The sequence below is a fragment of the Aulonocara sp. 'chitande type north' Nkhata Bay genome, linkage group LG6 (genome assembly GCF_057382095.1).
Source record: "Aulonocara sp. 'chitande type north' Nkhata Bay isolate Kocher_YH1m ecotype deep benthic linkage group LG6, A_spYH_male_GT1.1, whole genome shotgun sequence".
Lineage (NCBI taxonomy): Eukaryota > Metazoa > Chordata > Actinopteri > Cichliformes > Cichlidae > Aulonocara > Aulonocara sp. 'chitande type north' Nkhata Bay.
This window is the reverse complement of record NC_141349.1, coordinates 10,900,351-11,044,529: the sequence shown is the minus strand read 5'-3', so window position 1 is coordinate 11,044,529 and position 144,179 is coordinate 10,900,351. Positions and strand designations below refer to the sequence as shown.

Below are 144,179 nucleotides of genomic sequence, written 5' to 3'. Positions count from 1 at the left end.
CCACGGGCTATCAGATGGTTCTATGATGCCCGCCTTCATCATTTCACACAGCTCCCTGTCTGCAGCCTCCTGATGAGCCAGGGGCAGGCGGCGGGGGCGCACTTTAATAGGCTGGGCATCCCCGGTCTCAATGACGTGCTCTACCAAGTGTGTCAAGCCAACATCACTTTCTTTCAGGGCAAAAATGTCACTAAACTCTTTTAGTACCTGCCATAGACTCTCTTGCTGCTGTGGAGTCAGCCCCTCACAGTTCTTTGACCAGATACTCCTCACTGCTGAGAGCCTCTCCTCCTCCTCCGCTCGCTGTTCTGCTGGCGGGTCTGCAGGGGTCTCTGCGGTGGAGGTGGACGCCGCGGCAGATGCTGTGCAGACCGGGGGAGGAATAAGCGGCACCTTCTTCCCATCAGGGAGTACGAGGAGGCCTTTGCCTAAGTCCAGTACACCACCAATGGCTCGTAAAAAATCCAGCCCAAGGATGCAGGCGTCCTGCACGTCAGCCACCCAGGCAGCATAAGACACACCGAGGTCCCCCACCTTGAACTGGAACACTCCCTTCCCTCTCATTGGGGCCAGATCACCGGTCACAGTCTTAAGTTGCACGTTAGTCGGTTGTACAGCAGCTCCGGTTGGGACAATATCGGGTCGGACCAGCGTTGCATTGGATCCCGTGTCCAGCAGGGCCGTACAGGACACCCCCGCAATCGTCACTGGAACATGGCAAAAGCCGCCAACCTGGGTCCAGCCCACAGTGATGGCCGCACCGGGTGGAGGTGGCAGTGGTGTGGGGATGTCGTTCTCCCAGGCCCGTGTACTCCCGCCTACACGGGCCCGTAGGTGTTTCCCTGAACCGCTGCAAGCTTGGGGCACTGCCTGATGAGGTGTCCGACTTGTCCACATCCCCAGCAGCTCTGAGGTCGGCGGTGTGGGCCAGCCCGAGGGGAAGGCGACTGCAGCGAAGCTGTCTGCACCAAACTGCACAGGCCCGCTGGCGTCTCCATCTGTTCCACAGGTGCTGACACAGCCCTCACCACGTGTGCGTCGTCAGCGCCCCCAGAGGATCCTGCAAGCATCTCCCTCTCCAACGCTAGCTCCAGGGCTGCACTGAGTGTGGCCGGCCGAGCAAGCTGAGTTTGCATGCGGAGCTCTTTAGGGCTCAGGGCCTGCAGGAACTGGTCCCGAGCTAACTCCGCCTGCACTGATGGTGGCATGCTGTCATACGCCCTCCGGCAAAGGCACTCGACTTCATGGGCCAAAATGCGGAGGGGCTCACCTGGCAATCTGCGTCTGTTGTGGAACTCCGACCTCAGCAGCACTGGTTGGTTATACTGCCCGAAGCGCCTCTGAAGTGCTCCGACCAGAGCATTATAATCTCCCCTCTGCTCCTCGGTCAGCAGCAGCAGGCATGCAGCTGCATCCTCACACAGGCACAAAGCCAATTGGAGAGCTTTATGTTCCTCAGACCAGCCAGCTGCAACAGCTAACAGCTCGAACTGTGCGATAAACACTTCCCATGGCGTCTTGCCGCTGAACTTAGGCGTTTTTATATTCGCTGCAGCTTGCTGGGCGCCGCCATGTTTGTTTACATCACGTGACGGCGCGCCAAGCGAGGTCGACTCCTTCCCGCCGGAATCGCGGCCGCTGTGCGAACAGTTCCCGAGCCTAGTCAAACCTGGAGAAAATCCAGCCTCGGCAGACAGCCGCAGCGCCGTTTCCCTCACTCCATGGGCGGGCGAGCGCGGACGAACCTCCCTCTCCTCCCTCTCCTCCGTCTCCTTCTTAATCCTGCCCGGCAACATCCTCGTCTCGTAACGGCAAGCATCGCCGGCAACAGGGTCTCGGGCGTTCTGGGGTTCTTTTTTCTTTCTTCACTTCTGACACCAATGTAACGTTCACAAGAACCAGACGGTTGGGGTCTCAGTTTGTCCGTTTATTCGGCACATAAGCCAGCGGGTTGTTAACTCAGGGGGAAGCGCTCTCGAACTACACCTCTCTTCAGCCTGGCACACACACAGAACAACCAGGTCCCCCCACCCCTTCCTGTACACCACCCTCACTACTTCCTGCAGCCCAACCAAACATGAATCTTAAAGGAACAACAACAGTGTGCAGAGAAAACCAACATGTCACTGTCCAGTAACACTTAACCATCGTTACAATATCTTCAGCACTCAGGCTCACCCAAGCCCAGACTTCTTGTTGAGAAAGGGGGGTCAATTGCATTTAGGGACCAGTTGATCCAATCCATAATTCCTCTTTTAGGTTTTAGAGAACAGACTGTGAGAGAAAAACACGAAAAAAGTGTACAGTCGAGTCTTGATAGCTTACTTACAACTGGGCTCGTCAGGCACTCTTTTTGGTTGCAGTGGTTATTATTATATTTGCATGGTTCCATCATCCGCTTCTGCTCGGTGGCAACTCGTACTTTTTGACTCTCCTTTTTCTCCCTCCCTCGCTCACAGACACCATAACGGGAATGGCAGTCCATTCTCCCTGCAGCACGGACTACATTGCCCATGATGCTACATTCTCTAGGCCTATGCCTGTAACACTCTGCCTGTTGCCTTCATATTAAATAATTTTTGTGAATAATTTTTAAAAATATTTCTTCACGCCATTATGCGGGCCGCAAGTAGAGGTGACATGGACTGCAAGATTGAGACACAGACATTAGAGCTTCTTAATGCGTGTTTTGTCAAAAATAGAGAGGGCATAGCCAAACATATGAAACAGGAAAATACCGCCGTGTAATCCCTTTATTTTAGCAAAGTAAATGTATTCTGAATACCACCTTTTTAAACGGTAACTGTAACGGAATACAGTTACTCATATTTTGTATTGTAAATACGTAACGGCGGTACATGTATTCCGTTACTCCCCAACACTGCTCTTCAGTAGGGCGCTCCTAACGAGGCCATCTGCTGCAGCTATGGGTGATGAGCAGCAGGTGTGGCAGCATCCAGTAAGGGAGCACTTCCAGGGTCACGATCCCTCCGGCGACCCAAAACATCCGGGAGCGAACATAAACATAGGCAGAGATGGAGGGAGAAGGAGAGAACAGAACAAACACTGCACACAGTAAATAGTACATTATCCAGACTGCTGGGCTGGACGACCTGCGAGGATCGCCAGTCCAATGAAACACAAAATACACACGAGTCCTGGGTCCCTAGACAGTGATGCACACGTGTGGCTCCATAGAAAGTGGTTTCAGTGAGTAAATTGTGAATGAATCCCACACTGTTGAGGAAGTGATCCTGCTTTTTTTTTGGAGAAATGTGCTGATCCTGTTCTTGATCCCAAGCAGATAAGATGTAATGAATTTTATATTCAATGTGTTGTATGCACAGGTGGAATATAAATCTCATCAATCCCAACCTAATTCTAGCAAAAAATAAATACTCTTAATATTTTAAACTCAGTATACTTGCGTGTACTTGTGTGCCTCCATAATGTACTGGTTTACATTTTCACTCAGCCAGAAACACAAATCACCTTTGAGGACTGCATCAGGAAGGTCTTTTAAAATGCTGGTCTGGAGGGTGTGCTCCAACTATGAGGGGGATCTCACTCCTCAGCCACCTGGTCCGTCGCTATGAGCAATTTGATCTGTGCACAACTCCTGTTTTCCACCTGGACTCAGCGTTTGCATTGCAATCTGTCTTTAGTGGCTTTTTGGCTAACAACTGTGACATTCACTAGTTCCCTCACTGTTTTGACACACAAAACAGAACAAACCACTAAACTACACATTAACTACACAAGGCAAACACAAACTAACTACACACTCCAAAAGATTTGTAAATGTCAGACATCTCTAACAATAGTTGGAACAGGGCCATTTTTACCATGGTGTAGCATCTCCTCTTTCCAAAACATTTTGAAGACATCTGGGCATCGAGGTTATGAGTTTCTGGAGTGTTAGTTTCCAGGACCTAAAGAGTTTGTGCTCATCTTTGATGTATTTTTCATTTAATGATACGCCAAATGTTCTCTACAGGTGAAAGATCTGGACTGAAGGCTGGACGATTCAGCACCCAGGCTCCTCTCCGATGAAGCCATGCTGTTGCTGTAGTATGTGGTTATTTGTAAACTGTAATTCCCAGCACTGATTTGAATTGGCATTAAAAGGGGGCTGGGGAGGATTAGATGTTTATACATTTTAAATATGTTTAATACAATACAACTGCCCATTAGCAATCAAACAAACTTGGTATAATTTCCTTTTAGCATAATAAACACAGGTAAATCAGCATGAAGGTACTGAGGAAGACCCTTGCTTAGTTTGTCAAATAGATGAGCTAATGCTAATGTCAGGGCAGCACACTGACTGTGTGGATGGGTGGGTGAATAGTTTTGCCAGTGTAGTATATATACATACATGGTGATTTGGATTTCTCTTCTAATGTTGCAATTTAGTTCCTTTTGTTTACAGCGAGCTTGAGAACATCTGCTGTTTGACTTACAGATTGAAGAAGTTGATATCAAGTAAACAGGAGCTGATGTCTGAAGATATCCAGAGGAGAATATATACATCAGGAAAAATGGTCTAGAGTTTGTTAAAATGACAGTGGGCTGTAGGAACGTGCTCCTAATCTTTTGCTGACAGACTTCCTGTCAAATGTCCAGCAGATTCACTGATGAATGGACTGATGAATCAAACCCATCTGTCCGGACACTCAGACGGCCAACACTTCTCACTCCTAGGCACTCTCTACCTGCTCTTAATTGAATTGAATTGAATTGAATTGATATACCTGTATTAGTCCCACAAGGGGAAATTTCATAAGGCTGCCGACCTATTGCACGCAATGGCGGTGCCATCTTACCCTCCGACCATACATACATTACACAAAACATCACATGGGGAAGACAGGTCAGAGAGGTATAACAATGGAAAATGCACCACATGAGGAAAGATAAGGAGAAAAAAATAACTCCCCGCAGTCTGAGCTCCAACAGGGAGATCAGTTTGAGAACAGAGAAAAACACCTCTGCACATAGCACATGAAAAAACTCTTAGTACACCAAAGAAACACATGACAGCATCTGGCCAATCTACCACCTTTCATTGTTTATACCGTTACAAAAAAACCGAAACCCCCCCAAAACACATCGGCCCATAAAAACAAAAAATCACCATCAGGCATACCGGGCAAATGGTATGCCTGATGGCCAGTCCAGCTATGGTTGTGCCATCAGTTAACCCTTGGCATGCCAGCTGTGGCATGTATGCCCAGGGTTGCCGACCCCTGACTTAGGACTTCTGATCACTTCTTCAAGGTCAAATAAGGTCAAACTTTCATAAAACATCTTTTATCTTTAAAATTGTGCTTAAACTGCCATTGTTTATATTAGCAACATGTAGGAAATGACAATTGTCAAGCTGGGCCAGGAAGCCAGGACGTGAACGTGGACCCAAACACAGATTCAGATACGGACAGCAGGAATCAGATTTAACTAAACTTTATTTCCAAAACAGCAAATAAACAGTTCATGAGGGAAATGCGCATGGCGTGTGGAACTCGAACGTGGGTCTCTGAAACACAGGGAGAGAGTGATTAGCAGGGGCACCAGGGAATGGAGACGAGATGAGATGTGGTAGTCTGATCTTTTATGATCTTTTATGACTTACTTTAAGACCAGGAGGAGAGTGTTTTGGCCGAGTGAGTGTCCGGACAGATGGGTTTGATTCATCAGTCCAAGCTGAATAATACAGTGATTCAGGATTGCAGCAGCAGGAAGACAGGCAGGTGTGGAGTTGTGAGCATGAACCAGCAAATACTGTTTCCAAAGATGACCAGTGTCCAGGTGAGTGAGCATCTGCAAATGATGAGTATGGTTTATCCAGGAAGCTACTAAGGACACAGGGAAAACGAGGTAAGTCAACTTGAAGATAAAAAACTAAGGCGACCTATTCTAGCATGGGTTAGAATAGTTATGAATGCTGCTCTTAAATACTACTTGCTGATTATCCCAGATCATGGACAGGTGAGTTGCCAGGTGGACTGATGAGGGCTCCGCCCACAGGTGGAACCACAGCCAAAACATGGAGAAACACAGCCACTCACCGGCCTATGACAGATAATGTTATATGGCAGGCGTGTCGAACTCCAGGCCTCGAGGGCCGGTGTCCAGCAAGTTTTAGATAACACCCTGGGTCAACACACCTGAATCAAATGATGATTTACCAGGCTTCTGGAGAACTGCAAGACACGTTAAGGAGGTAATTTAGCCGTTTAAATCAGCTGTGTTGGATCAAGGATACATCTAAAACCTGCAGGACACCGGACCTTGAGGCCTGGAGTTTGACACCTGTGTTATATGGAGATTCTAAATATCACATTATAGTTAGGTATAGTTTGCATTCAAAAATCATGACACATTAGATGTCTGCTGTAACTTTGTTCTCCTCTGGATATCAGACATCAGCTCCTCTTTACTCTGTTCTGACATTCTTTTAGTGGTAAACTAGACATCTGTCCATTCTTATGTGAATGATCTCTGAATAATTACAGAATATTTCCTCTTTCTAAAAACATCTTCTCACTTCTGTGTAATGTGTCTGTACTTTAGTTCTTGGTATTCTTTCTCCCCTGATATCACCTTCTTCAATCTGTAAGATAAACAGCAGATGTTCTCAAGCTCGCTGTAAACAAGAGGAACTAAAATACAACATTAACACAGAAATCCAAATCACCATGTATGTATATATACTACACTGACAAAACTATTCACCCACCCATCCAAATCATTGAATTGAGTTACAGTCTCTTGCATGTACACACGTGTATAACATCAAGCACTTAAGCATTCACACTGCTTCTACAAACATCTGTGACAGAATGGGTCGCTCTCAGGAGCTCAGTGAAATCCAGCGTGATACTGAGATGCCATTATATTGACTCACTACTAAATATTCCACAGTCAACTGTTAGTGGTATTATAACAAAGTGGAAGTGACTTAGAATGAACGCAACTCAACCGTGAAGTGGTAGAACACATGAAATCACAGAGTGGGGTCAGAGGATGCTGCTGGTGTGCATAGTGTGCAAAGGTCAACAACTTTCAATAGAGACAATCACTACAGACCTCCAAACTTCATGTGGCCTTCAGATTAGCTCAAGAACAGTTGCAGAGAGCTTCATTGAATGTGGGCTTCCATGGCTGAGCAGCTGCATTCACGACTCACATCACCAAGTGAAATACAAAATGTTGGATGCGGTGGTGTTAAGCACACTGACACTGGACTCTAAAGAAGTGCAGATGTATTGTCTGGAGCAATGAGTCACGCTTCTCCGTTTGACAACCGATGGATAAGTCTGAGTTTCGTGGATGCCAGAGGAATGGTACTTTTCTAAATGAATTATCCCAAATGTCCCAAGAGTTTGAATTTCTTTGTTTTATAATATTTGTTTGACACAAATCATTTTGACTTTTTTCCAGTTTCTTTGGATTAATTCTTTTTTATATATATCTTTTGGGGCCTTTGTCAGTTGAAAGTGGAAAGACAGCCAGGACAGAGAGCAGGAAGAAGAAACACAGCAAAGGGCCCAGGGCAGATTCAGTACCAAGCTTCTGCAATAGCAATAGCTTTACAGCATATGTATCACATACTGAACCTGGTGATCTATACTAGTGTCCACTCTGGCTTAGTTATAACATGGCAGCGGAAGTTATCAAAACAATTTGTGAACTTATTTACAGCCTTTATTGCATTTCTCATTATTTGTTGGCATGTGTAAATATTTTTGTACATTTGGGTGATGACTAAGCAAAACTTATGATGTGGACAAACATTTGCTCAATGCCAACTTCTTCTGTGAGAGTGACTCCTTGTTCTTTGTTCTTCTTTTTCTTCATCTGAAATCTGTTTGTTCAATCTGCAAGTCAGGATGAAAAGTCAAAACAGCACATTCTCTGTAAGTCATCTTCACTAAAGTGCTAGCTAACTAGCTATCCAGCTTAATTATCCTGATCAGTGTGTGTAAAATTTGATCTGCTTGGGATCAAGAACTGGATCAGCACATTTCTCCAACCCCCCCCCCAAAAAAAATAAAACAATAAAAAAACATATATATATATATATAAAATATCACTTCCTCAACAGTCTCTACTGTGTGTGGGATTTGTTCACAATTTCTTTTCTTGACTTTACTCACTGAAAACACTTTTATGGAGGCACACGTGTGTGAGGTCAAGGCAACACAACACGACAGAACACTGCTTTCAATAGTGTCTACAACAGTGTACAACAACAGCTAAAATTTAATATGTAGATCTATCTATCTAGCTGTCCCTGTATGTTAAGCTAAATGATTTTACTCCCTTTGCCTTTCCCTGTCTGATGCTTGGGGATAAATAAAGTTTCTGTCACCTCCAGGTGTGGGTCCTTTGGGACGTCTTAGTCAAACTGCAACTTTAAAGTTTTAAAACTGGCAAAAAGAAAGAGAACTGGCTTTTCAAATTTGGTCTGTGTCACAGCCACACTGCAGACTTTTATTACAAAACTTCTCTCACAATCAAAACTCAGTGAGAAAATTTCCAAGTCTGTAGAATAAGACATGCAAAATAATAAGCTCACAGAACAGTTTGGAATGTAATCTGCTTTCCCCAAATCACAGATCACAGATATGTGATTGCACATATGCGATCGCACAATGGGGTGCTTATGTGTACATGTTGAATGAATGATGAATGACACCATATATGGTGTATTATTTATAGGGTATTTATTATTATTATTATTATTATTATTATTATTATTATTATTATTATTATTATTATAGTGTCGTTATCAGGATAATTTAACAAACTTTTGCAGTTATTGAACTTATGATGTTTCTTTAACAAATATAGATAGATAAATAGAATAGATCTCGCAAGTCAACATCCACAGCATGCATTTTTACAAAGACATTATAACATTAATGCCGACAGCGAGAGGTCACAACCTTGCAGGAGGACAAAGTATTCATTTTGTATATCAACTTTTTATCAAGCTGATAAATACCTGACGGTTACAAATGGACCAAAAATTAGTTAACGTTCCAGGGAATCTGCTTCCTATAATTCAAGGATTTGGATCCAGCTAGCATCCAGGCCACATCGCTGTCTTCACCCACATTTCCTATTATAAAACTGACAGGAGGTAAATGTGGTCATAGAATGTCTTTTCCAAGCCACACATATGCATAGATTCAGATAAACATGCAGTACAATGGGGTGCTCGTGTGCATGACTCATGTAGCACCAAGAAACCGATTAGATGTAACAACAGGAGAATGTGCAGCACCCACTGTACAAAAGTGCACATATAGAGTGTCCTTTTAGAAAAGTACACATGACTTTTGAATGAATTTATGCTGACATACATGCCACAGTCTGACACAAAGAATATTAGCAACAATTTCCTTCTCTTCCTACAAAGTGTGCAGCATTAAAGTTCAAAATGAATAAATAAGTAAATTAATGAATAAAATATCCCAAAATAGTCCCGCAAACAGAAGTGAATAAAAATCTTTAAAAGCTAACAAACAACTCTAATAATTTTTGTTTTCACAGGCAGTGAAAGAATCAGAGAGAGAGAAGTGTCATGAGAAATAGACGGTTTGTTACCAGGTGTTCAACCTGTTCACTCCCTGTTCACTCCCTCATCACCTCGTTTTTGTCTCTCTGTCGTCGACTACTGTTTATGAACGTTATTACAATGAGGTAAATTTAATCAACTTTAGCGAGGAAGGTGACAAACTGTCTCTGCTTGCCTCTGTTTGATAAGCCAACAGCAGTAGAGGCTATTTTACTAATGAAATGCAGAAAGTTTTACAGTAAAGTAGCTCCTGCAAGTAAAACACAGCAGAGCCAACAAGCACAATTTTCATCATAAAAATACACTCAACACCATCTTTCTGTTTATTGAAGGGGCACAGTATCCTTACATGTTATTTAGTGGTTCTAGTTACACTTGTAAAGAAACATTGTGCACAGACATACTTGCCTTTCTATCCTCAACATAACACACATCCTGTCCTGTAACCCTAACCCAAGGAACCCAAGTGGAAAGACAATATTTTAGTCTAATATGTTTAAACTATAGGTAAAACTGCACTGATCTTAGGAACCTGTACTAGTTTCTAAGAGCATGTTAGCAATATAACACCATGTTAAAAAAATGATGAACAGTTGCATCATCCTTTGGCCTTTCAGCAGCCCTTATCACTCCTAAAAGTGGTAGAGCAAGACAGAGAGCAATTAACAAGCTACGCAAGCTTTTTATGTGTTTTGCTCTTGGAAACTATGGTGAGTTACTAAAATTGATAAGCTAGCAGGAAAACCTATGCTAACTTTACATGTGGTAACTACTGCAACAGTGTGAACCCTGTAATGTCTAAAAAAAAAAAAGCGAAAACCAGTTGGAGTACTTGACCTGTGTGTGAAATGGAGTGTTATGTTTTATTTTATTGTCTATTTGATTAAGCACCTTCACAAATGCACCAAAATAATGCAAGATGCACTTTTCTTTTAGTTGTTATTCAGTGCCTTTTCGGGACATTGTCATTTCAGTTATAAGTTATTTCATATGAATAAGTTGTTTAAAACTAATTAAGTTACAAAAATTTCATGATTTGATTACACATGCCCTAAAAAGGGATCTATAAATATATTTGATTGTAATGCTGCAAAGCAATACGAATTCATAGAAACTGAAAATATGTTAAAACAACAGTGTACTTGATTTTGAAAACTTTATGAGATTTCATTTTATTTAGAAACAACTGTAAGAACTATTTTGTTCATTGCTCTGTACTGTACGGGTAGACTGGATTTTTGTGATCCTGGATCTGATCTTATTTACATTGGTTTATCACACCATTGTAAAGTTGTAATAAACCTGTTCAGTTCTCTCAAATTTATTTTACTCCTATTGAATCTAGTCTCTCTATATATAGACTATAATAATATAATATCATATCATATCATATCATATCATATCATATAATATAATATAAATCTGACTGATGTCTGCACTTATGTCCATTTGAAATCTAGCTTGTAGAGCACGATTCATGGTTTAATGTTTGTAATAGAGATGGCACGATACCACTTTTTTATGTCCGATACCGATACCGATATCATAAATTTGAATATCTGCCGATACCGATATGAATCCGATATAGTGTTTTTTAATCAACAAAACTGTTTTTTAAATATCTTGCTGCATTTTGTATAAGTTCATACTCAAGTTTAAAACAACAACTACACTAAAGCTATTCTGTTATACCTGTATGCAAAAAAAAAAAATTTCATAGTTCAGCAATACTGATCAATCTAATAAACTTAAACCTACACCATCCTCCCTATTCTGGTATTTTAAAGAGTACTTAGCATAAATATTAAGCAACCTAACTAATAGGGCTCCAACTCCCAGCAACAACAAAAATAAATAAATAAAAAATAGGGAACCACCCCTCACGCTCCACCTCATGATGCTTAATCGACGTAATCAACCTTAATTTGATGCAGTGTGAAAAAAAATGCACAGAAATCAATTATTTTTCAAGAAATATTAAATAGATTCAACATCTTTCTTCAACAAAATTGCAGACTGCACAGATGGTACCTTCCCAAAGGAAAAAGTACTATAGCTTACTAGGGTATATTAGACTTAATAGTTACTATATACAGTAATTGACTTCTATTCATTTTACATCAAATTAAAACTTTGGGTGTCAGATAATTATTTATTAAAAGCTAGACATTTTAAATGAGAATAAGAAAGAAAAGTATGTCTTTGTGCCCCCTTTTCCCTGTTCATGCCCTATCGGCCCCCCTGGCTAAACTTTGCTAGATCCGCCCCTGCACAGTTACCAGCCGTCAGCTACGTAGAAAAAGATCCTGGAGTAGAAAGTAACATTAAATACATTCTAACAACAGCTGATCAAGCTTAAACGTGCTGCTGTTGTTCAGCCGCTGGTTTCCTCTTTCTGGTGCAAAGTGGGCCAAAAGCAAACTAGAGACACGACTGGCGACAGAAAAGCCGATCAGCTGATCGTTAAGCAGTTTCATGATTGAAGTAGCAGCAGGAGAGGCAGTCGCTCCATATATCGTTTGTTAAGCTTAATGCAGGAATGCTTTACAAACATTCAGAGATGGACTTACACACTTGCTTTACTTCTCTCGGGATAACTTTGTCGGAGATGAAATGCCGGGTTGCTAGCGAAGCTCCACATGCTATCCAGACCACCGACAGGTCCCGCATGCCACAGCCGCTCTATCACGTGATGCATACTGCTCCGACATGCTAACGTTCTGAGGTGAGTTACGGCGTGTTGCAAGTTTTGTGAGGTGCTTTCGTGATATTTAATGGATCGGATTACATTTTTTATTTTTCTCCGATATCCGATCCAGTAATTTAGGTCAGTATCGGACCGATACCGATACGTAATATCGGATCGGTCCATCTCTAGTTTGTAACATGTAAAAAAAATTCACAATTAAAATCTGAACATTTCTAATGTTTATAATATTTATGGGGAACAAATTTCACATGATATAACAAAACTACAGTAAATTTTCAATGGATCTCTTCACTTTCTGTGGAGCCCAAACCGGTCATTCTGAACGATGTTAGAGGCAGCATATTCTCCAGACTCTTTCATGTCTGTCACATGTGCTCAGGATGAACCTGCTCTATCTGTGAAAAAGCAGAGGATGCCAGTACTGGACCTGTCAACTCTCCTATTCTATGACAAATGCTAATCAGGCTCCACGGTGGCAGACAGTGAGCACAGGGCACATCAGAAGACTGGGCCCTCAGGCCACCCTCATGAAGTCTGTTTCTGATTGTTTGGTCAGAGAACTTCACACCAGTGACCAGCTGGAGTTCATTTTGTAAGATTCTGTTGGGACTCCTGTTCTTCCTTGTACAAAGGAGGAAACTGTACTGGTCCTGATGGGTTAAGGACCTTTTATGACCCTGTCCATAGAAGGCATCAACACGTGTCTTCTGGCAGTGGCACGTGTTGATGTTCCATCCTGGAGGAGTCCTACATGCTGTATATTTACATTACACAGTGTTCTTCAGGATCTGCAGCCCGGGAAAATACACTGAACTGTAACAGTGAAACTCTGCTGCTAGCATGACATGGGGCAGGATAGGCAATCAGATGTAAGTCTAGACACAGCAATGCTCAGTAGCTAGTGGATCTGAGAGCAGACCACAGCAACCTCCTTAAGCACTGTCCAATAACCATTACAGTGGCAAGAAAGGGTCTCCAGTATGAAGAGTTGGATAGCACCAGGCCCCGATATAGTTCATGCCTACTGGCTGAAGAAGCTGACTGCACTCCATGAGTGTCTGGCAGCAGCACAAATGAACCAGCTGCTAGTCAATGAGAGACACCTGGAATGGCTAACTGAAGGCCGGACAGTCCTGATCCTCAAGGAACCCCAGAAGGGACCGGCCCCATTCAACTACCGACCAATAACCTGCCTCAGCACCACATTGAAGCTCCTGTTAGGAATCATAGCGGCTAAGATGAACAGGCACATGGGTCAATGCCTGAGTGGGGCACAGAAATAGATTACTTTACTCCTAAATTTCCTAACAGTGATTCCACTGGTGCATCCAAGTTTAATGAGAATGTTTGTTTGGCAGCATGGTGGCACAGTGGTCAGCACCGTTGCCAGCAAGAAAGCCCTGAGTTTGAATCTGTGTGTGCATGCTCTCCCCGTGTTTGCGTGGGTTCTCTTCACGTACTCAGCATCTAAAGAATGCAGGCAGTGGGGTTAGCTTAATTGATGATTCTCACTTGCCCATACGTGTGAATGGTTGTTTCTTTGTGTTAGGCCTTTGATAGACTATCCATGGTCTAACCCGCCTCTCGCCCTATGATAGCTGGGATAGGCTCCAGACCCGCCCCCCTCAACTCTGATAAAGTGGAAGAGAATGGAAGCAATGCTCATTTATCTTTTGCTTTTTAAAAACTTTACCAGACATTTTGGCGTTCAACATCCATCATATTTATTTTAACAAAACAAAATTTTAATAATTCTTTTAGCGAAACTAACAAGTTGCACATTAAAGATGTATTCACATATTTGGATACATATGTTGAAAAAATATATATTAATATATATATATATTAAAAAAGAAACTTATCTTATTTATGTCTGGAGTGTTTGAGAGAAAAATACTAATTAATGACATGCAACACGTAAAAAAAAGATAAAGTCATATTTAAAATTTGCATGAAGAATGTCCCAACCAATGGGGTTTTGTGATAAAATTATGCTCTGTGATTGGTGGCTCTATGGCCACCAGCACAGTGAGAACAGGCTTAAAAGGTCCCAGCACAGCATTCACTGCAAGCTGAATGACAGCAATGGCTCATCTGAAGCTTCTTCTTCTTCTGTGTGTTGGTGAGTGAAATATTGCACTTATTTCTCAGGTTGTGACAAATTCTGTGTTACTAAAGGATTATTTAGGTTTTCACTAAACCACCAGATACTGTTTTTGTTCTTCTTTGTCTCTGCTTTGATATCAGTTATTATACATTTGTCAGAATGTTACAGTATCAGGAACACTGTCTCTACAGTATGATTGTACTTTTTCTTCTTTTCATCAATTTGCAGACACATTTCTGCAAGTATAATAGCTAGAAAGAATATGTTGTTCTTCAGATGGAAGAAACAACCAGTTGTGAGTAAATTATTTTCTTTTTCAGGCATCACAGTCAGCACAGGAGTAGATTTGCACAAAAGGATCTATGGAGGCCACAAGTGTCCAGACACTGAGCGTCAGTATCACGTGAAACTAAAGGCAACCAGTGCAACACATGAAAGTCTCTGTGGTGGCTCACTGATCCATGAACGGTGGATTCTGACTGCAGCCCACTGCTGGATAGATGAACCTGGATGGTGAATAAATAACAGTTTGACTTAAAATTGAGTTTTATAAGAATTTAAAAATAAAGATAGCATTTCTTATGCTCATGTTCACTAATTACAGTCACTAACACCCATTTCTCCTTGTGCAGGGATATGTATGCAATTTTAGGAATTCATCCAAGTCCATGGTGGACAAAGTTATTACCATTTTTAAAAAAACAAAAAAACGTGAAAGTCACAAGTGGACCAGTGTTTGTGGGCACAAATACGATTGATGACATCATGCTACTGGAAATTCCTCCACAACCAGGCAGGAAAACCGTTGCCTTACCGGACTGTGCAAATCCTCCCAACATGTAAGTTGTGCGCTTACCTAATAAGTCTGAATCCTTTCTGACTTTTCCACTTTTTTATTTTTATTTATTTGTATTATGATATTTCTTTATTCACAATGTTGAATATAAATGAAACTTGTATGTTTTGGATACTTACTAAAACAATATATGAAAGTGGCCACTTTCATGAGTAAACCATATCAGCCTTATATGATTCACTATATGAAGTAGGCCAAATCTGCTAGTCTTTTATAAGTTTTCTCTATTGCTTTTCCATATGGGACAGCTCAATCAACACAATATCACAGTAAAAACTTACATTACACTAAAGAAGGAGTTTAAACATAAACAACAGCAATGACAAACTCCCTCAGCAAGCATAATGTTTTTGTGGGATTGCACCACTATTGAATAACAAGTACAATCCTTCCAACTTTTCTTTATGTCAGGGCTCTGTGGCAGGCCTGAGGTGCCTCAGGCAGGGATGAGGACCCAAAATACAGGACTCATAGAGAATGAATGGCAAACTCAAAGAACCTCAGCTTTATTGCTGGCATGAAACAAAACATAAACCAAACTGAGAATGGTATGACAAGAACACATAGGCAATTCTGAGGATACAACACAACAGCGAGCAAAGGAAAACACAGGGCTTATATACACAGAGGCGTAATCAGGGAATGGGAAACAGGAGGGAGACGCAGCTGGGAGAAATTAGGGGTAACGAGTAGGGATGGGTATTGATAAGATTTTCACGATTCTGATTCCATTTTCGATTCTGTTTAACGATTCGATTCTTTATCGATTCTTTTTAAAAAAGGAGAACACTAAAGTCGAATAGCTTAGAACTTTGTTTTATATCTTCTCTTTGAACAAGATAGAAATTTAGGAGTAACATGGCCTTACAAACCCAACAGTGAGATCTTAAGAGATCCACAGCCTACGGCTCTTCAATGGGGTGTCACAGGGTCCCCAGGAAAAAACATTGTAAATGTAAAATAATAAAATAAATATTCTTCTGTAGCAATAACAAAGTATAACATAAATTATTCTGTAGCAATTACACAAGAATATCCAGTAATGTCCCTGCCTACAATTAAACACATTCACTTACCGAAAATCGGGGGCATCTGCTGCGGCAAATGGGTGCAAGCCTTTGACCACAAACTTAGTCACTGCTCGGTGACATTCGTCTATCCTGGCCTGAAAGGAGACGCTACCAGTAGACTGCAGCGAGAACTGCCAGCATCTGAGCCAGACTCTGTCTGTCTCTCTCATCATGGTCACCTAAATGCACAGTAATGGCAGGTTTTGTAATAAGGCAGATCGCGCTAACATAATATGCGCTGTTAGTTGATTATTTACCTGCCGCATTAACAGGAGAGGACGTGCAAACGTTACCGCTGCTGCTGGGTTGAGATTCACGAGTCTGGAGCGGAATTAAAGAAGCGACATTCATTTAAGGTTATCGTGTATTTTGTGAGCAAATGCTTTTGCATATTCGTAGTGTTTCCTCCCTTAAATGAAATATCTACTTTGCAAGTTGCCCCGTTGTCATCCGTTCTCGTAAAGTATAACCAAACTTTTGAGCGTTTGAGCCGCCATGTTTCCTGCCAGGTAAATGACGCTCCGCAACGTGGTGATGTCATTCGGGGCGACTGGAATCGATAAGGGAATCGTTTGCAAAAATGGCAAACAAGTCCAAGGAATTGAAACAGTGGGAACCAGTTCTCAACAAGAACCAGTTTTCGATACCCATCCCTAGTAACGAGACAGGGGGAAGCAAAACTGAATACACTGACATAAGACATGGACCTCCAAAGTAAAACAGGAAACAATCCACAAAGGCGCAGATTTGACACTGAACTAAACCTACACAAAGTACGAGGGCACAAGACATAAAACCTAAGAACAAAACCCTAAACCAGAATAAACTGAAACATGGAATTAAAACAAGACAATCAGAAGACATAAAAACCATAATACATAAAAATATAACAAACTGCAAATGCTGGGTCAAAATGACCCAGAACCGTGACACGTTATACTGTACACATTAACATCATTAACAACATTAAAAATAGTATTTCTGTGTCTTTTAGACAGTGAATTTCATTCAACAAGTGGAATATGAAACATGAATGAATATAAAATAGGACCATTTAAGAAAAATAATATAATATAGTAATAATAAACATACTAATACCAGTTTAAAATAAATGATTATCATTTTCATTCATTCCCTCTAAAGAGAAAATCTCCGTCCCAATCACACAACTTCAATAACATTTCTGTATTTTTAGCATATTATTATGATGTACTGGGTTGGCAGCCTTTTCAGAATTTAGTCTCCCTCTTCTGGGCGACTGGCTTCAGAGTGGTGGACAGTGAAGCAAGGTTAATCTGTTAGTGATGCACGCTGAGCCTAATTTCTAAGTTTCCAGTGTTTCAGGTGGCTCTCTTGTTACCTGGTAAGATCACCATGGAAATATGCTCCTGTTGAGATTATGTTCAGAGTTTTTGTGTAAAATGAGCAGGAAGCATCAAATTTTCATTAGTTATTTAATTTATAGTATGCTTTAAACATGACATAGATTGTCTGCTGAACTAATAAGTTTTATATAAGCAACTTGTTAAGACATACATTACTAACACCATCAGTTTAGGAGCAAACAGGTTTGGTTTGAATCTGCTCCTCAGTCTGCTTCACACTGCTGGAAATACAGCTAATAGAACACAGATTAGAAAATGTATCAGTTACATTTGTAAACTATTTATCAGCTGTTCAATCTATAAAATTTCAATTTGATCTGGAGCCAAAATAAAGTGACTTCCTGGCCTTCTTTATTAAGCTATGGGCATTGAAAACAGTGAGTGACCTGTTTTAAATGTACGCCGTTTAAAGTTTCAGATCTCCAATTTGTGGCTGTCATGTTAGATTAAAAACAGCAGCACCAATAGCACAGTGATGATCAAATCATAATGTTTCTGCAACTTTTCTTTGATTTGCAACACCAGCGTTGTAATTTGCTGTTATATATTTTTATATTATTTATAGCACACACACACACAACCATCTCTAGGGTATACAGAAAGTGGCATGAAAAAGTAAAATATCCAGTGAGTCGCAGTTTTCTGGATGAAAATGCTTCGTCAGTGCCAGATATCAGAATGGCCAGCCTGCTTTGAGTTGATGGGAAGGCAACATCTCGAACACTTAAAATAAAATCGCAGGAAGGTTAAGAGCCTCTGTAACCACATGTATCTTTGTTTTGTTTTTTTAAACACCATCTAATATGCTTAACACAACTTAACACATTAGACATAAAGACATAACTCAAAGCAACACTGTAGCAAGATCTGCAACATCTCTTCAACTTTTATTTTGAGTGTATTTTTACATTTTGAGTAGATGTTTGCTGGGTTTCTGCTGACGTCAACCCATTTTTGCGATCATACTAATTTGCCCTGTCTGACTAATGCTGACAGTCTATGGCTGAGAGGATTGCGCCTAATTCATGGATTCTGCATTGCTTGGAACTGTTTGCTCATCAAGATGACCAAATCCCAAGACTGTAAAAAAACAGCTCTCAATTTGTTCATTCTTGTGTTATAAGCAGACCTTGACTAAAAAAAATTGTATCTTGTGTAAATCTTTTTTACACACACAAAAATTCTCATCTATAGATGCACAAACATAAAATTTTCAGATATTTTGGTTTATAAGGTTACAACACTCAGTTCACAACTACACATTTGCTTTACAAGTACAAAGTATTTATGACCACAGTTTGAGCCCATACAAAAGGAGCCAAGCCATGAGGCAGTAGCAGGTAAATGACAGTGTGTTGTTAATGCAGCAGAAAGTGTCAGAATTTTCCTTGTGAATCAAACATGTTTATAAGCTTCTTAGTAAAGCTGTGTGGAAGCGACTTGATGACCAGAAAAAAAACATAGTATAGATCATTTTGAGAATAAAGTTGAAATTTTGAGATTTATTAATTTATTTGATGTTTAAAACACATGGATGGACCTGAAATTAATTGATTATTATTTATTGGTCTGTTTCTAGAGGAGACGTCGTTCAGGTTGCAGGACTTGGTGGGTATAGGGTAAATGCGACAGGCCACACACGTAAGAAAGTTTTTTGATGAATTATTTCACAGTTTATGCTAGACTTTATTTTGGTTTCTGTGTCTGTTTTACAGTTACATTCGCGTTTTATTTGACTACTGTAATATAAACAAAGATTTTAAATTTTATAGTAGATATACTGTATGCCAGGTTCCTTGTTTAAAAATCATTTGGAAACATCCAGAAAAAAGACAAAACATCAATTTCCTCAAGATTTTAGTTTTTGAAAGGTTATGAATGACTTTTGTTCTTTGGCTTTTTTCTCCAGTCCCTGGCCAACCACCTCATCTCCAGTGTGCAAACATGCATGTTGTTGACTGTGAGCCTACCAGAAACGCTCGATGTGATTCACATGTGCCGTATAACAACAGGCTGTGTCTGAAAGAACCTAATGTAGATATACGTAAGGTAAGTTGACTGCTAACATCACTGTATATCATCTCTGTATGTTTTAGATCTTTTGGAAGAAACTTGAACACAAACTATATTTTTCTCTCTCAGGGTGATTCTGGTGGTGGAGTGATTTACAACAACATGATTTATGGTGTAATCAGTGGCTGTGGTGTACGTGTCTGTACTGTACCAGCTGTTACTGTGAATGTTTGTTCTTACATGAAATGGATAAACCAGACAATTTATCCAAAAAGTAATGGAAAATAACTGAATGAAAATAACATCCAGAATAAACAATCATCTCTACATGAAACTTGTGTGCTGTGTGTTGTTGTTGTTTGGAGCCTGCAATGCGTCCTGTCATAGAACCCTCCAACGCATAGTGAGAGCTGCAGAGAGGATCATTGGTGTCTCTCTCCCCTCCCTCCAGGACATTTACAGCACCCGTCTCACTAAAAAAGCCCTTTGCATAGCGGCTGATCCCACACACCCAATGCAAAGCTTCTTCAAGCTGCTGCCGTCGGGGAGGAGACTGCGGAGTCTCCAGGCCAGGACCAGCAGGCTGAAGGACAGCTTCATCCATCAGGCTGTCAGGAAGCTTAACTCCCTCCCGATTCTGCCCCCTCTCCCCTCTCTCCTCCACGGTCTCACTGAACTCTGTCACACACACACAAACACACACACTCTCTGACTCACTCACTGGCCTGCACCAGTTACCAGTCACTTTGTGGAGCATTGGACTGCCATTACCTCATAAGACTTTGTTGTTACACTTTCTCTTACCGTACACTACTAAATCTCCATTTGCACTATTTGCCTATTTGCACTACTCTGCCTGGTTTACACTCAATGTCACTTACCCATTATATTGTATATTATATAGCTTTCTTGTTATATGTAAAATTGTATTTATTTAAATTTTTACTTTTTAATTATTTTACTTGCATTTTTTAATCACTTTTATATTTAAATATATTTAAATGTTCATTTGCTATTTATCTAGGGATTGAAGAGTAACGCAATTTCTATTCTCCGTATGTCCTGTACATGTGGCAGAAATCGACAAATAAAGTTGACTTTGACTTTGACTTTGACTTTTGTTTCTGCTCTAGAATATCTTCATGTTAACTGCAAATTGTGAACCTTTTTGTTTGGTCTAAATTATTGTGTTAGATTTGCAGCTTGTGTGTGTTTGAATGTGGTGTCAGGTGTGTAGCAGCTCATGCTGTTGTTCAGAAACTCTCAGACTCACACTGTGAAGATGCAGAAAGGCTTTCTGATCAGACATGCCACCAACCAGCTGCAGGGCCTGAACATGATAAACTTCATAAATCTGAGTTGATTGTTGAGGCTGAAAATGTTTACGTGGAGGCTGTTGGCTCATTGGTGGCAGATAAACTTTTCTTTTAATCACTTCACTATACAGGGCATTAAAATAAATACAGTAACTATCAAAATAAGTTTTGTTGATAAAATGCATTTTTTGAAACTGTCCATTGTTTTGTCCCAACTCTAATCACACAACCCCCACCCCCAAAACAGAACATAAATAAAATAAAATTATAGTACATATGAACATATGTATTTTATATCTCATAATACATTGTTTCCATCTTATCTTCAGTCCTGCATTTTTATACTTCTAAGACCAAAGTGAAAACTAATCTTTTAATATTCACAAAGCTCATGGACACTATTACTCAAACCAGATGTTGCTGTTACACAAAACTATTTCACTCTAATGCTTCTCGCGTAAACACTGTCATAACTATTCTCATAACCAATAAACTGAGAATGTGTTTCACCTCATCAAAGCTCTATAACATATAGTTTTTAAAAAAATATATATTTATATTGCTTATTATCACTGGAGGTTTTTATTTTTAGACCTGTAGAACATTAAAAGAAAATTAATATGAGAATAGATTTCAGGATTTCATCATGATTCATTTTCCATATTAGGCAGCACGTTCAAATTTCCTGGGAAGTAGTGAAAACATTTCAAAGTAGATATCATTAAATGCTAATTAAAACAACGTCTTTTAAATTGCATCAATATTTTCCTACTGAGCAGTAAAAGCACACAGAGCTCTTTTAACGTGAAGCAGCAAAGTGATGTTTAAATATTGTTTATTATTACAATAAGAGACTAAATTAACTCGTTTTGAACTCTTCAGTTTTCTCTTTCAATGCTGCTGTTTGTTTCCTCCTCCACTTGTATTTTTCTTAACGTCAGGGAATGTGCATAGCGCCCTCTGCTGTGTGTTTGAGAGCACTGCACTGCATGGTCATTAAATTAAACTGCCCGGAGGTATAACATGAGCAAAGGAAGCTCATGAAGTGAAGACGTTTCTTGGATAAGAAGTTAAACATCATCCAGAACCTTAAAGAAGTAAAGTCGCTTTCTTTCCAGGCTCCTTAGACAACCATGACCTGGATGACTGAGAACCTACAAACACACATGAGCAGCAGTTTATTTAATGTGGAGGTGAGCAGTGCCCAAACCAACAACCAACAAGTTTTATTGAACCCTACTTCAGCCAATCAGCTGTGTGTGTGTGTGTGTGTGTGTGTGTGTGTGTGTGTGTGTGTGTGTGTGTGTGTGTGTGTGTGTGTGATTATATTGTATGATATTTTAATCGTGCTCTGTTACAATGTTACTGTTTTGGTTGTGCTGCATGAAAGACGTTGAGTGTGTATTAGGGAAGGTTAGTTACCGGAGCTGGAGATGAGTTATTCAGGCAAACTCTCGACAGCATTAACTGTCCTGTTAATGTAAAACCTTAATAAACCACGGTGAAGCAAAATGTCTTGTGCTTAAGACTCTTTTTTTTTTTTTTTGTCCCGTTTGGATCTTTAGCCATCAGAATTGTTGTCTTAAGGCCAAGAAAGATGCCAAGCGGATCTATTTTACCGAGTGGATCATCATGGCCTTGCCATATTGGTCCATTTGATTGACCTTTATTATAATTATGTATTTATTTTATTTTATTTTCGGTTGCTACAAACGGGACAGACATGACTGAGGGATAGGACAGGGAGAAAGAATGAAAGAAAGAGAGGGAGAGAAAGAAAAACAGAGGGGAGAAGAGACGGTGAGAAAGGGGGGAAGAAAGAAAGAAAAACAAAACACCTGGATCACCTGTATGGAGAGAAAAAAAAACAGAAGAGAAAACAAACAAAACACAAAAAATGATAAATACAGCACCATCACAATAAACTAGCTAGCAGTAGATAACAGTAGATACTAAATATTAAACGCTATTGTGCAGCACGCAAGATAGACAGCGCACAATGTGCTTTGAGGCAGCAGCCAAGAAAGGTGTAGTCCGCTCAGATGTAGTGTTGCTGTGTGCTGTTCTAAAGTGCATGCTTTACTAGCTGACTCTACTTTTCCAAGCGATATTTAGAATAGATAACACTCTAATCGAATTTTTAAGTTGTTCCATTCTCCAGGAGAGCATGGTCCTGCTTCCTATCAGAGAGCAGCACGGCTCCTCCCGAAAACCCTGTGCTTAAGACGCTACATGAAAGTTACAGTGAAAATTAGAGTATATATGTTCAGTGCAGATAGGCATATAGTGTATATAGTTACATAGTTATACATATCATACAAAAATCCACCACAAACTATTAACTATTTTTCTTCCTCACTCCCTTTCCTCTTCATCCACTTGCTCTCTCAACCAAACCTGTTTTATTCTCTCTTCATTCATTTTCCTCAGTGAGGAAATGAAAGATGATATCTTCTAGAAGTATTGAACAGACTGTTAGTGAACACAGGCTTGTAATTGTTACTTTTTATTGGCATTAATCACAACAGAGAACAGAGTAAACTTCAGACTAGTTGCGATCAGGTTCTAAACCTGCAACATAAAGTAGAGGCCAACACAGCAGTTTACAACAATAAGAGTTTCAGTTCAAGAAAATAACTGAAGATAAAATCTTGGGGATGAAGCACCAAACAGACTTGAACTGCCTTTAGTGACTTTTTACTTGATACATGACCTGAAATATTGATTTGAAATCTCAAACATGATTTCACATCGTCATCGACTTGTCTGAACTTTTCTCAGCTGACCTGATCCAAAACACTGAAAACATCATAAGTTCATAAATTCAAACAATGTTTTGGAGTATAACTAACAAAATAGTAAGAGTGCTTTAAAAAAGTGCTGAACTTTTTAGCTCACAATGTCACACAACATCATTGGTCAAAACGATTTATTCTTATGATCCTAAACAGAACAATCAGAGATAAAAAGACAAATGGATACACCACTACGAAAAGTCAATAAGAAATTCAACATCAATATTTAACCAGTTCATTTAACCCTTTAAAACCGGTCAGAGCGGGCACGCTCCATTTTGCGTAACTATTTTAAAATCCCGGTAGCACTGCAACCACGTGAGCTAGCGTGGTAGCGTGGTAGCGCAATAATTGTTTTTGCATATGAAACCGGAGGAGTTGTACTTACATCTTATGGCATCAGCTTGTCCTAGGTCACAGTTTCCTTCCACATAAAGCTTTGCAAAAACTGCATAAAAAGCACTTGCAGCAAAAAAACCCATAATATTCCAGAAACAGGCTTTGCCGATCCGATCAGCTGTTCATAACACTTCCTACGTCCATCAGCACAAACTATCGCATGTCCGTCATGTCCTGCCCGAAACCGGAAGTGACATCATTGTCGCGGAAATGTAGTTTTTTACCACCAAGGCCTCATGAGCCTATACTGGTGTTTTTAAAAGTTATGTTTGACTTTATGACTTTCTCTGTCGTTTCTGGGATGCTTAGGACTCATATTGCACTGCTGGAAATAGTTTATTTTGATGCATATGCTGCTTTTTTGCAAATTTGCACTATAATATTTATTTTCGTTTTTCCTGCAGTGTATAGAAATTGGTGTATTTCAAAAATAAAACTATGAAGACACTCAAAATAAATTTCCTGTGGTGGGAAACTTGTTTGTGCAACTTTTTTGTATTTACAGTTTTGAGGGATAAGCCTCTTAAATTTCTCTAACTAGAAATATATGTTAAAAAACAAAAACGATTTTCAATTTTTTTGTAGTTTATTGCAATTTTTTGCAATTTATGTAATTACTATGCACTTAATGCATGCATATTATTAACATTTAGGCTGTAATGGTTGTATTGATGTATAGCAACTTGAAATGCTCCCAAAAATGGCACTACAACATGTAAAAATATAATATAAGCTCTGGCAGACTTGGTTCTGTGGTAGGTCTTAAAGGGTTAAACACTTCATTCTGCCCAGACTGAAGGGGACACTTAGGCTACGTTCACACTGCAGGTCTTAATGCTCAATTCCGATTTTTTGATCAAATCCGATTTTTTTGTCTGCGTGTTCACACTACAAATAAAATGCAACAGCAAACGCGCTCTAGTGTGAATGCTAAAAGCGGCCCGCATGCGCAAAAGAAGACGTCACACACAACGCACTCCGGTTATACCCTGAGCAAACAATATTGTTTGACTGATGGCCGTTAATATAAAGACTTCCGACTTTACGTTTCCCAATTTTTGCTTTAAGTTATTTTGTTATTTACATAATAATGTAAATAACCTAATAATTATCCTTATTGCTGTTTTAGAGGAGCGGTGCTTCAAAGGATAGTTGCAGATTTCTGTCAGAATCTACAGATTATACAGTACAAATAAAATGTTCACGTTTCTCCAACGTTGTCTTCCCAACAGTTTCACTAACATCTACACTGGATGGCCAGGAAGCGTTCGCAATGTCTTATCGGGCGCTTCTCCGACGCTGATAATTGGCGTCTGTCTTGTGTCAGTGACGTAAAAGACGGATTTAATGCGAAATGACCATTCACACAGCAGTCGCTTTCTGAAACATCGGATATGTATCGGATTCAGTACCACATACGAAAGTGACCCAGATCGGATTTGAAAATATCGGATTTGTGCCGTTCACACTGTCATACCATGATCGGATATGGGTCGCATAGGGTCAAAAAAATCGGATTTGATGCGCTTTCGCCTGCAGTGTGAACGTAGCCTTATTTCCTGTCTGCTAATTTTCACCAGTCCAGCTGAGGGAGACATTGTTGAACAATATGACTGAGGACACATCATCACTGTAACATCAGCACATTCAGTTTGTGTTAAAGCTTGTTTTTCCTGAAGAAACATGCACACCATCTTTCAAGTATTATGGCATCGGAAAAGATCACAAAATCTTGAGATGCTCCAAAAAGATGCAGACAAAAACACAACAATGTTTGTCATATTCTCTAAGGTCTCCCAGGCTTGAAATGGATTCTTGTATAACAGCATTTTAGTGCAAATATGGTTAAATGAACAGATATTGTGATAAAGCTTAGAAATAGAAAATGGTGCTAAATAATGCAAAGTTTAATGAGAAACACAAACTGTAAACTAATAATGGAAGCTGTGATTCATCCCAGAGTGTGACAGAGAGCAGAGACACTCTACATATTAGAAAACACAGAATTTGACCATCTGGAATGCAGGTGACAAAAAAAGGCATCAAAACTTGAAGGCTGGTGTCCTGAAATAACATAATACTAATACTACTAAAACTACTACTACTACTAATAATAATACATTTTATTTAAGAAAGCGCCTTTCAAAACACTCAAGGACACTGCACACAAGCAATAACAACAACAAACATAACAATTTACAAAATAATAACAACAAGTTATTAGAAAAGTTGAGTAAAAAATAAAATAAATTAAAGTAGCGGGATGGAAAAATTGATGGGGAACAGGCTAATGTGGATAGGTGAGTTTTGAGTCTGGACTTAAAAAGAGGGAGGGAAGTGATGTCATTAGCAAGACTATAGAACTTGACTGCACGCTGAGGTGTTCAGGTCAGGTTCAATACCAGGGGTGGGCAACTCCAGGCCTCAAGGGCCGGTGTCCCTGCAGGTTTTAGATGTGTCCTTGAACCAACACAGCTGATTTAAATGGCTAAATTAGCTCCTCAACATGTCCTGTAGTTCTCCAGAGGCCTGGTAATGAACTAATCATGTGATTCAGGTGTGTTGACCCAAGATGAGATCTAAAACCCGCAGGACACCGGCCCTCGAGGCCTGGAATTGCCCACCCCTGTTCTATACAGTCTTGCTAATGACCTTCTAATTGTATTCAGCAGGGGCACATGTAAAAGTTTCAGAACACCGGCCCTCGAGGATTCGAATTGGACACCCCTGATCTAGATCCACTGAGTAAACACAGCACTGCAAACACAGAAATAGAGTTGGTGGAAATTTCAAATATAATACTTTTACTCAAATGTTTGACTCTCACTTCTCCTCCACCTTGTGCTGTTTAGTCTTAAATGTCTGACTGTGCTGAGAATATGTGTCAGCTATGGTCAGTGTTTTACATGAAGTTTATGATGTGGCGATGAGGAAAAAGGTGGATCTATCTCTAAGTTCGATCTCTTAGGAATAACTCAAGTGCTTTGAATATATTATATGATTTGAAAACAAATAATTGACATTAGAGCCCAGGTTTCCTGTCCACCATCACATTAGCTGAGTAGTTGGCAAATCTGTGGGGAACAGAGAAGATCAGCCATCAGTCAGTCAGAAGTTTCTGTTTTTTGAAGAAAAACAAAATCAGTTGATTTTGACTACAGACACTCCATCACACTAATGCAGGGACCCATTATGAGACATCAGTCCTCTGAGATCTGAGAGGAGACGGTTTGTATCAAGTAAACCAAACTGACAACTGACCACAGAGCATATAATTAAAGTCATTTTGTTGCTCTGTTGGGCATTTATAAAGAGACCATGCCTGGTAAGATAACACAACATTTATACAGCACTGCCCCTGTGTGGTCACACTGAAACACAACAGCTTCTCATTTTCTTTACTAATCACTGCTGAAAGTGTAATTTTAATCATCCCTTCACTAAAAACAAAACAGTAAGATAAAAATAATGAAACTAATCAAATGAATTAACTCTTGATGATCTTATTATTAGTTTCTATTATCCACCTACTTTCTTACTGCCTCATCTCACATCCACCCTCTCTACTCAGCATCCTCCAGTTTTTATTTGTCTGTCCTTCCAGAACAATCAGTCAATATAATCTGTCATCACCAATAAAATCCTGAAAGTTTATATAAGAACAACTTACAAAATATCTTGTGTAGTATTTTGCAAGACAATCCAGGGATCAGAGTCAAGCTTTTAAAAATGGGTTAAATAAAATTATGTGGCCACATGTTTGTAGTCAAAGTAAATTATTGTGTTTGTGTGCAAAATCCCAGTCATAAAAAGAGCAGCTTATAATAATGTGTTCACTGTTATAACAATGCAAATTGAATCGAACGCACTCTGAGGGAGTATAAGTTAATGTACAACACCACCTCGCCTCTGTTTGATAAGCCAACGGCAGGAGAAGACATTTTACTAACAGAGATAAACGTTAGCAGCTGCTAACCATCTGCAGGCAGACTGGAGGTAAAACAGCTCCTGCAAACCCAAAACTTGCCACTGTTTTACCTTTTTATATAAGTGGCACAAAAATGTAAAGAGACTAAATTTAACTTCACTTGTAAACTGTTGTTTTTGTTAGTCTGTGACAGTGGCGGCTGGCCCATAGGGGGCGCTCGGGCTCCGCCCCCCCAAATGTGGAGGAGTAAAAATATATATTTTTAAAAAATTCATCAATGATAGTTTTACTATGTGTGTGCCCATATACAGCCAGGCGTATTTTAACATTTTCACCAGCTGACTCATTAAAGTTCAACCAACAAACGGTGTTTTTCTTCTTCTGGGGCGCTCGTCAAAGCGCCCTTGATATGCAGCGAAATAGCCTATCATTAAATGGTTGCCAGGGAAAATAATAAATATTTGACCTATCAGCGTCGCTGAATTAAATGGTTTGGGGGCGCTTAAAATTGCGCCCCTGCAGAAAACGCGCGAAGATTTGCTGTTCTAGAATTTTACCTCAGTCAGTAGCCTAAGTGAGCTATAAGGTCAGAGAGAGACGATGGCAGCGGTATTGTTAACGGTTGAGGCACAGCCTCCCCCAAATTCGGTTAGATCGCTTCTAACCTACCCTTTTGCCAGAAGGACAATGGCAGAAAAACTGCAAGTTAAAGAGTTGGGACCTGACAAGCCCGAAATTCAACTAACCCAGGCAACGAAGGAGAAGTCAAAAGCATACAACAGGACTTTTTGTCGGAGTTGGTTCCAGCGCAAGTCGTGGCTGACAGGCTGTGGAACAGCTAATGCACTTTTTTGTTTCCCGTGCATACTGTTCAAAAGTGACAAGTGTGATTTGACGTGGACACAATCTGGACAAACGCGCTCTATCAGGTTCTGATGGAAAACAACCTTCAAGACACATTCACCGAAACTGTAAGTCTTCTTAACATCCTCATCACCACACCAATGACAACATCAGAATCGGAGAGGTGTTTCTCTACTTTAAAGAGGATAAAAACTTTCCTGAGAAACAATATGGCTCAGGATCGGCTCAACGCTCTGGCTATGCTGTCCATAGAGAAAAAACTCACACAAGAACTTCCTGATTTCAACACCAGGGTCATCGAGAAATTTGCCACTCAGAAAGACAGACGAGCAAAGTTCTTGTACAAATAAGAACCCTTAACCATATTTACTCTCTTTCTCCATCCCTCTCTCTTTCTCTCTTTAGCCCACCCCCCCAATCAGTTTACAGTTGTTGTTTTCAATAGTTATTTTTCATTCATTCATTCAAAAAAAAAAAATCTGTTCATGTTCATTTTTACAAATCTATACAAATGGCCAGAATATGGTTGTTCATTTTAAATTTAAATTAAAATTGTGTTGTTTGATGTACTCATTAAATGGGTCATTTTAGTCGATATCATAAAAATTGCCCCCCCTGAGATTTTTTTCAGGAGCCGCCACTGGTCTGTGAGCTTTGAGTGCAGAAACAGTGAGTATCCTCAAACCACAAAACACATACTGTGCACACTTTTTTCTTTCTGCTGCATTAATAAACGTGCTTGACATGAATTCTCCTGGTATCATGTCTTGACCACAGCTCTGACTTACAGCTGGAATTGAGTGCCAACTTCGCAGTAGCTCCAGTAGTGATTGCAAAATGCATGGACGTGTCTTCTCTTTCAAAATATTGTATATAGTCAGGGCTGGACTGGCCATCGGGCATACTGGGCATTTGCCCGATGGGCTGCTCGTGATTTTTCGTTTTTATGGGCCGATGGGGTTTTATTTCTTTTCTTTTTTAACGATATAAATAAATGGTGGTGGATTGGCCAGTTGGTCATGATCGACTCTGGGCTTGACCAGTTACAGCAGAGGAGGTCGAACTTTAAAGTTGAGGTGAAAAGGAACGCGATTTTATAACTACTTCAGCTAGAAAGATGCTAATTCAATCATGAAACTGATCAATGATCAGCTGATCAGCTTTTCTCTCTGCGCCAGAAAGAGGGAACCAGCAGATGTCGCGCTAAACAACAGCAGCACGTTTAAGCTTGATCAGCTGTCGGTAGAATTTATTTAATGTTAATTTCTAGTATCAGCTGATGTTTGCTGGAGCCACGGCTGTAAAGCTGCTGGTCATGATTTCGGTTTGGATATGTGGTGAGAGGGAAACATGAAGATGAAACCAGGAGATGTCCTTACTGAATCATCAGAGCTGAACAGGTGATGGAGAAACAGGGTTACCTTTTAGGTGACATGAATGAGTTGAAGGGAAGTTATGAACTGTTTCTGAGAGACAAATAACATCAGGATCCTTACGTTTCTTTCATATTCTCATTTAAAATGTCTCGCTTTTAATAAATATTTATAAGATAAGATAAGATAAGATAATCTTTATTAGTCCCACACGTGGGAAATTTGTTTTGTCACAGCAGGAAGTGGACAGTGCAAAAGTTATGAGGCAAAAATTAGAATACAATATAATATCTGAATCTTACAACCAAAGTTTTCATCTGATGTAAAATGTATAGAAATACATTATTGTATTCAGTAAATATTAAGTCTAGTATATACCCTAGTAAGTTATAGTGTTCTTTCCTTTGGGAAGGTACCATCTGTGCAGTCTGCAATTCTGTTGAAGAAAGATGTTGAATCTATTTGATTACAGGAGAAAAATAATAGATTTATGTGCATTTGTTTGGTACATGCATTAAATTAAAATCAGTTTTGTCAATTAAGCATCTTGAAACAGAGGGTGGGGGAGTGGTTCCCTATTTTTTTCTCTTTTCTTTTTTTGCTGGGAGTTGGCAACCCTATTAGTTAGGTATATGTAATTATAAATTTGGTTGTTTTATATTTTTGCTAAAGACCGTTTAGAATACCAGAATAGGGAGGGTGGTGTAGGTTTAAGTTTATTATAAAGGCTTTATGGCTTTTCCTATAATACCATGGTGGGCCGGTCACTAGTCAAAATGCCTGGGCTGATTTTTTGTCCCAGTCTAGCCCAGTATATAGTCAGCAGAGCAGAGAATAGACAATAAACAACACAATGGGTATTATGAGAGGAAGTGTATGAATAACCATTGATGTGTCTGATTTGCCTTCCTGTCTTACTGCTGTGGTTTACACTGAGTACAAATGACCACGTTTGCATTGATAAAATAATGACAGGAGCAAATTTTTTACTGTGGAACTGAAACTGATATTTCCAAGAGCACATCAGCAATATAACATCCTGAAGATGAAAATGCTCCTGTGTCCTCTTACCAGCCTAAAAGGTGAATTTGACTTGCAAATGGCATTAAGGAGTTCTGTCTAAGTAGCAGCTGCTTCAGTGCTTACTTATCTTTCACCACTATCAGGAACTGTGGGCACAGCAACATTAACTGCCAAAGAAAAGACGACTCTCTCACTTCTCTTCAACCTCGTGCTGTTACTGGTTGAGCTTTGGTCTTTTGAAGAAACACATGTTTCCAATTCAGCTCCCAATTTTAACCAGTTAAGCAACATCTCAAAATTAAAAACACTTCTGGAGGTGAAGAAGGCACATCTGGCTGCCCAATATATATCAACACAGCAGAACCTGTATGACAGTGAATGACCTGGACATAATGCTTTTGATAAGTCATTACTGATTATTCACATGAAATAAAATTCATATCAATCAACAAGGAACCTTTGAATTTGAACTAGCACCACTGAATGAACAATGGTCTGGGAGGTCAGTTCCTTGGTAATTAATATACAGATTCTCATGACCATTGATGAACAACTACTGATCAAAGGCCATTGATCAATGGGATCAGTGGTGCTAGTTTCAGTCATTTTGCAAATGTACTGTTTATAAGACTGGGGAAACCTGCAGTCAGCTGAGACTGAAGAAGTCACTTGGATGAGTGACGAAACGTTTCTCTCACTGAAAACGCTACGTCCAGATGATGCATGCTCAGTCATCCAGGTAAGCAAATCCCAAAAGGCTGATTCTTTTCAAGTCAAGTAATAATTACAATAATTAACTTGTGGGTGGGGCAAAACACGCCCACACTACTGTTGCTGTGCTCTTAGCTGCTTCCATGCTACATTAGCCCTCCTGTGGCATGTTGAAGTAAAACCAGAAGTGAATAATAGATCAGCTCATTGTCACCGATATCTGACCAAGGTTTTTTTGTAAATATGGGACTGATATCTAATCAAACTATTGGATTAGTGGGTCCCTAATACTAATAGCCTATGCAAAATAAACAAATAAAAATCTCTTCCAAGGTTGTTAGTGAGTTCAATTTTGTTTAAACAATTATTGCACACTTTCTGTAAATCCAATAAACTTCATTTCACTTCTCAAATATCACTGTGTGTGTCTGTTTAACTGACATTTTTTATTGTAACAACCAACGATTTATACAGGAAAATAATGACTATTAACAATGTTGCCCAAACTTTTGCATCCCACTGTACGTTATACTAACAGTGGACTATTGCAGGCTGCTCTTTTCTTACTTCTTTACTGATTCATCTCACATCTACTCTCTCTACTCTGCATCATCCCACTTTATATTTTTCTTTTCTTTTCCCCGTGTCCTTCTCTATTCCTTTTTCATCTTCCTTGTCTGATTCCATCTTATAATATTCTCAGCCACAGCCTCTCAGAACAATCAGTCAATATGATCTGTCATCAAAAATAAAGGCTCAAAGTTAATATTACAACGACTTCTCAAATAAGTATTTTGAAATTATGGTCAGTGATCATAAAATATCCGCCACAGCGTTTGCCATGACACTGAAAATTGAGCACAGATACTTCCTGTTTCGAGTGATCATCTGTTAGTTGCTCATGTGCACGAGTCATGTAGCACCAAGAGACTGATTAAATGTTAGAACAGGAGACTGTGCAGCACCCACTGGACCATAGTACATGTAGAGCACTTTTAGAACGGTAAACACGACTGTTGAGTGAATTTATGGTGACATACATGACACAGTCTGACAAAAATACTATTAGCAACAATTTCATTCTTCCTCCAAAGTGTGCAGCACTCATACTGTGCAAAACAAAATCCCCAAATGCCAAAATGGAACAGAACAAAATAAAAACCTTGAAAAACAACAACTCTATGAATAAAGTCTTCTGTTTTCACAGACAGTGAAAGAATCAGAGAGAAAGAAGTGTCATGAGAAACAAAACAGATGGTTTTATCAGGTGGGAGTGGGAAAACTGCATAACGCTCTCTCTTCACTTCCTCATCTCACCTGTTTTGTCTCTCTGTCCTCAACTATATGTACACTATTACACTGTGGTAATATTTAATCAAGTTTAGGGAGGAAGGTGACAGACTCTCTCTGCTTGCCTCTGTTTGATTAGCTAACAGCAAAAGAGGCTATTTGCTAAATGCAGAAAGTTTGGAAGTAAAGCAAACAAAGCAGCAGCAGAGCCAACAGAGCCAAACTAGAACCACATATCTAGTGGTTCTAGTTTCACTTGTAAAGAAACATTGTGCACACACACACACACACAAGGACCATGTTAACGTTTCACACTCTCAGGAACCGAAGCTGTAGGACATAACTCTAGTCTGATATGTTATGTACTGCAGGTGAAACTGCACAACACAACAGCTGTCAGGCTCTTTTTTGTTCACCTTCAGTTGACTCAGCTCATATTTCACTGCTGTGGTTTAAACTCCTATTTGCTTTGAAAAGACAATGACAAGAAAACACAGTTATGGATTGGATTATTGTAATTATGATATTCAAAAAACACATTTTAAAGAAAATACATGATTGTATTTTATACAATAATACATAAACGTTGTGCCTGCACCGAGTGGATAGTCAAACAAATTGAATCATCATACATACATTATTGTATATTTATTACTTCATATTTTTATTCTTATCGCTTTTTTATTATAGCACTAGGAATTAACAATAAGGGAAGGATTCTGGATCAGCGCCATGATGCAAACTTGTGGCCACAGTTTGAGTATGTGAGCGAGAGGAGCAGCGGAGGAGAGGAATTGGACTTTTCTGTGAGAGAGTGGAGCATGTTGGACCCTTTCCCTGTTTCCTTCGGACCCTGGAGCCCCGGACCGCCTTTTCACTGGCACTCTGTACATATATTCACCTGGTGTTTTCTCACTGTAAATAAACGCACTGTCTTCTTTCACAAGGAATTCCTGGTGTGCGCCTGAGTCCGTCTAAAGAACGTGTCAGAAAGTGTTACAGACTAGTTGAGAAAAACTGCTGCATATGTTTTTAGTCCGGGTAAGAAAAAAATAAAACTAAAAATCTAATCTTCTGTTGCACCATCTGAGCCCATAGCAGAACCTTTGAAACATCATCATATGTGAGTGTATATTGCCATGTCTAAAACTCATGATTAACCGCATAATATTTTCTACTGTTGCTGCATACATAGCCATGACAAGTGATGATGATAATGACCCCGACCTGTTGGAACATGAAGACTTTGTGTGATTAATGGCGATGTGACAGAAAATGTACAACAAGATGTTACATACTGATATCTCATTTAAATTTTTTACTGACAACAGAAGGGAATGTTAATAGGAAAATTGTACTTAGTAGTCAGTCTATAATCTTTTAACGATATGAGTTTGCATATGGTAGAATGCTGCATGTAATCATTTGTGTGTAGAAGTATATAGTTGGTGGCATATTGAAAGAATGTCTCATCCTAGGAGATCTGTAACATTCCAGGGTGTTCACCCCCACATCCTAGGAGCATGAGAGAGGTCGTACCTTGTCTTATTGTTTTACGGTAGGATTAACGTAGCTATGTCAGTTTTAGTTTAAGTGCCTTCTTTACATATAGATGAACTGTTGGATTTTCCAGACCAGCAGGTTAAGGGAAGTTGTTTATGGGGCCACACTCTGACCACACACACACACACACGCACGCGCGCACAGACACACGTACGTACACCTCCACATTCCAATGTAAGGAACAAACGCTCACTGAAGTATAAATAAAGACCGGGGCAGTTTCTCAGCGCGAGTCTCAGTTCTGGAGGCTGCCCTTGCTAGCTAGAAGTTCTGTGTGTTTCTCTTCTCTGAGTCTTTACTGAAGAAGTGTTTTAGAGTATATTTCTTGACACTTCTGTTTCAAAATATTGTATAAAGTCAGCAGAGCAGAGAATAGACAGCACACAATTATGAGAAGAAAAGTGTATGAATACACATTGATATCTCTGATTTGCTTTCCTCGGCTGTGGTTTGCACTGTGTACAAAGATCACATTTCTATTGATAAGATAATGACAAGAGCAAATTTTTTACTGTGGAACTGATACTGATATTTCCAAGAGCACATCAGCAATATAACATCATGAAGACAAAAATGCTCCTTTGTCCTGATATCAGCCTATAAGGTCGATTTGACTTGCAAATGGCATTAAGGAGTTCTGTCTAAGTAGCAGCTGCTTCAGTACTTACTTATCTTTCACCACTATCAGGAACTGTGGGCACAGCAACATTAACTGCTAAAAAAAAGAAGACTGTCTTTTCTCTTCCACCTCGTGCTGTTACTGGTTGAACTTTGATCTTTTAAAGAAACATGTTTTTCCAATTCAGTTCCAAATTTTAATCAGTTAAGCAACATCTCAAAATTAAAAACACTTCTGGAGGAGAAGAAGGCACATCTGGCTGCCCAAAATATATCAACACACCAGAACCTGTATGACAGTGAATGACCTGGACAAAGTGCTTTTAATAAGTAAATACTGATCATTCACATGAAATAAAATAAAAATCAACCAAATTTAATTAATTAAAGTCAACAAGTAAAGGACCTTTGAACTTAATTGGAGAGAAAGAGGGAGAAACAAATGTTTTTTTCCACTTTAACCCATTTCTCAAATTAATGTATTTGCACTATTTCCTGATTTCTAATTATGTCGCACATTTGTTATGATTAAATTTGTCAGATCAAATAAAGGTTGATAAAAGTCAAAGGTAACAGAAGTAAATAGAAACAGCAGTTTTTAAATGATGAATTCATTCATTAATGGAATAAAGTTATCCAAACGTGCCTGGCCTACTATGAGAAAGAGGCTCAGGTTAACTGGCTTGTTGTCAGCGGCCACTTTAGCTGGTTGTTGTAAAATCTGTGGGGAGCAGAAAACATCCGCCGTTAATCAGTCTTTCATTTTATAAAAACGAATCAGTTGATTTCTCAGTGCCACAGATACTATCATACTGTACAGGCACTCATAATAAGACTTCAGTCCTCTGAGATCTGAGAGGAGACGGTTTGTATGAACTAAACCATGAGAAACAAAGTTTATCTGGACAAACTGACAGACAAAAGATTAACAAGCAACCTGACAATTAATAACAATATGAGACAATATAAGTTCTAGTCACTCGTTTTCTTTATTATATATTTAAAAAGAGGAGATGTTGAGTAATACATTTGTACATTTATGCAGCACAGCTTGTGTTATCACACCAAAACACAACAGGTTTGAACTTTGATCATTTCCTGAACTTTGACCTCAGTACTTGTTGCTGAAAGTTTCCCCTGAGGGTTTAAATGCAGAGTCATTTTAAATTTTAAATTTATTTTCAGTGAAATATTTACTAACACATGTTACCTGTTATTACTCATCATACAGTTTTACAGATGTTAGGATTTTGCATCTTAATAAAAAACATTTTAGTATAATTTGTGTAATACATCATTTTAAAGCCTGACATAGAATAGATTATATGTTTTATGTCCTGATACGTTAAACTTTAGAAAGAAGGTATCTTCAATTTTTCCTTAATTAAATGCCGGATACAGGGTACAACCTGGACAGGTCGCCAGTCTGTCGCAAGGCTCCTAATAATAATAGCCTATGCAAAATAAATGACTAAAAATCTGCTTCCCAGATTGTTAGTGACTTAAATTGCAGTATTAATTTCCAGTATCTATATTTATGTATTATGTTAGCTAGTAAAGTAGCACTACACTGAGAATACCAAGATTAGAGCAACCAAAAGTCAAACATAATGCTGAAACCCTTTATGCAAACAAGCAAAAAAGTACAGATTTACACAGGGACATCTTTTCACCAGATTTTCATTGAATGCATCCTTTCTGTATCTCAGCCACACTGCTGCTGTCTCCACATTTCTTACTATAAAACAAACACTTGCAGACTGGCAAGTCGGAACAACACTCTTACAAACTCATCATGTGGATCAAGTCACAGAACAGGTTTGAATGGAATTTGCTTGTTATCTGAGTCTTTGCACATATGCAAAGACTCAGATAACAACACAATGAAGCGCTCGCTTGCATGCAAAAGTCACTCAGATCCAGGTGAGAGATTAGAGTTTGGAGGGAAGCGAAAACCCCCACCTGCATACACACAGTAGGGAACTTTAGAGTGCATTTATGCTGATTTACATTCCCACAGTTCTGCTCAAACAATATTAGACAGAAAAAGGCCCTTTGACCAGAAGAAGAGAGGATAACAAGTTTTACAGCTAAAGAGGCCAATTAAAAAAAATAAATTAATACATGTTAAAAAAAAACTTTTTTCACAGAGAGCGTAGAAGCAGACAGAGAAGTTTGATGATAAAATGAAAGCACTGAATGAATGAATGAATGTGTTTTTTGTTATTGTATGTAGAACTGAATTACAGTGTCCCTCCTTTAAAAATTGCAAACAACCATGCATACATATATATTTGCATATTTACTCATTTACTTATAATTCACCAAATAAATAGATTAAATACACAGTATAAACAGAGAGATAGATGTCAGAACAAAAGAGCTGTTGGTGTTTCAGGTGGGACTGGAGGAAACTTATTCACCTCTTTTTTCCTTCTGTCCTCTTTCTATCATTTTTCCTGTGACATCTTTACATCTTTTCTCATTTCTTCATCTCATGTCTCTGTTATCCACCTACTTTCTTACTGGTGTCACATCTTCCCTCTCTGCTCTGAGTCATCCCTCTTTATATTCTCTCCTTTTCCCCATGTCCTTCTCTATTCCTTTTTCATTTTCCTTGTCCAATTCCATCTTATAATATTCTCAGTCAAACTCACAGCCTCTCGGAACAATCAGTCAATATGATCTGTCATCAAACATTAAAGCCTGAAGGTTAATATTACAACAACTTCTGAAATACCTTATATAATATTTTTAAAGATAATACTGATATTAAAAACATTTTAAAAAATAATAAAAACAAAGTGGGCTGAATGAAATGTTTAAATGTTTGTGGTCAAAGTAAATTATTGTATTTGTGTGTAAAATCCCAGTCATAAAAAGAGCAGCCCACAATAGTCCACTGTTACTATAATGTATCTTTCATCAAACACGCACTGATGTTAAAGCACAATGCCAGTTTGACTCTCTTTGATAAGCCAACAGCAGGAGAACCCATTATACTAACAGAGATAGAGATAAGCACCTGCTAATCATCTGCAGGCAGACTGGAAGTAAAACAGCTGCTGCAAACTCAAGTTTGGTCAGTGATCACAAAAAATACTCTACAGCTTTTGCCATGACATTGAAAATTGAGCACAGGTGCTTCCTGTTTCCACTGATCATCTTTCAGTTAAAATGTCTTGATGCATGTAGAATCATCCAGTAAACCCCAAAAGGTTGATTCTGTTCATCTGGACATAGCGTTTTCAGTGGGAGAAACATTTCATCACTCATCCAAATGACTTCTTCAGTCTCAGCTGACTGCAGGTTTCCCCAGTCTTATAAACAGTACATGAAACTAGCACCACTGAAAGAATGAACATTCAGTGGTGCTAGTTACCCTGTTATCAGGATAAGACATTGCATATACAGTAACTATGAGACTTTAGTAATATCACACAGCATTAGTCCTGGCTTACATCTGGAATTGGGCACCAACTTTGCAGTGTCCACCCACTGCTCGTCTGCCACTGTGAAATTCATGGATGTTCCATCTTTTCAAAATATTGTAAATAAACAGCAGAGCAGAGAAGAGATAGCACACAATGGGCACCGGGAAGTTTTTAATTTGTCTTCCTGTCTTACTGCTGTGTTTTACACTGAGTACGAATGACCACATTTACACTGATAAATTGGGTTAGGGTACATTTTTTTACCTTAACCCAATGAAAGGAGTACAATGTTTACAGTGAAACTGATACTAATATTTCCATCAGCAATATAGCAAACATCATGAAGAGGAAAATGCTCATTTGACCTCTTACCAGCCGTATCAAAATTAAGGAGTCGCATTTGGCTGCTGGGTGTATATTAACATGCCAGATCCTTATTGATAGGGAATGATCTGGACATAGTGCTATAATTACTGATCAATCACACTAAATAAATTTGAAATGAACCAAACTGAATTAATATAAATAAAGTACAAGATCTCTTAGTCAATATACTGAACTGTGCCTGACAGAGCCACACTGGTCTCCAGCTCTTAAACAAAGCCAAATCTCCCTTTTTAGGGTGAAGAGGGAGAACAGCATGTTTGCATGTTGAAATGAGCGGGAGTTACGTCAAAGTGGGAAAGTCAACATCCACAGAATCCATTTTCATTAGAAGACATTAATGCCAAATGTGAGACTAACAGGCCACACCTCCGCAGGAGGACAAAGTATTCATTTTGTGTGTTAACATTTTTTCAAGCCGATAAAAAAAGGTATCATAACAGTAACAGTAATAAAAATATCAAACACTTTATTAAAAAGTAATAATGATTTCAATCAAGATTATAAGATGTACTAAACAGTAAAACAGTCTCGGCCGTTGTGTCCTTGGGCAAGACACTTCACCCGTTGCCTACTGGTGGTGGTCAGAGGGCCCAGTGGCGCCAGTGTCCGGCAGCCTCGCCTCTGTCAGTGCGTCCCAGGGCAGCTGTGGCTACAATGTAGCTTGCCATCACTTGTGTGTGAATGTGTGTGTGTGTGAATGGGTGGATGACTGAACAGCGGCAGCAGTGTAGCATCCCAGCCACACTGCTGCCTTCATCCACATTTCTTATTAGAAAATTAACAGGAGGTAAATGTGGTCACAGAATGTCTTTTCCAAGCCACACATATGCATAGACTCAGATAAACATCCAGTACAATGGGCTGCTCATGTGCACAAGTCATGTAGCACCAACAAACTGATGCAACAATAGGAGAATGTGCAGCACCCACTGGACCAAAGTGCACATATAGAGTGTCCTTTTAGAAAAGTACACACAGTGTTTGAGTGAATTTATGCTGATATACATGCCACAGTCTGACACAAATAATATTAGCAACAATTTCCTTCTATTCCTTCTATTCTGCCCTTGGTACTTCTCCAGCTTCTCAATTTCCTTCTTCCTGACGTAGTTGTCATTCTGTATTGCTACGTCTATCACTATAGCCGTCTTCCTCTGCTTGTCCACCACTAATATCACTATTATGTCCGGTTGCTTAGCCATCACCATTTTGTCCGTCTGTATCTGGAAGTCCAGCAATATATTTGCTTGGTCATTCTCGACCACCCTAGGGGTGTCTCCCATTTTGACTTTGAGAGTTCCAGCCCATACTCAGCACAGATGTTCCTGTACACTATGCCGGCCACTTGGTTATGGCGTTCCATGTATGCCCTGCCTGCTAGCATCTTGCACCCTGCTGTTATGTGCTGGATTGTCTCAGGGGCATCTTTACACAGCTTGCACCTGGGGTCTTGCCTGGTGTGGTAGACCCCAGCCTCTATGGATCTTGTGCTCAGAGTTTGTTCCTGTGCTGCCATGATTCGTGCCTTAGAAGTTATTTTGGTAACAGAGATAAACATATCCATATGCTGATCTAAAATTTCATTTTCTGTTGTTTTACTTCTATTTGGTGTGAGTGCAGATACAAATGTGTACCCTCAAACACTTACATGTTTGCCTTTCTAAGCTTTACTTACGACTATCTTCTTTTTTACTGAAGAGGTACAGACTCCTAGGTTTAATTTTCCTAAACTGTTTTCTTTGTCAGCCTATGGAATTACTTCTTGCTGCCCTAACATTAATTCTATTGAGAAGTGAGATTAAAACCTTGGAAAAAAATATGAGGCTTGGTATACTATATTGCCAAAAGTATTCACCCATCCAGATACAGCTTGTCGTGGAATTTTAGTTAATAAAATGCAAACACTTGATGAGTGTCTTTGAAGACAAATAACATTCCACAGCACTTACACATAGCCACATATCATGTTGCAGGTCTATATCTTCAGCTCATCCTTGAACCGAGAGATTTACAGCTTTGTTTTTCTCTAACAAAGTCAGGCTCATAGAGGTATACCTTCTGAGGCCTCCACTAGTGAGGCAACCCTCCTAATACTGGAGATTTCTTCACTTGCAAATACACCTTGAAAACCTTACGTGCAATAATGCTAATGTTTCTATTCTTCATGTCAAATAGCTGACAAGCAAATCTGGAAAACCTGCAGTTTCCATAATGCCACACATCATCACTTTCTCTAAGACTTGGCTACATGCTGTTTTTAAAATGATTTTTAAATAATGTAGAAAATAAAGCAACACACTGTTTATTCACCTCTGAATAAAATAAAAATAAATTTGATAATAGAAATTATCAAATAATTTCCTTTTAAGCATCACAAATACTTGATATTTATTAAAAGATCATAGTTTGTACAATGGAATGATCAATAATTTTATCAAACTCTTTACAGGTTGCCCAGTGTGATCTCCTCTGAGAGGGTCTATCAAAACATACAAAGTTAAAGCATGACATACGCTACTAGTTAAAATACAGGAATTTCAGATTTCTTCTGATTGTCACACAACAAAATATATGTATGGATTGTACTTTTTTCATATTTTGTAATCCTGTAGATACAAAGATACAATGCTGTGAGTTAATTTTTTTAAACACTGTATTTCCATCGATTTTTAAAAATTTCTTAAGCTAAGGTATAAAGGCAATATTTGTAAGAAAGTGCAGTTTTTCCCAGTAAGAAAGGTCTATGGATTTTTTTTTAATAGTTAAAAAACTGTTCAACAGTTTCATTCAGGATGATACTTGCAGTATAGGGGAGGGGCCTACACAGCAAATGTTCATCTGATTTGATTAGTAATCAAATGTATGCAAGTTCAGTGTTTGTGGCCAATGGGTTAGTGTTGATAAAACTTTAGGAGGGTATTAGTGGCTTGTGGGCCAATAGGAGAACATGTACAAATTTAAAAAGGGCCACTTTGACACTGGTTCAGTCATTGAAGTAGAAGGTAGTAGTAAGGTCAGCAACAGTGATGACTCACCTCACTTTTCTTCTTCTTGTGCTGTGGCTTGGTGAGTATGTATTTCTTCAAATTTGTTACATATTTATATTAAAAAAAAACATGTTTTGGGTACGAGTCAATTACATTTTTGTAATTACACAGCAAATAGTTTCTGAGCTTCTTTGAATTTCTCTCTGTGCTGCTCAAATAGCACAGAGTGTCTTTTCAAACAAGTGTGTGCATTCAGACAGGTCTAGGCTGCATGAATAAAGAATAATAATGCTGAATATGCATTTGTTTTATTTCACCAACAAGTAACAGTTTGTCACTGCAGGTAACTCACCTGTTTTCATCTCTTAAGATTAAATGTGCTGCTTGTTAAACAACTGTTGTAACCAGTCCCTTGATGCCGGATCCTCTGTTTCAGGTGTCACACTGAGCACAGCAGTGGATCTGCAAAAGAGAATTTATAATGGAAAAGTCTGTGACAAAAGTGAGCGACGGTACCATGTCAGCCTGTCAACCAAATCTGATGGAAAATCCGGTTACTGTGGTGGCTCTCTGATCAGTAAACAATGGGTTCTAACTGCAGCTCACTGCAAGGATGATCCAATGTGAGAAAAAAAAACTGTTTTTACTGAGCAAGTTACCATGATATTTATATATAATTCTGGAAATATTTATTATGAAAACTGTGCTATAGTTGACATAACATTAATGACAAATTTGTTCCTAATGAAGTAAAAACTAAAGTGCTTTTAGCTGTTACATCACATCTGTAAATGTGAGGCAGCAAGTCCATGCAGTTATCTATACAGATAAATACATTATGCTAAACTTGGAGGTGAATGTTGTTATCATTCCTTACAGGTATGCAGTTGTAGGTGTACATCCAGGTCAAGGAACAGCAGTGAAAATTGACCAAAAGAACATATTTCCACATGATCAAAAAGATGACATCATGCTCCTGAAGTTACCAAACGCTATTACTGATGTTGAACCTGTTGCTCTTCCTACCTGCAAGGATAAGAACAATAACCTTAACAAAAAGCCTGAAGAGTGAGTTAAGGTTATTTTAATCCTTTTAAATCTTAAAAGTTACATCTATGATGTAAGAACCAGTTTTCGATACCCACCCCTAGTAACGAGACAGGGGGAAGCAAAACTGAATACACTGACATGAGACATGGACCTCCAAAGTAAAACAGGAAACAATCCACAAAGGCGCAGATTTGACACTGAACTAAACCTACACAAAGTACGAGGGCACAAGACATAAAACCTAAGAACAAAACCCTAAACCAGAATAAACTGAAACATGGAATTAAAACAAGACAATCAGAAGACATAAAAACCATAATACATAAAAATATAACAAACTGCAAATGCTGGGTCAAAATGACCCAGAACCGTGACACGTTATACTGTACACATTAACATCATTAACAACATTAAAAATAGTATTTCTGTGTCTTTTAGACAGTGAATTTCATTCAGCAAGTGGAATATGAAACATGAATGAATATAAAAGAGGACCATTTAAGAAAAATAATATAATATAGTAATAATAAACATACTAATACCAGTTTAAAATAAATGATTATCATTTTCATTCATTCCCTCTAAAGAATAACTCTGTACTCTGTAGTCTGTTTGTAACAGGCAGCAGGTTTTTGTCCTTCCCAGGTTTGTATGTCTGGAGTTTAACCTCTGGCTCTGTTTCCCTTCTTATTTTGGTAGTCTCAGTGTGTGTTGTGTTCAGTTTTGCTCCCCCTGTTGTTTGCCTGATTGAGTTCACCTGTGTTACCTCATGTGTCCCATCTGCCTGATTACTTTGTGTGCATTTAAGTCCTTTGTTTTGTACTTTTGTTTGTCTGGATCTCTTTCTGGCTGTGTCCTGTTTGTCTGTTGCAATAGCCGAGCTAGTATCGCCAAGTACTCTATATTTAAAGCTGCTTTTGAGTTTAGTCCTGGATATTGGATCTGCCTGTCACACAGTGTATTATGAGAGTAACGGGTAAATAAGTCATTACTGAAAGAAATGTGATTCCTGTTAAGGCTGCTTGACTAAAGTGAAAATCATACAACATATTGAACTTCTAATCTGTCTTCATAGAGGTGTCCTTTAACAAATATGAATTTAAAAAACAGTGAATAAGCTTTGAGATTGTATATAAGATCATCTTGTAGGGAGGTCATGGAATCCATTACCCACAACTAATAAGCAGGGTAATAAGAAAATATAATTTGATATAATATTATAAATGAAACCATGAAAGCCACTTACAGTGTTTGTTGCTCTAACTGATAACACGAGGCTCAGTGAAACAAAAAATGTATCCAACCATGGAACGGTTTTCAGAACGGGACTTAGAAAGGTTCAAACAAGTTAATGCAGCAGGAGAAGATGGTTATCACGCAGGTCAGGGCAGTAGTCCATCAACAGGATGACATCATACTTGTGAAGTTTCAAACCCATGACTGACATTATACCTGCATCTCCACCTGACTGACATCAACGATAATATCACTGAGCCTGGATCAAGAGTTAAGATTCCTTGTTTTGATTTTAGGAGTTACATCCATGACACGCAGTGAATGACAATGAAACACGTGTGGCAAACAGTGATGTGTGATATCTGAACCCTCACAGTTACTCAGAGTTAGTAGCTGTAGCTGGACTGGAAATCCCCAGCATGCAGTGTACATCATTATGATTTATTATTTTATTCTGTGTTTACAAGACACGTGTGGATGTGGAATTAATTTGTGACAATTTTTTCTGTTTCTAGAAATGACATCGTTCAGGTGGCAGGCTTTGGGAATTACCAGCTAGATAAGAACATGAATGAAAGTAAGAATAATTTTTCTTGATTAGTTCAGTTTATTTTAAAATCTCATTTTGGTTTGTGTGTTTTTTTGGTATATTTAATTTGTATGAAAAAAAAAGTTGTTTTTATTTTATTTCACAGTGTATATATTACATGGCAGGTTCCCACCTTTTTAGATGCAGTTTTTTTTTTTAAAGAAAACATTTTGCTTGAAAAACATTTGAATTGTTTTTAGAAATAAAGGAAAATATCATTTTCCTTAAGATTTTAGTTTTTCAAAGGTTATGAATGACTTTTGTTCTTTTCTTTTTTTTTTTTTTCTCTAGTCGATGGCCAACCACCTCATCTAAAGTGTGCAAACATGCATGTTGTTGACTGTGAGCGTACCAGATACTCTCAGTGTACTGCATATGTGCCGTATGACAAGAGACTGTGTCTGAAAGAACCTGACATATATGTACTTAATGTGAGTTGGCATGAACGCTAACATTACTAAATATCATCTGAGTATCTCTCATATATTTTCAAACAACCTTATAGTAAATTATATTTTTCTCTTTCAGGGTGATTCTGGTGGCGGAGTGATATACAAAGACAGGATTTATGGTGTAATCAGTGGCAGTAAGGACCCTTGTTTTGGTGGACTAGCTGTTACTGTGAATGTCTGTCCTTACATGGACTGGATAAACCAGAAAATTGCTCAAAGCACTGGAAAATAACCGAATTAAATTTACATTCAGAATAAACAATCGTATCTACATGAAAGTTGTGTGCTGTGTGTTGTTTCTACTCTAGAATATCTACAAAATATGGAAGCTGTTGGGTCATTTGTTAGATAATCACTGGGGACATTTACTGTAATATGGTATTAAGTGCAAATATGAGAAATTTATACTTGTTTAATTTCATGATTTTTTTTCTGCTTCTAAGAGGGAAATACTGCATATACATTTATCTGACCGCTTTATCAGATACTTTACAAATTGAGCTCTATATCCCCTCACTATATAGTTAAAATTGTTAAATGGACTGATTCTTATATAGTGCTACTCTCACAGAGTACTCAAAGCGCTTTCAGTTAGAGCGAAATTAATTGCTAAAAGAGGATCGTCATAATGAACATGTGGCTGATTGTTATTCTTGCCTTCCTTCGTCAAGCATTTATCATTGTAGATCTGTTATGCCACATGTTTTTTGATGGATGTATACTGAAGACATCATATATAGCAAATAAAAAATTGATAAAAACTCTAAACATGTTTTATATTTTAGATTCCTGAAAGTAGCCACCCTTTGCTTTATTGACATCGCCGCAAACCCTTGGCCTTCTCTCACTGAGCTTCATGATGTCGTCACCTGAAATGATTTTCACATCACAGGTGTGCCTTGTTCACTTGTGCAATTTCTTGCCTTCTTAATGAGGTTGGGCCCATCAGTTGTGTTGTGCAGAAGTCAGGTTGGTACACAGATGGCCTGGCTACAGTCAAATGACCTAAACTCAGTCGAGATGGTTTTGGATGAGATGGACCGCAGAGTGAAGGCAAAAGGGCCAACAAGTGCTCAGCATCTCTGGGAACTCCTTCAAGACTGTTGGAAAACCATTTCAGATGACGACTTCATGAAGCTCACCAAGAGAATGCCAAGAGTCTGCAAAGCAGTAATCAAAGGGTATGACAAATTTTTCCAAATAATTTAATATGTGTTCATTCATAGTTTTGATGCCTTCAGTGAGAATCTACAATGTAAAGGTGTGTCCCAATTTTTGACTGGTAGTTTATATAAACCTAAAGCTACAATCTCACATACCGACACAAATCACTATCCTGATGACACATATACAATCTTTCTCTTAGTATTTAGGTATGAACCCAAAGCCAACAACACAAAGCAAAGATGAAAACTGGCACGAAGAAGCTTTAAAGCAGTCGCCACAGTGATCCTACTGTAGAAACGTTTTTGCAATAAAAAAAAGCAATTTCCATATCTAAGCTGTAGACTACGCCACTATTTTTCCTCCTACTACACACAAACTGAGATCAGCATCATCAGATTAGGAACAAACATGTTTGGTTCTAATCTGCTACTCACACTGTTTCACACTGCTGAAATTGCAGCTAGCAGAACACAGATTAGAAAACATAACAGTTATATTTGTAAGCTATTTACCTACAAGAATACCTGCTCAATCCAATTTGATCTGGAGCCTAACTAAAGAAATTTCCTGATCTCCTTTTTTTAATCATGTAAAGTCATGTTGCCATGGGACAATCAGTCCTTAAAACACAGTAACCTGTAGTATTTTAATGTTAGATATAAACAGCAAAAATGAAAGAACTGTGATCATCAAATCCTAATATTAACCATTTTCTCCACCATTAGTTATTTGTTTTATTTGCAACACCAATGTTCTCTATGATATAAAGACTTTGTATCCACTACCTTACATATTCCATAGAAGGATAAGGATTTGTGTTTGTGTGTGAGACTGTAGCTTCAGGTTTATACCCTACCAGTGAAAGGTTTAGACACAGCTTCTCATTGAATGGTTTTTGTTTATTTTCATGACTATTTACATTGTAGAACCAGAACCAACTGTTATATTTTGCTCTTATATATTTTCTATATTCTTTATAGATCTAATAATCTCTGACTGAAGTAGGCAGCAATCAAAAATGTATCAAAATTTAATTTTAAAATTTCAAATCAAAATTAATTTTGATATTTCAAAGGTTTGCCTTGGAAGTAGGTGCACTTGTAAAAATGAGCTAGAAATACACCAAGTACAGCAAATGAATTACACTTAACCTATAAAAATTCTCCACAATATGTAAATAAGGATAGAGTACAGACGATATCAGCAGCTGTATCAAAATGAGAATTTTATATCCTCCAGAATTCAGTATCAGCATTCAATCCAAAAGGTCACATGTTGTGGAGAAATAATGTGAATCTTTTGTGCAATCAAATGTTTTATTTTTATTTTAATAGCACAACAAATAATACATTTGTTAATAAATCTTATTCAGACACAAGTTTGCTTGTTGCTTGCTTCCTCACAAACGACCATTTCTGCTCCTTACATTCATCACCCTGAAAACAGCACAGTGAACAAATCACACTGAAACACTGTGTTTATTTCAGTTACAAAAGTTATTTTTATTTTAGGTTTCATGAAACACATATATATTGTTGGCAGTACTTTAGATGAAGGCAGCATGCTGCTCTCAGACTTACACTTAAACTCAAAGGGTCTATAATCTCTAAACTGATATATTTTACAAAGAAATCCTGTCTGGGCAGCGTCTGGATTTGGACTGAAGAGCTCGTTGGCATTTCTAAAACAATAGCAAACCTGCACACCATACATTGTTTGGTTTTTTGTTTTGTTTAAAGTTGTAGATATACATTAGAGACATGGCAGATTTGCATATATTCTTCAGGGTCTGCAGTCCTTTTCTCTTCTTCTGTGCTCCTGTGAGAATCTAAAACAAAGGTCACATAAATCATGGGGTTAAATTGATGCCTGTGGGACAAAATTACTCCAACAATATTCAGGACAAATTTATTTTTCCTCTGCAAAAAAATGAAATTGAGTACAAAGCATGTGAAACTTTTCTGTCTTGTGTTGTGTTCATTTATGTCTTTTCTTTTCTCTTTAATGTTTCTGTCCATTATATGTGCAAGAACAAACTTCTGAATCACCTCTTAGTGATAAGTGTCTACAGTTTCCTTTCTCGTTTGGCTCTGGATGAAGGCAGTCGCACTTTTCTCCTCTCCCTCTTCCTTCTCTTTCCTGCTTGGCTTCTCAATGTCCTTGTCTAGTCTCGTCTACTTTTCTACTTTTGCCCTGGATGACTCTCACGGTCTGTTACAACCTAAAAGAAGAATTATGGATTTGAACAACTGGTCCCTGAATGCAATTGACACACTCTTCTCAACGAGAAGCCTGGGCTTGCGTAAGTCCGAGTGTCCTAGAGGGACGTTCCCCTCTGGATACACAATGGACGGGTGGAGGAACTGGAGGGTCGTGTGCCTGGCGGGACTGTCAATCGAGGACATTGTAGACATCTACCTTTTCGGAACCATGATAACAGGGTTCTTGCTGTTCGGAGTTGCTGTTCAGGCTACAAAGTTCTCTAGCATCTTCATCTGCTAGTTTCATATCTTCACTGGTGAGGAGAGCTTCAAATCTTAAAGTGCTTTTCAAGCAAATAAAGTAAGAGTGACTGACCTATCTCCTTAGCCAGAGCTAGGCCCTGTGGATAGGTGATAGGCGCCAGCTTCTTGTCCTTCAGTTTCTCAATGGTATCCTTTTCATCCCTCAGATCCAGCTTAGTGCCAACCAGGATGATGGGCGTGGAGGGGCAGTGGTGACGGACCTCAGGGTACCACTGGCAGAATACAGAGTAAAGGAAAACTAAATAAGAGGCAAGAAAGGGGAACACGCAAAATCAAGGAACGTGTTAGAGGCAAAAAACAGAATCAAAGGTGGAGGGAGATGAAGCTCTGATGCCAGGTGTTACAGAAAGGTGGATGAAGGCATGAAAAACAAATGATATGCTGTAGCTATTAAAGATTAGAGAAATACATCATCCAACTTTCACCCACAGCATCAATCATTCATTCACATCAATTATTAGACCTGTTTAGGCTTTTTCTCCATTTTGTAATCCAAGTACCTATTTTTTTTCTCTATAATAAATTCCTGCTTTTGTTCCGTTTGTTCTTTTTTACATTTTGTTCCTCGGCAGCTGAGAGACAGGCCTCATAAAAAACAGCCAAAACTCACCTTAGCTCTGACGTTCTCATAGGATGCCGGGCTAACCAGGGAGAAGCAGATTAGGAAAACATCCTGGATGGAGAGACAAGGAGACAAAGAATTAGAATAGCTGCTGCAGTTTTAATTAGCTGACATGTTATATAAGTTCTGTCTGTGTAACTTTATGTCCATTAGTTACTGTGTGTGCCTGTGTGTGTATGTGTGATTCTGTACCGTCTGTGGCTAGGACAGTGGGCGGAGCCTGTCATAATCTTCCTGTCCAGCTGTATCCCAGAGGCCCAGGTTGACCGGCTTGCTGTCCACCATCACATTAGCTGAATATTTGTCGAATCTGTGGGGAGAGTAGAGAAGGTCAGCGATCAGCCAACAAGTCATAGGCAACCTTTCATTTCATTGGTTATTCATTCATTCAACAATCTTTCAATTCACTGATTGTTTAACCAGTGAAACTCCTGTAATGGAGAAAAAAACAGGACCATACTTGAAATACCACTGTTCACAAAAACATTAACCAACAACATTACTTTGGTTAGTTTGACACAAAAGCCATCCTAACCATGTCTAGTAAGAGAGAATAATACATAATAAGGCAGGGCTGCCCCCGTGTGGTCTCATAGTAGAATAACAGTTTAATTTCTCATTTTTAAAAACTTGAGAAATTTCATATTCATATTCAAATGTATTCAGGCTCAAATGAAACTGATAACACAAATGTTTGCAGACACAGATGTTTTTTTTACAGAAAGAAAGAGACTAGTGTACCAGATTAATCCTGTTTTATGGCCTGTCCGAGGTCTACCCCGCCCTTTGCCTAATGACAGCTGGGATGGGCTTCAGCCTACTTAATGACCCAGTAGTTAAAAAGATGGATGGATTTCCTGAAATAGAAAAGTCACTGAAATAACGTAAACTGTCAAACATAGAACAACTATGACAAACAGTCAACACTATCTGAGATCCTGCTGGTGGTTAGGGAGGATATACGTGATTCTGTTTGTTGTTTAAACATATTTATAGAGTTAAGAGTTCAGATTGCTGGAAGAACAACATTCACGCAGTCTGATTGCTGTTTTTCTCCCAAAATGTAGAAACACCTGCTAACCATGGCACACTCTGCTTTTCCATTAGGTCTGTGCAAATACTACTTAAGTACACTCATCCTCCTGTGCCATTAGTGATATTAACAGAGTGTAGTCCATTTACGTTGGGCTTCAGCATCTACGCACATGTTGGCAGATTTTCTGAGTAATGTAAGTTTAGGAGGACGTCACTGTGGAGAGGAGTGAGGTTCTTTTTTTTTAAACAAAAATAACCGAGACAGAGTTTTAGTGTGGAAGGAGCCATTATGTTCCCAAAGTTCATTTATGTTTCCCACAGATGCAGCAACATGATTCACAATGAGTCAACATGAGCAATGTTAATCATGACTGCAAAAAGATTAGCAACTGTGAAAGTGGAAGATGAAAAGTTATAACCTTGTTTACATATAAACAAGTTACAGTAACAGTGTATACACACACTCATGCAGATACCGATCAGGGATAACATTATGACCACAGGCCACAGGTCCCCCTTTTGATACCAAAACAGCCCTGAAGCATGGACTCCACTGGAGCCCTGAAGGTATGCTGTATCTGCAACAAGATTCTAGCAACAGATCCTTTAAGTTCTGGAAGTTGCGAGGTGGGGCCTCGGAGCTTCTCAACCTTAAACATGTTGTTGTACTCTTTAAACCAGTCCTGAAACATGTTTGCGTTGCTGAAAGAGGGCACAGCTTTAGAGGCCATGTATTTCTGTTGCTCCGTGGTTCAGTTCTGATGCTCATGTGCCCATTTTTGGTGCTTTCATGAATGTACAGAGGTCAGCACGGGCACCCTGACTGGTCTGCAGCTATGCAGCCTCATGCGCTGCACATGACCCTGTTGCTGGTTCACCACTGCTCCTTCCTTGGACCACTTTTGATAGATACTACTGCAAGCCGGGAACCCCCCACAAGAGCTGCAGTTTGGAGATGATCCAGCCATCACAATATTAATATTATTAATATTGCAGACTCACTCAAATCCCTGTGCTCGCCCATTTTTCTGCTTCTAACTCATAAACTTTGACTACAAAATGTTCAGTTGCTCTGTAATATATCCCACCCACTAACAGGTGCCCCGATAAAGAAATAATCAGTGTTATTCACTTCACCTATCAGTGATCATAATATTAAGCCTCATTGGTGTATACTGTTAAAATTAGATACTCATGTTAAACATGGCCCAAATTTGTAAACCTTGTGGCCAATGCATGTGCAAGTAATCGCTGTGCACAGTGAGGTTTAGGACAGTGTTTACTGCTTGTTTATCTGTGTAATATGTGGGGACATCGTTAATATGGTCATCTCATGCTCACAGCTCTGGCTGTGAACACAGCCACCGCCTGCTCTTTCAACCTGTTTATAATGAACAGAAGAAAGCTGGCTTAAAGTGAGGGTGGCTGTTATAACCCTAGCAGGCTCCCACAGGTTCAGCTGCCGCCCATTTCTCCTGAGGAGCCAGTGTATAGCTGGATACAAGCTTGTGAAGAGCTCCTCGGTGTACGCCAGTGTCAGTACTGTGGTGACCTTAGGTGTTTGTTTCCAAGCCTGCAGAGGCTTGTGTAGTGATGTGCTTTGACGTATTTGACGATGAGTTTAGCGCTGTGTTTGAGCTAGTAGTGAGCAGCCAGTGCCCTATGTGAGAGTGAAGTTTTTCTTTGATTACCCATTTCTTGTCTTTTCAGCAGATTCTAGTCTGTTGACATCCTTTGTTGGAGTGATATAACAGTATAGTTGACTCGTTATCTGTCCCCTGAGCTTATCATTGTTAATCCCCTCATCCCCTAGCCCTTTCCTGAGGGTGTAAGAGTGGCCTTAAAGGAAATGGCTTTTTTTAGACAGTGGATGAACAGTTAAATGTCAATCATAAAATGTCAATCAAGTACATCAACATTAGTTGACTGAAGCCACAATACTCTTAAAACAGTTTGCAGCCTCATACTTCCTCCTTTATCTTAAAAACTCAAATTATTTCAGTGTTACTCTAAAAGTCATACCTTGATGACGATCAGCAGGTAGCACAAGCAGATGACCAGCAGGGGGCAGAAGAATCCAACAGTGCACGTGTAGACAATAAACGATGTCTTCCACACTTCTGCTGGTTCAGGCCACACGATGCTGCAGTTCCCATCATCCTTCAGCACATCCGCGAACACCACTACCGGCAGCACCACCACAAAGGACCCCGCCCAAACGGTGCCACTGATAGCCTTAGCCACATGGGGGCGCCGCCACCAAGAAGAGCGGATGGGATGCACCACAGCCAGGTATCGGTCCACTGACATCACAGTTAGACAAAAGATGCTGGTAAACTGGTTGATGGCATCCACTGTCATAACCACTCGGCACATCAGAGAGCCGAAAGGCCACGAGAGCAAAGCGTTCTGTACCGCCAAGAAGGGTAGGCCCAGCATGAAAAGCTCATCTGCAATGGCTAGATTGAGGATGTAGATGTTTGTGACTGACTCGTGTTTTGTGTAGTTGACGACAACATGGATGACCAGAGTGTTTCCCACCAAGCCAACGACACAAACGATGCCATAAATGAGTGGGATGAAGATTCCAGCCAAGCCAGGGAGGGATCCTGGTTTACTTTTGGTGCAATTTTGACAGGAGCTGTTAAGGAGAAACGAAGTGTCATCTTGGTTGAAGCTGTGAAGCGGTTCGGAGGGAGTAGAAAGGAGCAGGAAATGAGAGTAGGAGGGGGCAGAGGTGTTGCTCCAGGTAGCTGTAGGGACTTCCTGAGGCAGCAAAGCAAACTGGATGAGCTCCATCGAGGCGTTAACGACTATCAGGCAACAGTTGTTGGTAAGCTCACATCAGTAGAAGATCAGCAGCCCTACAGAAAGCAAAGTTAATTAATTTAGCACACTTCATGTGGACATGAAATATAAAGCAATTAATGCATTAAAGGTGTATTCTAACATTTCGGAGATGTCCAGTTAATCAACTCTTCCAACAAATCAGCCGTGTTGGTTGTTCGTCCACTGAAATGTGTCTGTAAAGCTATAAAGTTTCTTCTGGGACCTTTTCTGAGTTCTGTTTTCAGTTTCTGTTCGAGCAGATCTGTTGTTGGAGAAAATGCTTCATCCTTTGTAGCATCCTTTACATCAGGGGTCCCCAATCCCAGTCCACGAGGGCCGGTGTCCCTGCAGGTTTTAGATGTGTCCTTGATCCATCACAGCTGATTTAAATGGATAAATTACCTTCTTAACATGTCCTGAAGTTCTCCAGAGGCCTGGTAATGAACTAATCATGTGATTCAGGTGTGTTGACCCAGAGTGAGATCTAAAACCTGCAGGGACACCGGCCCCCGTGGACTGGGATTGGGGAACCCTGCTTTACATGGTGGAATAGACACAGCACACAGTTTGCATGCAATTATACACACTGCAGCAAACTTGTTGCTTAACTTTAAAATATAAATATAGTACATAATAATAGTTTTTGTCAAAGTATAGAATTTATGTAAAACCCTTAGGAGTAAGAAAGGTGCTCGGTGTTATTTAGCACCTGGATTATCATTAATGTAACGTTAATCCAGGTCCATGAAACTTCAACTAAACTGCATTATAATTATGTTTTAGAGTTTTAGAGGAAACATCTAGGCTGACTGTGTAAAGGTAACAGATTTCCCATCACGTCTTAGATTGTTCTTTGCTAGTATGGACTTTGAATTATTATTGGATAGACAGCAACTTGGGAAGTCTTGTTACCTTGAGGTTGCCTGGAGACAGCCGGCACTCAAGTGCTGTATTGTTCTTGGTTTCAAGTGGGCAGGAGACTTTTGCTGCATGTTTAGTGTTTATGTCTTCTCTGTAAAACTCACAAGTGACATTTTTTTGCATCTAGACAACAATACTATATAACTAGCTAATGTGAGCTTTAGGGGTATTTAAATGTTTTAACAGGCTTCTGTCAAAAATAGACGTGCAAGCACTATTACATTTTTCATCTGACTATTGGCAAGAGAATGAGTGAGCCAGTTTAATAAAATATAAAACTGTGTCTCTAAAAGATATGTAGCAAAGAAAGATAAAACATAGAAAACAATGGCATACACAGCAGTAAGAGAGAATGAACAGGCAACAACATGTATTGACAAAGACACACTTTTCTATGTACACATAACGTTGACTGCTGCTGATGTTGGACAACACCTAAAAGTTTCAAAAGTTTGGCCATATCTGCCCAGTGGCTTGATGAATACTAAGCTATTAATAAACATAACAACCTTCCTTCCGTCACAACAAAGCAAGCGAGCACCAGAACACAGACGTAAGGTATTTAGTTTTATTAGTACGAGACTTGTTTATGAAGCCATCCCAGCTTCTTAATCACCACTGTTCCACACACAGGCACACCCTCATCCCTCACAGCGATGGTTAATAATTGGTGGAACAAAATGCACTGACCTATGGGGGAAAAATAGCAGAGGCATATCTTCTGCGACCTCAACTGAGTAAAGTACATTAATGCAGATGTGAAGATGAGCGGAAGAGCGGGGAAGGTAAGGTGAATTATATACACCACTAAAGAATCCCCCAGAGACAGTTACTTTAGATTAAAATAAGTACAAATATTGGCAGCACACAGGAAATGTACACACTTTGAAGCATGACTGAATTCTCTTTCAGTGTTTGGAGATTTTTTTTGCTTTGCTTTAATTACATTTCATTCATTACAACCTAAAGGGCACCAGTACCACCAGTGGAGAATAAGACCACAGTGTTCACTGGTCAAACACGTGATCAAATCATGGTGAATGTCAATCCTTATGTACAGTTTTTAGACCAAACCTAAGAGCCATCCATAGGTCATGACCTCAATTACTAAATGTGAATGCCAGAGGATGGTATATGCCGTGGATCTCAACTGCTTAATGCTGCTACTGCTTTTATGAAGCAACAGGGTAAAGACAAGAAGTCGATAAATATAGAAATATTAACTTGTACCTAATATCGAATTACACTTATACTTGGGGTTATTTAGGCTTTTAAAACCTCATGTTTAAATCAGAAATTATTCAAATGAAAGAAGGCTAAGATGGATTTTTTTATAATGTGTGCACATTGTGTAAGGAGTCTTTAGTGAAGAGATGCTATTGTGACATCATCATATAAGGGAGTAGTGATATATTGAGCTGTACTGGAAAAATCCCCTGGAGGGAGTCTAGACGGTGGTGATAGCAGCGCAGGGGTGAAGGATGATGCTGGAGATCTGGATGGATGTGATGTGGAGCATGACAAATGGTGAGATTAATGGATGGACCTGAGGACAGAGGTCCTGATTAAAAGTGAGGATGAATGGGGTGGAAGAGTTTTCCATCAATCTGACAAGGAAATGACCACAGAGAGCAGCAGAGGCTTAGACATTTTTTAAATGACCACAGTGCAAAAAATTGGATAAGAGACAGAAACTATGATAAACACAGAGAGGAACATCATCAGTCAGTCGCCTTTATAAACTAGGTGCTGTGTGAGAGGGAACATGAATGGGTGGTATAAACGTGAGACAGTCTTCTTGACTAACCTTTGACAGGCTTCGTATCACAAACAGTGCTGTGATTGTGAATATGGAGTTGTACAACGTTCAGGTGTCACACTGTACAAAGACACGGAGCTAAAATGGTTCAACAGATTAAATCGAGGCACCAATTATTTCTCTGGCCTCAGTCATTGATTTTTTTTCCAGTCAGCGAACTTGAGTGACGTATAAAGTCTCAATAAGTCCTTTTCAATAAAGCGTATCAGGAGTACACAAAAGAAAAGAATGTTGTAATGCAGTAAAAGTGGTTCAGCAAAATATTAAAAATCAGCTGAGGCACAAGAGCCAGTGTTCACTCTTAAATCCTGTCTCCATAAATAAAAAAATATAAAAAAAATTATCGTTCTGGTTTTTATGGTTCCAAAATTTATTAAAAAAACAGTTTTGGATAGATAATGAACAAATAGTAGGAAACCAAAACCTTTCTGTGGTTACACATTGTGACTATTTGGAGTGCATTCTCTTTGTAATCCAACCTTGTGGCTAGTATGTGCATCATTTATTAAGCTTAAAAAAATCCACAATTACCTTTAAGTTCTGTCCTTGTCTCTCTATGCTCCCTTTTCCTCCTTCTCTTTCCTCTCATTCAGCAGCCAGTCACAGCACAAGGCTGCCCCTTCCTGAGCCTGGTACTGCCACATGTTGCCTCTTATTAAAATGAGTTCTTCCTCCCCTCTGTTGCCATGTGGTTGCTCACAGTGAATTGCTGGGTTTTTCTCTATGATATTGTAGGATCTTTGTCTTGTGATAGAAAGCGCCTTGAGGCAACTGTGGCTGTGAATTGGCACTATAATAATAAAATGGAATTGAACATATAAAAACTATAGTAATGCAATTCACATCCATGGTTAGTGAAGACAAATGATTTTCTAACATATCACAGGCTTCACATCACTGTCATAACGAGAATATCTGTTAATTAATATATAAAAGGGGAAATAAGAAGTTTAATGGTTCCATAACACAAACAGGAGTGGTTGCAGGTATCTTTTGTTTTTTTTACTCACACCATACATTAGATAGTCACTGAATGTCCCACTGAGATGTGAACAGTCAGCAAGGCTAACCTAATCACACACACACTCCCCTACACTCTCCTCATTTTGCCTTTGCTATTGCCTCCCACCCTAATCTCTGATAAACACAATAAGAGCAGACTGACAATTTTTCTTCCTGAAGTGCATCACTTCTCTTGTCTGCCATTGCACGAGCAGCTCTGTGAAAACCCTCCCGGGAGGTGTTGCTATGGTAACATAAGGTCAAGACAAGGCTTAAAGGTCCCTGCATGGAGCAAATTGACGAGATAAGTGAGAGTCTGAATGACTGCTGATTGAAGAGTCCTTGCATTTACATTCAAATACAAAGAGTATTGTGTGTGAGAGGCCAGGTGTGTGACAAATGCATTTGTGCATGTGTGTACACAAAACCTGCCCTCTGTGCATCTGCAGAGTGAAGATAATATAGTCTTAGAGATCTCAGGGTAAATTTATGTTAACTGGTTGTTATTGAAAGTCTGATGCTAGCTGAAGTGATGATTACAATTCTAAATGTTCACTTGTTTGCTATACATATCTATATTTATGTGCCATTTGTGGCATAGAATGGAATATGTATAGTTTTCAAAGCAAATCTTAAAATAATAGGTTCAACACAAAATATGATTGAGCTGCTGCTTTGGCAAATTTTGCATAGTCTGTTCTCTCCTAATGCAGACATCCGGAGAAACAGAAGCTAGAAAGTTTGTTAAAAATAGGAAGGTACTTACTTTTTTATTATTTCACATCTCAAGGATTACTCTATCATTCTGGCAAACAAGGTTATCCAGTCATATGGCTTACTAATTCAGTGTTCTGGTTCACTTTCCCCACTTTTTAGCTCATTTTGTGGCTGCAGCAGGGAAAAGCAAATGCCAAGCATACAAATTTGAATATCAAACACATTTGGAAAAGACTCAAGACTGGATCGAGAGCGTGAAACGGTAATCTTCTGTGGTTTCGTAACCTTATCATTCTGTGCAAGCAGGAAAAAACTTAAATGACGTTGAAGCTGTGCTGAAAAAAATAAATATAGAAAAAAATCTCATGTGTAACTGAAATATGTATTTTGCCTGATCATTAAACTTTAATGGTAACTTACTGGTTGTCATTTACAGTAATTTAACTATTAATAATAAGTGAATGCCATATGCCACATATGAGACTGAATAAAAAATATAATATATATTAATTTTACAAAGTGACACAATGAAAAAGAATAAAAAATTTAATTTAAAACCTTGATTTGCAGTTTTTTTTTTTAAATTAATAAATTGAATGTAAATATATTTAAAAAACTGAAAAAAGTCTAGAAAAAAACTCTGTTTAAGTGAGACAGCACAGGGTTTACAAATGAACTGGTGAAATTGTACCTATTTGCTGAGGCAGTACAATGAGAGGCCTGGTTGGTGGTTCGATCCCTGGCTCATGTATCCTTGGGCAAGATACTAACCCCAGGTTGCTCTCGATGCATCCATCGGAGTATGAATGTGTGTGAATGTCGATAGAAAGCACTCAGTTTAGAGACAGTGCTTGTGAGATTGGGTGATTGTGGCATGTTGTATAGAGCGCTTTGAGTACTCCGGGAGAGTAGAAAAGCGAAAGCTATGTAAGAATCAGTCCATTTGTACAGTATAATTTGAGGCAACAGCAGCAGTTCATAACCTACCGAAATTATGCAACGCTTTCAAACTGTCGGTGGTCTAAGCAGCAGTCCTTTCTATCCACTTGTTCACTACACACTTTAACGACATTACAGTTCAATGTGTTTTTTCTTAATCTCATCAGTCCTATGTTTTCCTGTGCTTGCTTGAACACCTTTAGGCTTTCACGTCAGAGACTTTCTCACTGCTCTAATTCAACTCTGACTAAACTCAATGCTGCAAACTCAGTTTGTGATTACCAACACATGCATGTCACTTTGTTCCTCATGAATCAGTAGAAAATAAAATCCACTTTCACTGAAGCCTCAGTGTATTTCAGCATAGGCTTTACAGTTAGCCTTTGAATTAGCTGAAGCCAAGATGTCATCTTGAGATTTTCAGAGCCTTTTCCAGAGGAAAGACTATTATACTGAGTCATGCACCACCTCAGCAGTTATTGTCCCTCGATGGAATTCACTGAAGGTGTGTGTACTCATAACTGGATGCCACGGCTGACACTGCAGGACAACACACTTCTCTACTCCCATATCGATCATTCCAGCTGTTCATCCACAACATCACTGAATCCCAAATTCAGTTATTTCCATAATGATGCTTGCTCATAACTGCAAAGCGACACTAGCAGTATTGTACTTAGAGATTATCTGGTGAAGCGACAATTGCTTGGCACATAATAAGCCTGGATACTATTGTTATGGTTTCTGCTAATGAAAATAGCTTGCACCTGCTGTGAGCTTCAGCTGTTGTGTCTTTCAAAGGAACAAGCTGAAAACTTTAAAAAAGCCACATTCATGCTGACAGCGGTTTGGTGCACGATGCTTTAATAAACACTTTTAACATCAGTTTCCATGTTTTTTTTTTAATGTTTTTGTTTTTTTCCTATCACCATTACGTGTTGTACAACCATCAATTTGGCTTTAACCTCTCATATTTCTGGTGTGATTAACCTCTCTTAAAGACAAAAGAGAGCATAAGAGATGGAAAAGAGATGTCCTTGAATAAAATTCAATAGTTGAATTATTGGAAAGCATTTATACAAACATTAATGGTGACTCTCTTTATAAGAGGCCTGGTGATGATTACATGGTTGATACTGGTGGTAAATACATGTTTCCTCCTCACTGAAAACTCTGTTGACGCCTGCGTAATACCTCGTAATTGTTCAATCCACAGCTTGGAACAAACAACCTCCTGATGCAATCTAGAGGCCACAAGGTACCCATTAACACAGACGCCTGTCTGGCAACTGTTTCGTTGGGGAAGTGAATGCCTGCTGATTGCCCAAAGGGCCGCTCATTATTGTTACATTCACTAAGTGCATTTTAGGGCATTTCTATTGTTTCTTTTAATGTCAGTCTGGTCTTTTCTTTTTTTTGCCACCCTTATTCCTAGCATATAAAAAATAGGACAGGAAAAAGCAAAGACTGTTGGTGGTGTGGCCACCAGGCTGCAGAGGGTATCTCATAAAGGGTCATGGGAAATGGGGAAGAGTAACCATCACTCACTGCACAAAATAGATTTCAAAGCCTTACTTATCATGCTGTCATTAAGAAGGTGCCAAGGAATTGCAGCATAAACTATATACATTTATGTGCATCTGTCCATTTATTTCATATGGTTTATAATATTAGTTATAATTGTGGATACAACTGATCATCACACGACGATGATGCTGCACAAAATCATCACTTGAATTCCTTGCTGCGACGCTTTGAGCTTGGACATGAACACACCTAAGTATATGTACACTTCGTGTAGACAAAACATTTAGAGACTGGAGCTTGAAACACACTCCTGCATCTGTGAATTTGCATTATATGCCTATAAAATACAACAATAATGTTAATGACACACACATTTAAAAAAAGCTTACCAAAGTCAGTACATTCTAGGTTGGCAGCAGTCTCCAGGGTTAGGGTCGCTAAAGCTGCTAGCAAATGCTAGGTAACGCCTCAGCTAGTTAAAAATCACTGAACATGTTTGTGCTCTTTTGGACCATTTTAACGAGTTTATCTGGCAAATTATATGTCTTCTGTCACAAAAAGGTCTGTGACTTAAATTGTAATACTGTATGAATATGCTTCAGTCTATGTATGCAAGTTGCTAATCAAGATAAACCACATTAGCTGCTAACTAGCTGCTAGCACTACAGCCTCTCATCCAAATATGGCCATTGTTTACTTCCAAAGAAAAACAATGGTGACAGCCAAAATGCCAAACTTGAAGCTTCAAAGCAGTAGTCCACAAAAGAGTATGTGCTCTTGTTGTGATTGGGTCCAAATTTTATATAGAGTGTTTGACTTTAGGTAACATTTAAATAGTGATAATATTATCAGTGTGAAATATTGTACTTTTTGTTTACTAAATTTAGCCTATTCAATATCTACAGTTACTAAAAATAGCCCCATCTTTGCAAGATAGACCAGTAAACATTTGTGAGTTACTTTAGCCCAAAGTACAAAGATCCTAAGCTTGTATTTTCACAAAAACACATATGCTTTCAGCAAGGCAAATATTTGGACTATAAATATTCATTTGTGATATTTCTTTGGGGAAAATAGTGGGTTTATGATGTGTGTACACTTACATGTAATACACAGTAATGTTCTTTTTTTTTTTTAAAGCAATTTCACTCGAAGCAGGAGAGCATAGATTGAGCAGAGATACACCATCAGCTAATTGGCTATCCATTAGTCCTACTCCCTCAGGGAATCTACTTCCTCTGTTGCGGTTTAATTAACAGATTTGGACTGGATCCAGTCACCTCCACACCGCTGCCCGCCTCCACACTTTTTATTACAAAGCTGACAAGTGCTCACAGATTGCACAGAGTGTGATCAATAATCTTACAAGCATGTCATGTGGATCAAAGATCTGCAAATGCAAACATGGTCACAGAATGGTTTTGGTTGTATTTTAGTTTTTCTGAACGACACATATGGAAGGACTTATCTATGGATAGATAAACACGCAGGGAGGTGTTCGTGTGCACACATGAGTCATTTGGCCCTAAGGCAGTGACTGAAGTTAAAAAACACAGGAGACTCTGCAGCACCCACAGTGTCACACTGCTTGTGGAGGGTAGATTTTTGGGAAGGTATACAGGAATTTGTGGGGGGTGCATTAATGCTTACATGCATTGCCACAGTTCTGCTAAAACCAATATCAGCAACACTTTTATCCTCTTCCTACACAGCGTGCAGGACACATGCAGTTTATGAAAAAAAAACGTACCACAGGTGAACAGACGAGAATGAAAAGCTTTAAAAGCTAAAGAGTGGTGACCAATTAAATTAAAAGCTCTGTTTCCTCGGACAGTGAAAGAAAGAGAAAACAAAGGGTCACGTAGAGGTTAATTATTTTTTTTACCTGTTTCACAGCAGTCCATTAATTCAAGCAGCAGGGCTTCAATAACAGTGTTCTAAACCTTATCAGTGATAGTGGAGCAGATTTCATATTCCTTCCTCTTCTTTCCTCTTTCTTTTATTTCCTCTCTACCCTGTTGTTGTTTTCCCCTCATCTCTTCTTCTATCTCCTACACTGCATGTCACCCTTCTTCATCTCACTTGGTTTCTCCTCATCTCTTCTCTCGTGACTCCTATTCCTCTTAATTCTGCATTTTTTGTTTTTAGTTTGAGTTCAATTTCTATTCCAGTCCCCTTTTTGTATGTGTGACCCTTTAGAGCAAATCAAGGCCTCCACTTCCACCTGTATCGTTTTTAAAAGCCACATACACAAAAATCCTCATTTTTACAGTAATTCCAGGAGTTCTGTATCAGCAGCAGACAGATGAGCACCGTGACTGATAATGTTTTTGGCTTGCTGCACCTCCAGAGACACGGCGCGAAATGTATCTCACATTAATAAAGAGTATTAGAGATTAAAATAAATCCCACCAATACACAGCAACAACTAGGACAAAACAGAAAGACACGAGCAACACACAAAGCACAGACTGCTGAAGTGAACCTAAACACGACACCAGCCACCTTCACCTGATGTATTTACATGTAAGCACGAGTTTATGGCTGTGTGCTGTCCGCTATCACAGGTGAATTCTGCAAATAAAAATGTATCCAGCTGACGGCAATGGCTGCTTTTGCTTGGACGAGCCATCAAGTTTATGTTACTAAGTAAGACAAACTTAACGACGCTTCATTTTCACAGGCTTGTGTTAGCGGCAGTGTGGATTAAAAAGGCTGTCCTGCACACTCTAAACAGAGACTAAAGACATGACGAAGGGAAAAAAATACTTACAACTATCCGCTCACTGTGTTTCACCGGTCTGCACTTCAGCTGAGAACAGACTCACTCGGAGCCGTGAACAGCGGAGACTGTCTCAGAGCTCTGAGAGCTGAGGGGGTTTGTAAGAACAGCCTCCACCTACAATACCCACGCGCGCACACACGCGCCCGTGTTTCTTTTTTTTTCTTTCTCTCTGTTTTTTGTTGGAATTTCGAGGACCCTGCAGACACGACGTATTAGCAACACTCTTAACCAATAGAAACCACAACCCTAGTTCTAGAAACAGTTTTAGATGTTTTATATATACATTATATTATAATGGTTATGCTCGGCTTAATCACATCCTGTATTATCCTCTCTCGTAGCTGAGAGCAAATGTTGTGGAAATCTGAAATAAATCAGGTTTTCTCTGCGACTTTAATTTGACTTTGCATTGGTTCAAATTACCAGCAGGTCCATGTGCTTTTTTACAAAGCACCTCCAATATTTACACATCACTGCCACGATCACACAATACGGTCAGAACGCTGTGTGCGAAAGATAACTGATGCATGAGCGTGTGGTATACCTGAAAGATTATTCTTTGCCCTCATAACACAAAACAATACTTTAATTCAACTGAAATAAATAAAATCTGTTTATTTATTCAAATTATTAGGAAGATATGCTCATAATAAATTGAATACATACCAATCAAGTACATTTCTTTTGGCCAGATTCCATTAAACTTTTTTCATGGACTTAAAAAAACAAAGACACAGAAAGTTGACATGTAATTAAATTAAAATCAGCATTTTGAGCATAAATATTTTCTGAGTGCATGAAGACAGAATGACAAAACATGGAGCCTTTCACTGAGTCAGGTCAGCTTCACACAGTCTTAAAATTTCCCATTACACTAATCAGTTGTTAATACCTTTGCGGGGAGTGCACAAATGAACAAACAGCTAAGCACCTGAATCTCTGGAGCCATTACTCATAGCAGCAGCTTTGGAAAACCATCACTTTATGCTTTTTAAACAAGTGCCATTAACATAGGTTCATTTTTTACTTTTTGTGCACTTAAATTTGAGTCCTCAAGACAAATTGGCGGTAAGAAGTACTGTATAACAAAGTACAGGGATAGTGCAATCACAGTGTCACATATTTTACACAAAGCAATTTTAAAATGCTGTGTTTGTTTAGACATTTAATTCTGATTCAGAAATACAAACAAAGTGTTCAAAAATAGAGATTCATACGAACATAGCAGGCACTTTGCTTTGCTCTCTCATCTTTCTGCCTCTGTGAATAGCTGTAAGTAAAAATGGAGGGGCCATTGACTAACAGTCCATGTTCAGACCAGACTTTTTAACTGAACGAGGCAGTCACTTTACGACCGTCAGCCAGTGCATTTCACCTTCCTCCTTAGCAATAACTAAGGCAAAAATGCAGTTCAACCCAAGGCATAGTGAAAATGGGCTTCATGAACATGGCTGAAGCAAATGTCATGTTCACAGTGTGAGATATGCTGAGTGGTGCATAAGTAGTTTGGGTCTCCTTAGAGAGTACTCTGAAGGTGTGCCTGCATGTGTGTGTTCTTCTATTGTCTGTCATTCCAGCACACAGTTCCAACATTGTTACTTTTCAAGCACCTACACCTGTGCGGCAGACTCACACCCAAGCTCCTGCAGTGGGAACTCTAACCTTTAGTACGTGTGTCCCCACTCAGCCAGGTGAGATATAGCAGAACCATCAATTCAGAGTCTGACAGTAAGGGTGAAGACGAGCCTGACTGTTGGTCTGCTCCAAACAAGCCCATAAGCAAGCTTTGAAATATTATGTCACAAAATTGTGAAACTGGGACATGAAATTTGATTTGAAAATGAAATTCATCCTGATCAGGAGCTGTTATGATCTAAATGGTGTTCTAGATCCAGTAAGCAAACAGGAAGAGCTGCAATGTGTGTGCTTTTTCATTAATGAATAAATAATACAAAGCTATAGTGCAGACTACAGCGCCATCCAGTTGGTGTTCGCTCTCTCTGCGGTAGAGTATCACTTCCTGTTCCAACACATAGTGGTGTTTTTGTGTAGCTTATATGCGTAGCAGTTTAATTATAACCTTATAGATAACGTCCTATTTCACAGGGTTAGGGTTAATCGTCCTGCTTGAAAATGACGTGCTCAAAGTGAATTGACTATTTCGCTTTGGACGTCTGCTTTCAGCACCTGACGGCATGTCCAGGTGAATGAGCCGCGCTTTGTGTTTACATCTTATTGCGGATTCTGTTTACACATTCAAAATAAAGAGAGAGAAGTTTGTTTGTTAATTTCCCCCAGGGATCAATAAAGTATTCTGATTCTGATTCTGATTCTGATTGTTTGTTTTTTGTTTCTTTAACTTTCATCAAAGTCAGAAGTATGCATACACTTCCTTATTATTTGGTAAAATTGCCCCAAAACTGTTTCACTTGGGCCACACGCTTCAGGTGTCCTTCCACAAGCTTTCTGCAACAGTTTGCTGGAATCTTGGCCCACTGCTCTTGACAGAACTGGTGTAACTGGGTCAGGTTTGTAGGTCTCCTTCCTGAGCGGTATGATGGTTGTACGTTCCTGTACTTTTTATTCTCTCGTATTATTGTCTGAATGGATGAATGTGGGACCTTCAGGCATCTGAAAATTGCACCTAAAGATGAGCCACACTTGTGGAGTCTACAATTCATTTCCTGATGTCTTGGTTGATTTTCCTATGATGTCAAAGAAAGAGGCTCTGTGTTTGGGGGTGTGGTTTTACATGCATCCACAAGTGTGCCACAAATGAACTCAAATGGACTTAATTAACCGATCGAATCATCTTAAGCTCAAAATAGAAAATATCTGGAGTTTAGCTTTTGTTTAAAGACACTTGCTTTTACTTTACTTGAGAGATACTGACCTCAACAAACAGCTTGGGTTCTTCAACTGTATCTTATGGACACTTAGGTGAAGAACAGAGCTGAGCTATGAACTGATGGTCACCTGATGGTGAGTTGGGTCAGGTGGTGGGGGAGGATGCTGGACACCCTTTAACTGCCAGTTTGACAGCATTCTGAGGGAGGCTTTGGACACATTCAAAATCCTGCTCCTCACATACAAGGCCTTAAATAATCAGGCCCCATCTTAACTTAATGACCTTGTAGTACCATCACCCTATTAGAGCACTTCACTCTCACACTGCAGGCTTACTTGTTGTTCCTAGAGTATTCAAAAGTAGAATAGAGGGACAGCCTTCAATTTTCAGGCCCCTCTTCTGTGGAACCAGCTTCCTGTTTGGACAGACACTATCTCTACTTTTAAGATTAGGCTTAAAACTTTCCAAAATATATAATTAGGGCTGGACCAGGTGACCCTGAATCCTCCCTTAGTTATGCTGCAATGCGGTGGGCTGCTGGGGGATTCCCATGATGCACTGAGTATTTCTTCTTCAGTCACCTTTCTCACTCACTATGTGTTAACAGACCTCTCTGCACTGTATCATACTTGTTATTAATCTGTCTCTCTTCCACAGCATGTCTTTATCCTGTCTTCCTTCTCTCACCCCAACCGGTCGCAGCAGATGGCCCCGCCCCTCCCTGAGCCTGGTTCTCCTGGAGGTTTCTTCCTGTTAAAAAGGAGTTTTTCCTTCCCACTGTCGCCAAAGTGTTTGCTCACAGGGAGTCATGTGGTTATTGGGTTTTTCTCTGTATGTATTATTGCAGGGTCTACCTTACAATACAAAGCACCTTGAGACGACTGTTGTTGTGATTTGTTTTCTGTATAAATAAAAATGAAATTGAAATAATATAATAATATAGTTTAATAAGATTACAGTCACATGGAGACATAGGGCACTATTAATTCCTTTAGTACGTTTTCATGACAATATAGTCATATTTTTAGTTTATGTGCAGAGAACAGAGACAGTTTGCTGAAGTACAGATGATGGTGTTGGGCCATCACCAGAAGAGCTTCACTTCATTTGGCTGTGATTGGTCCAACTATCAGGAACTGTAATTATATGATGAAACAAAATTCTTTCACGCTGGCCTGAGATCTGACATCTGTGAAGACTATATCATATAAATAAATCCTTTTACGAGTCCACAAGAAACACCACAAATCACAGGGCAGTCTGTGATCTTTCAGGACAGAGACATCAACAACAGTGACAGGACCCTCAGCGTCTTTCTACTGAAGCTGTCAGGCCCTGCTCAAATTTGAGCCACAAGCCTTTGGATGAAATTTAATTCAGGTCTTGACCAAAATACATTTATGGTCAGTTCATACTGTAGATCTTCTATAATAAATCGACGGTTTACACAATACTCAAAGTTTCATTTCTCAGCTTCATTTCCCTCCCAGCACTTTATGAAAGGCAAAAGCAAAAACTGCTGATGAGTAACTTTGCATCAATGTGTGGAGTATTGCAGCTTTTCATGCAGCATGATAAGGCTTCATCATGACACTGGTGACTATACAATGGTCACCATTCAGACAGAAAGGCAGTTGTTAGAGGGTGAATGGCAGGAACACTGTGTCTGCTGCCTCTTCTCTTGCCTCTGTGTATCAGTGAGTATTCAACAAAGGTTTCTATATTTAACTGCTGGTTCTTACTGCATAATTCTGTCTGTATAATATAAAAATGATTCAATGCATCGAGTTATGCCAAACCTCACAGAAACTGTGCACGGTGGGTATTCTGAATTGCTGCTCGGCACATATATGCAGACCACAGTCAGAGCCTTACCCTCTGCTGCTTGAAGTCACACAGAGGTAACCCACTCGCTCTCTGTCAGCACGCAGTCGCAGACTCGTGAGTGAGGTTGTTTTTTTCTCTTGTTTTGCTCTTCTACTCTTAAGAGCTCCATTAGCCACACAGAGGGCACAATATGTTCTGCATTGCTTCTCAAAGTTAGCATTGGTTAGTGATCATGAGCTGTTTTAGGTTTATAAATCATTGGTTTACACCACATTCCTCTGAATTAATGTCACAAATTGACAAACTGACAGTGAGATACAGTGAAGTGTGTAGAACATGTAATTCAAATCAGAGCACGAGCAGAACAAGAGCATGAAGCTGAGATCAAACTTCATTTGCTTCCATCTATAAGGTGCAGGTCACTGAGGTCTTCTGACAGAAACCTGCTGGTGGTTCCTCGTTCTAGGCTGAAAACCAAAAGAGACTAAGTGTGTCTTCAAGGCTGTTGGCTGATAATCTATGGAATGCACTAATATTACATTTGATCTCTGCGGTCTGAACATTTTTTTTTCCATTTTTGAAAGTTACTGCATGCACAGGTTTTTATTCCCACTTGTAATACAGTTAAATATATTGGAAATATCAGATATCATAGAAGTTGTTTTTAGTCAGCATATAGTTCAAAGTAAAAATTCACTGTGCTTTTATATTAAAATTCATAGATCGATAAGGCTAAGCTAGACAGGCTTTGCCTTCACATAGTTGTTTGGTAGTTATGTTGGTTGGCCTCCTCTATTTCATTGCTCTGGATAAGTGGTTGTCTTTCAGGGAGAGCAAATGCATGTTTCCAGCTTCTAGCACGCAACCAGGATGATCCTTTGTACCATCGTTTTGTAGTTATTGTCAAAATTCCTCCACAAAGCCCTGCAAGAAGCAGCCACGGCCACACGTCCCGCAACTCATCGAGGGAAGGGTGCAATGATTCTGCTAGCTTTTGACTAGCATCTAGCAGGTGGGTGTATTCATATCCCAGGTCTTTGCTGGAAATGAAGAAGTCTCTGTTCCTATGCAGAGGTAGGAATGGTGCCATGTGGTATTCACTGATATGGCCTATAGGAGCATTTGACTCTGGATACTTGCATTTGCAGAAAAAAGAAAACAAGCAGAAGAAAACGAGAGCAATAGAATAAACAACATCACGATGATATATGGGAATATAACTGTAAATACTAAATATTAAACATTACTGTGCAGCACGTAAGATCGACAGCGCACAGTGTGCTTTGAGGTAGGAGCCAAAAAAGGGTGTAAAACACCAGTCAGTGTCACGCCGCCGGGTATATCAACTTCTCTTTTAAGCTGTGCTTTCTGCTTCACGCTCCGTGCCCACGCATGTAACAAGGGCTGCTACAAGGCCCTTTAAAACAGGAAGTAGCATGTGCTGCAGTGAGCTTGAATGGTGTCCCAATGCGCTGAGCAAGCACAGTCCAAGCATGCTAGCCAGGTGTGGTGCGTGATGATAAAGTGGTGACTAAAACTCTATAAAGGACATAACTAATATAACAGCAGGTCAGGGTTACTCTTACAATTTTCTCTGGTAAGAAGTCAAAATCCTTCATATAGAACTCTGAAGTTACCTGGAGAGATGAGATCCTGCTTCATAGTACAGGCCTCAGGGCAACATTTCAAAGTTAACGTGCAAAACAATCAATATATGTATTTGTATGTAACTGACAAAAAAAGGAGAGAAAAGCGTCCAAACACTTCTTGTGTCATTCCAGAGTTGAGGTCGCAGGTTATGGTGCCACCACTGGACTAGCTAATGAGAAAAGAAGGAAGATGATTTTTAACAAATTTGTTGTATTAAGAAAAAAGAAAACAAACCATCCAAACTGTTACTTTATTAGTAAAGAGATGTTGCAGATATTTGTACTGAAATTGTATTTTGCTTCATTTCTAATGTGTTCAAAGTAAAAACAAGCTTTTCCTGTGAGCTCAGACCATTTTATTTCTTTCTGCTGCATTTCTGCATAAAATACAAATCTGCATCATTTTTTAAAAAAGTGCTTTAAGCTGAACTAATTGTCCCTTTTTTCTAGAACCTGGTGAATCACCCTCTCTTCACTGTGCAGAGACTGAGGTTGTCAGCTGTACAGAGCTCAATGATATTTTACTGAAAAAATTCCCCGAGGTCCACCGAGTCAGGAGCTATCAGCACTGGTTCTGTGGACAAAGTCCTGGGAAAGATATATGTCGAGTGAGTTTGCATGATCCCTCAGCTCACAGCTGCATTTATTAAACATTCAAAATACAGAAAGATTTTATAAACCTGGGAAACTGTATTTCTGTCTTGCAGGGAGACTCTGGTGGAGGAGTGGTTCATAATGGCAGGATTTATGGGGTCTCTTCTTTTGTGGGAGATCCAGACTTTGTATGCAGAGCACCGGCTGCCTTCATGGACCTCTGTGATCCTGAGTATGCAGATTGGATCAGGAAAACTATCAACCCATAAAAAGCTGTGAGGTGTGGATAACTGTAAACAAGCTGAAATAAATAATCTTTTAGAGTTTAGCTTTGGTTTCTTTTATTCTCTTTGATATAAGCAGTAGAGGGTTTCAGAATTTCTGTGTTATTTGCCAAAAGACGTTTTTTCAGCTGCACCCACACACAGTTTCTTTAGATAACTTCAACTGCAGAAAGTAAAAACTCAGCATTAAGTTTCAAATGCAGTTTTAAAGATAATGATAATATGGTGGCCCTGAAGAAAACACCCGTCAATAGAAAAAGCTGCAAAATCCTGCAAAATGTAACAGAAGTTGAATAAAACACAACGGAAATAGAAAAAAATGCAACAAGGCTGAAAAACTGAACAAACAAACAAAAAACAAACACAAATTACAACAGAAATAATAACAACGATATAAAAAAAAATAAAGTAGAAAAAAAACGTTCTCATCCTAAAACTTGGTGACAAAGTGGAATATGGTAAGGAAACACTCACTTAAGTGCTGTCATTACTCAAAGGTTCCTGATAATCATGCATGAAGTGATTTCTGGAGGGGAATGAAACTTAACTGAACTGCTCCCTGTGACATTTTGACCTGTCAAACGCAGGCGTAACTCCTGTTATTCATCGTTGTATTGCAGGTCTGCTGTGCACGACGTCTGTGAATCTGACTAATTTGGTACAGATGAAGGAATAAGACTGCTCAGATGCTTTGGGTGTCACGTAATGATCCCTCAGGTTTGGGTGTCTTTGGTACCCTTTGATTTCAATCTACCTGCACATTGAACAGAAATCCTGCCATGACAGAACACACTAATGCCTTTTCAAGGGAGAACCGATCCGAATCGGAGCTGTCAGCCCCAAGTTCTCTGCAGTCATCAAATCAAGCATAATCTGGTTTGAACAGGCTCCCTGCCTCACTGCAAAAGCCTTTTTACCAGCTGCTGTTTGACAAATTGCAAAGCCTCTGAAGAGACTTTAGAAAGGGGGAAAAAGGATACGACGAAAAAGCTGAACAAAAAGCTATCCATGCACTGTTTAACATTTCACTTGGAGCTTATTGACTGTATTCTATCTGTGGATTGCATTATAGCTTCTCTGAGAGCTTTGCTCCCTGAAGATTTTATGATCTGTGAACGCTGAGTCTCTCTTGTGGCTGTAAACCAGTCTGCTCAGCATGGCACTGCATGGCAGAGTTTCTCTCCATTTTTTTGAATCACCTTTGCTCAGTTGTGCTCCTAACTGATCTCCTGAGTTTGGCTGTATTCCTGGACTTTGCCCTTTAGTTACTCTTCAGTCTCTTTGACACACAGGCTGCCAAATTTGAAATAACATTTTTAGTTTTGGAAAAAGAAGAGCGTGTCTAGCAAATTCTTGCACATCCTTGTTCTTAAATAGCACTTTTCTACTCAAGCACTCAAAGTACTTTATACACCTCATTCACCCATTCATACAAGCACTTTTCTGTACCTAAGTTCTTTCTATCTAACATTCATACTCTGATGGACACATGAAAGAGCAGTTTGGGGTTCAGTATCGTGTCCAAGGATACTTTGAGATACAGATCAGATCAGTCCCTAAGGACCCCAAAGCGCTTCACACTACATTCAGTCATTCACCAATTCACACACTGGTGATGGCAAGCTACATTGTAGCCACAGCTGCCCTGGGGCACACTGACAGAAGCAAAAGTTGAGTTAAATCTGATTTATGTTCATTAATGCCCCTCACACTGTAACTTAAAGTAATAAATCGGTCACTGATTAATTACAGAAGTACGTCTGTGAGCATAAAGATTTAAGCCTTGGACCATCAGGATAAAATGTGGTTGGGAAACTTAACAAGCTTTGATAAAACTTCATCAGTAGCTCAAGCAAGACCTCAAAACCTTCGATCACCACGGGTGGTTAGCAGACTGTGGTTGTACCATGCAGCCTAACAACATGCAGTAAATTGCAGGTTAAAGCAGTCTGCTTACACATTGTTAAACGAGGGAAGGGAACTAATGTGGCTGTCACATTACCCTTTTGTCCCATTTCATCCCAGGACTTGATTCAATTGCTGCTCACTTTCTACAATACTTAAAACTGATCAGTAGGACCTGAAACTGCAAACATTCAAACATTCAGGCCAACAATCAGTTGGTGAACATATTAATCTACTACAATTAGCAAAAATGAATAAATAAACAGAAGAAAGTTAGAGTGATATCAGAGTCATGCAAGTTTTTGACCAGCAGGTTAAACTCATGCAAATTAGCTTCATCCAGGCTCATGAAAACACTGTCCTGCTTATAAACAGCAGATCATTTGTGTCAGTGTCAGGATGGTTTATATTTGAGCTTTTAGTTCACACAGAACAATTTTTATTAATTGTTTTTAGCGATTACAAAAGTCTGTGAATCCCCAAATTGTTCAGTTGTTCTCTTTGCTCCCCATGAGGTCACTTTCACCATGTGACAAAAACAACACCCCACTCTACACACTCGGGCCACCAGCAACTTTATAAATCCTCAATAAAAAGCTGACAGGTTGCAATGATGTTCCAAAGAACTTATTAAGAAAACAACTAAATACACAGAAAATGTTATGAAAATTGGTTTATTTTATATCTCATAGTTTTAAATGATGCAATAAAAATATGTATAAAACATCACAAACTGTAATATTTTACAAATGCTTACGTCCTGCTGATGCAATGGAGACATCTTCCAGTGACAGTCTTCATCAGTGTGAGTGTGAGGAGGATCCTAAACCCACCGACACAGAAGTGCATGTTCACAACTCCCTCTGTGCAGGCGGGGTCAGGACCCTCCTCACCTAGGGTGAGGAGGGTTGGTGCTGTGGCCAGTCAGGTATGAAGTGCTGAGAGTGGATCTTTGGTCCTCTGTGCAGCTCTGTCCACTCTCAGCTGCCCTGCAAAGTAATAACACAAGAAAGACGTCATTTTAACACAAAACAGCATTTTCATTGTTGGTAGCTGCAGTATGTTGTTAAAAAGCAATTTTAAACCCAACGTATACACATGAAAAATATAAATAAAGCTAAACCTACAGTGCTGCTGACATAGGATGATGATTTATACCAACTATTGGAAGAATTTTGTCTTCAATACAGTTTGTTGTCAATGTGAGGTGATAACTTACATAGTTGGAACACAGCACCACTCTCCCGTTTTTCACTTGGTCATCCATCCTTCTCATCGGGTTGGTCGGGGTAAGGCTGTCTTCTGGGTGGGGTGTTTGCTCCATCTTGGATGTTGAGTGTCTGAAGTGTTGAATTCTTAGCCACAGGCTATATCTTATGTAAAAACAAGAGACTACAGTCAGTTCACTGCATCATTTTTAAACCTTTTCTACTTATTTGTGTTGAGATTAAGTACAGACTTACCTTTGTCCTGCATGGTGAATTAGGGCTTGGGAAAAACATATATTATTCAAGAAAAAAACAATACATTTCACATGTGCAAGTCAGATGTTCTTATATCTGTAAAAACACAAAGGCAAAGTTTAAAAACACATTCTAACATAAACTAATCAGAGTCACTGTCATCAAGGGAAAGGTTAAAAAGCCTCTCCCAGAAACATCTGACTCCAAAACTACCTGAGGATGTTGAAGGGGCATCAAACTGGTCACTCACCTTGCACCTCTTTGCACTTACCTCTTCGGTGCAGATGTCTTCTCTGCTTCTCTTTTCTGAGGAAGGAGCAGCAGAGGGAGCAGAAGAGGAAGGAGCAGCAGAGGGAGCAGCTGAGGGAGGAGCAGCTGAGGAAGAAGCAGCAGAGGGAGCAGAAGAGGAAGGAGCAGCAGAGGGAGCAGAAGAGGAAGAAGCAGCAGAGGGAGCAGCAGAGAGAGCAGCAGAGAGAGCAGCTGAGGAAGAAGCAGCAGAGGGAGCAGCAGAGGGAGCAGCAGAGGGAGCAGCTGAGGGAGGAGCAGCTGGCGGATCACCAACTGGGGCAACAACTCGAGGGAAGAGTGGGGCATTGGCCTGGCCGAAAGGCGGCATGGCGATGGGGGCAGCACCTGGAGCAATAGGACGTTGCCAATCGTGCCAAAACGGCTCTGGAGGGTGCTCCCGGATGAGAGGGGAATCATCTCTCTCATCCATGGTGTCATACCCAGAGTCATCGCTAAGCCAATCCCCCCACTCTTCTGAGTCGTTCCAGTCAGATGAACTGTCAGTCTGTTCACTCACCTCTTCATCATCTACAGGTAAGTAGGGGCGGTACTCACCATACTCACCTTGCTGTTCACCGACATCTGCATCTGATGCTTCATGAGAAGAAGGTGAGGGTGAGAGAGGGATAAAATACTCACCATACTCACCTTCGCTGATACGCTGGGTATCAGTGTCCTGAGCTTCTGCAGGGCGTTCAACCACATAGTCAAGACGCCCTGTGAGGAAACAATTTTAAAATAACATTAGGAATGTAATATATATATATACACAAAGCTATATATATATATACATAAGCTATAATATATATATATATATATATATATATATATATATATATATATATATATATATATATATATATATATATATATATATATATATACACAAAGCTATATATATATATACATAAGCTATAATATATACATATATAAGCTATAATATATACACACATATATATATATATATATATATATATATACACATATATATATATATATATATATATATATATATATATATATATATATATATATATATATATATATATATTATTTATTTATTTATTTTTTAAAATAAAAACACAACCTCCTTGGCAAGAGTAAGAATTGCACACACAAAGCTCTGCAGGTATGTCTGAAAATGATGGTCAAGTCAAAAACAAACAAACAGAAACTCTTAACCCAGAATCCACATTTTTAGAAATGTGCACAAGGACTGTATCTGCCATAAGGACAGGTACATCTAATCTGTGGTAAACATGCTATCCCTGTGTAAATATCCCTGTGTACAATATCTCTCTCTGCTATCTAATAAGGTTAAAAGCATTACCGTAACAGAAGATAGGTCTTAATGCCATTATTACTACTGTTTTCATATTCTTTTGATATTATTTTATTTGCATTTTTTTATCTTTGTGTTTTGCAGCAGAGAAAAAATATAGTTTATGTCAATAAAGCCTTTGATCCGGAGAAGAAAAGGATGTCAGGAGGGGACCTGGATCTGTGTGTTTACGCCTGCGTGTTCTGACCCCGCCATGACATCTTGAAGATGCCGTTACCACAGAAACTGATTTTTGGGCATTTTACAAATTTTAGTCCATTAAGCTATTTTTAACCATTTCATTTTAAAGAAAAGTGTCAAATTTGAAGCCTTCAAGTCAAAGTAACACCTTTTTTCATATTCATACATCAGTCGTTAATAATTTCTACACCTCTCCCGGAAAATTTAAAACATACAAACAATTTACGGGAAACAATCTTGAATACACATATTTGATCACGTTAAAACTTGATATTCACACTGGAACTTGTTAAATTATTACAGTAATTTACATTTAAAGAAATTTTCAAACGTACCTGCAGCGAAGTCCAGGTGACAGTCGGGGAGTCCGGGTCCACGGCGAGCCATCTTCAAACTTGAAAAACAAAAACAAGTACAAACGATCGACAGATGAAGTACTTGTTATGCGTTCAAGTTATATCCGCTTCCAGTAAAATGTTTTGCAAAACTTAGCTTTCCACAGGCTGAGGTTGGAGCAGGTCGAAACAAGTCCACGAGCAAGTGTAAACAGACGTTTGGAACCTTGTGAAGCATTTATATACCCTCAGCGGCCATGGTTACGGTTGTCAACGTGTACACGTGCACGTGATAGAACTATCCGGTTGTTCAGTCTGACCTCACTAGCCGTGTCTGGGTCTAAACTCCGCTGCAGGTCCATATATCAAACGATCACTATGGCATTACTGAGAGTTGAAAAACTGTCTAAAGTCTTTCATTTTTAATAAAATGATCAGCGTTCTGCTCTACCAGGTGTAACAATTGAGTTTAACATCCAGGCATCCATGAAAACGGAATTTATGACATTTAACAGAGTTAGAAGTTAGCAGGGCGTTAGCTCGCTAGCTTCTATCTAAATACAATATAGCATGTCCTGACTGCAGGGTTTTGGAAACAAATTCAAACGTACAGCTCTGCTATCACTTCCAGCATAAATGAAGACAGAAAACTAAACAGCAGTGACGTTTGTAGGGTTACTGAAGTTTGGCTAGCTGGTATATAATGATGTGCTACGTGACCGCTAGCGACACAGCTATGTTAGCATAATATAAACAAGCTAACTTTTTTCCACTCCATAAACGTTAATGTGAGTGTTCTCGGTGATCAGGAACAAATGTAATCGCATGGCAGGATGCTGAGATAATCCATCCACAATACGAGGTTAGTCATTCATATACTGCTGCATGGGCTGGGCTGTAGTTACATACTAAGGTTTTAAAAACTGAGCTTAAATAAATGATTAGCGGTAATAAAAGCCGAGGGAGGTCAACAGTGATCACTGACTGTTTTAGGAGCTTTTTGAGATCAAATAGAAGAAAATACATAACATTAAACATGTTAACAATACAAAAGCCATATTAAACGCAGACTACTTTAGACCCGGAAGTAGGATTCGTGCGTCACCACTGAACAGCTAAATTCGTAGGAATGTTTTAGCTTATTATTTGGATAACCACCGTCATTACAATAAATTAAATTTGTAGTCATTTAAAACACACAGGCCTACAATCAGCTGGCCTATATAAAAAACAAAAACAAAATTTGAACACAGTGCTGAGCTGCATCTCAAATTAATCTTCCAGCTCTCAGCTGACATGTACCAGAGCCCGATTGATGGATCAGTTGATCAGGATCATTGGCCTGATATAGGTCTATCATAGTGACATGGCTCTTAATCAGTAGGGTTATATGTTTCCCAATATGATATATTTTTCAAAGAACATAATGTGGATTGATTTTATTTGTTAGCTGTATGGGCAGCATTTTTGTGTATGTGATCCCTTTTCTTAAATTACATTTGCTATATACACATATTTTGCTCTCTTAGTATTTTTAGAACCTGACTAATACTGAAAACTTTAGGGTGATACTGATAAAAAGGAGTTAAAAATTTAGATACTGATACATTGGTCGATACTCTTTTTACAGATAGTATACAGATTACAGAACTTAGAATGTATACAGAAATTCATGTTTTTTGCAATGATCGTTCAAAATTGGTTTACATTTGTAAATAAATACAGCAATATATCTGCAAGATTTGACCAAATTCACCACTCTTTTATACTATGCTAAACAATCAAAGATTAGCTCATGTCTAGTTGAATGATGTTTTAAAAATGTGTTTTCCTGTAGTGTTAATCACAGTGATGTTATGAAGTAATGTATGAACCTGACGTATGATAATATTTATCTCTACAGAGGAAACATCCATCGAAGATTGAGCAGTACAATATCACTGTGGCATCAACATCTCGTCAGCGAAAGACCACAGCCACACCAAACAAGCTCTCAGCAAATACACAAGCCAAGTTACCAGACCTGATGTTGAGAGCTGCAAACAAACATGTTCCACAAGCAACTGTTGACATGCTTGTCATCAATTTCACATGTGAGGGTCTACAGCCATTTGCAGTGCTAGAACAGCCATCTTTCAAAGAATTGGTTACCACATTACAACCTCAAGCCAAAGTCATCTCCAGACCCACTGTCCGTGCCAGAATCTGTGAAGCTGCTGATCACATGAAGATGACTTTGGTTGCAGCATTGGATAAAGTCAAATTGGTTGCTACCACTACTGATTGTTGGTCAGCTCATCAGAAAAATTACCTTGGAGTCACATGCCATTGGAGGAAGAGTCCCTGGAAAGAAGATCTGCAGCACCAGCATGCAAAAGATTGAGAGGGTCTCACACATTTGACATGCTTGCTGGTGCGCTTGATGATATCCATTGCCAATACAAGATTAGAGGCAAAGTTGTAAGAACCACAACTGATAGTGGATCCAACTTTGTCAAGGCCTTCCACATGTTTGGGGCACAAAATGATGCAGATGAAGCTGAAGATGAAGCAGACCCAGAAACTCTTGACCTGACTGACCATATTGACTACCATGAGGCAAGTGCAATTCTTGATGAAGACTCTGGTTTGGAGTATCAACTCCCGCCTCATCAGCGATGTGCATGTCACCTGCTAAACCTTGTGGCAACATCTGATGCTGCCCTAGCAGAGAGCATGAATGAAACCTACAAGAGGCTCTCCCGTGCAACCTTTGCAAAATGCCAGGCCATTTGGAACAAAACTCATTTGGCTAATGAAGTGGTAGAGGACAAGTGTGAACTACAGATCATTCGTCCCAATGCAACAAAGTGGAATTCAGCCAACCTTGCCATTGAAAGGATAATACGCATCATTGATGAGAAGGGTGAAAATGCCATCAGGAGCATTTGTGAGGAGTTCAAGGTGAAAGTGTGAGTAAAATTGGACACCTACCAATATGGTTGCAAATTTTGTGAATTTTCCTTAATGGATGGTTAAAAACGTGAGCAGACTCTTAATATTAAATCAGAAGATCCCTATTATAGTCATGGTGGGTTTTGTTGTTGTGTCTTACAGGTTGAGTCCTGCAGAAGTTGCATTCCTTAGGGAGTACTGTACCACCATGAAGCCACTGGTGAAAGCTTCAAACATTCTTCAGTCTGAGTCCACTTCCTTTATGGGATGGCTCCTGCCAGTAATCCAACAACTACTGTCCAAACTTAGCAGGCTGGAGACATCAAGCAAGACATGCGTGCCACTCATCAGAGCCCTGCAAAATGGCCTTCAAAAGCGTTTTGGAGCGATGATGGAGGATCCAGAGTTGGCTGCAGCTGCAGTCCTCTTATCCAAGTTCAAGACTTCCTGGACTGACAGAGCAGATGTAACAGAGGCTGGTAAGGATTCATGTGATCCCATTTTTTTGTATTTTTACATTTGAACACATGCTTAAGTGAGTATTTCACCTAATACATTGTAAGTTATTGATGGTCTGTCCTGAATACTAAACAACAGAGCATGAGAGTGAGGATCAGCAAAGAGAGTCATCTGATGAAGATGAATTCTTCTCCAGACCAATCTCCAGAAGGCTCCAAAGTGCAGTTGAGCTTGATGGTTACCTTGCTTGTGCCACAGACACCATGGAGCTGCTGCACTCCTTCTCAGGTATCAAAAACCTCTCTCTTAAACTGAACACAGCTCTGCCTGCTTTTCTCTTGTTTGTTTATCACACATTTCGAGCCAGAAAGAGGAAACCAGCGGTGGTCGCTCTAAACAACAACAGCAGGTTAAAGCTTGATCAGCTGCTGTTAGAATTAATTTAATATTGCTTTCTAGTATCAGCTGATGTTGGCTGGAGCCACAGCTGTAACAGCTGCTGGTCATTGATATCGGTTTGGATATGTGGTGAGAGGGAAACGTGAAGATGAAACCAGCAGATGTCCTTACTGAATCATCAGAGCTGAACAGGTGATGGAGAAACAGGTTTACCTTTTAGGTGACATGGATGAGTTGAAGGGAAGTTATGAACTGTTTCTAAGAGACAAATAACATCAGGATCCTTTTCTACTGACAGCTGGTAACTGTGCAGGGACGGGTCTAGCAAAGTTTTGCAAGGGGACAGGTAACCATATACATGCACTGTTCATACAGGGAGTGCAGAATTATTAGGCAAGTTGTATTTTTGAGGAATAATTTTATTATTGAACAACAACCATGTTCTCAATGAACCCAAAAAACTCATTAATATCAAAGCTGAATGTTTTTGGAAGTAGTTTTTAGTTTTAGCTATTTTAGGGGGATATCTGTGTGTGCAGGTGACTATTACTGTGCATAATTATTAGGCAACTTAACAAAAAACAAATATATACCCATTTCAATTATTTATTTTTACCAGTGAAACCAATATAACATTTCCACATTCACAAATATACATTTCTGACATTCAAAAACAAAAACAAATCAGCGACCAATATAGCCACCTTTCTTTGCAAGGACACTCAAAAGCCTGCCATCCATGGATTCTGTCAGTGTTTTGATCTGTTCACCATCAACATTGCGTGCAGCAGCAACCACAGCCTCCCAGACACTGTTCAGAGAGGTGTACTGTTTTCCCTCCTTGTAAATCTCACATTTGATGATGGACCACAGGTTCTCAATGGGGTTCAGATCAGGCGAACAAGGTGGCCATGTCATTAGTTTTTCTTCTTTTATACCCTTTCTTGCCAGCCACGCTGTGGAGTACTTGGACGCGTGTGATGGAGCATTGTCCTGCATGGAAATCATGTTTTTCTTGAAGGATGCAGACTTCTTCCTGTACCACTGCTTGAAGAAGGTGTCTTCCAGAAACTGGCAGTAGGACTGGGAGTTGAGCTTGACTCCATCCTCAACCCGAAAAGGCCCCACAAGCTCATCTTTGATGATACCAGCCCAAACCAGTACTCCACCTCCACCTTGCTGGCGTCTGAGTCGGACTGGAGCTCTCTGCCCTTTACCAATCCAGCCACGGGCCCATCCATCTGGCCCATCAAGACTCACTCTCATTTCATCAGTCCATAAAACCTTAGAAAAATCAGTCTTGAGATATTTCTTGGCCCAGTCTTGACGTTTCAGCTTGTGTGTCTTATTCAGTGGTGGTCGTCTTTCAGCCTTTCTTACCTTGGCCATGTCTCTGAGTATTGCACACCTTGTGCTTTTGGGCACTCCAGTGATGTTGCAGCTCTGAAATATGGCCAAACTGGTGGCAAGTGGCATCTTGGCAGCTGCACGCTTGACTTTTCTCAGTTCATGGGCAGTTATTTTGCGCCTTGGTTTTTCCACACGCTTCTTGCGACCCTGTTGACTATTTTGAATGAAATGCTTGATTGTTCGATGATCACGCTTCAGAAGCTTTGCAATTTTGAGACTGCTGCATCCCTCTGCAAGATATCTCACCATTTTTGACTTTTCTGAGCCTGTCAAGTCCTTCTTTTGACCCATTTTGCCAAAGGAAGGGACGTTGCCTAATAATTATGCACACCTGATATAGGGTGTTGATGTCATTAGACCACACCCCTTCTCATTACAGAGATTCACATCACCTAATATGCTTAATTGGTAGTAGGCTTTCGAGCCTATACAGCTTGGAGTAAGACAACATGCATGAAGAGGATGATGTGGACAAAATACTCATTTGCCTAATAATTCTGCACTCCCTGTAAGATTGGGGAAACCTGCAGTCAGCTGAGACTGAAGAAGTCAATTGGATGAGTGACGAAACGTTTTTCCCACAAAACGTAAAGTCCAGATGAACAGAATCAACTTTTGGAGATACTATATAGCTCATGCTAACATCACATCTTCACATTTTTCTTTTTAGAGGTAACAATAACTTTGCATTCTCGCTACTCACCATGCTCTAAAACAGGTATATGTTAGCAATGACAACATTTAACAAATGTTTTTAAAATTCTAGCCGTGCTAATTAGCCTTAGGATTGGTTGAGGTCTGTGAAAGCCTTTGGAACAAAATCAGTCTTGTAAAGCTCACTATTTTCCAGCTGAGCCTATAGCACATTTGTTAAAGTCAGTCCGGATTGTACAGCTTCTAATCAGAAACAATTAAAGTTTGTTTCTTTTTTTTCTGCTCATCAATCTTTTTCTGTAACCAGGATACCTGGAAAGTCTTAAATAACTCATGTTAAAATGTTGCAGTGCTGTAGAGTGGGGTCATGTTAACAATCCATTCAAACTTGTGGTCTTCAAGGTCAACTTTAAGATTTATTGGTTGAAAATTGACAAAAAGCTTTAGAACTTAGAAACTATCATTCCTACAACTGTGCTGTGTATATGTCACAACATATAGCAGGAACCTATAAAGGTAACTGACCTTTGACCTCTCCTTCAAGAAGGTACATGTAATGTCCACAGTGATTAGACATACTTAATAAAACAGTGTGGGGCACAGAGTATTGTTGTGCATCAGTGTGGAACATGTCAGTAACACTGAGGGTTACACACACTTTGCCAGGTACACCTGTTCACCTGCTCGTTAAACACAAATGTCTAGTGAACCAATCAGACGTCAGCAAATTAAAGTATTTAAGCATACAGACATGTTCATGATGACCTGCTGAAGGTCAAAGCAAGTATCAGAATGGGGGAAAGAGATTGCGTGGTTGTTGGTGCCAGATGGGCTGGTCTGAGTATTTCAGAAACTGCTCATCCAATGAGCTCACAAAATTACCTCCACAGTTTACAGACTGTAGTGGCAATCCAACCAGCAAAAGGCCACCTGAGGGAATTTGAGGTATTTCCAACTCATCCTGGTGATGAGGTCAAACACAACCAGTACTTTTAACACTTTATCAATTATTTACCAATTTAAAAAACAACTTGTGGTAACTTATTTTTTAATTTTGCTGCAGACAAGTTGAATGAATGCTTACTGGATCTAGAACACCATTTAGATCATAACAGCTCCTGATCAGGATGAATTTCATTTTCAAATCAAATTTCATGTCGCAGTTTCACAATTTTGTAACATATTATTTCAAAGCTTGCTTATGGGCTTGTTTTGGAGCAGACCAACAGTCAGGCTCGTCTTCACCCTTACTGTCAGACTCTGAATTGATGGTTCTGCTATATCTCACCTGGCTGAGTGGGGACACATGTACTAAAGGTTAGAGTTCCCACTGCAGGAGCTTGGGTTTGAGTCTGCCCTCGACCGTTTCCTGTGTGCCATACCGCCTCACTCTCTCCCCACCTTCCTGCCTCATGTTCTGAAATCTCTTCCTCTCCATCATCTTTGAGTTTCTTTGAGTGGAGCTTCTTTTGCAGCTGTGACAAAATATAGAACGGTTTCTGCAACCAGGGGAGTAAAATGTGCTGCAGTGTGAGGGCGCACAGGTGTAGGTGTGGAATTTTACATATAAATATTATAGTTTACTTCATGCACAAGAAATGTAAACATTTAATCTAACCCACTTTTCATCAACTACATAACCTTTATTGGAGAGTACATTCATAAATTGTGTGTATCACACACACAAACACACATCCACTAAACTCTCTCGTTTTATATCTCTCCCTCTCTCTGGTGAATGATGGAAGTTTGGTGGACTGTGTGGTTTGTCTGGCTGAAAGTTGTGTTTTTTTTATGTGTGGCGTGTTGTGAGGCTGATGATGAGTTAGTGTAATTGTGTATGGTGTTGTTAGTGTAGTTTATGTGGCGTTAGTGGTTTTTCCTGGATGCAGAGCAGGTCAGTATGCCGTGGACTTTTACACCACCATGTTAGGGATGGAGTAAAGTAACAAAGCTTGCGTGGAGAAGCTGCTGCAGGGGCTTCCTCAGCTGAGCTCTGAGGACAGAGCTGTCCTGGATGCTAACTTTTCTTTGGAGGAGATTAGTGCTGCTGCTGGTCAGCTGGCTCCTGCACAGGGTGGGCTGCCTGCAGACTTCTGTAAAAGACTGTTACTGGCATCGAGTCATCATGTGGGGCTCTCTCTTCTCCCTAAAAAACAGAGATTTGTCTCTGCTTAGAACTGGAGACGTGGCTCTGTTATGCACAGATTACTAACTTCCTTCAAAGGTACTGGCCACCAGGCCGAAACACTTTGTGAAATGAATCACTCACAGAGATCAGTCGTACTGTGTACCACACAGCTCTAATGTGAACAAGAGTTTTCTCATGAGAGACTTGGTAGTTATTTGTAAATTTCACAGTTTGATGTTGGAATAATTTCTTTAGATTAAGAGAAAGTGTTTGATAGGACTGACAATCTTTTTTGTTTTTCCATTATGAGAAGTTTTGCTTTTTGGAGGTGGATTTTTGTCACTTTTGGGGCTGTTGTATCAGGCGGCTTTCTGTTTTGTAAAAGTGGATGATGGGCTGAGCTGCCCAGTGTAAGTTTGGAGAGGATCTAACTGGAATGTCCTGTTTCTGGAATATATATTGATATTGGTATATTTGTTAGAAATGTAATCTTTGTTGAATGTTTTAAGAGATAAATAAGCAAAGTTATCTGGATTTATGTTGCCAGGTTTATGTCGGAGGCCTCTGCTGGTGTTGTCATTGTTTTTCTGTTTTCATTACAGATCAGAGTGATGTGGACTTTCTCAAAAGATGTTTAGATTTGTATGAGAACCTTCAGCAAAGGTGAGCTGGTGAAAAAATATGGTGTAACAGGTTTGTTGGTGGTCATATAGACTTTTTTTTTTTTTTTAGGAAAAGAAGAGTCTCGGAGGTTGCCATGGAGACGGTCTGTGTCAGACTGTCTAAACCAAAAATGGATGCTGTACATACACTGATAAATGTCATTTCTGGAGTGGCCAGATTGAAATCCAGAGAAAACTATGCTAGAGGTGAAAGGTCAAACGTTGGTCATCATGTTGAGATTTTTTTAATACCACAGACTGACAAAGAAAAGTGAAATTTGTGAATTTTAAAGGTGCAAGATGTGCTGTGTTCAGTTGCAGGGCCTTGCCTTTTATTTCATTTGTCTTTGGTTTTTATTTGTGCTCTTGTAATTATTTTGTGATAAAACTTTTTCTATTTTGAGATCAAGATTCAAGTGGAAATCTTTGTGTGTCTGTCTCTCTCCCTTGGTTTCTGTAGAGGTACAGTGTGGGGGCGCCTGGATAAATGTTAAACAGAAGCTAGATGTAGTGTTCCTCCACTGTCCATTAAGGATATGAGGAAAAGAAATGGTCAAGAACAAAGTGTATGGTGTATTTATAAAAGAAAATGGCTTTTAAATTGTATACCAAAACCACCACCAGAAAGTCAACTACAACTTGTTACATAATCATCATGACTGTTGTATCAGTTTAACAGTTTATGGGTTGACTTCTTTCAGTTCATTCACTGTTTACATCATGAAGGAAAAAGAAGGCAACAGGCTGAGAAATGAAGCTGTTGTGTGTCTTTGTGGCCACACGGGGGCAGTGCTGCATAAATAGTAGAATCTCTTCCTGGACACTTTTTCTAGACCTCTTTTTAAATGACTAATAAAGACAACAACAAAATGAATTACATCAGGATCTGATATGGTTTTGTTTTTTTGTTGAGCTTTATATATTTCAGAATGCCTAGAGTTTGTTTGTTTCCCATGTTTTGTGATACAGAACATCTCCTCTCAGACGGCTGTTGTCTCATAATGGGTCATTACCTGGTCTGATGGGGTGTTTGTTCCATTTATAAATCAAGTGATTGATTTGTGAAATGAGAGATGGCCTCTGACCTACTGACTGGTGTCTGATCTTCTCTGCTCCCCTCAAATTTGACAACTACTCAGCTAATGTGATGGTGGACAGGAAGTCACTAAACCTGGGACTCTGGAAACACATTTCTAGGGATAAAAAGTTAATGTAGATCGTTTCAGGAGATAAATATGAAATGATCGATTTGGTGATTATACTAATATAGTAAGAAAATAATGCATGAAAAAAAGATTTTTTATCTATACACTTAAGCAACGACCAGAGTCTTAGAATTGCGCTTTCACCAGGTTTTACTTGACTGAACAACAGAACTTCTCTGTCTCCTTTATAAGGGGTCACATCCTGAGTTACACAATGAGTCTTTCAAATGTGTGCGATAACCCACTGCATGTGTAGTCGTGCTGAGACCGCGTGGTCTTATTTTTATTACCCCTTGATTCAGCTGTGACCTGCTTATCAAGTCTTTTTACAAGTACATCATAATTATCTGCTCTGTGCAGACATAAGTTGAGCAATGGTTTAACAAACTTTCCCATCAAAAACATGAAGGTTTAGCTTTAAGCTTATTTGTCCAAACAACAAAGGATAAACTGCCAGCACCTGGACTGAAACAGAACATAGTAGTGTTGGATGTAAGTAAAGGAAATACAAGCATAACTGTGACTATGGAACAAATCTCCTTCAATGTTAAACCTTAATGTTAACCTGATTGTGTTTATTAGAAAAATCAGCCATTACAGTGTCTGTGATTGCTTCACATAGTTAACTCTGGTTGTCTGTGGGTTTGTGTCAAATTTGGAGTGAACAAAAGCATAAAAACTGTGGAAGATGCAGACTGTGAAAGTCTAGTTTATTTCATGAATACAATTATTTTTTACAGTCGCTAGAACAAAGTAGCGTACATTCATGATAAAGTAAATACCACAACACAACATGGACAGTAAGAAGTAAACTGAATTGTCTTAGAACTTATTATATTCTTTAAGCTTAAAAGCAACACCCAGGATTAGACTGTTTGTGTTTTAAGCCTTTTATTCAAAGCTAGTATGTGTCAACACTTCTTTCTGCCAGCAGCATTATTGAAGTGACACTTTAACGACACTTTACCTGCTGATGCTTCACATCACAATCTTTATGACGAAAAAGCTCAGATGTCTGTGCTGTCACTTGTTATGAAAATGGACAGAACCTGGGCTCAGGCTTCCTCTTCTTCTTTCCTTCCTCTTTAATAATAACCATAGATCAGTAAAATAGCCATATTTTTAAACAAATGATTGTGATGAAGAGAATTTTTTTTCCAGTGTGCATGAACTCAAAATCTTTTAAGTTTAAATCTTTTTTGTTTACCAACAACTGGGCAAATCCAAACTTGATGTACCAGGTCAACTCAGCTCCTGCCTTGACCTCCCCTCTGCTGAGCGTACACACACACACACACACACACACACACACACACACACACACACACACACAACATAAAGCAACATTAAATAACGGATCTTTCATCTGAAATAATTACAGTTTGTATAAATTTACACTGAAGACCAAAATACACACACATACATAAAACACATAAATCACTTAAACCTATTAAAACACATGGAAAATTACCTCATTTGTTGTGCTATTCAAAGATGTGTATGTGTGTGTATTCAGGCCAAGTCATAAAGAAAACAATAGAGGTCAATATACTTTATGTTCTACAGTCGCTGCAGATTAATGAAATATAGTGGAAACCTGAAGATCCTAGGTATAGTAGTTTGTGGGAAATAAATACAGTGAAGTGACCATTTAGCTCTTGTGGCATGAAACTGCTTAGTGCATTATTATTTGCTTTTCTACAATATGATATTTGTTTAATAATTGATTAATTTAGTGCATAAAATAGTTGATAAATAAAATGTTAAATATCTAATCATCATATCAAAAATCATATATTTGGAGGGAGTGTCTTTGACACATGCTGACTGCATTCTTCTTATAACCAGAACAGGAAGTGAGATCAGAGGAGAACAAGAGTGAGCAGTTTGGTGAAAGGAACAGGAAGGATGAAGAAGAGGTGAACATCCACACAGTTTAAAAGGAGACATCATGGCACAATAAGAGCACAAGCTCTAAGATGAAGACTGGTAATGATTAAAAACTGCACTAAATAGTATCATTCTGTGACTTCACACTTTAGGTAGTGCATAACATTTACCACTTTATATTAATTTTACTATATGTTTAAATAAATAAAAACAAATAACTTTAAAAGGTGCTGTTATTGAGTGAAAACTCAAAAGACTTCAGGGCTGGGGAGGAAAAGGGAGAAAGATGGAGGAACACAGCACACATAAGAAACAGGTAAGAGTGGACATGAAGTCAAAGTCAGCGACATGTCCGATAATAAAGACCTTCCACCTGGCTACATACAGTGGGGCAAAAAAGTATTTAGTCAGCCACCGATTGTGCAAGTTCCCCCACCTAAAATGATGACAGAGGTCAGTAATTTGCACCAGAGGTACACTTCAACTGTGAGAGACAGAATGTGAAAAAAAAATCCATGAATTCACATGGTAGGATTTGTAAAGAATTTATTCGTAAATCAGGGTGGAAAATAAGTATTTGGTCACCTCAAACATGGAAAATCTCTGGCTCTCACAGACCTGTAACGTCTTCTGTAAGACGCGTTTCTGTCCCCGAGTGAAACTGGTTCACCCGAAAGATAAAACGCCAAAACACAGACTTAACAATGTGGTGTATGCTGTACAGTGCAGCGAGGAATGCCCAGACCTCTACATTGGAGAGACCAAACAGCCACTTCACAAGTGCATGGCACAACACAGAAGAGCCACCTCCACAGGACAAGACTCAGCAGTCCATCTGCATCTTAAGGATAAAGGACACTCTTTCGAGGATGCCAATGTTCACATTTTGGACAGAGAGGACAGATGGTTTGAAAGAGGAGTGAAAGAAGCCATCTATGTCCACTGTGAGCGACCATCTTTGAACAGAGGCGGGGGTTTACGACACCAACTCTCTGCCATCTATAATCCAGTTTCGAGTTCCCTCCCCAGACGCCTTAACGCCCACTCACATCCTGGGCCATCTGATCTCAGGAATTCGCATGATAAGGTGGGGCCAGGTTTCACAATGAACTCACCCGAAACTCTGGCTGATTGGGACCCACGCCCAGTTTCACACCTTGGCTCAGGCGATTAGAGGATCATCAGGGGGTCCTTTTGTCCCTCTGTGGGGGGATACTCCCACTAGGTCTATATCTGGGACTCTCCACCATTTGACCTTAGAACTAAAGAAGCTTCTCGGATGAGAGGTGAAACGTCTTCAAGTAACTTACAGTTTTCTACAGACGCTAGGACACATTTCCCAATACTTAGGTCACGTTTGCAAAACTCCTCACACAGTGAGCACAACAGAAGTCTATGTGGGCTAAACTGAGGACCAGTTATCATTGTTTTGGCACAAAATGCATTCAATGACTACATCTCTCAAATTTCATGAATTATCTTCTCACTCAGACACAACAACTGCCAAAAACCTTTGTACGTGCAGGACATTTTGCATGTGCTTACATACTGTTTTCAAAACTGTTAAACTTATGGCCAAAACAATAACACAATGCAAAACTTGAAAAGACAGCAAAATCCAACAGCAATATTTTATTGACACATATTTTAAATCTAAAAATGCAGTTTAACCAGCCACAGCTGATTCTCATTGTAGATGAACATCTACACAGGTGTTACTCCTTCAATTTTTCAACTCCTTCAATTCTGGCAGCCAGAAGATTCTTTCCTAGGTGTATTGCCCTAGATGACATAAGATGTGATGTGGATGAGAACCTGTGGCCAAATGGAGAAGACCGAGTAGATTAGCATTACTATTGTATGAGTATCAGTGGATGGTGTGTATACAAATTCTTGTATTTTGGGATTACTTAGTGCAGAAAAATAAAAATACATAAACAAATATTAATGAATTCTGCATGATGTCTGATTCATTCCAGTAACATATATTGAAATTATAAACAGAGATGTTTCCTTGTTTTACACAGGAAAACACTGTGTAATGCTACATGTTGTTAGTGTTTTTTAGGTCATTGTTTTGTGGGTGACAAAGTGTGTTTGTCGGCTGTCAACCTTTGCTAGTGTTCTGGAGGAATGTGTTCATTTGAGACCTGAATGAAGTGTTTTGGTAGTTGTAGTGCATTTTGAATGTGAAATGAACTGCTTTGCCAGGCTGACGGTCAGTTAGGAGAATTGTGTGAAGAGTTTTGCAAAAGTGACCTAAGTATTGAGACATGTGTCCTAGCGTCTGTAAAAAACTGTAAAGAAGTCCAGACGCTTTTCTTTGCAAGCTCCTTTGACTACAATGACCTGGATGACTGAGAACCTTCACAGACATGAAGGTGTTTTGGCAAAAAAGCTGGTCAAACATTAAACTGCAAAACTGAAAGTGCTGTTTGAGTCTGAACATTTTCAACTCACCACCAGAAAAAGATGCTGTTCTCCACAATATGTAAATAAGGATAGAGTATAGGCGATATCAGCAGCTGTATCAAAATGAGAATTTTATATCCCCCATAGTTGAGTATAGGCATTCAATCCAAAAGGTCACATGTTGTGGAGAAATAATGTGAATCTTTTGTGCAATCAAATGTTTTATTTTAATTTTAATAGCACAACAAATAATACATTTGTTAATAAATCTTATTCAGACACAAGTTTGCTTGTTGCTTGCTTCCTCACAAACGACCATTTCTGCTCCTTACATTCATCACCCTGAAAACAGCACAGTGAACAAATCATACTGAAACACTGTGTTTATTTCAGTTACAAAAGTTATTTTTATTTTAGGTTTCATGAAACACATATATATTGTTGGCAGTACTTTAGATGAAGGCAGCATGCTGCTCTCAGACTTACACTTAAACTCAAAGGGTCTATAATCTCTAAACTGATATATTTTACAAAGAAATCCTGTCTGGGCAGCGTCTGGATTTGGACTGAAGAGCTCGTTGGCATTTCTAAAACAATAGCAAACCTGCACACCATACATTGTTTTGTTTTTTGTTTTGTTTAAAGTTGTAGATATACATTAGAGACATGGCAGATTTGCATATATTCTTCAGGGTCTGCAGTCCTTTTCTCTTCTTCTGTGCTCCTGTGAGAATCTAAAACAAAGGTCACATAAATCATGGGGTTAAATTGATGCCTGTGGGACAAAATTACTCCAACAATATTCAGGACAAATTTATTTTTCCTCTGCAAAAAAATGAAATTGAGTACAAAGCATGTGAAACTTTTCTGTCTTGTGTTGTGTTCATTTATGTCTTTTCTTTTCTCTTTAATGTTTCTGTCCATTATATGTGCAAGAACAAACTTCTGAATCACCTCTTAGTGATAAGTGTCTACAGTTTCCTTTCTCGTTTGGCTCTGGACGAAGGCAGTCGCACTTTTCTCCTCTCCCTCTTCCTTCTCTTTCCTGCTTGGCTTCTCAATGTCCTTGTCTAGTCTCGTCTACTTTTCTACTTTTGCCCTGGATGACTCTCACGGTCTGTTACAACCTAAAAGAGGAATTATGGATTTGAACAACTGGTCCCTGAATGCAATTGACACGCTCTTCTCAACGAGAAGCCTGGGCTTGAGTAAGTCCGAGTGTCCTTTCCTGCCGGATACACAATGGACAGGTGGAGGAACTGGAGGGTCGTGTGCCTGGCGGGACTGTCAATCGAGAACATTGTAGACATCTACCTTTTCGGAACCATGATAACAGGGTTCTTGCTGTTCGGAGTTGGCTTGGCCCTGGCTTATCAGAGATAGCAGAATTGGCTTTCCAAAACCCCACAAGGCTGCCCGCTGTGATGGAAATGATGGGACGGGTCGTGACTTCTCAAAATGGGCTCATTGAACGCAGCACGGATAAGATCTTGGAGAAGCTCACGGCAGTCTCTGCTCTCTGAGCACAAGATTGATAACATCTCAGAGAAGCTCTCCAACGGGAGACTGAGAGACCAGTTAGACCAACTGTGAAATTGACATGCAGTTGTTCGCACTAAAGGAAAACCACCATCATTTCATGCAGCTACCATATCGGTGTCAGCTGTGGTCTCAAGGCTGGAGCTGATACGTATGTATGTTCGGGGGGTCCAATTTCACTGCAGATGTAAACATTGCATGTGACAAATAAAAGGCTTGATTGAATAGCTTCAGACTTATGTTCAAAGAAAAGAAAAGAAGCCCTCAAACCTCTACTCTACTTTATGTGTTGATTTAATGAGCGAGTTCACTTTGTTTCTCTCTTCTCTCAAACGTCTAATCTCTCTTCCTCCTCTTCCTCTGTGTTTTATTCAGTCGTACCGTTTACAGCAGCGAGCAGGGCTTCTTCTTGACCTTGGCGGGCTGAGGGCAGAGGACGGCACGAATGGCCTCATCAAACACAGTCTTCAGACCACGCTGGGTCAAGGCTGAGCACTCCAGGTATTTGACTGCATCTATACATGCGAAGACACATATATGTTAATAAAAGAAGAGAAAGAACTACAAAGACAAAGTAAGAGAAGAAAGGTTTGCTGGTAGTGGAGAAGAATAAGTTCAACTTTCAAAGAACACTATAGTCAACTACAGCTACTATACTTTTACTGTGATGCCAGGAAATGAGGGGAATAACAAAAATTTGCAGAGGCAGTCAGGCTACAAAGTTCTCTAGCATCTTCATCTGCTAGTTTCATATCTTCACTGGTGAGGAGAGCTTCAAATCTTAAAGTGCTTTTCAAGCAAATAAAGTAAGAGTGACTGACCTATCTCCTTAGCCAGAGCTAGGCCCTGTGGATAGGTGATAGGCGCCAGCTTCTTGTCCTTCAGTTTCTCAATGGTATCCTTTTCATCCCTCAGATCCAGCTTAGTGCCAACCAGGATGATGGGCGTGGAGGGGCAGTGGTGACGGACCTCAGGGTACCACTGGCAGAATACAGAGTAAAGGAAAACTAAATAAGAGGCAAGAAAGGGGAACACGCAAAATCAAGGAACGTGTTAGAGGCAAAAAACAGAATCAAAGGTGGAGGGAGATGAAGCTCTGATGCCAGGTGTTACAGAAAGGTGGATGAAGGCATGAAAAACAAAAGATATGCTGTAGCTATTAAAGATTAGAGAAATACATCATCCAACTTTCACCCACAGCATCAATCATTCATTCACATCAATTATTAGACCTGTTTAGGCTTTTTCTCCATTTTGTAATCCAAGTACCTATTTTTTTTCTCTATAATAAATTACTGCTTTTGTTCTGTTTGTTCTTTTTTACATTTTGTTCCTCGGCAGCTGAGAGACAGGCCTCATAAAAAACAGCCAAAACTCACCTTAGCTCTGACGTTCTCATAGGATGCCGGGCTAACCAGGGAGAAGCAGATTAGGAAAACATCCTGGATGGAGAGACAAGGAGACAAAGAATTAGAATAGCTGCTGCAGTTTTAATTAGCTGACATGTTATATAAGTTCTGTCTGTGTAACTTTATGTCCATTAGTTACTGTGTGTGCCTGTGTGTGTATGTGTGATTCTGTACCGTCTGTGGCTAGGACAGTGGGCGGAGCCTGTCATAATCTTCCTGTCCAGCTGTATCCCAGAGGCCCAGGTTGACCGGCTTGCTGTCCACCATCACATTAGCTGAATATTTGTCGAATCTGTGGGGAGAGTAGAGAAGGTCAGCGATCAGCCAACAAGTCATAGGCAACCTTTCATTTCATTGGTTATTCATTCATTCAACAATCTTTCAATTCACTGATTGTTTAACCAGTGAAACTCCTGTAATGGAGAAAAAAAACAGGACCATACTTGAAATACCACTGTTCACAAAAACATTAACCAACAACATTACTTTGGTTAGTTTGACACAAAAGCCATCCTAACCATGTCTAGTAAGAGAGAATAATACATAATAAGGCAGGGCTGCCCCCGTGTGGTCTCATAGTAGAATAACAGTTTAATTTCTCATTTTTAAAAACTTGAGAAATTTCATATTCATATTCAAATGTATTCAGGCTCAAATGAAACTGATAACACAAATGTTTGCAGACACAGATGTTTTTTTTACAGAAAGAAAGACTAGTGTACCAGATTAATCCTGTTTTATGGCCTGTCCGAGGTCTACCCCGCCCTTTGCCTAATGACAGCTGGGATGGGCTTCAGCCTCCTTAATGACCCAGTAGTTAAAAAGATGGATGGATTTCCTGAAATAGAAAAGTCACTGAAATAACGTTAACTGTCAAACATAGAACAACTATGACAAACAGTCAACACTATCTGAGATCCTGCTGGTGGTTAGGGAGGATATACGTGATTCTGTTTGTTGTTTAAACATATTTATAGAGTTAAGAGTTCAGATTGCTGGAAGAACAACATTCACGCTGTCTGATTGCTGTTTTTCTCCCAAAATGTAGAAACACCTGCTAACCATGGCACACTCTGCTTTTCCATTAGGTCTGTGCAAATACTACTTAAGTACACTCATCCTCCTGTGCCATTAGTGATATTAACAGAGTGTATTTTTTGACATATATAATATAGTTAGTATAGTTATTATACTAGCCGTAGCTGCCCCGCTTATTTTAGACATTCACAATAAAAAAGTAAGCGATAATATTTCAATATCAAACGTCATAATTAAGGTCAACATCTAAATAATGCTGTGTACAGACTCACACAGGTGTTAAATTACAGCATAAACTTACCTTAGACCTTCCTCCGTCATTCTCCTCCTAATTGTGCTCGGAGACACAGAAAACGTATCGGCAATTACCCCGATGGTTATCCAGGACAGCACTAAAGTCCTGAGTGCTGCAGCCGGGATTTCAAGACGTGGACGACCAACATTTGAAGACTGTTCTTCCTCGGCGTATTCCAAACGAACACGGTGCTGAATTGATCTTAAACTTTCGACAATGCTGTCATCGATGCTAACATCTTGAAGAGCAATTATCATCCCAAGCATTTCAGAAACATCATCTAAACGACTCAAAACAGTATCTACAGGTAAATGTATCTACCCTCTCTATCTGATCTGCTAAAATGAGCAGAATTGACTGAAGTTCACACCAGTCCGCCATCCTCCCTGACCTTTGACCTAGCACGTTTTTGCTACCTGTGGCAGCCGTCCGCGGAGCAGGTATCCAGGAAAACTAGTCGATAGTAAACGATCAGCCAATAGGCGCAAAAGTCAAGCCCACTTGTTGTGTGCCCACCTTATTACTAAATTAGGCAGAGCACTCTGAATTGAATCAGGACATAAAGCACGGTCTTTATGTTGCTTTATTGAACACTGTCCATCTTACAACTAGCCACTTAACGGGGCTTCCTTCGGACAACCACATCCGGTTCAAAGGTCATCACATTAAGACATAGCCATATCAATACATGACACCCCCCTTTTCCTTAGATTCAAACTTTAGTTGTAATAACTTTGATGTCTTTTTTTCCCCCAACATTGAACATTCTTCTTGTCTTACTTTCTAACAATTATATAATCTAAATGTCTCACCACACATGTACCTTTCTTTTTTCAATATATACATGTCGAAATACACATATGAACTTGAAACTTGCCAAATATAAGTTACCTCTTCACCTTAACATATTATAGTTCATTTCACCACAAAATCACAAAACCTCTCGGGTATCTTTTTAGCCCTCTGTGATCTACTTGGTCTCTCTGGCCCCTGGGAGCCCTCTTGTGGTGTTGGAGTGAAGGTGTCAGTCTTTGTGGGTGTTTCACCTTCCTCCCTTTCAGGTATTGTGTCATAGTGTCCTTCTCTGGTCTCATTTGTCTCGTATTTCTTCACATGTGTGGTATTCCGGTGATAGCGAGCTCCTGTTGGTGATTCAATAATGACTTGGTTTCCAGTTCTGCTTACAACTTTGTGTGGTGTTGCGTTGAATGGTGTTGTAAACTTGTCCACTTTGTCTTGTTGAACCAGCACTGTGTCTTCCTATTTTTATTTATTTTTTATTTTTATTTTATTTATTTTTATTTTTATTTTATTTTTCTGAAATTACACACGTTACTAACGTGTGTAATTTCAGAAAAATAGCTCTACCATTGACCAATCTCACCTGTCCTAAGGTTATTTTTCTCACCTCCTATCACTTCCTGTTCCAACACATGGTTGTGTTTTTGTGTAGCTTATCTGGATAGCCGAAATAACTAAAAACTTATAGATAACTTCTTATTTCATAGTTTAATCTTCACTTGCTTCATCCGAAGCACACTCTCTTGTATTCACTCCCTGTATTTTTAGGAATTTGCTACCTTAGCTTAGCTAAGCCAAATAACACAGACCAATTAGTTAAACTACATGAATGTCTCAAAGCCATAAAGACCTGGATGACCTCTAATTTCTGCTTTTAAATTCAGATAAAACTGAGGTTATTGTACTCGGCCCTTAAAATCTTAGAAATATGGCATCTAACCAGATTCTTACTCTGGATGGCGTTACCTTGGCCTCCAGTAACACTGTGAGGAACCTTGGAGTGATTTTTGACGAGGACATGTCCTTCAATGCAGATATTAAACAACTATGTAAGACTGCTTTCCTCGATTTGAGCAACATCTCTAAAATTAGAAATATCCTGTCTCAGAGTGAAGCTGCAGTTATTACTTCCAGGTTGGACTACTGTAATTCATTATTATCAGGATGTCCTAAAAACTCCCTGAAAAGCCTTGTAGTACCATATCACCCTATTAGAGCACTTCACTCTCACACTGCAGGCTTACTTGTTGTTCCTAGAGTATTTAGAAGTAGAATACGAGGGACAGCCTTCAATTTTCAGGCCCCTCTTCTGTGGAACCAGCTTCCTGTTTGGACAGACACTATCTCTACTTTTAAGATTAGGCTTAAAACTTTCCAAAATATATAATTAGGGCTGGACCAGGTGACCCTGAATCCTTCCTTAGTTATGCTGCAATGCGGTGGGCTGCTGGGGGATTCCCATGATGCACTGAGTATTTCTTCTTCAGTCACCTTTCTCACTCACTATGTGTTAATAGACCTCTCTGCACTGAATCATACTTGTTATTAATCTGTCTCTCTTCCACAGCATGTCTTTATCCTGTCTTCCTTCTCTCACCCCAACCGGTCCCAGCAGATGGCCCCGCCCCTCCCTGAGCCTGGTTCTGCTGGAGGTTTCTTCCTGTTAAAAGGGAGTTTTTCCTTCCCACTGTCGCCAAAGTGTTTGCTCAACAGAAAGGCAGTTGTTAGAGGGTGAATGGCAGGAACACTGTGTCTGCTGCCTCTTCTCTTGCCTCTGTGTATCAGTGAGTATTCAACAACAGTTTCTATATTTAACTGCAGGTTCTTACTGCATAATTCTGTCTGTATAATATGAAAATGATTCAATGCATCGAGTTATGCCAAACCTCACAGAAACTGTGCACGGTGGGTATTCTGAATTGCTGCTCGGCACATATATGCAGACCACAGTCAGAGCCTTACCCTCTGCAGCTTGAAGTCACACAGAGGTAACCCACTCGCTCTCTGTCAGCACGCAGTCGCAGACTCGTGAGCAGTGTTGGTCAAGTTACTTGAAAAAAGTAATCAGTAACTAATTACTGATTACTTCCCCAAAAAAGTAATCCCGTTACTTTACTGATTACTTATTTTCAAAAGTAATTAATTACTTAGTTACTTAGTTACTTAGTTACTTTTTAAAAACACGATTTACAACCTGAAGAGGTGATAAAGCGATAGATCTTTCAGCCCAATTCTACTTTTTCTACATAATCCATCATACAAAATGTAATCAAATGGAAAAGTCTCTTTTTTTAACTTGTTTTATCATTTTTAATCTTTTAACTTTATGCATCAAGCAAAAATTTAATTATATGCAACATTCTCTGAGTTGAATAAATGAGTTTAACATTTAAACCTATTTTCTGCACATTCCAGCACATAAAATAAAATAATTTTTTGTGTTTACACTCACTCTTTCAAATAGATGCAAGTAAAACACAGCAGAACATAAATAAAGTCAAAGACTCAGCGGTCCTGTTGCTCTATTTTCACCTGTAAAGCAGGACTGCAGTAGGCGGAGGTTTACCCTGGTGCAGGTGTGCAGCGGTCAGTGGAAGGATACGGCAGTGTCTCTGTGAGTTTCCCATTACGTCGTTGCGCTCTTGGTGCTTCCTTGGAAGTTTAGGGTTTTTTTTCGCTGTAAAAAGAAGTTTTCTTCCCACGCACGATGGACGCTAATGTTTTTGTCACTTTTTATGGAATCAAACTCAAAGTAAGGTCAGTACTTCCACGCTTTAAACGCTGCATGCTCATACTCTCTCCCACACTCGATATGTGATCCATTGTTGATCTGCACACAGCTGTTGTCACTAACGGCGCACTCGCTTACGTCACTGTCGTGAGACATTCTCGCAAAAAATCACGGTTTTAGTAACGCAGTAACGCAGCGTTCCTACGGGAAAGTAACGGTAATCTAATTACCGATTTTGCAATAGTAATCCCTTACTTTACTCGTTACTCGAAAAAAGTAATCAGATTACAGTAACGCGTTACAAGTAACGCGTTACTGCCCATCTCTGCTCGTGAGCGAGGTTTTTTTTTTCTTTTGTTTTGCTCTTCTACTCTTAAGAGCTCCATTAGCCACACAGAGGGCACAATATGTTCTGCATTGCTTCTCAAAGTTAGCATTGGTTAGTGATCATGAGCTGTTTTAGGTTTATAAATCATTGGTTTACACCACATTCCTCTGAATTAATGTCACAAATTGACAAACTGACAGTGAGATACAGTGAAGTGTGTAGAACATGTAATTCAAATCAGAGCACGAGCAGAACAAGAGCATGAAGCTGAGATCAAACTTCATTTGCTTCCATCTATAAGGTGCAGGTCACTGAGGTCTTCTGACAGAAACCTGCTGGTGGTTCCTCGTTCTAGGCTGAAAACTAAAAGAGACTAAGTGTGTCTTCAAGGCTGTTGGCTGATAATCTATGGAATGCACTAATATTACATCTGATCTCTGCCTTCTGAACATTTGAAAGAGCAGCTCTACTTATTTGTACACACTTAATTTTAGGTAGTGGATATTATTATTGTCTTTTAATGTTTGTATTTATTTTTATTGATTATTATTGTGAAGCACTTTCTCTATAGAAATATTTTACCTTCATTTCCCTTCTGTAACTTTATGAAAGCCAAAAGCAAAAAGAGACGATAAGTAACTTTGCATAAATGTGTGGAGCTTTGCAGCTTTGCAGTTCATAAAGCTTCATAATGACACTATGTGACTATGCAGTGTCCAATATTCAAACTGAAATGCAGTCATTAGAGAGTGAATGGCAGCAACACTATGTGTGGTGCCCTTTTCTCTTTTCTCTGTATCAGCGAGTGCTCAGCTACAGTATCTATATTTAATGGCTCTGGTCCTCACTGTGTGTTTCTGCCTTACTTCTGAGAGCAGATATTTTACAGGTACAAAGAAAAACTGGCAGTGACCTGGTGGGCGGGGGATTCCTCTTTCAGGTGTGACGGCGAACACAGAGGTCGCTCTGCAAAAGAGAGTCATTGGAGGTGATGAATGTGAGCGACAGTATCATGTACAGCTCAGAGCAGTTTATCCACATGGACCTTCCAGCTTGTGTGGAGGCTCTTTGATCAGCGACCGCTGGATTCTGCAGCTCACCGTCTGAAGCCAGGAGGGTGAGGAGACCAGAGCAGCAACTAAAACTTGTTAACCCAAGGAATGTCTAGTAGCCATGTTTTTGCTATTCAGTAAAAAGTAAAATACATTCAGACAAGATGAGAAATAAAATATGGTGACCATCAGTAATCATGTTTTATGTTTGCTGTGCACATGCAGGACCATGTTTGCAAATCTAAGTGTGCATCAAGGGGGTCCGGAACAAGAAGTGCAGATAACAGCAGAAGCTGAGATCTATACAGACAAAGACACCAGCACAGGCAGAGTTCATGACATCATGCTGCTGCAGCTACTAGCAGCTCTGATGTCCATCCTATAAAACTACCTGACTGTGAGTTGTGGATGTTTCTGCTTCAGGTTCATGTGTTCTGACAGATACTGATACGTCGTGCTAACTTCAGTTTTAGATTCAAATGATACATTTATGTTCCTGTGGCTCAAAGTTTCTTGCTTTGAAGTTTTTTTTCTTAAAGTTTCTTCTTGACCTGAGCTCTGTGCTGTGAAGTGAGTTCAGCATATGTAGAATATATTTCCTTTATCTTATCCCAACAGTGGGAATCAGGATAAGTACTCACAGGAAGCTGCTTATCAATTGAAAGCCCTGGTTATCAAGTTAACCAGGGCTTTCAATCCTAATGGATGTGGATAAACTATACTGGCAGTGCAGGTTTTAAAAAGGAAGATAAAACTGTAATATTAGAAAAATATGAAGGGTTTAAATGCATAATACAGACTGAAAGTAACAGCTGCTGCAGAAAAACCAGTGTTGTGTGTGTGTGTGTGTGTGTGTGTGTGTGTGTGTGTGTGTGTGTGTGTGTGTGTGTGTGTGTGTGTGTGTGTGTGTGTGTGTGAGTGGAAAATTGCTTAGTAGTAAAAGCACTATATGAATGTGCAAGAACTTCAGATGCTTTGTTCAATAAGACTATCAGGAGGGACTATGCGCTTACCTGCTGCTCCTTGGCAGGTAGCTCCATGCCCTCCTGGGTTTTAATTGCACCTTAGAACACACATGCATCAACACTACAATGAGCGGGTGGAGGGAGGTTTGGAGTCTTCTCCCACCCCCGTTCTCTGCGGCCTGCTGGAGCGGGAGGGCTAGGAGAAGTTGGCCGTCCGACTGCGGTCTGGGGTGTGGGGCCTCCCTGCTGCTACGGAGTCGGGGAGGTCTGCCTCTCCCCACCGCAGGGAAAAGGGTAACACCACCTGGGTCTGGGTGCAATTCCCCCCTCCAGGGGCAAGGGTACCTAGACCCGGTTTGTAGAGTACGCTTGGGGAGTGTGATCGTGTGTACAGCGTCTCTTTATGTCTGTCTCCACGTTGGTTGAGTGTGGAGTAAGTGCACATGAGAGCATGAGGGTGGGAATGGATGTTTGTGTCTGTGTGTGCCTGTATGTCTGTGTCTATATGTCAGGTTGGGTATCAGACGCCACCTCTCTGGGGACACCTCAGGTCCTCCAAGATTTGGAGGCCTATCTCCACCCACCACCACTTCCCCTGCCGGTGGCGGACTCCCTCAGGTGTCGGTGCGTTGGTGGTTCTTTGTGTCTGGGGGTGGGTGTCCAGGTACACACCGGCTCACTCCTTGGTGGCCGCTTATCGGGGCCTGGAGCCTGGGGCTCGCTCGGGCCCCTTCGGAGGTGGGGTGCCCCCGGCCTCTCGGCCTGGGGCTCGGTCACTCAGGCGCAGCTGGGGGCCGGCGGAGCTCATGGGCGCGTCACTGCAACTCCCCCTGGCTTCTGCTCCGCGGCTGCTGAGTGAACCCTCATCTGGGACTCTCCTCAGCTCTTACTGGGACAGTGGCGCGGCTGCCCCTCTGTTGGTCTTCCATGGTCTCTTGTGTTCTGGGGCCCTCTGGATGTCTGGAGTTTTGACCTCCTCCATACCCGCTTCACACCCTGGAGGACGGGGCTGTGGCCCCCCCACACTCCCTAGCAGATCGTTACATGGAGAAACCTTTGGAATACAAGCGCGCTGATCCACACAGGTATGTACACGGGTGTTCACTGCTCGTAGACCCAAATTACACCTTTCTTGGCCGCTACTTCGAAGCACATCTGTCCTGCGTGCTGCACAACAACATTGAATATTTAGTATTTACTGCTGTTTACACTTAGCTAGATTAATGCGATGGTGTTGTGTTTAGTATGTTGCTTTGTTTTTTTTGCTTGTTTTCTATTTTTCTCTCAACAGGTGATCCAGGAGATTTTTTTTCTCCCCCCCCTTTCTCACTGTCCCTCTCCCCTTCTGTTTCTCCTTTCCTTCCTCTTTCTTTTCCTATCCCTCACTCATGTCTGTCCCGTCTGTAACATCTGAAAATAAAATATAATAAATAATAAAAACAAAGATCGACCAAATGGACCAATACGGCAATGCCACGATGATCCATTTGGCAAAGTAAATCCATTGGGTATCCTTGTTGGTCTTCAGACAACAATTCTGATGGCTAAAGAACCAAATGGGACAGGCAAAAAAAAAAAAAAAAAAAAAAGACAGCAAAAATCCTGACTGACATCATGACCTATCATTACACAGGAGAATCTGATGGATGGATAATTAAGTATTTCATTTAATTAATGTTTGAAAGACAGTTTCAGCTTTTATTCTGTCAGCTGCAAACTTTCTGCTGTTTATTAGTTTAAGAGAAAATAAAACTTAATATAACAACAGAATTTAAACATAGGCTGCAAACTGAAAAATGTCTACGAAAAAATGCTATTGAAGAATTTTAGCCCCTCCCACTGTCCATGTAGTACAGTAGGAGGGTCTAAAGTTGAAAGTTTCAAGGGATCTTCCAGGAATGGTGATGCTGCTTTTCTGGACAAATGATCTCTAAACTTGAACTTAACCAGAGGGATATAGTACAAAGAAAATTCAACAAGGCTTGGCTTACTTTGCGTTAGCTGGCTTGAGAAAACGTAAAACACCAGTCAGTGTCACGCCGCCGGGTATATCAACTTCTCTTTTAAGCTGTGCTTTCTGCTTCACGCTCCGTGCCCACGCATGTAACAAGGGCTGCTACAAGGCCCTTTAAAACAGGAAGTAGCATGTGCTGCAGTGAGCTTGAATGGTGTCCCAATGCGCTGAGCAAGCACAGTGCAAGCATGCTAGCCAGGTGTGGTGCGTGATGATAAAGTGGTGACTAAAACTCTATAAAGGACATAACTAATATAACAGCAGGTCAGGGTTACTCTTACAATTTTCTCTGGTAAGAAGTCAAAATCCTTCATATAGAACTCTGAAGTTACCTGGAGAGATGAGATCCTGCTTCATAGTACAGGCCTCAGGGCAACATTTCAAAGTTAACGTGCAAAACAATCAATATATGTATTTGTATGTAACTGACAAAAAAAGGAGAGAAAAGTGTCCAAACACTTCTTGTGTCATTCCAGAGTTGAGGTCGCAGGTTATGGTGCCACCACTGGACTAGCTAATGAGAAAAGAAGGAAGATGATTTTTAACAAATTTGTTGTATTAAGAAAAAAGAAAACAAACCATCCAAACTGTTACTTTATTAGTAAAGAGATGTTGCAGATATTTGTACTGAAATTGTATTTTTCTTCATTTCTAATGTGTTCAAAGCAAAAACAAGCTTTTCCTGTGAGCTCAGACCATTTTATTTCTTTCTGCTGCATTTCTGCATAAAATACAAATCTGCATCATTTTTTAAAAAGTGCTTTAAGCTGAACTAATTGTCCCTTTTTTCTAGAACCTGGTGAATCACCCTCTCTTCACTGTGCAGAGACTGAGGTTGTCAGCTGTACAGAGCTCAATGATATTTTACAGAAATAATTCCCCGAGGTCCACCGAGTCAAGAGCTATCAGCACTGGTTCTGTGGACAAAGTCCTGGGAAAGATATATGTCGAGTGAGTTTGCATGATCCCTCAGCTCACAGCTGCATTTATTAAACATTCAAAATACAGAAAGATTTTATAAAACTGGGAAACTGTATTTCTGTCTTGCAGGGAGACTCTGGTGGAGGAGTGGTTCATAATGGCAGGATTTATGGGGTCTCTTCTTTTGTGGGAGATCCGGACTTTGTATGCAGAGCAGCGGCTGCCTTCATGGACCTCTGTGATCCTGAGTATGCAGATTGGATCAGGAAAACTATCAACCCATAAAAAGCTGTGAGGTGTGGATAACTGTAAACAAGCTGAAATAAATAATCTTTTAGAGTTTAGCTTTGGTTTCTTTTATTCTCTTTGATATAAGCAGTAGAGGATTTCAGAATTTCTGTGTTATTTGCCAAAAGACGTTTTTTCAGCTGCACCCACACACAGTTTCTTTAGATAACTTCAACTGCAGAAAGTAAAAACTCAGCATTAAGTTTCAAATGCAGTTTTAAAGATAATGATAATATGGTGGCCCTGAAGAAAACACCCGTCAATAGAAAAAGCTGCAAAATCCTGCAAAATGTAACAGAAGTTGAATAAAACACAACGGAAATAGAAAAAAATGCAACAAGGCTGAAAAACTGAACAAACAAACAAAAAACAAACACAAATTACAACAGAAATAATAACAACGATATAAAAAATAAAATAAAGTAGAAAAAAAACATTCTCATCCTAAAACTTGGTGACAAAGTGGAATATGGTAAGGAAACACTCACTTAAGTGCTGTCATTACTCAAAGGTTCCTGATAATCATGCATGAAGTGATTTCTGGAGGGGAATGAAACTTAACTGAACTGCTCCCTGTGACATTTTGACCTGTCAAACGCAGGCGTAACTCCTGTTATTCATTGTTGTATTGCAGGTCTGCTGTGCACGACGTCTGTGAATCTGAGTAATTTGGTACAGATGAAGGAATAAGACTGCTCAGATGCTTTGGGTGTCACGTAATGATCCCTCAGGTTTGGGTGTCTTTGGTGCCCTTTGATTTCAATCTACCTGCACATTGAACAGAAATCCTGCCATGACAGAACACACTAATGCCTTTTCAAGGGAGAACCGATCCTAATCTGAGCTGTCAGCCCCAAGTTCTCTGCAGTCATCAAATCAAGCATAATCTGGTTTGAACAGGCTCCCTGCCTCACTGCAAAAGCCTTTTTACCAGCTGCTGTTTGACAAATTGCAAAGCCTCTGAAGAGACTTTAGAAAGGGGGAAAAAGGATATGAAGAAAAAGCTGAACAAAAAGCTATCCATGCACTGTTTAACATTTCACTTGGAGCTTATTGACTGTATTATATCTGTGGATTGCATTATAGCTTCTCTGAGAGCTTTGCTCCCTGAAGATTTTATGATCTGTGAACGCTGATTCTCTCTTGTGGCTGTAAACCAGTCTGCTCAGCATGGCACTGCATGGCAGAGTTTCTCTCCATTTTTTTGAATCACCTTTGCTCAGTTGTGCTCCTAACTGGTCTCCTGAGTTTGGCTGTATTCCTGGACTTTGCCCTTTAGTTACTCTTCAGTCTCTTTGACACACAGGCTGCCAAATTTGAAATAACATTTTTAGTTTTGGAAAAAGAAGAGCGTGTCTAGCAAATTCTTGCACATCCTTGTTCTTAAATAGCACTTTTCTACTCAAGCACTCAAAGTACTTTATACACCTCATTCACCCATTCATACAAGCACTTTTCTGTACCTAAGTTCTTTCTATCTAACATTCATACTCTGATGGACACGTGAAAGAGCAGTTTGGGGTTCAGTATCGTGTCCAAGGATACTTTGAGATACAGATCAGATCAGGCTGCGATCGAACCTCCAACCTTCTGATCGGTACTAATTGGACGTTTGCTGCTGCACATGTAGCATCACAGCTTAGAAGATGGTGGTGTGGAAATGTGTTTCCCATTAACAATTGACTAAGAAACTCTTAGTCAAGGGTTAACGTCACTAATGTCAGTATTTTCACTGACTCTAAAAAGGCACTGATCTTCATTAGATTAGATCAACATTGTTCCTTAATCCTGAGCTGTACAGGAAAATAGATTTCTGATACACATGTACATAAACAAATAAAGAGAGATGTTTCCCACCTGCTGAGAAGACAACAAATGCATAACCTGATTACCACCATCTCACATCCTCTGATTTCTGGCACCTATAAGTGAGATTGATTTCACTGTCCTGCTGTCTTGGCCTTTAGGAGAACACAGTGAGACAGATGAAGCTTGCACCAGATGGTGGGAACACAATGATCGTGGTCTTAGACACAGCATCCACACTCTGTACATGATAGTGTGTGTATGGTGCTGTTTGCAGGAACTTGATGAGGCTTTGCTTAAGTGGAAATCCACTGATGTTCAAGCCCCAGGGAAGTGGGCGGGGGGATAGGACCTCTGGGGCCCTCTTCCTGATGGAGCCCTACCTGACTCCTTTCACTGCTAAAGCAAGAATGGTGCCACAACTCATTGAAACAATACTTCATTTCATCAGAATCATCAAATGATTCTGTTAAAAACAACCGCCCAGTGTACTTGCATGGCAAACATCGTGATTAGATATTCAAGAAGAGCCTCTTAAAGATGAAGGTCTGTGTCTCTTGACCTAAACACATAATCCAGTTAAATCTGATTTATGTTCATTAATGCCCCTCACACTGTAACTTAAAGTAATAAATCGGTCACTGATTAATTACAGAAGTACGTCTGTGAGCATAAAGATGTAAGCCTTGGACCATCAGGATAAAATGTGGTTGGGAAACTTAACAAGCTTTGATAAAACTTCATCAGTAGCTCAAGCAAGACCTCAAAACCTTCGATCACCACGGGTGGTTAGCAGACTGTGGTTGTACCATGCAGCCTAACAACATGCAGTAAATTGCAGGTTAAAGCAGTCTGCTTACACATTGTTAAACGAGGGAAGGGAACTAATGTGGCTGTCACATTACCCTTTTGTCCCATTTCATCCCAGGACTTGATTCAATTGCTGCTCACTTTCTACAATACTTAAAACTGATCAGTAGGACCTGAAACTGCAAACATTCAAACATTCAGGCCAACAATCAGTTGGTGAACATATTAATCTACTACAATTAGCAAAAATGAATAAATAAACAGAAGAAAGTTAGAGTGATATCAGAGTCATGCAAGTTTTTGACCAGCAGGTTAAACTCATGCAAATTAGCTTCATCCAGGCTCATGAAAACACTGTCCTGCTTATAAACAGCAGATCATTTGTGTCAGTGTCAGGATGGTTTATATTTGAGCTTTTAGTTCACACAGAACAATTTTTATTAAATTGTTTTTAGCGATTACGAAAGTCTGTGAATCCCCAAATTGTTCAGTTGTTCTCTTTGCTCCCCATGAGGTCACTTTCACCATGTGACAAAAACAACACCCCACTCTACACACTCGGGCCACCAGCAACTTTCTAAATCCTCAATAAAAAGCTGACAGGTTGCAATGATGTTCCAAAGAACTTATTAAGAAAACAACTAAATACACAGAAAATGTTATGAAAATTGGTTTATTTTATATCTCATAGTTTTAAATGATGCAATAAAAATATGTACAAAACATCACAAACTGTAATATTTTACAAATGCTTACGTCCTGCTGATGCAATGGAGACATCTTCCAGTGACAGTCTTCATCAGTGTGAGTGTGAGGAGGATCCTAAACCCACCAACACAGAAGTGCATGTTCACAACTCCCTCTGTGCAGGCGGGGTCAGGACCCTCCTCACCTAGGGTGAGGAGGGTTGGTGCTGTGGCCAGTCAGGTATGAAGTGCTGAGAGTGGATCTTTGGTCCTCTGTGCAGCTCTGTCCACTCTCAGCTGCCCTGCAAAGTAATAACACAAGAAAGACGTCATTTTAACACAAAACAGCATTTTCATTGTTGGTAGCTGCAGTATGTTGTTAAAAAGCAATTTTAAACCCAACGTATACACATGAAAAATATAAATAAAGCTAAACCTACAGTGCTGCTGACATAGGATGATGATTTATACCAACTATTGGAAGAATTTTGTCTTCAATACAGTTTGTTGTCAATGTGAGGTGATAACTTACATAGTTGGAACACAGCACCACTCTCCCGTTTTTCACTTGGTCATCCATCCTTCTCATCGGGTTGGTTGGGGTAAGGCTGTCTTCTGGGTGGGGTGTTTGCTCCATCTTGGACGTAACTGGAAGTAATAACAACTAAAAAACTACCTTTAATTCACAATGTAATATTAATATTAATGTCACATATCAACAAAAAAAGCAATACATTTCACATGTGCGAGTCACATGTTCTTATATCTGTAAAAACAAAGTTTAAAAACACATTCTAACATAAACTAATCAGAGTCACTGTCATCCATGGAAAGGTTAAAAGGCCTCTCCCAGAAACGTCTGACTCCAAAACTACCTGAGGATGTTGAAGGGGCATCAAACTGGTCACTCACCTTGCACCTCTTTGCACTTACCTCTTCGGTGCAGATGTCTTCTCTGCTTCTCTTTTCTGAGGAAGGAGCAGCAGAGAGATCAGCTGAGGAAGAAGCAGCAGAGGGAGCAGCTGAGGAAGAAGCAGCAGAGAGAGCAGCTGAGGAAGAAGCAGCAGAGGGAGCAGCTGAGGAAGAAGCAGCAGAGGGAGCAGCTGAAGAAGGAGCAGCAGAGGGAGCAGCTGAGGAAGGAGCAGCAGAGGGAGCAGCTGAAGAAGGAGCAGCAGAGGGAGAAGCTGAGGAAGGAGCAGCAGAGGGAGCAGCAGAGAGAGCAACTGAGGAAGGAGCAGCTGAGGAAGAAGCAGCAGAGGGAGCAGAAGAGGAAGGAGCAGCAGAGGGAGCAGCTGGGGGAGGAGCAGCTGGGGGAGGAGCAGCTGGCGGATCACCAACTGGGGCAACAACTCGAGGGAAGAGTGGGGCATTGGCCTGGCCGAAAGGCGGCATGGCGATGGGGGCAGCACCTGGAGCAATAGGACGTTGCCAATCGTGCCAAAACGGCTCTGGAGGGTGCTCCCGGATGAGAGGGGAATCATCTCTCTCATCCATGGTGTCATACCCAGAGTCATCGCTAAGCCAATCCCCCCACTCTTCTGAGTCGTTCCAGTCAGATGAATTGTCAGTCTGTTCACTCACCTCTTCATCGTCTATAGGTAGGTAGGGGGGGTACTCACCATACTCACCTTGCTGTTCACCGACATCAGCATCTGGTGCTTCATCAGAAGAGGGTGAGGGTGAGAGAGGGATAAAATACCTACCATACTCACCTTGCTGTTCACCGTCATCAGCATCTGGTGCTTCATCAGAAGAGGGTGAGGGTGAGAGAGGGATAAAATACTCACCATACTCACCTTCGCTGATACGCTGGGTATCAGTGTCCTGAGCTTCACCAGAAGAGGTGGTGCTCTGGAGACTGTCATCCAGGATCCTGATGACTTCAGGAAGGCCTTCTTCTGCAGGGCGTTCAACCACATAGTCAAGACGCCCTGTGAGGAAACAATTTTTAAAATAACATTAGGAATGTAATAGACACCCAGTGTTAAAGCAACAGACCTACATCTGTTAGTTTGAGCAGAGGATGAGAGAAAAGCATTTTATGTCAGACTGAATGACACTTCTACTTGTTCAATCTTTAAGTGAAGTTTTTTAATAGAAGACCACCAAACCTCCACCAAGGCAGCTCACTCTGTGTACTTTTAAGGTGACACTATATTGACACTATATATGACACTGTATTTTGTGTACATTCAATTTGTTTTATTTGTTCCTTGTAAGCCTTTATGCAAACACTATGTTGGAATAGGTAATGGATAATAGGTATTGATTTGTAAATAGCCGGACATGAGTAACTTATTATATAAATATACTACAGTACATTTATAACTAACCATGCAGCTCATTCTCCTGTTTTAGTTACAATTCACGATGTCACACATTTTGAAAAAAGCTCATAGGTTAAATATGTGGATGCAAACCATAATGTAACATTTAGACCACATGTACCAATTGCATGTCCTAATATATATATATATATATATATATATATATATATATATATATATATATATATATATATATATATATATATATATATATATATATATATATATATATTTTATTTTATTTTTTTAAAATAAAAACACAACCTTCTTGGCAAGAGTTGGCAAGAATTGCACACACAAAGCTCTGCAGGTATGTCTGAAAATGATGGTCAAGTGAAAAACAAACAAACAAACAAGCAAACAAACAAACAAACAAACAAACAAACAAACAGAAACTCTTAACTCAGAATCCACATTTTTAGAAATGTGCACAAGGACTGTATCTGCCATAAGGACAGATACATCTAATCTGTGGTAAACATGCTATCCCTGTGTAAATATCCCTGTGTACAATATCTCTCTCTGCTATCTAATAAGGTTAAAAGCATTACCGTAACAGAAGATGGGTCTTAATGCCATTATTACTACTGTTTTCATATTCTTTTGATATTATTTTATTTGTATTTTTTTATCTTTGTGTTTTGCAGCAGAGAAAAAATATAGTTTATGTCAATAAAGCCTTTGATCCGGAGAAGAAAAGGATGTCAGGAGGGGACCTGGATCTGTGTGTTTACGCCTGCGTGTTCTGAGGCCATGACATCTTGAAGATGCCGTTACCACAGAAACTGATTTTTGGGCATTTTACAAATTTTAGTCCATTAAGCTATTTTTAACCATTTCATTTTAAAGAAAAGTGTCAAATTTGAAGCCTTCAAGTCAAAGTAACACCTTTTTTCATATTCATACACCAGTCGTTAATAATTTCTACACCTCTCCCGGAAAATTTAAAACATACAAACAATTTACGGGAAACAATCTTGAATACACATATTTGATCACGTTAAAACTTGATATTCACACTGGAACTTGTTAAATTATTACAGTAATTTACATTTAAAGAAATTTTCAAACGTACCTGCAGCGAAGTCCAGGTGACAGTCGGGGAGTCCGGGTCCACGGCGAGCCATCTTCAAACTTGAAAAACAAAAACAAGTACAAACGATCCACAGATGAAGTACTTGTTATGCGTTCAAGTTATATCCGCTTCCAGTAAAATGTTTTGCAAAACTTAGCTTTCCACAGGCTGAGGTTGGAGCAGGTCGAAACAAGTCCACGAGCAAGTGTAAACAGACGTTTGGAACCTTGTGAAGCATTTATATACCCTCGGCGGCCATGGTTACGGTTGTCAACGTGTACACGTGCACGTGATAGAACTATCCAGTTGTTCAGTCTGACCTCACTAGCTGTGTCTGGGTCTAAACTCCGCTGCAGGTCCATATATCAAACGATCACTATGGCATTACTGAGAGTTGAAAAACTGTCTAAAGTCTTTCATTTTTAATAAAATGATCAGCGTTCTGCTCTACCAGGTGTAACAATTGAGTTTAACATCCAGGCATCCATGAAAACGGAATTTATGACATTTAACAGAGTTAGAAGTTAGCAGGGCGTTAGCTCGCTAGCTTCTATCTAAATACAATATAGCATGTCCTGACTGCAGGGTTTTGGAAACAAATTCAAACGTACAGCTCTGCTATCACTTCCAGCATAAATGAAGACAGAAAACTAAACAGCAGTGACGTTTGTAGGGTTACTGAAGTTGGGCTAGCTGGTATATAATGATGTGCTACGTGACCGCTAGCGACACAGCTATGTTAGCATAATATAAACAAGCTAACTTTTTTCCACTCCATAAACGTTAATGTGAGTGTTCTCGGTGATCAGGAACAAATGTAATCGCATGGCAGGATGCTGAGATAATCCATCCACAATACGAGGTTAGTCATTCATATACTGCTGCATGGGCTGGGCTGTAGTTACATACTAAGGTTTTAAAAACTGAGCTTAAATAAATGATTAGCGGTAATAAAAGCCGAGGGAGGTCAACAGTGATCACTGACTGTTTTAGGAGCTTTTTGAGATCAAATAGAAGAAAATACATAACATTAAACATGTTAACAACACAAAAGCCATATTAAACGCAGACTACTTTAGACCCGGAAGTAGGATTCGTGCGTCACCACTGAACAGCTAAATTCGTAGGAATGTTTTAGCTTATTATTTGGATAACCACCGTCATTACAATAAATTAAATTTGTAGTCATTTAAAACTCACAGGCCTACAATCAGCTGGCCTATATAAAAAACAAAAACAAAATTTGAACACAGTGCTGAGCTGCATCTCAAATTAATCTTCCAGCTCTCAGCTGACATGTACCAGAGCCCGATGGATCAGTTGATCAGGATCATTGGCCTGATATAGGTCTATCATAGTGACGTGGCTCTTAATCAGTAGGGTTATATGTTTCCCAATATGATTTTTTTTTTTAAAGAACATAATGTGGATTGTTTTTATTTGTTAGCTGTATGGGCAGCATTTTTGTGTATGTGATCCCTTTTCTTAAATTACATTTGCTATATACACATATTTTGCTCTCTTAGTATTTTTAGAACCTGACTAATACTGAAAACTTTAGGGTGATACTGATAAAAAGGAGTTAAAAATTTAGATACTGATACATTGGTCGATACTCTTTTTACAGATAGTATACAGATTACAGAACTTAGAATGTATACAGAAATTCATGTTTTTTGCAATGATCGTTCAAAATTGGTTTACATTTGTAAATAAATACAGCAATATATCTGCAAGATTTGACCAAATTCACCACTCTTTTATACTATGCTAAACAATCAAAGATTAGCTCATGTCTAGTTGAATGATGTTTTAAAAATGTGTTTTCCTGTAGTGTTAATCACAGTGATGTTATGAAGTAATGTATGAACCTGACGTATGATAATATTTATCTCTACAGAGGAAACATCCATCGAAGATTGAGCAGTACAATATCACTGTGGCATCAACATCTCGTCAGCGAAAGACCACAGCCACACCAAACAAGCTCTCAGCAAATACACAAGCCAAGTTACCAGACCTGATGTTGAGAGCTGCAAACAAACATGTTCCACAAGCAACTGTTGACATGCTTGTCATCAATTTCACATGTGAGGGTCTACAGCCATTTGCAGTGCTAGAACAGCCATCTTTCAAAGAATTGGTTACCACATTACAACCTCAAGCCAAAGTCATCTCCAGACCCACTGTCCGTGCCAGAATCTGTGAAGCTGCTGATCACATGAAGATGACTTTGGTTGCAGCATTGGATAAAGTCAAATTGGTTGCTACCACTACTGATTGTTGGTCAGCTCATCAGAAAAATTACCTTGGAGTCACATGCCATTGGAGGAAGAGTCCCTGGAAAGAAGATCTGCAGCACCAGCATGCAAAAGATTGAGAGGGTCTCACACATTTGACATGCTTGCTGGTGCGCTTGATGATATCCATTGCCAATACAAGATTAGAGGCAAAGTTGTAAGAACCACAACTGATAGTGGATCCAACTTTGTCAAGGCCTTCCACATGTTTGGGGCACAAAATGATGCAGATGAAGATGAAGATGAAGCAGACCCAGAAACTATTGACCTGACTGACCATATTGACTACCATGAGGCAAGTGCAATTCTTGATGAAGACTCTGGTTTGGAGTATCAACTCCCGCCTCATCAGCGATGTGCATGTCACCTGCTAAACCTTGTGGCAACATCTGATGCTGCCCTAGCAGAGAGCATGAATGAAACCTACAAGAGGCTCTCCCGTGCAAGCTTTGCAAAATGCCAGGCCATTTGGAACAAAACTCATTTGGCTAATGAAGTGGTAGAGGACAAGTGTGAACTACAGATCATTCGTCCCAATGCAACACAATGGAATTCAACCTACCTTGCCATTGAAAGGATAATACGCATCATTGATGAGAAGGGGGAAAATGACATCAGGAGCATTTGTGAGGAGTTCAAGGTGATTAAATGTGAGTAAAATTGGACACCTACCAATATGGTTGCAAATTTTGTGAATTTTCCTTAATGGATGGTTAAAAACGTGAGCAGACTCTTAATATTAAATCAGAAGATCCCTATTATAGTCATGGTGGGTTTTGTTGTTGTGTCTTACAGGTTGAGTCCTGCAGAAGTTGCATTCCTTAGGGAGTACTGTACCACCATGAAGCCACTGGTGAAAGCTTCAAACATTCTTCAGTCTGAGTCCACTTCCTTTATGGGATGGCTCCTGCCAGTAATCCAACAACTACTGTCCAAACTTAGCAGGCTGGAGACATCAAGCAAGACATGTGTGCCACTCATCAGGGTGATCCGAAGGGCCAGCTCTGTTCTAGGATGCCCTCTGGACCCAGTGGAGGTGGTGAGTGACAGGAGAATGGCGGCTAAGCTGTCATCCCTGTTGGACAACGTCTCCCACCCCATGCAGCAGACTGTGACAGCACTGAGCAGCTCCTTCAGTGGGAGACTGCGGCACCCACGGTGTGGGACGGAGAGATTTCGCAGGTCTTTCCTCCCCACTGCTGTCAGACTCCACAACAAAGACTTTAACTGAACAAACACACACATCCACACATGTGCAATAACACTAAGTGCAATAATCTTTTCTGGCATCGTTGTATTTTACTCAGTTGTATATAGCATTCGTATTCTATTTTTATCTTATTGTATATTTTTATTCTATTTTATTCTACTGTATATAGTATATTATTTTATTCTATTCTGTACAGCTGTGTACTGTATTTATTCTTATTGTATTCTAATTTTTGCGTCATAACTTTTGCACTGTCCACTTCCTGCTGTGACAAAACAAATTTCCCACATGTGGGACTAATAAAGGTTATCTTATCTTATCTTATCTTATCTTATCTTATCTTATCTTATCTTATCTTATCAGAGCCCTGCAAAATGGCCTTCAAAAGCGTTTTGGAGCGATGATGGAGGATCCAGAGTTGGCTGCAGCTGCAGTCCTCTTACCCAAGTTCAAGACTTCCTGGACTGACAGAGCAGATGTAACAGAGGCTGGTAAGGATTCATGTGATCCCATTTTTGTGTATTTTTACATTTGAACACATGCTTAAGTGAGTATTTCACCTAATACATTGTAAGCTATTGATGGTCTGTCCTGAATACTAAACAATCCTTTTTGAGAATTTGCCGTTTTTAAATTTGTGTTCAGGAATAATCACTGAAATTTAAATAACAAAATTGTGTTATCTACTTACAATTACAGCCTTGACATACATCAAACAACATCTTGAAACGACAGAGCATGAGAGTGAGGATCAGCAAAGAGAGTCATCTGATGAAGATGAATTCTTCTCCAGACCAATCTCCAGAAGGCTGCAAAGTGCAGTTGAGCTTGATGGTTACCTTGCTTGTGCCACAGACACCATGGAGCTGCTGCACTCCTTCTCAGGTATCAAAAACCTCTCTCTTAAACTGAACACAGCTCTGCCTGCTTCTGCTGCGTGTGAACGACTTTTTAGCTGTGCTGGTCTACTCTTCACAGCCAAACCAAGTCGGATTGCCTCTGTTAATTTAGAAAACCAGCTCTTGCTGAAACTGAACAAAAGGTTCAAGTGTGACAGAAATGCTAAGAGTTTAAGACACTCACCTGCCTGTTGTTCATTGTATGGGGAAAAGTTTAAACGGTTCTACGCATGTTCAGAAACATATTTGTCATTGTTTTAACAAACAAAATTCCTTCTTTTATATCTACATTTATTTACAAAACAAGTTACCTTTCTATACCTTGTTCATCTGAGAAATGTGCTTTGAACATAAATATTTATACTGGTGAATCGAGTTGAATGCCTGCTATTGACGACAGAATAAAACATCAGTCTGTTAAAAAGTAATTAATACTCTGAGTAGTTTTTGAGAAGAGTACTTTGTACTTTTACTCAAGTATTTTTTTAACACCAGTACTTTTACTTGTAATTGAGTACAATTTAACCAGTGTAACAGTACTTGTACTTGAGTACAAATTCTGAGTACAGCAGGTGGATGAGGGAAAGGGGAGGAAGGAGGAGGAGAGACCCGCGGACCGGCCGCGTCTCGTATTGAAAAGGAACCCGATTTGTCCCGGACTTCAGCTTGAATGGAAAAAAAATACACAAAGCTGGAGTTCTTCTGTGTCTTTACGTGGCCAGCTGCCTCTTCTTCTCCCATTCTCTCTCCCTCTCTCTCCTGTTGCTACTTAAATCATGAAACTGATCAATGATCAGCTGATCGCTTTTCTCTTAGAGATACTATATAGCTCATGCTTACGGAGCCCCTCTGATGACATCCTCCAAAAAATAAATAGATTGTGGCGACAAAATACTACTTCCTGCCCTCGAAATAGTATAAGTGCCCACGAAATACTTATTTGTGGCCACAAAATACTATTTCGAGGGCACGAAATAACGTGCGCACGAAATGCTAATTTGTGGGCACGAATTGGGTATAACGTGGCAACGAATTACGCATTTGTGGCAACAAATAGATGACGTGCGCACATCATATTGATACATTGGACAGCTGTGTAGAGACATAAGCATAAGAGTAGGCTAAACCTGTACAACATGGCCAGAGACAGTATGATTGAGTTTTATATTTGTCATGGTCTGCGTGGCAGACCTTGGGTGTGTGGGGAAGGAGGACCCAAAATGCGTTTATTTACAGTGGAGTAAACAATACACAATAATAGGTCTAGGTCCCTCAGACCCAGATCCCTGACAATTTTAGGCTGGGAATGAGCTACACATGCATTTTGAAAAGCCTGGCACTGAAAGGAACCATTATTATGGAGAGACAGTTAAACAGGATATTAAGAGCCCAGTTGCATTGCAGACGTAAGTACGACCCGGACGTTGGGATAGATTCTATTGTCAACCAACTGCAAGGGCCTGGGAAGGATCACGGTTATTGGTCAAGTGTTTCGTGCTCACAAATAAGCATTTCGTGCGCACGTTATACCCATTTCGTGGCCACGAAGTAGTATTTTGTGGCCACAATTTATTTATTTTTTGGACCATGTCATCAGAGGGGCTCCGTACATGCTAATATCACATCTTCACATTTTTTTTAGAGGTAACAATAACTTTGCATTCTCGCTACTCAGCATGCTCTAAAACAGGTATATGTTAGCAATGACAACATTTAACAAATGTTTTTAAAATTCTAGCCGTGCTAATTAGCCTTAGGATTGGTTGAGGTCTGTGAAAGCCTTTGGAACAAAATCAGTCTTGTAAAGCTCACTATTTTCCAGCTGAGCCTATAGCACATTTGTTAAAGTCAGTCCGGATTGTACAGCTTCTAATCAGAAACAATTAAAGTTTGTTTCTTTTTTTCTGCTCATCAATCTTTTTCTGTAACCAGGATACCTGGAAAGTCTTAAATAACTCATGTTAAAATGTTGCAGTGCTGTAGAGTGGGGTCATGTTAACAATCCATTCAAACTTGTGGTCTTCAAGGTCAACTTTATCAACTTAATCTAGAAACTATCATTCCTACAACTGTGCTGTGTATATGTCACAACATATAGCAGGAACCTATAAACGTAACTGACCTTTGACCTCTCCTTCAAGAAGGTACATGTAATGTCCACAGTGATTAGACATACTTAATAAAACAGTGTGGGGCCCAGAGTATTGTTGTGCATCAGTGTGGAACATGTCAGTAACACTGAGGGTTACACACACTTTGCCAGGTACACCTGTTCACCTGCTCATTAAACACAAATGTCTAGTGAACCAATCAGACGTCAGCAAATTAAAGTATTTTAGCATACAGACATGTTCATGATGACCTGCTGAAGGTCAAAGCAAGTATCAGAATGGGGGAAAGAGATTGCGTGGTTGTTGGTGCCAGATGGGCTGGTCTGAGTATTTCAGAAACTGCTCATCCAATGAGCTCACAAAATTATCTCCACAGTTTACAGACTGTAGTGGCAATCCAACCAGCAAAAGGCCACCTGAGGGAATTTGAAGTATTTCCAACTCATCCTGGTGATGAGGTCAAACACAACCAGTACTTTTAACATTTTATCAATTATTTACCAATTTAAAAAACAACATGTGGTAACTTATTTTTAATTTTGCTGCAGACAAGTTGAATGAATGCTTACTGGATCTAGAACACCATTTAGATCATAACAGCTCCTGATCAGGATGAATTTCATTTTCAAATCAAATTTCATGTCGCAGTTTCACAATTTTGTAACATATTATTTCAAAGCTTGCTTATGGGCTTGTTTTGGAGCAGACCAACAGTCAGGCTCGTCTTCACCCTTACTGTCAGACTCTGAATTGATGGTTCTGCTATATCTCACCTGGCTGAGCTCTTGTAATTATTTTGTGATAAAACTTTTTCTATTTTGAGATCAAGATTCAAGTGGAAATCTTTGTGTGTCTGTCTCTCTCCCTTGGTTTCTGTAGAGGTACAGTGTGGGGGCGCCTGGATAAATGTTAAACAGAAGCTAGATGTAGTGTTCCTCCACTGTCCATTAAGGATATGAGGAAAAGAAATGGTCAAGAACAAAGTGTATGGTGTATTTATAAAAGAAAATGGCTTTTAAATTGTATACCAAAACCACCACCAGAAAGTCAACTACAACTTGTTACATAATCATCATGACTGTTGTATCAGTTTAACAGTTTATGGGTTGACTTCTTTCAGTTCATTCACTGTTTACATCATGAAGGAAAAAGAAGGCAACAGGCTGAGAAATGAAGCTGTTGTGTGTCTTTGTGGCCACACGGGGGCAGTGCTGCATAAATAGTAGAATCTCTTCCTGGACACTTTTTCTAGACCTCTTTTTAAATGACTAATAAAGACAACAACAAAATGAATTACATCAGGATCTGATATGGTTTTGTTTTTTTGTTGAGCTTTATATATTTCAGAATGCCTAGAGTTTGTTTGTTTCCCATGTTTTGTGATACAGAACATCTCCTCTCAGACGGCTGTTGTCTCATAATGGGTCATTACCTGGTCTGATGGGGTGTTTGTTCCATTTATAAATCAAGTGATTGATTTGTAAAATGAGAGATGGCCTCTGACCTGCTGACTGGTGTCTGATCTTCTCTGCTCCCCTCAAATTTGACAACTACTCAGCTGATGTGATGGTGGACAGGAAGTCACTAAACCTGGGACTCTGGAAACACATTTCTAGGGATAAAAAGTTAATGTAGATCGTTTCAGGGGATAAATATGAAATGATCGATTTGGTGATTATACTAATATAGTAAGAAAATAATGTATGAAAAAATGATTTTTTATCTATACACTTAACACTGGCAGTCCCAGGCTTCTACCTTTCTACCTTTAAAACCCGCCACCAGCCAAATGGCTGGTAGGCTTTTAGCTAAGCTTTAGCTTCAGGCAAGTGGAAGCTAAATTGGCTAGTCATTCATATGTAAATTGGGTTGTTACCTGGGAATTCTGGAGGGAGGGGAGTGGGGGTGTGTGGATGAGGGGGTGGGGGAGCTGCTAAAAGCTGTGAACTTCCTTTTGTGTTCGTCTTGATGCATTCTCAATCATCCAGGGAAATAAATCTCCAAAAGTCACCAACTTGGAGTGTTTCAGTTTGCCATCTTAGGGAGAAATCAACACACATGGGTGTATGTCCTTTGTTGCTGAGATTTATTGATAAAAACAGTACAAAAAATCAACCATTTGTACACATTTTTACAAATAATTATAAAAAGTGAGTGAGTACATTTCAACATTTTCAGCAATCACTCACAATCCTGCACTGCATTGTCATCAAACGAAACTGTGCAGAGGTGGAAAATGAGCAAAGGAAGCACATCAACTGAAGAAGCTTCTTGGATCAGAAGTTAAACATCATCCAGAACCTTAAAGAAGTAAAGTCGCTTTCTTTCCAGGCTCCTTAGACAACCATGACCTGGATGACTGAGAACCTACAAACACACATGAGCAGCAGTTTATTTAATGTGGACCTGAGCAGTGCCCAAAACAACAACCAAACAATTTTTATTGAACCCCACTTCAGCCAATCAGCAGTCTTTATCTGTTTCAGCATCAAACACAAACCACACCTTGAAGAGAGGTGACAAATCCACAAACACCTTCAAATGTAAACACACATCACACATGATGAACATGGATCCTAACATAGTTGATACTTTTTTTTGTAAAGCCTGATACTAAATGTATGCAGGCCACCTGAACTGCTTCGTCTCGAGTGCCGCCCACTGGGTTGGTCACTAGAACTGTGTGTTGCCATCACTGGAGCCGTGGTTGGTCTTTTAGATTATTTAGACTGGGACTGTTTTTTGTTGATTAGGCGGCATGGTGTCCTGACGGCTGCCTCTGTTGTTTTTTTTCCCAGGAGGAGGAGAGTGGAGCACAGGTGGACAGCAGCCACGGAGCAGATAGCACAGAGTTTTGGGTGAAGACATGACACAGGAGTCGAGGGAGCTCAAGGGATTATTGTGTTGTCTTATTTACTCCACTGTAAATAAAGAGCACTCTCCATCGCACGAGTCCTGCTTTTGGGTCCTCCTTCCCCACTTCACAAAGACTGAAACTAATTATACAGGTAATAATAAAGGAACCAAAAGTTCACATCTATAGCTTTAAATTTGGACAAATCTGTCAACACAACCATCATGAATAGAATAAAATACAAACAAACACTGAAACTAATGAAAAATTACACATGATATATGAACTGTGGAAACTAACTGAACAATAAAACTCAGAATAAACAAATTCAAACATTATATGAAAGGTATAAACTGATTTGCATCTTATTGATTTGCAGGCTCACTTTGCTCCAGGACTTGACGACTGGCCCAACCCGTACAGTCTTTGTCTCTTAATACTGAATGTTGAAAACTGATACTCATGGACACCTTATTTCAGCCTCTTTACTTTGCATAAGAGACCCAAAGCTTTACATCAACATGATGTTGTCTAGTGGACCAGCACGTCCATTACATGTTTTGCTGTTATTGCTGTTTGTTACGAGTTCAAACATTGAGGGTGAGCACAAAACAATAATGGTCCAGAAGAGCTTCGGTCAAACAATGATTTTAATGAACACGTGCGTGGGGAGATGAACACTGCCCACAGACAGCATCGATCTCCGCCCAATGATACACAAGCAGTTGTTTTATACCATCAGGGTTTACTTTTATGACGCACCCTCATGCGTCAAGCAGATACAACACAGGCATAAGTTTCAAAACCACAAATGTTCTGTTGACGACTTTGGACACATTTAAAAGGACATCTTCTCCGTCTGGAGGCCAGGTGCTTCCTATTAATCTTCTAACTCTCGCTTATCTCCTGGAACAAACTGTCCCTTAGGCAGACACAATTTTGCAGTCACAAGCTTTTGCAAACTATTATTTGAACTCTTACACCAACAACGCCGTTAAACTCGCCCTCCCAGAAGCCATCGTCCTCGTGGGTCTCTCTGCTCAGGATGGGGATGATGGCGCCTTCTGGGAACGACAGCTCATCTTCCGTTTGTCCCGCGTAGTCGTACAAAGCCTTTGCGAATGAAACTGCAACACAGACAGTGGCAACGAGGGTATTAAACAAAGCAGGAAATCAAAACTCCGATATTATCTGGTGGAGGCGGATCTCACTCCTCGAGTCTCCGTTGACGGAGCCGGTTGGGAGTTCGGTTTCAGGTTCGGTGGAGTTGCTGGAGGAATGGGATCGGGCGTCCAGCGCGGCCAGCGACTGCAGCATGCTCAGCAGGCTGTTGGAGGAGGGCAGCTGCAGGTATTTCTCCGGGACGTAGCCCACCTGTCCGCTACGGTTTCTGGCCTGGAAACACAGACAATGCACACAGACGATGACAACAGCCAAAAATGTTTCAACAGGAAAACTCCTAATGAGAAAAAATAAAGTCAGATGTAAAGAGTAGGGCTGTAACAATATCACTGCATCGTCGCCAGAATTTAATAACAGCCACAAAGAGAATAATAGGAGAGCTTTTGTTCTCTCTTCCTGAATTAACGAGAAATCTAAAATCCTAAACAAGCCTCTGCTGAATTCATGAAGCTTGATTTCATGAACACCGGTGACCTCCCCTTCCGCTGCTTACTTATTTTCATTCAGATTGAAAACACTCAGAGGTATTGGGATCTCTGTTGGGGCATGCTGTGGGGAATCACAGCACTAAAACTGTCAGGGTCCCTGTGCCTACCCGGTCGGCTCAGTACGGCTACATATGTTTTGTATTCCTTTTTTTATTTTTTTCCTGCTCTCTCCTTTCCCCTCTTTCCCTCCTCCCTCTGCCTGGGCGGAGCTTACCTGCGGGCTCCTGCCCTTGGCCCACGCACCTGTGGCTCATCACGAGTGATCCAGCTCCTTTATAAGACGGCAGCCCTGTGTTTCTCGTCGCTGGACCGTTGCCGACCCTCGTCAGTGTAACCCCAGCTCAATGACTTCAGAAGTGTTTCATAGCGATTTACCTAACTACCCATTCGTGTCTCTGTGTACAGATTCCCTGGACCTACCCCTGTGTTACCCGAGTGAGTGGAGTGTGAGGAGGAGTGGACGGAGAGTGTGCGTGTCTTTCCCGTTCGTGTGTGGACCCCCGGAGCCCGGCTTTCCCCTCACTTTTGTAAATAATCACCTGGTGCATCATAATAAAGACTCTTGTGCTTTCAAGACCTAGAGCCTGCGCGTGAGTCCGTTCAGTCCCGTTGTGACAGAACGGTCCAGCCACAATGGACTCAGCAGGCTCGGCGTCACCCGCCCCAGCCCCGGTCTCGTTGGATGAGCTGTTGCAGCGACACGAGCATATGTTGATGCGGCTCAGTGGAGACGTTGCCGCTTTGTCTCTGGCTCTCGCCCAGCGGACCCCGTTGACTGACTCTCCGCCCCCGCCAGCCTCTCCGGCAGACGAACCCATCCCGGGCGCGAGCGCGTCTCAGCCCGCAAGCGCGGCCCAAACTACACCTGTGGTCGTCGGGCATCAGCCTCCCTCTCCTGAACTGTTTCATGGTGAGTTGGATAAGTGTGCAGGATTTCTCACACAACTCACTTATTTTTTTCGTCAGCAAATTCACTGGTACCCTGGCGATGGAGATAAGATTTCCTTCTTTGTGCAACTGTTACGTGATCGCGCTCTACAGTGGGCCCAGGCAGTGCTACGATCCCACCCCGACATCTCCTACCCCGAGTTTTTGTCTAAGTTTAAGAGCGTTTTTGACAAAGGATCCGAGGCTGCCGCCGCCGCTCAACGCCTGTTAAATCTTAAACAAGGTAGACGCAGGATGTCGGATTATTCTGTCAATTTCTGGGTTTTGGCTGAGCAAACGGGGTGGGGGCAGGAGGCGCTAAAGAGTGCCTTGCTTAATAACATCTGTGATGAATTAAAAGGCGAACTAATAATGCATGACCTGCCTGCCTCTCTTGACTCTCTAATGACTCTGTGCATTAAGTTAGATGATCGCCTTCAGGCTCGCAGAGACCTCCGGGGGCGGGCCTTTCAGGAGCCACGGGCGCTCTTGGGCCCACCAGCGGGGGAATGGAGGGCTAAACCCAGTGCTGCCCACAGTGGCGAGCTAAGCGAGGAAGGCGAGCAGCCCATGCAGCTGGGTCGCTCACGGCTAACACCCGCGGAACGTCAGCAACGCATGGTCTCTGGTGAGTGCCTGTACTGCGGCCGTAAGGGCCACTTCATTGCCACCTGTCCATCTCGACCAAAAGGGGGCGCCCGCCCGTAGTTAAGGGAGTACTGGTGGGCGACCTGTCTAGTAAAAGCTCCCTTCCACGCTTAATGTTACCGGCCAAGTTAACAGTTCACACAAAAACCCATTCTGTGATGGCGTTAATTGACTCTGGCGCGGAACAGAGCTTTATCGATTCAGCCCTCGCGGAAAAATTAGGGGTTGGGTCTGACCCTCTACCTCATCGTTTACATGTCACCGCCTTATCTGGGCAGCGGCTGCCTGATATAACCCATGTCTCAGAGCCTGTGTCACTCACACTCTCCGGCAACCACACCGAGGTTCTAAGCCTATTCGTGTTTAAAGCTCCTCAAACACCGCTTGTCTTAGGTCACCCCTGGTTGCGACAGCATAACCCTCATATCGACTGGAAATCTGAATGCGTGGTAGGCTGGGGAGTGGATTGTCACATGAACTGCCTCCGGGCTGCAACTCCGCCCTCCGCGTCTCCTCCAAATAACCTGTCTGAGCCTCCGGATCTCACCTCTGTTCCACCTGTGTATCACGACTTGGCTGAAGTTTTTCGTAAAGATCTTGCACAATCGTTACCACCTCATCGGCCGTATGACTGCGCCATTGATCTTCTCCCAGGCACCACACTCCCCACCTGTCGCCTTTATAGTCTCTCCCAACCTGAGAGAGCGTCTATGGAGAAATACATCACGGACTCACTGGCAGCAGGCATAATCCGGCCGTCCTCTTCCCCTGTGGCAGCTGGCTTCTTCTTTGTAGAAAAGAAGGACAAGTCTCGCCGGCCTTGCATTGATTACCGCGGCCTTAATAACATTACGGTTAAGAACAAATACCCCCTACCGCTCCTTTCCTCGGCTTTTGAACTTCTGCACGAGACAACGATCTTCAGTAAATTAGACCTCCGCAATGCCTACCATCTAGTTCGGATCAGGGAAGGCGACGAATGGAAAACAGCTTTTAACACCCATCTGGGGCATTTTGAGTACCTGGTGATGCCCTTTGGGCTGACTAACGCCCCAGCAGTTTTCCAGGCCCTCGTGAATGACGTCCTCCGGGACTTTATCAATCGGTGCGCATTTGTCTACTTGGATGATATCCTTATCTTCTCTAAAACAGTGGCGGAGCACGAGACACACGTCAGACAGATTCTGCAGCGTTTGCTGGAAAACAGACTGTTTGTGAAAAGCGAAAAGTGTGACTTTCACGTGGACTCCGTGGCCTTTCTCGGATACATAATAGAGCGGGGTGATCTGAAACCCGACCCGGCGAAGGTCCAAACAGTGCTTACCTGGCCCGAACCCCCAAACCGTCGACAGCTCCAGCGCTTTTTAGGCTTTGCCAACTTCTACCGCCGCTTCATCCGAGATTTCAGTAAACTCGCTCTGCCTTTAACCAGACTCACTTCTCCTAAAGTGTCTTTTCAGTGGGACCAATCCGCGCAGGAGGCCTTCCTACGTCTCAAAGAACGGTTCGCTACAGCACCTATCCTCTGCCAACCCGACCTCCAGCAACAGTTCGTCGTTGAAGTGGACGCATCGGATTCCGGGGTCGGGGCGGTGTTGTCCCAACGGAGGGAGGGTAAGCTCCACCCATGTGCCTTTTTCTCTCACCGTCTCTCCCCAGCAGAGCGCAATTATGATGTTGGAGACCGGGAACTTCTGGCTATCAAGTTAGCACTGGAGGAATGGAGACATTGGCTAGAGGGAGCCACTCAACCATTCATCGTGTGGACAGACCACAGAAACCTTGAGTATCTCCGAGCCGCAAAGCGACTCAATCCCCGGCAAGCGAGGTGGGCTCTCTTTTTCACGAGATTCAACTTTTCAATTACGTACAGGCCCGGGAGCCGCAATGTGAAGCCAGACGCCCTCTCCCGACTGTATGACTCCTCTGAAGCGGAACCCGAGCCAGGTCCGATTCTTCCTGCCTCCTGCTCCATCGGCACGGTGACCTGGGAAATCGAATCTCAGATTAAAGAAGCTCAGAAAACAGAACCAGATCCCGGGACCGGGCCCCCAGGTCAGTTGTTTGTGCCCTCCTCTGTTCGTTCTCAGGTACTGCAATGGGCACACGCCGCCCGGTTCACCTGTCACCCGGGAGTACACCGCACCATACGATTCCTCCAGCGTTACTTCTGGTGGCCCACTTTGGCTCGGGATGCACGGGAATACGTCGCCGCCTGCACGACCTGCGCCCGTAACAAGTCGTCCAACCAACCTCCCTCCGGTTTGCTACAACCGCTGCCCACTCCGGGACGGCCTTGGTCCCACATAGCCTTGGATTTCGTCACCGGATTACCGGCTTCAAAAGGTAACACAGTCATTCTAACCATTGTGGACAGGTTTTCTAAAGCTGTCCATTTCGTTGCCTTGCCCAAGCTGCCTACGGCCCTGGAAACCGCTCACCTCCTCACCACGCATGTATTCCGCCTCCATGGAATTCCGGAGGACATTGTGTCAGACCGTGGCCCCCAGTTCACTTCACGGGTCTGGAGGGAGTTTTGCTCCGCCCTCGGCGCTAAGGTTAGTCTGTCCTCTGGCTTCCACCCTCAGACCAATGGACAGGCTGAGCGGGCGAACCAAGACCTGGAGGCTGCTCTGCGGTGTGTGGTGTCCACAAATCAAACGACCTGGAGTGACCAGCTGCCATGGATTGAGTACGCCCACAATTGCCTGACTTCCTCAGCCACTGGAGTTTCACCTTTTGAGGCGTCATTAGGATTTCAGCCTCCGCTCTTTCCGGCCGTTGAGGGTGACCTCTCTGTGCCATCCGTCCAACACCACCTGCGTAGATGTCGCCGGGTGTGGAGAGCCACCCGAGCTGCCCTCCTCCGGACGACGGCACGTAACAAACAGCTCGCAGACCGCCATCGGACACCGGCTCCTGAGCATGCGGTCGGACAAAAGGTGTGGCTGTCCACCCGCTATGTGCCCCTCCGGGCGGAGTCCAAGAAACTGTCTCCTACTTTTATTGGGCCATTCGAAATCGGTGCGCTTGTGAACCCTGTGTCTGTTCGGTTGAACCTTCCGCGCAACATGCGTGTCCACGACGTTTTCCATGTCTCCCAGATTAAGCCCGTGCTCTCCAGTCCTTTGTGCCCTCCTTCCGGGCCCCCGCCTCCCGCCCGGATCGTTGATGGGCTGCCGGCGTATGGGGTCTCCCGCATTATGGACTCTCGGCGCCGGGGGCTCCAGTATTTGGTCGATTGGGAGGGCTACGGGCCGGAGGAGCGCTCCTGGGTGCCTCGCTCGGCTGTTTTGTGTCGGCGCCTGCTCCGTGACTTCCATCGCCGGCACCCTGGTAAGCCCGGTGGGTCGCCGGGTGGCTCCCGTTGAGGGGGGGGGGGGGGGGGGGGGGTACTGTCAGGGTCCCTGTGCCTACCCGGTCGGCTCAGTACGGCTACATATGTTTTGTATTCCTTTTTTTATTTTTTTCCTGCTCTCTCCTTTCCCCTCTTTCCCTCCTCCCTCTGCCTGGGCGGAGCTTACCTGCGGGCTCCTGCCCTTGGCCCACGCACCTGTGGCTCATCACGAGTGATCCAGCTCCTTTATAAGACGGCAGCCCTGTGTTTCTCGTCGCTGGACCGTTGCCGACCCTCGTCAGTGTAACCCCAGCTCAATGACTTCAGAAGTGTTTCATAGCGATTTACCTAACTACCCATTCGTGTCTCTGTGTACAGATTCCCTGGACCTACCCCTGTGTTACCCGAGTGAGTGGAGTGTGAGGAGGAGTGGACGGAGAGTGTGCGTGTCTTTCCCGTTCGTGTGTGGACCCCCGGAGCCCGGCTTTCCCCTCACTTTTGTAAATAATCACCTGGTGCATCATAATAAAGACTCTTGTGCTTTCAAGACCTAGAGCCTGCGCGTGAGTCCGTTCAGTCCCGTTGTGACAAAAACAGATCTATATAAATGATATTGCTCACATTTTTATGTATGATTATATTCATTAAAATAAATACCCCATTAAAACACTATATCTGTATATGAAAAGATAATCACCCAAGTAAATATACATAAAATATTGGCTCAACACGTGGAACATTTGCACAATGGCTCACAGGAAAGCCAAACTTACACAATAAACAAAAGTAAAACAGCAACAATGCACAATGTTCCTTCAGGGAAATGATCTGAAAACAACCACACACAAAGTACACAATGACTACACACCAGCAGCTCTGCAGAGGCGTTTATAAAAGAATGACTTCACACAATGATGGGAGCATCCACAGCTGACATTTCTACATTTAAGTAGACACCACTGACCACCCGAAAAATGTCCTCAAAGACTTCTCAAATTTTCTCCCAAAGGTCCAGGAGCAACTTTGTAACAGTCTGTGACAAACAAAGTGAAAATGACAACTAAGTAGCTGGGAGATCATCAAATTAACATTTTATATCCATGACCAGGTCACTCCGCAGATCTCAAACTGATCAAGAGTCCACGAACCGCTGTTAAAAAGCAGAAGCTGACAAACTGTGATCAAACCGGAGCGCTGCTGAGGCAGGATTGGATCACCATCAATCAGGATTTGGCCCAGATTTTCAGTAGCTGCACTTAAGGTATGAATTTAAAAACTGCCTCATTCATGAATTATTGCATTCACAAACTTGGGTGCCATGCCCGCTCACCTGCCTGCCCGGCTGGGTGACGAGAATCTCCCATCAGCCCTTTACGGCTGCGGGGCCAAAAAAGAAGCAGAGAACTGTGTATTTGTACATTTTTTGATTTGTCTTTATGTTCAGCAGAGCTTCTACCACCCAGGCCAACCTGACCTGCCTCAATGCACCGCACGCATTTTAGTTGAATTATTCTAATTCCTGAAGCCACATCAGTTCAACTGATCCCAGAGAAACACTAAAACGTCCAGTAGATAGTCTGTACCGGTGCGAGGTCTTATAAAAACTGAAACTAAATGTTTGTCAAACAGTCTAAGAGCCAGAGAGTGAACTAATACACAAAACAACCAAGCCTCAAACATGAGAGTGCATCTGCTACATAACTGTGTTTGTGTTATTTTTGTACCTTGACCCAGTCCTCCATGTCGCCATCATCGATGACCTCCAAGATTTCCTGCTCCTCGATGGTCAGCTCGTCTGGCTGAGAAGCCTGCAGAGAGACAAACACGTTCATTCAAATTAAAGCTGCGATGTAACAGTTTAACCATCTTCATTTCACCCGTGATGTATATTTTTCAAATACCGCCACACTGGTGAACGGACAAAAATGCTCACTGTGGCTTCAATAACATCAGCCAGAACACTGAAGAAAACACTGAGACCATGCCTGCATTTATACCACACTTTACTCAGGACTCAGGTAATATAAAACAACTAATACTCCAAAGCAGCACAAAACTCAGACTTAAACTAGAATTTCTGTACAAATTCAAAGAGCAGGTGTTTTAAACCTGGACACAGAATCATTAGTGCCACAAAGTTTGGGAAAGTAAATCTAAATGGGGGTTAAACACGACTGGAACTGATTAAAAACAGCCAAAACAAAAAGTGGCTTCACTTCAAAGTCAGAATTATAACTGGTATCCCAGTATTCGCTGCCTGTCTGTTGTCAGACGCATTTGTGTGACCATAAATACCACTTAAGTGGGAAAAGGAACTTCTGGTCATCTCTGCTTGGACTGCTGACTCAAGTGTCAAAAAATGATTTGATAGAGGAACTTGTATTGGAAAAAAGAGGAGCAGGGTATTGATCCCTGTTGATTTACCCGTCAGTCTACAGTCATACCTTTACCTATGACTAAAATCTGACACAAATGAGCATCTTCTGAAGGATGTCACCAGTCCTTCACCTGGTGACATGTTAAAGATCCACGTCCAATCCAAATATTTAATTAAAAGTGGAGGTTGTGCATTTATTTAGGAAGATAAACAGTCTGATAAAGTCGGAACAAACACGAGCTGGAAATAGTCCCACGGTGAGGAAATGAGACGACACATCTGTAAATAAAAACTAAAAATGGGAAATAATCTAAGTTCCTGTGCAGGGCAAGGAGTACAGTACAAAGTTCACTGTTCTGCCTTCAGGCTCATAGTTCAGACTAACAAAGATAAAGACCAATCACGCAGGACTTATTATGTTTCCTGCTTTGACTTCTTACCCAGACTGTTCCATAATGTGTGTGCAGCACTTTTGTGATTAAAATCTATTTAAATTAGTTGTTTATTTCAGTGCAGACAGATTATTGACACTCAAACAATGGAGCTACTTTGTCTGTTACTTACAATTTTTTAGAAAATTAGAACATTTTTTCCTGCTTGTGTATCAATTTAGAGGAAAGGTCATCACCCAGCTTCTCAAGCTTCATACTCCAGTGATCATGAATGTCTAAAAAAAAAAAAAATCTTTTCTGCATCTGGTATTGTTGAGATGTTTAACTCTGGACCAAAAAGGTGGATCTGCTCTGCCTAAAGCCGCTTTGAGCATCAAGGTCCTGAGCCGAGTCCAGTCCGGGCTTTTGTGGCCACGGCCAGCTCAGCTTTCAGGATGCCCGTGAGCTGCTTGTTCCACTCGTCTGATTTTGTATTGATTGTTGTCTAAACAAATTAATCTGTCATCTGTTGAGCTTTGTTCCACTTCTCAACAATCTCCTCTGATCTGTGTTCATTACAGCATTTTACCTGTGGTTTCCAACCTGTGCAGTTCAAACCTGAAGGATCCACATTTCACTTCACTTTTCTGTAGAAATTGATTTTCCGGTAAACTGATTAACACCTCCTGCCAACTAAATTAGTCAAACACGAACCTTATTTTATGCTACAAAATTTGTATTAAAAGCAACCCAAACACTTTGAGATTTGGATTTTAATAGTTTCAAAAATTATTCTTCAAGTTTTACTTGAACATTTTAGAGAAATCATGTTAAGTTCTAAATTTTTAAGGTTGGGGATTTCATTCCATGCATAATAAATACGAGTTTATTTTCCCCAATAATCACTAAAAGCAATCGCATGTGATATTTTATGCATTTAATAATGAATAAAAAGAGAAAAACATCAGTATTTACCGTACTGCTTGCTGGAACGCCATGTTCTTCTGCACAAACAGCTGCTGTTGAAACTCCTGCAGAACCTGCATGCGTTTCAAGGGAACAGACAAAAATATACATATATACTTATTTAAGGTTTATCACAAGCTTACAAATCAGCCCATGTCTAAACCTGCATAATTAACACTTAGTAAAGCCTTTAGGGTTCAGGCTTGCTCCCTATTTAGTTTTAATTTCTTGCCCACATTTATTTCTATTTAAAATTAACTTTGAAAAAAAAAAAGACCTCCAGCTGAATGAATTGTGGCCAGTGATCCGTGTAGCTTTGGGCCACATTTATAATTTTTTATTTTCCATTACTCTGTCAGTTTATTTCTGTTGTATTAAGTTATGTGATTTGCTTATAAAATGAACCCAAATCAGCTTTTTATTATTTTAAACAAGTCAAATAAAAGAAAACGCCAATAACAATTAAGAGAATGACCATAAAGCCGTTTCTGGTTACTATCAGCTGATCTGAATGCTGATGACCACTCTGGTGTTTGTGGTCACAGCCTGACATTAAAAACGTATCACAGGCTCGAGTTCACCGCCTGCCTATTTTCACACAGACTATTTTTAACTCTCCAGCTGCTGAAAGCTTAAAGAGACAGTTAACAAATTACATAACATATCACTGTAAGTAACACAGGTGAAGGTACAAACAGTTTTAATTCTAATTTCAGGTTTTTTCTAAAGCCAGCTAAAGCAGCCGGGGACTGGACCACAACCTGGACCACAAAGCTCTCTGCCCACCCGAGGGAGGACGAAGTACCTGTGTGGATATTTTAAGCTGAACTCATGGGGCACAGCTATTAGCTGTTCTGGAAAACAAAGAAACCTCCCCAGTACTGGTCCCAGGCTAGTAACTTTGGTCTTTTGAATTGTACTTAAGTTTGGCCCCTCATCAAGAACCAGTTGCCTTGGGGAGACCATACCAGGGGACAGCATAGCTTCTCCTCCTCAACTGCGATCATTCACAGAAAGGAAAGGAGCCAGTGTAGGTGGTTTGACTGGCATCTGAAATAGGAGGCCTCCAGAATGTCTCCTAGACGAGCTGGTAAGGGCAGACCAAACACACACTGGACACATTATGTATCTCGGCCGGCTCGCCGTGGTATCCCAGTATTCGCTGCCTGTCTGTTGTCAGACGCATTTGTGTGCCCATAAATACCACTTAAGTGGGAAAAGGAACTTCTGGACATCTCTGCTTGGACTGCTGACTCAAGTGTCAAAAAATGATTTGATAGAGGAACTTGTATTGGAAAAAAGAGGAGCAGGGTATTGATCCCTGTTGATTTACCCGTCAGTCTACAGTCATACCTTTACCTATGACTAAAATCTGACACAAATGAGCATCTTCTGAAGGATGTCTGACCTCTGCCTTAGAAACACGATGAAGAGCTGAGTTATTTGGAAAGCTACTCGTTTACACCGAAAGGCACCAGAGTGGCGGCTCACTGTTCTCCAGGAAGAGCAGGAGTAGGTGGCTGGGGAGGGGGACGTCTGGGCATCATGACCGGACTCAGATAAGCAGCAGAAAATAGATGGAAGGAAATCAGGTTTAGTAATATCAGTTTTATATTCTTTAATCTTGTACACCGTATAAATGCCTAACATTTTAATCAGGCTTCCTGTAGAAACAAGATGCTCTGCTCACATGGAGAGGCAGAGGTTGAGGTTGTGTGTGAGAAATATATTACTATGAATTACTAGGCTAACAATTACACCAAACTGCCAGGCTTGACACCATCTGAAAAGTAAAATGAGCATAAAATGAGCAGCTTACCCAACCCAAGTTAAATAGTATCCCACAAGTAGCTCATTTTACTTTTGCTCCCCCAACTTATTTAATCAACCAGCCACAGTGTGGAGCTGACATTCCAATCAAGCTTAATCAAACAATTAAGCTCTCTCTTTCATAGATATAAATAACTGCTGCTAGCTATGACATTTAAGGAGTGAATAGTGAACTTCTTTTAATGGTGTGTTTAATTAATTTTATTTAATAACTTGTGACCTTTGAGTCCCTTCCTTGCAAGAATTATGGCCAATGACGGAAATGTATGTATTACATTTAAGATTGGAAAACAATGTTAATGCCACAAACGTGAGTTGTCATATACATCTGTGAGTTAATCTGCACAACCGTGTGCACATGTGCTCTGTGCATGTACACACACAAAGAATTGACCTTCGTTCCTTAAATTTGTAGCATTGCCTCTGTGCTGACTGATGGTGCTCAGTGGCTTTTGCTTCTTGCTTTTAAATCAGATGTCACTCTCAACATAAACACAAGCTACAGCAGCCAAGCAGTCTTAGCTGAGGAAACAAAGATACATTTCCTCATTTAATGTAAAATATTGTGGTGATGTTATGTTATATTAGGCAGGCAGCTGCCCAAATAACACTGTGACAATCAAAAGTATATCTATTTTGAACGCCTCAGCTGGAAAAATTCAAAATGGTTTGTAAAGTTGGCCACAGGTCTGTATGTAAATGGGAGTTAAAACATTGCTTCATATTTGGATATGTATGATGTTAGTGTTTCTAAAATACTAAAAAATGTGTTTATTAAAAAAGTAAACTAAAAATAGACATTATTAAACTTTATACTTTTAACTACAGAATTGAACATAATATGAGATAATGTGTTTCCACTGTGGGAATGATGGATCCAATGACAAATAACTTTCAGATTAGTAAAGCTATATTTTTAATCTTTCTAGTTTTCCATTTCTATTTAGATGGTTTATATTTATATTTAAAAGGAACAGGATCATAACAAAATAACACCACTGCAAGTGTAACAAAAATATGTTGAAATCAAATGGTATGTTATTTGAAATCAATATGAAACAATGACACATGCATTTTATCCAATTTTTTTATTTATTTAATTTTTCCCAATTGTCCAAATTAGTCTGTGATTTGCCTTATTGTCCAACAAATCATATTTATATACAAATATATGTGACTCTCAAATATGATTTAAATGGATCATTCCTCACTTGATGACGAATTATCCATTTAAATATTTGCAGAGTCCTAAACTTGATGCCAGTGAACTTATCAGCGGTTGGTTTTAAGAAAAAAAGCCCAAAAAATCCCCTATGAGCAAGCACTTGGCGACGGTGGGGAGGAAAAACTCCCTTTTAACAGGGAGAAACCTCCGACAGAACCAGGCTCAGGAAGGGGTGGCCATCTGTCGCTGCCGAGTGGGCTTAAAATGTTCACTGTCCATCCTCCTTCTGACAGGAACTTCCTACAGACCAGGTATGAAGGATGCCTGAGTGGATATACAAAACTCACAAGTTCCTGGCTCTCACGGCTCCTCTGCAGAGGGTTAGTCGAAGAAGGAGGGGCATCGCGAGGGGCGTCGGGGGACGGGGGACTGTGCCTCACTGCCCTCCCCTTCTCCAAGAAACCCGTCTTCAACCGAGCCGAGAGAGCCGGGAACTTGTGAGGTGTGCATGTCCTGGTGAGCCTCCACCGTTTTATGGGTGGGTGCAGCCTCGACTGTACAGAGACAGACCAGACCAGCTGCACCACACAGACACTTCAAACCTGATCTGTGGACAATAAACAGACAGACACACACACACACACACACACACACACACACACACACACACACACACACACACAGACAGACACACACAGACAGACACACATATATACACACACACACACACACACACACACACACACACACACAGACAGACACACATATACACACACACACACACACACACACACACACACACACACACACACAGACAGACACACATATATACACACACACACACACACACACATACATACATACATCTTACTATTAAAAAAATAAATAAAGTTAGGTAGTTCCTAACAATTAGCAATACAAGACACACATACACACATAAACATTACAAGACATAAAAACAAGTGAAAGATATTTGCAACAAACAGACCTCAGTGCAAGAAAGTTACTTACCAGCAATACAAGACATAAGTACAAATATAAACACTATAAGACATAAAAACAGGTCAAAGATATTTGCAACAAACAGACCTCAGTGCAAGAAAGTTACTTAAGAGCAATTGAAGACATACATACAGACATAAACATTATAAGACATAAAAAAGAGGCAAAGATATTCGCAATAAACAGACCTAAGTGCAAGAAAGTTACTTACCAGCAATGCAACACATAAGTACAAATATAAACATTATAAGACATAAAAAAGGTCAAAGATATATACACACATAAACATTATAAAACATAAAAGCAAGTCAAAGATATTTGCAACAAACAGACCTCAGTGCAAGAAAGTTACTTACCAGCAATGAAACACATGAGTACAAATATAAACATTATAAGACATAAAAACAGGTCAAAGATATTTGCAACAAACAGACCTCAGTGCAAGAAAGTTACTTATCAGCAATACAAAACATAAATACACACATAAACATTATAAAACATAAAAGCAAGTCAAAGATATTTGCAACAAACAGACCTCAGTGCAAGAAAGTTACTTACCAGCAATGAAACACATAAGTACAAATATAAACATTATAAGACATAAAAACAGGTCAAAGATATTTGCAACAAACAGACCTCAGTGCAAGAAAGTTACTTAACAGCAATTGAAGACATAAATACACACATAAACATTATAAGACATAAAAGCAAGTCAAAGATATTTGCAACAAACAGTCCTCAGTGCAAGAAAGTTACTTACCAGCAATGCAACACATGAGTACAAATATAAACATTATAAGACATAAAAACAGGTCAAAGATATTTGCAACAAACAGACCTCAGTGCAAGAAAGTTACTTACCAGCAATACAAGACATAAATACACACATAAACATTATAAAACATAAAAGCAAGTCAAAGATATTTGCAACAAACAGACCTCAGTGCAAGAAAGATACTTAACAGCAATGCAACACATGAGTACAAATATAAACATTATAAGACATAAAAACAGGTCAAAGATATTTGCAACAAACAGACCTCAGTGCAAGAAAGTTACTTATCAGCAATGCAACACATGAGTACAAATATAAACATTATAAGACATAAAAACAGGTCAAAGATATTTGCAACAAACAGACCTCAGTGCAAGAAAGTTACTTATCAGCAATACAAAACATAAATACACACATAAACATTATAAAACATAAAAGCAAGTCAAAGATATTTGCAACAAACAGACCTCAGTGCAAGAAAGTTACTTACCAGCAATGAAACACATGAGTACAAATATAAACATTATAAGACATAAAAACAGGTCAAAGATATTTGCAACAAACAGACCTCAGTGCAAGAAAGTTACTTACCAGCAATGCAACACATGAGTACAAATATAAACATTATAAGACATAAAAACAGGTCAAAGATATTTGCAACAAACAGACCTCAGTGCAAGAAAGTTACTTATCAGCAATACAAAACATAAATACACACATAAACATTATAAAACATAAAAGCAAGTCAAAGATATTTGCAACAAACAGACCTCAGTGCAAGAAAGTTACTTACCAGCAATGAAACACATAAGTACAAATATAAACATTATAAGACATAAAAACAGGTCAAAGATATTTGCAACAAAAAGACCTCAGTGCAAGAAAGTTACTTAACAGCAATTGAAGACATAAATACACACATAAACATTATAAGACATAAAAGCAAGTCAAAGATATTTGCAACAAACAGTCCTCAGTGCAAGAAAGTTACTTACCAGCAATGCAACACATGAGTACAAATATAAACATTATAAGACATAAAAACAGGTCAAAGATATTTGCAACAAACAGACCTCAGTGCAAGAAAGTTACTTACCAGCAATACAAGACATAAATACACACATAAACATTATAAAACATAAAAGCAAGTCAAAGATATTTGCAACAAACAGACCTCAGTGCAAGAAAGTTACTTACCAGCAATGAAACACATAAGTACAAATATAAACATTATAAGACATAAAAACAGGTCAAAGATATTTGCAATAAACAGACCTCAGTGCAAGAAAGTTACTTAACAGCAATTGAAGACATACATACAGACATAAACATTATAAGACATAAAAAAGAGGCAAAGATATTTGCAATAAACAGACCTAAGTGCAATAAAGTTACTTACCAGCAATACAAGACATAAGTACACACATAAACATTATAAAACATAAAAGCAAGTCAAAGATATTTGCAACAAACAGACCTCAGTGCAAGAAAGTTACTTACCAGCAATCCAAGGCATACATACACACATAAACATTATAAGACATAAAAACAGGTCAAAGATATTTGCAATAAACAGACCTCAGTGCAAGAAAGTTACTTACCAGCAATCCAAGGCATACATACACACATAAACATTACAAGACATAAAAACAGGTCAAAGATATTTGCAATAAACAGACCTCAGTGCAAGAAAGTTACTTACCAGCAATACAAGACATAAATACACACATAAACATTATAAGACATAAAAACAAGTCAAAGATATTTGCAACAAACAGACCTCAGTGCAAGAAAGTTACTTACCAGCAATCCAAGGCATACATACACACATAAACATTACAAGACATAAAAACAGGTCAAAGATATTTGCAACAAACAGACGTCAGTGCAAGAAAGTTACTTACCAGCAATGCAACACATAAGTACAAATATAAACATTATAAGACATAAAAACAGGTCAAAGATATTTGCAATAAACAGACCTCAGTGCAAGAAAGTTACTTAACAGCAATTGAAGACATACATACAGACATAAACATTATAAGACATAAAAACAAGTCAAAGATATTTGCAATAAACAGACCTCAGTGCAAGAAAGTTACTTACCAGCAATACAAGATATAAATACACACATAAACATTACAAGACATAAAAACAGGTCAAAGATATTTGCAACAAACAGACGTCAGTGCAAGAAAGTTACTTACCAGCAATGCAACACATAAGTACAAATATAAACATTATAAGACATAAAAACAGGTCAAAGATATTTGCAACAAACAGACCTCAGTGCAAGAAAGTTACTTACCAGCAATGCAACACATAAGTACAAATATAAACATTATAAGACATAAAAACAGGTCAAAGATATTTGCAACAAACAGACCTCAGTGCAAGAAAGTTACTTACCAGCAATGCAACACATAAGTACAAATATAAACATTATAAGACATAAAAACAAGTCAAAGATATTTGCAACAAACAGACCTCAGTGCAAGAAAGTTACTTACCAGCAATGCAACACATAAGTACAAATATAAACATTATAAGACATAAAAACAGGTCAAAGATATTTGCAACAAACAGACGTCAGTGCAAGAAAGTTACTTAACAGCAATTGAAGACATAAATACACACATAAACATTATAAGACATAAAAGCAAGTCAAAGATATTTGCAACAAACAGACCTCAGTGCAAGAAAGTTACTTAACAGCAATTGAAGACATAAATACACACATAAACATTATAAGACATAAAAGCAAGTCAAAGATATTTGCAACAAACAGACCTCAGTGCAAGAAAGTTACTTACCAGCAATACAAGACATAAGTACAAATATAAACATTATAAGACATAAAAACAGGTCAAAGATATTTGCAACAAACAGACCTCAGTGCAAGAAAGTTACTTAACAGCAATTGAAGACATACATACAGACATAAACATTATAAGACATAAAAACAAGTCAAAGATATTTGCAACAAACAGACCTCAGTGCAAGAAAGTTACTTAACAGCAATTGAAGACATACATACAGACATAAACATTATAAGACATAAAAACAAGTCAAAGATATTTGCAACAAACAGACCTCAGTGCAAGAAAGTTACTTACCAGCAATACAAGATATAAATACACACATAAACATTATAAAACATAAAAACAGGTCAAAGATATTTGCAACAAACAGACCTCAGTGCAAGAAAGTTACTTAAAAGCAATTGAAGACATACATACACACATAAACATTAAAAGACATAAAAACAAGTCAAAGATATTTCCAATAAACAGACCTAAGTGCAAGAAAGTTACTTACCAGCAATGCAACACATAAGTACAAATATAAACATTATAAGACATAAAAACAGGTCAAAGATATTTGCAACAAACAGACCTCAGTGCAAGAAAGTTACTTACCAGCAATGCAACACATAAGTACAAATATAAACATTATAAGACATAAAAACAGGTCAAAGATATTTGCAACAAACAGACCTCAGTGCAAGAAAGTTACTTAACAGCAATTGAAGACATAAATACACACATAAACATTATAAGACATAAAAGCAAGTCAAAGATATTTGCAACAAACAGACCTCAGTGCAAGAAAGTTACTTAACAGCAATTGAAGACATAAATACACACATAAACATTATAAGACATAAAAGCAAGTCAAAGATATTTGCAACAAACAGACCTCAGTGCAAGAAAGTTACTTACCAGCAATACAAGACATAAGTACAAATATAAACATTATAAGACATAAAAACAGGTCAAAGATATTTGCAACAAACAGACCTCAGTGCAAGAAAGTTACTTAACAGCAATTGAAGACATACATACAGACATAAACATTATAAGACATAAAAACAAGTCAAAGATATTTGCAACAAACAGACCTCAGTGCAAGAAAGTTACTTACCAGCAATACAAGATATAAATACACACATAAACATTATAAAACATAAAAACAGGTCAAAGATATTTGCAACAAACAGACCTCAGTGCAAGAAAGTTACTTAAAAGCAATTGAAGACATACATACACACATAAACATTAAAAGACATAAAAACAAGTCAAAGATATTTCCAATAAACAGACCTAAGTGCAAGAAAGTTACTTACCAGCAATACAAGACATAAGTACAAATATAAACATTATAAAACATAAAAGCAAGTCAAAGATATTTGCAACAAACAGACCTCAGTGCAAGAAAGTTACTTAACAGCAATTGAAGACATACATACAGACATAAACATTATAAGACATAAAAACAGGTCAAAGATATTTGCAACAAACAGACCTCAGTGCAATAAAGTTACTTACCAGCAATACAAGACATAAATACACACATAAACATTATAAAACATAAAAGCAAGTCAAAGATATTTGCAACAAACAGACCTCAGTGCAAGAAAGTTACTTAACAGCAATTGAAGACATACATACAGACATAAACATTATAAGACATAAAAACAAGTCAAAGATATTTGCAACAAACAGACCTCAGTGCAAGAAAGTTACTTACCAGCAATATAAGACATAAATACACACATAAACATTACAAGACATAAAAACAGGTCAAAGATATTTGCAACAAACAGACCTCAGTGCAAGAAAGTTACTTACCAGCAATACAAGACATAAATACACACATAAACATTATAAGACATAAAAGCAAGTCAAAGATATTTGCAACAAACAGACCTCAGTGCAAGAAAGTTACTTAACAGCAATTGAAGACATACATACAGACATAAACATTATAAGACATAAAAACAAGTCAAAGATATTTGCAACAAACAGACCTCAGTGCAAGAAAGTTACTTACCAGCAATACAAGACATAAATACACACATAAACATTACAAGACATAAAAGCAAGTCAAAGATATTTGCAATAAACAGACCTCAGTGCAAGAACGTTACTTACCAGCAATGCAACACATAAGTACAAATATAAACATTATAAGACATAAAAACAAGTCAAAGATATTTGCAATAAGCAGACCTCAGTGCAAGAAAGTTACTTACCAGCAATGCAACACATAAGTACAAATATAAACATTATAAGACATAAACACAAGTCAAAGATATTTGCAACAAACAGACCTCAGTGCAAGAAAGTTACTTAACAGCAATTGAAGACATACATACAGACATAAACATTATAAGACATAAAAACAAGTCAAAGATATTTGGAATAAACAGACCTCAGTGCAAAAAAGTTAATTACCAGTAATACAAGACATAAATACACACATAAACATTACAAGACATAAAAACAAGTCAAAGATATTTGCAATAAACAGACCTCAGTGCAAAAAAGTTAATTACCAGTAATACAAGACATAAATACACATTTAACAGCAATACAAGACAAAAATACACATTCAACAGCAATACAAGACATAAATACATTATAAGACATAAAAACAAGTCAAAGATATTTGCAATAATATCACATAAATTATCAATAAACAGACCTCAGTGTAAAAAAGTTAATTACCAGTAATACAAGACATAAATACACACATAAACATTACAAGACATAAAAACAAGTCAAAGATATTTGCAATAATATCACATAAATTATCAATAAACAGACCTCAGTGCAAGAAAGTTACTTACCAGCAATACAAGACATAAATACACACATAAACATTACAAGACATAAAAACAAGTCAAAGATATTTGCAATAATATCACATAAATTATCAATAAACAGACCTCAGTGCAAGAAAGTTACTTACCAGCAATACAAGACATAAATACACACATAAACATTACAAGACATAAAAACAAGTCAAAGATATTTGCAATAATATCACATAAATTATCAATAAACAGACCTCAGTGCAAGAAAGTTACTTACCAGCAATACAAGACATAAATACACACATAAACATTACAAGACATAAAAACAAGTCAAAGATATTTGCAACAAACAGACCTCAGTGCAAGAAAGTTACTTAACAGCAATTGAAGACATACATACAGACATAAACATTATAAGACATAAAAACAAGTCAAAGATATTTGCAACAAACAGACCTCAGTGCAAGAAAGTTACTTACCAGCAATACAAGACATAAGTACAAATATAAACATTATAAGACATAAAAACAGGTCAAAGATATTTGCAACAAACAGACCTCAGTGCAAGAAAGTTACTTACCAGCAATACAAGACATACATACAGACATAAACATTATAAGACATAAAAACAAGTCAAAGATATTTGCAACAAACAGACCTCAGTGCAAGAAAGTTACTTACCAGCAATTGAAGACATACATACAGACATAAACATTATAAGACATAAAAACAAGTCAAAGATATTTGCAACAAACAGACCTCAGTGCAAGAAAGTTACTTACCAGCAATACAAGACATAAGTACAAATATAAACATTATAAGACATAAAAACAGGTCAAAGATATTTGCAACAAACAGACCTCAGTGCAAGAAAGTTACTTAACAGCAATTGAAGACATACATACGGACATGAAAATTATAAAACATAAAAGCAAGTCAAAGATATTTGCAACAAACAGACCTCAGTGCAAGAAAGTTACTTAACAGCAATTGAAGACATACATACAGACATAAACATTATAAGACATAAAAACAAGTCAAAGATATTTGCAACAAACAGACCTCAGTGCAAGAAAGTTACTTACCAGCAATACAAGACATAAGTACAAATATAAACATTATAAGACATAAAAACAGGTCAAAGATATTTGCAATAAACAGACCTAAGTGCAAGAAAGTTACTTACCAGCAATACAAGACATAAGTACAAATATAAACATTATAAGACATAAAAACAGGTCAAAGATATTTGCAACAAACAGACCTCAGTGCAAGAAAGTTACTTAAAAGCAATTGAAGACATACATACACACATAAACATTAAAAGACATAAAAACAAGTCAAAGATATTTCCAATAAACAGACCTAAGTGCAAGAAAGTTACTTACCAGCAATACAAGACATAAGTACAAATATAAACATTATAAAACATAAAAGCAAGTCAAAGATATTTGCAACAAACAGACCTCAGTGCAAGAAAGTTACTTAACAGCAATTGAAGACATACATACAGACATAAACATTATAAGACATAAAAACAGGTCAAAGATATTTGCAACAAACAGACCTCAGTGCAATAAAGTTACTTACCAGCAATACAAGACATAAATACACACATAAACATTATAAAACATAAAAGCAAGTCAAAGATATTTGCAACAAACAGACCTCAGTGCAAGAAAGTTACTTAACAGCAATTGAAGACATACATACAGACATAAACATTATAAGACATAAAAACAAGTCAAAGATATTTGCAACAAACAGACCTCAGTGCAAGAAAGTTACTTACCAGCAATATAAGACATAAATACACACATAAACATTACAAGACATAAAAACAGGTCAAAGATATTTGCAACAAACAGACCTCAGTGCAAGAAAGTTACTTACCAGCAATACAAGACATAAATACACACATAAACATTATAAGACATAAAAGCAAGTCAAAGATATTTGCAACAAACAGACCTCAGTGCAAGAAAGTTACCTACCAGCAATACAAGACATAAATACACACATAAACATTACAAGACATAAAAGCAAGTCAAAGATATTTGCAATAAACAGACCTCAGTGCAAGAACGTTACTTACCAGCAATGCAACACATAAGTACAAATATAAACATTATAAGACATAAAAACAAGTCAAAGATATTTGCAATAAGCAGACCTCAGTGCAAGAAAGTTACTTACCAGCAATGCAACACATAAGTACAAATATAAACATTATAAGACATAAACACAAGTCAAAGATATTTGCAACAAACAGACCTCAGTGCAAGAAAGTTACTTAACAGCAATTGAAGACATACATACAGACATAAACATTATAAGACATAAAAACAAGTCAAAGATATTTGGAATAAACAGACCTCAGTGCAAAAAAGTTAATTACCAGTAATACAAGACATAAATACACACATAAACATTACAAGACATAAAAACAAGTCAAAGATATTTGCAATAAACAGACCTCAGTGCAAAAAAGTTAATTACCAGTAATACAAGACATAAATACACATTTAACAGCAATACAAGACAAAAATACACATTCAACAGCAATACAAGACATAAATACATTATAAGACATAAAAACAAGTCAAAGATATTTGCAATAATATCACATAAATTATCAATAAACAGACCTCAGTGTAAAAAAGTTAATTACCAGTAATACAAGACATACATACAGACATAAACATTATAAGACATAAAAACAAGTCAAAGATATTTGCAACAAACAGACCTCAGTGCAAGAAAGTTACTTAACAGCAATTGAAGACATACATACAGACATAAACATTATAAGACATAAAAACAAGTCAAAGATATTTGCAACAAACAGACCTCAGTGCAAGAAAGTTACTTACCAGCAATACAAGACATAAGTACAAATATAAACATTATAAGACATAAAAACAGGTCAAAGATATTTGCAACAAACAGACCTCAGTGCAAGAAAGTTACTTAACAGCAATTGAAGACATACATACAGACATAAACATTATAAGACATAAAAACAAGTCAAAGATATTTGCAACAAACAGACCTCAGTGCAAGAAAGTTACTTACCAGCAATACAAGACATAAGTACAAATATAAACATTATAAGACATAAAAACAGGTCAAAGATATTTGCAACAAACAGACCTCAGTGCAAGAAAGTTACTTACCAGCAATACAAGACATACATACAGACATAAACATTATAAGACATAAAAACAAGTCAAAGATATTTGCAACAAACAGACCTCAGTGCAAGAAAGTTACTTACCAGCAATTGAAGACATACATACAGACATAAACATTATAAGACATAAAAACAAGTCAAAGATATTTGCAACAAACAGACCTCAGTGCAAGAAAGTTACTTACCAGCAATACAAGACATAAGTACAAATATAAACATTATAAGACATAAAAACAGGTCAAAGATATTTGCAATAAACAGACCTCAGTGCAAGAAAGTTACTTACCAGCAATACAAGACATAAGTACAAATATAAACATTATAAGACATAAAAACAGGTCAAAGATATTTGCAACAAA

General features: G+C 39.7%; 5 protein-coding genes, 2 long non-coding RNA genes and 2 pseudogenes across 9 annotated transcripts; 3 read left to right on the top strand and 6 right to left on the bottom strand.

The window, feature by feature from the left end:
• The first annotated feature begins 14,328 nt into the window (after positions 1-14,328).
• Positions 14,329-20,798, top strand: LOC147327289 (anionic trypsin-2-like). Of its 2 annotated transcripts, XM_086294903.1 has the most exons (6): positions 14,329-14,418; positions 14,724-14,916; positions 15,036-15,242; positions 19,294-19,355; positions 19,624-19,763; positions 19,857-20,798. In XM_086294903.1, exons 1-6 carry the CDS (start codon positions 14,373-14,375, stop codon positions 20,013-20,015), a joined length of 807 nt encoding a protein of 268 aa, XP_086151029.1. In that variant the 5' UTR covers positions 14,329-14,372; the 3' UTR covers positions 20,016-20,798. The 2 variants fall into 2 exon arrangements, with proteins under 2 accessions (XP_086151029.1, XP_086151027.1); XM_086294901.1 differs by lacking the exon at positions 14,329-14,418 and having other exon boundaries at positions 14,666-14,916.
• A 21,551-nt stretch (positions 20,799-42,349) lies between these two features.
• On the top strand, positions 42,350-46,039 carry LOC147327288 (snake venom serine protease KN9-like). The gene is made up of 6 exons (XM_086297505.1): positions 42,350-42,494; positions 42,852-43,038; positions 43,295-43,483; positions 45,217-45,278; positions 45,582-45,721; positions 45,819-46,039. Exons 1-6 carry the CDS (start codon positions 42,455-42,457, stop codon positions 45,972-45,974), a joined length of 774 nt encoding a protein of 257 aa, XP_086153631.1. The 5' UTR covers positions 42,350-42,454; the 3' UTR covers positions 45,975-46,039.
• A 3,347-nt stretch (positions 46,040-49,386) lies between these two features.
• LOC147327287 (ras-related C3 botulinum toxin substrate 2-like) lies at positions 49,387-50,430 on the bottom strand (annotated as a pseudogene).
• A 2,657-nt stretch (positions 50,431-53,087) lies between these two features.
• LOC147327286 (somatostatin receptor type 3-like) lies at positions 53,088-63,711 on the bottom strand. 2 transcript variants are annotated; one of them, XM_086297503.1, is made up of 2 exons: positions 63,619-63,711; positions 53,088-53,955 (listed from the first exon to the last, which is right to left on the bottom strand). In XM_086297503.1, exon 2 carries the CDS (start codon positions 53,888-53,890, stop codon positions 53,108-53,110), a length of 783 nt encoding a protein of 260 aa, XP_086153629.1. In that variant the 5' UTR covers positions 53,891-53,955; positions 63,619-63,711; the 3' UTR covers positions 53,088-53,107. The 2 variants fall into 2 exon arrangements, with proteins under 2 accessions (XP_086153629.1, XP_086153630.1); XM_086297504.1 differs by lacking the exon at positions 63,619-63,711 and adding an exon at positions 61,235-61,337.
• Positions 63,712-73,972: 10,261 nt separating this feature from the next.
• LOC147327285 (uncharacterized) lies at positions 73,973-76,397 on the bottom strand. Its single transcript, XM_086297502.1, has 2 exons — positions 76,346-76,397; positions 73,973-75,205 (listed from the first exon to the last, which is right to left on the bottom strand). Exons 1-2 carry the CDS (start codon positions 76,395-76,397, stop codon positions 74,343-74,345), a joined length of 915 nt encoding a protein of 304 aa, XP_086153628.1. The 3' UTR covers positions 73,973-74,342.
• A 16,278-nt stretch (positions 76,398-92,675) lies between these two features.
• LOC147327284 (ras-related C3 botulinum toxin substrate 2-like) lies at positions 92,676-93,847 on the bottom strand (annotated as a pseudogene).
• A 3,782-nt stretch (positions 93,848-97,629) lies between these two features.
• LOC147327283 (uncharacterized) lies at positions 97,630-102,754 on the top strand. Its single transcript, XR_015129838.1, has 3 exons — positions 97,630-98,340; positions 99,521-99,759; positions 99,920-102,754. It is a non-coding gene; the product is annotated as an uncharacterized LOC147327283 (long non-coding RNA).
• A 4,849-nt stretch (positions 102,755-107,603) lies between these two features.
• On the bottom strand, positions 107,604-110,845 carry LOC147327282 (uncharacterized). The gene is made up of 3 exons (XM_086297385.1): positions 110,833-110,845; positions 110,587-110,688; positions 107,604-109,115 (listed from the first exon to the last, which is right to left on the bottom strand). Exons 1-3 carry the CDS (start codon positions 110,843-110,845, stop codon positions 107,989-107,991), a joined length of 1,242 nt encoding a protein of 413 aa, XP_086153511.1. The 3' UTR covers positions 107,604-107,988.
• A 17,405-nt stretch (positions 110,846-128,250) lies between these two features.
• On the bottom strand, positions 128,251-136,939 carry LOC147327281 (uncharacterized). The gene is made up of 3 exons (XR_015129837.1): positions 131,665-136,939; positions 130,266-130,330; positions 128,251-128,350 (listed from the first exon to the last, which is right to left on the bottom strand). It is a non-coding gene; the product is annotated as an uncharacterized LOC147327281 (long non-coding RNA).
• Positions 136,940-144,179: the final 7,240 nt, after the last annotated feature.

Bases quoted from the DNA above. Each gene is read 5' to 3' on its own strand.
- LOC147327289 (XM_086294901.1), top strand. From the start codon at position 14,666: ATGTTGTTCTTCAGATGGAAGAAACAACCAGTTGTGAGTAAATTATTT. The intron at 15,243-19,293 runs GTAAGTTGTGCG...GTCTGTTTCTAG, and splicing joins TGTGCAAATCCTCCCAACAT to AGGAGACGTCGTTCAGGTTG. The intron at 19,356-19,623 runs GTAAGAAAGTTT...TTTTTTCTCCAG, and splicing joins AAATGCGACAGGCCACACAC to TCCCTGGCCAACCACCTCAT.
- LOC147327288 (XM_086297505.1), top strand. From the start codon at position 42,455: ATGACTCACCTCACTTTTCTTCTTCTTGTGCTGTGGCTTG. The intron at 43,039-43,294 runs GTGAGAAAAAAA...CATTCCTTACAG, and splicing joins CACTGCAAGGATGATCCAAT to GTATGCAGTTGTAGGTGTAC. The intron at 45,722-45,818 runs GTGAGTTGGCAT...TTTCTCTTTCAG, and splicing joins CTGACATATATGTACTTAAT to GGTGATTCTGGTGGCGGAGT.
- LOC147327286 (XM_086297503.1), bottom strand. From the start codon at position 53,890: ATGGAGCTCATCCAGTTTGCTTTGCTGCCTCAGGAAGTCCCTACAGCT.
- LOC147327285 (XM_086297502.1), bottom strand. From the start codon at position 76,397: ATGGCTCGCCGTGGACCCGGACTCCCCGACTGTCACCTGGACTTCGCT. The intron at 75,206-76,345 runs GTACGTTTGAAA...GTTTCCTCACAG, and splicing joins TCACCTGGACTTCGCTGCAG to GGCGTCTTGACTATGTGGTT.
- LOC147327282 (XM_086297385.1), bottom strand. The intron at 109,116-110,586 runs GTACGTTTGAAA...GTTTCCTCACAG, and splicing joins TCACCTGGACTTCGCTGCAG to GGCGTCTTGACTATGTGGTT.